Raw genomic sequence first — 121,896 nt, 5'->3', positions numbered from 1 at the left:
AAGTACATCAATGGTGAGATGGAAAGAATAAGAATACATCTTTAGCCATCACCATCCATTGGTTGATGAGATTTTACAAAAATTATTTGAATCTTTTGACTCAACTTGCTAGGATCATCCCATCATATCTCACTTGCCTCTCTCAAACCATCATAAAGAAGATACAAGATTTTGAGTGGAAGGTTGAGAGGAGAATCGTGGGAATGGTACACTAGGTATCCATTGGGCAAGTTAGAAGTCACCATCATGACCTATGCAAAATAACATTGTGCCATTAAGACTTTTGAATGCAATTCCACTTATGTGGCTCCCACACGCCTTTAAGCACTAGCTCTTATATACAAAGTTTTTTATAAAGTCTTGATTGTTACCATATTTTGATAGTGATGTGTGTGAACACACTTAGGATTGCCAAAGCACTTTTTTTAATTTTTAGGAGCTTTTTTTTCCACGACCTTGTGTGTGTGTGTGTGTGTGTGTGTGTGTGTGTGTGTGTGTGTGTGTGTGTGTGTGTGTGTGTGTGTGTGTGTGTGTGTGTGTGTGTGTGTGTGTGTGTGTGTGTGTGTGTGTGTGTGTGTGTGTGTGTGTGTGTGTGTGTGTGTGCCTTTTACTTTTAGGGCATACTTAGTCTTGTAAATCTTCTCTATTGATACTTCTCAATACGCTTTGAATTGTGCTCTCTCAAGCTTCTTCATTTCCAAGTTGTATACTTGTATTCTTGAAATCCTAAATCCAAAAATTGGTATTAGAATAGGCTTCGACCTCTTTGGCAAGGTTGTCAACATCTTTTTCTTGATTCCTTAGATTGGGACAATGTTTGATAAGCATTCACAGGTCAACAAATACTAAAAGTCATCCCATAATGGCGTGATATCAAATATTTTTTTCGGGTCATTTTAGCCATTGTTAGTACATGTATGCCACTACTCTGTAGGCTATCTCATCCTTTTCTATAGAAATTTTATATTAGTTAATTTTAAAGATATACAAGGCCTCATAGTCTCCTTTATACCATTCTACATAGCATAAGTTGATTTTTTGGCATATTTTGTTATATACATGCAACTTTTGCATCAACTACAGTCAATGGCCATGGCTGGTGACAATGATGTGTTTTATACATTGGCTCTTGAGGGAAAGTTGGATGGAACCAACTATATATGATGTGTCATGTACTGGTTGCAAAGGGGCTTTGGAACATTGTACATGGAATTGAAAGACATCCTAGTATTTTTTCAGAAGTTGCAAGTGTGGCAAAAGCAAGATAAATAGGTGTTGTTGAGGATGCTATAGGTTCCATATTTGCTCTAGTTAATGCACTGGAGAGTGTTGTGACATGTGCCAATAACTCCTCTTATCTTGTCAAATGAGTTGGAAATTTTGTACTAACTAGTGTTAATGGCAATACTTTCACACTTATGGATGCTTTCTATGTACCTCAAATAAAAAATAATTAGCTATCAATTTCTATGGTTGCCAAGATTGACTCGATTATGAAGTTTGTTGATGAGAGATGTACAATTCATGATCTCTCATATGATGATACCATTATTGCATCTAGTTCACTATGCCATGGGCTATATAAGCTTAATAACTATGGAAAATGTGTGGAAAACATGGCATGTACAATTACATATTCACAAGTAGTTTCAAATGCAAAACCTTGGCATGCATGTTTTAGTCATTTGAATTTTTCTAGTTTGTTGCACCTATAGAGATTTGGTATGGTATCTTCATTACCTACTCTTGAGACTATTGGAAAATACATTTGTGAAGGCTACATATTGGGTAAAATATAGCATGCTTCACTTACAAAACATGATTCAATGAGAGCCATTCGCAAATTGTAGCTTATGCACAATGATGTTTGTGGTCCAATGCAAACAACATATTTTTTCAACTACCTATACTTCCTAGCTTTCATTGATGACTACTCCAAGTATGCATGAGTATATGATCTACAAGCTAAGTTTGAAGTGTTTTTGTGCTTCAAGCAATTTGTTAGCATGATTGAAAATTTCCCAATATGTAAAGTGGACACTCTCTATTTTAATCAAGAGGGGAGTATACGTCTCGTGAATTAATACATACCTAAGTGAACATGGGATAAAACACAAATGTATAGTGCTATATATACCACAGAAAAATGGTGTAGTTGAGAGAAAAAACATTTCACTCATGAGATGGCACAATGCATGATTAAGAGTCAAGCTTTGCCATGTAGTTTCTAGCTTGAATTTGTTTTATATATAGCCTATATACATAATAGGTGTTCCACTAAGGCTTTCTAATCTATCACTTTGCATGAGTCTTTGCATGGTAAAAGCTAACTATGTCTCACTTGCATGTTTTTGGTTGCTTGGCTTAGGCTCTAGTACCAGTGCAATAACATAAGAAGTTGGATAACTTGTAAAATACATTTTTATTGGGTACAGTAATGAAAGCAAAGGTTATAAGTTATACCATCCACAAAGTAAGTGTATCTTGGTCAGCCATCATGTTTTCTTTGTGGAAGATGTTGTCAACCTTTACTTTCATGTACAAAAGAGACAAATGTATACTCATAGGATATCTATGACATTTTGTTGCCTCTTTTTCAGTGGTGTGTAGTCACATGCAGTGCCAAATGAGATATTTTAGCGTATTTTTTATGCAGATGTGAATGATACAATTCTTACTGAGAGTAGAGATTGAGTAGTCTACAACCATGCCAAAATGGCTAGTGTAAACATTGCATGACAATAAATTGGATGCACCATTGGCTAGTCATTCTCGTTTAGGCTCTCCTAGTACTTGTTATGCATCAAATTGTTATGCATTGGCTATTTCTACTTTGTGTGATGGGGATGAGTTTGTATCTTTTGAAGAAGCACAAAATTTAGAAAATTGAATGCCTACTATGCAATCTAATTATAATACTATTGTAGAAAATGGTACTTAGTTCTTATGTGATTTGCCACCTGGCAAGAAGGCTAGTGGTACCAAGTGAGTTTGCAAGTTGAGGTGCAAGGCATATAGTAGTGGTGTTGATTTTGATAAGACCTTTGCTTTCACTTACTGTTGACAACTATTCATAGCATTTGTACATTACCAGCTCATAATGGTTGGAATGTACTTGGTTCTTATGTGATTTGCCTCATGTCAAGAAGGCCATTGGTACCAAGGGAGTTTGCAAGTTAAAGTGCAAGCCATATAGTAGTGGCATTGATTTTGATAAGATCTTTGCTTCCACTTATCATATGACAACTATTCATAGCATTTGTACATTAGCATATCATAATGGTTGGAATGCTAATCAATTGGACATCAAAATTACATTTGTGAATGGTGATTTACATGAGGAAGTGTATGCTTTTCAACCTCATAATTTTTTGCAAAAAGGGTAAGAAAACAAGGTGTGTAGATTGAAAAAGGCTTTGCATGATTTGAAGAAAGCACCTCGGGCTTGCTATGAGAAGATACATACATATTTAACTACATGTGGTTTTCAAAATAGTTCCATTGAAAGCACCTTATATATTAAACTTGATGGTGATGTGCCTCTCATCATTGTGGTTTATATTGATGGCATGTTGCTCCTTGGTCCTAGTGAGACATATTGTTGATTTTAAAGGCTTAGTTGAATTCAACTTTTAAAGTGTCAAATTTGGGCCTATTGCATCATTATTTGGGCATTCAATTTAAGCATTGTGATGGAGGTATTTTGCTTTGTGTTTTACAAAGTATGTTGAGGCATTATTGCAAAGATAAATGGGCTTATTATTACAACACTTTTGTATCTACAAGTGGTTTTTGCTTCATGCTTGGCAGCTCATGCATTATCATGGTTAGTAGCCCCATATGGAATATTGTTCACTACATCACTCCTAGGGGGGATTTGTGATCATATTTTGGTGGTGATGTGTGTGAACACAATTAGAACCATTGGGGTAGTTTTTCTCCTCTTTAGGGCGTTTTCTTCCTCGGACCTATATCAATGCCTTTCACTTTTAGGACATAGTCTTGTAAATCTTCTTTATTGATACTTTCAACACACTTTGAGTTGTGCTATCTCAAGGTTATTCTTCTCCAAGTTGTGCATTGCATTTCTCTGACCCTAAACCCAACATTGACTAAAGAGAAATTTTGTGTAGTAGCATAGGGACACAATCTTTAATGTCATACGTTGTATCACATATCTAGATATTGAGCCACATGATTTGAATATTTGCATCCATCCTTAAGCTTCAAAAATGAGAGAACATATTAAACTAGGATCTCTAAGAGTGGCCTCTTTTCCACTAGTTCTTGGTGATCATTAGGCAATGCAATCACCTACACCCATGTAGTCATCTAAGGTGAAATCCCATGTGCAACTTGAAGCATCAATTTGGCAAAGAGCTCATCCCCTCACACAAATAACTACTTCCTTAACCTGATTAGAGCAAGTTGGTATAATAATCAAGATGTTTATGGTTTTAACCCAGCATGTATGTGACATACCATTTGATATACCAATGATTGAAGAGAAGGAGGATTTGACCAATGCATTGAGGAGTTCAAAATAGCACACCTCAATTTTTATGTCCCCATTGTGTTTGACATCATCATTTGCAAAACCTTAGGAGGGTATTACTCACAATCATAATTGACTTACCCTTGTTGTAATAGTCTTCATAGCTAACTTCTATCTAGCCTTGAAAGAACGAATCTCTTAGGACTTTAAAGATTCATTGAGGCCTAAGGATGGATGTGGGGAGGAACTAGCATGATGACACATCTTGGATACCAGAGGACCATGCATGGTTTGCCTTTTGTAGAAGTATGTCAAAGGAGAGAGCCACTCAAACATGTCCTCCTTATCCCCAAGACAACATGATACTCCATATGATCTAATGAAGCACAAGAGGTATAACTTTCAAAAAGACACCCAATGTTAATGCCAAGGGCCTAGTGAGGACCTACGTATGCCAACCTTAATACATGGGTATTGTTGTTCATTGTCTTTGTCAAGACATTTACAAGTTTCCCCAGCCTTCATTCCTCATTATATGTAATTATTTGTGGCTTCTCATCTTACAATGTTAGAAGGCTATCTTGTATGAGGAAAGATATTATCCTTCAATGTGAATGCCAAAACTGACTACAGTGCTTCACTCACTACCCTCATCCCTTTCTTCCTCAATCTCCAATCTGGATGTAGTTGGAAGTGAAACAATATATGTTGAGTGAGTCCTACCTCTCTCAAGTTACCTCCATTCCCTGAGGACTAGAGTACTTCAAAAAGAAGAAAGAAAAAGAAAGAGAGAGAGAGAGCATGCGCAAAGGCTTCACTTTATTAGTACATGCACGTACCAATAGTACACTAGGTTAGAGATGCCTGGTTGCTTCAATTAGTCAACACGATCTCTAACCTTCCATGCATATGGCACAGCAAGGGCACAACACGTTGGGCTTGCTTGATAGACCTATGTCCTAGGATTTTGGCCCACCACATGGCACAACATATTGGGCTTGCTCGATAGACCTAATGTCTTGGGATTTTGGCCCACCATATCCACCCTTTACATTTATTAGATCCCCAAATATAGACATACATAGGGATTCTTCGCTCTCCTAGTGCTAATCCCACCTCCCAATTGAACATCACTCATCACCCATGAGCTTGCATGTTTGATTAGGCACAATCCTAGGGAGAGCACATTTTTTCATTCTAGGTTCAGCTTCATGGATCCACAAGATCATCAACTATAGCAATCCACACCACTTTCCCTCACTAATAACTACTTCAATCATCCATTTTCTCTCTACCAACATGAATTCTATGCATTTTCCCATATTAAATGCATGCTTCATCATGTTACCTCCAATAACAAGGGCTCTAGAGTTAACATTCATTTAGAAAGGGTTTAATGTTAATCGAAATGGAAAAATTTGCAAGAAGTTGGTCAAAAACAATCAAATGAATAAAAATGCTACCTGATTTTGGTAGTGATTTATGTGAACATATGTAGGACTATCAAGGCACTTTTGTCCCTCATTAGGCTTTTTCTCCCCAACTTTATATACACCCATTTCACTTTAAGCAAAAATTAGTCTTATAAATCTTCTATATTAGTACTCCTTATGTATTCACGTATCCTAAATCTAGCATTTGGTATCAAAGTGGGCTTTGATCACTTAGGTAGAGTTTTCAACGCCCTAAGCTTCATCTCCTCCAATTGAAACTTGATTTGTAGGTCAATAAATGCTATAAGATACTCATTGGACTTGGTGTCCTCAAATTTTTTATTCATGTTCATTTTAAGCTTCATTTGTACTACTGCCCCATTATTACACAATCTATTTTGTTACTTTGTGTAGATTTTTTGACAATGTTCATTTTTCCAAGTAAAACCTTTTGCACTCTACTTTGTGTTATATTATAGAAAACATGTTGGTTTTGTGAGAACTTTCTTCTATATAAGAACCCTTTATATTAGATATATCAATGGCCATGGCTTAGAACAATGATGTATTCTATATATAGATTGTTATGAACAAGTTGAATGGAGCCAAGTATCCATTATGGGCTGACATAATAAGTCTTATACTACTTACAAAAGGATAGTGGAACATTGTGTAGAAAATCGATATACTTCCTATTGTGGCTATGAAAGCTACAAGTGCAATAGAAACAAATGTCATTGAGGGGGTCATAAATTCTAGCTCCACTATAGTTTAGGATAAAGCATAGCCACCTATTGTTAAGCAAATATGCTATGATGGTAAAAATGTGGAGGCTCATGCCTTGATTGCATTATCTATTCAACTTAGCATAATTCGACACACCCATTGATGTAAGATAGCTAAAGAGGCTTAGGATACACTTGTCTCGAGGAAGAAATGAGACCCATGTCACTTACTGGCATAAGAAATTGAAAAGTTGACACATGGATAATGTGGACTGTAATTTTGCACGTACTCTTCCTTTGATGATGAAAATGAGTCCCAATGCTTTGTCATTTTAGTAGTTGGTTTCTATTTTATTGCAAGAAGATTAATCTCAACAAGAAAGGTCCATTATGCATATTACAAATCAAGCTTTTATGGCTAGTCAAAAAGGCAAAGAAAAATGTACATTTTCTACTAGTAAGTAGAAATCTACAAATGTTGTTTAGTCAAAGAAGATTGATAAGAATGAAAATTAAACTAATAATAAAAGATTTTGTAGGTATTGTAAAGAACAAGGCCATGTCATTAAGGGTTGTCCTAAACTAGTTATGAAAGAGGCTAAGAAGAAAGAAGGTTCAGAATCTGCAAATATGGTGCAAGAAAAGATGTGTATCTAATGGCAACATAATTCTTGCATGTCTAGTGTGGATATACGTGTGATATTTTGATAGCAATACTATTAAGCACATCTACTTCGCAATATAGTTTATTCACTTCTCTCGAGTTTACCCCTAAATCTAGTACTATCATATGCACAAACAAATTCTCTTATCTTGTTAGAGTTGGTAAACTTGTGTTCACTATTACTAATGATAATACTTTCACCTTCGTATTGACTAGAGATCAAAAAATCACCCATAAAGTGCAATTTTCCGAAAAGTTAGAAACATATACATTAAGCTTGTGGATATAATGCAATATAATACAATACCCACATATTTCCATCTTACCCTCCTTTGTCACAATGGACCCATTAGGGGGTCGCAAAATATTGCATATATGCATGCAAAAAACTTTTGCATTTATCCTCCTCACCCCTTCCTTGTTTCCATCATTGGCAACCTCCATCTTGTTCAATAACTCTTGAAAGCTCTCACCTTGTCTACCCCCTCTCTCCTTGTGGGCTCCTATTTCATGATGTATCTAAAAAGGATTAATCATTTACATCTAAAGCTAGTTGCATGAAAGTATCCTCTATTGAATAACAAGAAACAAGCTTCTTTGTTTGAGTAATAATGCATATAGTAAATGACTTATTGATATGTATTTTTTATAATTGGAAAAAGGACTACTTTTTGGCATAATTAAGATTAGGTAAAGGTGTATGAAGAGAATCTATTTATAGATAAGATATTTAAAAATAGGTAAATATAAAGAGACTAAGCATAAGCATACACACCAACTAAAGATGATGTGACAGCTCAATACACTAACTTTTGATGAGGGCCTTACTTGTCCCTAAAACCAATGTGACTCTTACATTTTGAAATGCAATAAGCATGTAGCTTTTAAATAGTCCCATCAATAAACACATAGCTTTGTAATAGTCCCATCATGCTTTGCAACATACATACCTTTGCTGCAAAATAGCACGTATCAATGAGTACTCACTCACAAAAGTACTTCAAGGATACTCCAGCTGAAAACACTCCATGATGTTCCTATGCTACATCTACTCATGGGCATGTATCAAATGTTACAAGTACCTAGAAAACCTTGGATGCCACCTTACAAAGGTCGAACCACCCTTAAGACAATCCATATGCACTCACTATGCTTATTGATATCTATCTACCTATAACTAGGTTAGAAGTTATTTCAGAGGAAGTAATCAATCAAACCACTCTTACTCTCCAAATACTTGATTAAATCCTTCTCCCAAGCTGCAAAAGTTTCATCATGTCAAAGGAAAGTTTTGATAGAGGCCATAAATCTAGGATTAATGCCCAAGCCTGCTGATAGAGAACATGTATGTTCATATTTATAAGAAAATGTAATAATTCTCTTTCCTCTTCCTGAACATTAAGTGTTTTAGGTACAAGTGCCTCTTTTTGGACGTGCTGAGATTCATTCCAAGGGAACTAACAAGGGATTGTGCTCCATGCAAACTGTTGAGAAAAAGAATGAGCAAAACTATTGACACTGGTCAATAAGAAGTCTATCTTTTGCTTTAGCCATAAGGAGTCTTGCTTGTGTCAACTTTAAAAGAGCACTCCCGTCAAAAAGAATTTCTGGGAATTCAGCCTTACAAAAGTAGTAATAAACTAATCGAAACACTTTCTGACGCCTCTCAAAGATAGCCTTCAAGACACAAAATTGCCAATCTTGATGTCTATAGCTTCTCCAAGTTCCAACTAATTTTGAGCTTAAATGCTCCCTGTTTGGTCAATGTTCTTGTGTTGTTATGGATCTATGAAGTCCCCGGTAAGAAATACATATCTGCACATACATATTTCCAGCTCACATCACCGATAGGGGGCTTCAGATGTTGCCATTCTTGCTGGTCAAATTTCTGACCTGATTCTGCATTGATTTAGTTCTTGTAGTGAACTCATCCAGAAACTGATTGAATATTATCCAAAATCCGAGAAAGGTATTGCAACACCTGTGGGCAGTCTGCATATGTGCCTGGCATCGTAATAGAGTGGTACTCCATTCCCATCCATTGTGAAATATGTGCATAGTGTGGCCGTGGGAAAAGAGGGCTTAGCAGCTCTAAGACAGCAGTCCCAGGTTGCGCAAAGAGAATATGAGTGAGACCTGCTCCATGAACTCCTAGAATAATGGCAGCATCATGTACTGCTTGTACCTGTTCCTTCATTGTCATATGAGCTAAAGTACCATTTATAATCTTAACATTCACTTTGTTCTGTGCCCATGTTTCCATCGAATTGTAAAGTTCCTGCTCATTTTGCAGCCTAACCTCTGGTCTGCCAGCATGCCGTGGATGAGCTAAGTAGCTTTCACGCCTGACAAAGAGTATATTTTTCACACTGCCTCTCTTGAAATCCAGGACACCAAATGCTGCTTTAAACATCTCACCAAATTCTCTAAGTCTTGCAGTTTTGCTATTATCAGCATTTTGTTTCAATTCTGTAGCTGGACAACCTTTACAACCTATCCCTGAGTTCAGGCCTTTGAAAATTGCAGTTTCATAGCCAAGAGGTGTAAATATTACATTACTGAAGCAAACAGGTCCAGTGAAATTTTTGGCATAATAAATATTACTGAAGAGAGCTTTCCAGCCATCATCCATAGGAGACTGTCAATGGAGAAATACCAAAAGAAGAACAAACCATTTGAGAATATCATTACATGTCAGAGCCATTTACAGACAACGTATTTAATCACCTTCTGTGAAACATATAAAGATAAACAATCAACCTATGCAACACTACGCATATATGTTTCACAGTTTTGCAGGAAAAGTTTAAGGAAAGAAGATCCAAAAGGCCAATAGTCAAGGTAATCCAAACCCACTTCTTGAATATGTTTTCCCTACCTTGATAAGGTGAGGGTTACAATTCTCCTTGGTGTTTGGATTACAATGAAGTATGTGTAATGAAATCTGACCTAAATAGTCCTAAAATTGGACTCATAATAGGTGGTGCCGGCTGGTTAACTGCCCAACCATAGGCTGAGTCCAGCAGACTGCCTCCATCAAGCCACAGGCTACATTTAAATACTTGAGGTGAGCTCTAGGCCTACGAAGAAGTGAAGAAGACCCTAATCTGCCACGTCAAACTCCTAGTGCAGCAACTCCATGTAAGCAATGTGATCATTGAGCCTCCCTATGACAATTAAATTGTCAACATATAGATAAATGAAGATGACCAACCCACTTAGAAGATTGGGCTGCTATGGAACCTCCTGACCCATGACAGAACAAAAAACTCTCGATTATCTAATACCATTCTTGAGCATCTGCTTCAGCCCATAAGGAATTTTCTCAAACTCTCATCCTCACACAACAAAACCAGGTGGCTGGTCCAAATTTTCCCCTTGTTTTGGGTCTCCAAATCATTATAGACTCAGGGCTGACATTATGGCAAATGTTTATGGACATGGAGGTCTGATTTCCAACCATTGAAAGCATTAAATTGAGCATCCAATCTCAAGGCAAATGCATGTCAAAGATTAGGGTTTAAGAAGCACATCTACACAATTTGAATTACCTCAATTTGACAGTGAATTGAAGGTGCATTGGTTAGGGAAAAGCTCCAAGATTGTTAGACAATTAACGCTGAGGCCTCATTTGATGACTCTGATCAGTCTCCAACTGAGATTTGTGTGAATTCTGAACTGATTGTAGTGCAGTAGCAATGTGAGAGCACGCAGCCCAAAGAGTCAATGAGGGCACTACATCAAGTTGAAAAATGATGACAAAACCGAAGACGGGGATAGAGACGATACGGAGTGTGCAGCCAGCACCCCTATAAATGACGGAGCAGAATGCCAAAGTCGGAGTTGTCAAAAAAAATGACAAAGAGACCAAAGAAACAGTAAGATTTGCACGGAGAAACGTGAAGTGTGTACGGCAAACACCGAGAGAGAAGAGAAACTCAAAAACCCAAGAAGAACACTGATGATGCACTGAATCATGCTATGAGAAGAAAAGTTGATACAATGGAGCTGAAGCTTAGAAGATGCTATCAGGTGGCAGCACCTGTGGGAATTTGCACAATGAAGGGAGTGAAGTGCAGTCCTCCGAGCAATGGGCTATCAAAGTAATCACTGGAAGGTGAAGGATAGTTGTCAAGGAGTGAACCACAGTCCTTTGATGCCATCGGAGATAAAGAAGATTATCACCAGTTGTCGAGGGAGCGAACAACCGTCCTCAAACACTAGGGAGTGAGCCAAGATGCAAAATGCAAATGCCACATGCCTGCTGACTGCCCAATTTTCAAAGATAGATGCTGACACCAACAAGTGAAGACTGACACTTGTGTAGGAAACCTGCCGCCAAGATGGAGAATGATGACGCCAAGATGTGTGAAGCCCTCCAAACTACAAAACATAGATACCAAGGTGACACCAGATGGGAAGAAGATGACGCCTGTTGGTGGAGATGCTCTAGAGATGCAAAACGCAAGAAGAATCTGCCGCCAGATGTGGGAGAGATGACGCCAGGCAAGAGATGGTGGAAGAAGGCCACAAACTATGATGTCCTCCAATAGGGTGTGGGGAGCAACGGCATGGGGAGAGAAGAGTGTCGAAGTGACAGAAGAAGAGGGGTGAAAAATGATTGAAGTGGGGTGGCGACTGAAGCACGTGGTGGTGAGTAAATGAAGTGACTATCTATTTATTAGGCATAAGCTGTCTAGGGTGGCGCCCCAATGTGTGGGCGCCCACTAAAAAAGTGACCAAAATGTGGACACCATCCCTTTTTGGGGGCTGTCAATGTGAAACCCTAAATAAGTGTGTAAACTAAAGAAGTGGTTTCTCCACACTCTCTCTAGAGTCCAAAAAGGGATAAAGAAAGAGGAGTGAAGAGAGATACGAAGGTGTAGAGGATTCCAAAGATCCAAGATTTCCAGAGAAAAGATAACCTGTAGTAAGGAACAATACACAGAACAAACTATAGAACCTAACTCCACCTCGGGAGAGAAGCCACTAGCTCTGTAACTCCATGCTGGAAGGAATTCAAAGGCCTCATCACCAAGTCACAACTGAACCTCCAAGGTCCCAATCTAGGCAGTACCTAAAGATTCTGGATATCAATGTGAAATGATTGCTAAGGACAGCCATCCCCAAAGAGTAAATGGTGGGTAAGAAACTTCATGATGAAAAGGTACGCCCTCTGAGGGTGGAAATGCACGGCCCTCCGTTGAAGTCGAAGAAGAAATAGAAGCCCCCTCGGAGGGCAAGGACAGCACATCCACCTCTGAATCCACTCTGCAAGAGATAGGGAATCTAAAAACTCATGGATCACGGACTCCAAATCATCGGATGATGAAGGAAGTGCTGTCAACCATGTCAAAAAAGGTATCTGCAGTATCAAAGATGTGGAACAACTCCTAAAGGTGGCCTCTCGAACTTGAGTATTCGAGGGTGGGGAAAGACAAGGCTCAAGCTAAGCCAAGGGTGGACAACAATCATTGCCTCATAGTGGAGCGCACTATAGAGCACACTGTCTTGCAAAGGAACGGACTACTGAGGGGATAGTATCCAACAATCACTTTCTCTCGATGGAGTGAATTGTAGAACTGCAGGTTGTCAAGGTGGCATTCTTGAAACCCTAGAAGAAGTAGAGCAACCTCCGTAGTGCATTGTGGCAATCACGAGGAGGTCATGGTACCAATCAAGCCTCCTAGGGCTCGAAAGGGCTTAGTGCGCATTGGATGTATCTTATTGCCTTGAGTATAAAAACCTGAAAGCTAATACAAAACAAACTTTCTGGCCTAGTGTCATGAGAACATGTATTTTTTGAAACCTCACTTAACACGTAGATTAATTTTTAACCACATGGTTAAGTAAACATTGCACATGTGAGGTGTAATTGGGATTAGAGTAAATCTACAAGCCTGAGACCCGAGGAAATCACGGGATGTCAAAGGCAAAAGTTGCTCTAAGTTATGCCGCACAGGTACTTGGTGGTATATGCTGCTAGTTGTTGGCCTAGGTCATTCATTTGGCCATAAGTGTCACTTGGTGACTGTCGTGAAGACATGTATTTTTGAAACCTCACTTAACATGTGGATTAAGTTTTAATCACATGGTTAAGTAAATGTTGCACATGTGAGGTGTAATCGGGGTTAGAGTAAATTTACAAGTCTGAGACCCGAGAGAGGATCTTCTGAGGCAACCAAGGGCAGAAGAAGATCAATCAACAATAGATGACAACATCTACAAGCTGTTGAGACAGGGCAGCAACAATAAATGACTGATTTTCTTCAGTTCTTTGCATCTATAAGCTGTTGAGACAGGGCAGTAGCAGTAAATGACAGATTTTCTTTAGTTCTTTGCGAAGAAAGTCCGAATTTTCTCTCTCTTCAATATTCTCTCTCATCTCCCAATCTTTCTACAAGCTTGCTCCAAAGATTGCAGCATTGAGATCACCAAAGGCTGAGAAATTTCAGATTTCTCTGTCGTAAACCCTAATTTGCAGCAGAAATTAGAGTTTGGCAACAGCCTCGGGAAGTGTGCCAAAAATAGGAAGCTCCAAGGCTTGAATTCAACAGGGCTAAAGTTGTTTTTAGCCTATTCAAGTGGAGGGACCAATAAATAATTGAATTTGGGACATTTTTCATCTCCATCAAAGAGGATGAAGGCCAAATAATTGCACGAATCAATGGGCAAATCAGATTAAAGACTTGCTTGTCATTTTAAAGAGCAAGGGGAGTTGGAATACCGAAAGGGATTGGGAGAATCCCATTGTAGATCAACTTCTTCTTCAATTAAATAAAATAAATACCGAAAGGGGCACCAATTTTGGGGCCAACAAGGTGCTCAATATCCAAGATTATATGGTAAAGTGTGCATTCCAGTTTTGTGAATTTGTTAATTACTATAAATAGTGCTTAATTAGGTTATTTACCACCCTACCCGAGGAGGAAGGCTAGTTACAGTGACACTAGAGAAGTGGCCTTTAATGGTACCTAACACCAATCTAATGGTCAAAGATAGTGCAGAGACACTCAGAAATGAAAGTTGCCTAGCCAATTTAAATATTAGCTAGTCAAATTATTTTGTAGGGCACTAAAATAATATTAGATTAATTTTCATTATTTAAAGACTCAAAATTAATATTTCATTATGGATAATGCTAAAAAAACCATTTGGGAAGGCTGCCACTTGTCAAAAATGCCCATGCAAGATTAAAAAACGTTTTTAGAGACTGTAGAGAGGCATTCTAGTGTATTCAACATGCAAGAGAGAGGGAGGAGATGCTACTGGTCTGATTTGCAGCCATTGGAGAACCTTCTGAGGTAGCCATGAGTAAGAGAAGACCAATCAACAGCAAGTGACAGCATCTACAGGTTGTTGAGACAGGGCAACAGCAATAAATGATTGATTTTCTTTAGTTTTTTACATCTACAAGCTGTTGAGACAGTGCAACAACAGTAAATGATAGATTTTCTTCAGTTCTTGGCGAAAAGCCTGATTTTTCTCTCTCCTTAGCATTCTCTCTTGTCTCCCAATCTTTCAATAGCCTTGCTCCAAAGTCTACAATAGAAATTAGGATTTCGCAACAATCTCGGAAAGTGTGCCAAAAATTGGAAGCTCCAAGTCTTGGATTCAACAGGACTGAAGCTGTTTTTTGTCAAATTCAAGTGAAGGGACCAGAAAATCAATGAATTTGAGACATTTTCCATCTCCATTAAAGCAGGTGAATGCCAATAGATTGCGTGAATCAAAGGGCAAATCAAATTGAAGACTTGTTGGTCATTTTGGATAGCAAGGGATGTTGGAATACTGAAAGGGATTGGGAGAATCCCATTTGTACATCAACTTCTTTTTCAATTAAGTTAAATAAATACCAAAAGGGGCGCCAGTTTTGGGGCCAACAAGGTGTCCAATGTCCAAGATTATATGGTAAAGTGTGCATTTCAATTTTGCAAATTTGTTAATTGCTGTAAATAGTGCTTAATCATGTTATTTACCACTCTATCCGAGGAGGAAGGCTAGTTTCATGGTTCCATTGCCGAGATTACGACTCAATACCTTGATTTGGTGGGCCCAAGGCACCCCCAAGCCAAAGCTTTGTGCTAGTGCTGATTTTTACTCTCAGCTGAGAAATTACAGCAATATGTCTTCATACAATGAGATGGACTCAAGCAGCGATGATGCCTCTCTGTATGAACATTCACATGGGAATGAAGGAAATGCAATGTCTCACCTTAGGCAAGGCCCAAACCCTAGACAGCAAGAAGAAAATGTTGTTGTTGGGTAAGACGCACGGCCTTCAGGGCATAAGGAGACTGATGACCAACAAAGTGAAGAGGAATTTAATGACCAATGCAAGAATTGAATGAGGACAACAGCAAATCTCTTTGCTGAATTGGCAAAGGATCCTCAATTTACTCCATTTTTGAATGCTCCAAATTGGAAGGACAGCAAAGTCAAGAAGAAGAAAACACCTTGTATACCTTTGGGACAACAAGATGCACTGAAGATAATGCCAAACCATTCACTTGAAGCTTCCAAAGATGTTAATGAAATAAAACAGCTCATACCTATGGGGCAAGGAATGCAAATGCAAGGCCATCACAAAAGTGCCAATCCAATGGATTTTGGATAGCCGGGCATATATATTATGATAAGGCAACCATGATATTTTGATGGAAGCACGATTTTTCATCCTATGATTCGACAAGGACAGCAAACAGAAATGTATGGCACAAATCCCTATGGTATGCAGCAACCAATGCATGGTGTGCAAGGCCCAATGTATTCGGGTATGACAAGAAATATGCAAAACCCTATGTATGTGTGAAGTTTTCCTTTGAATAGGCTGCATCAAACTACTGAATGAAAGTCAAAGCTTTTGGCCTATCTTGTACACCACTTAAGGACTCAAACTTCACTTTTTTTCCACCCTCATCATAGTCTTTTGCTGCCCCTTTGGGTGTCAAGTTGTCATACATTGGCTGCGGCAAAAAGGGTGCATTTGCTGAATTTACATCAAAACCGACGCCAAATTGAGCATTTGAATGATCAACATTCATTCCTTGAGTCCCATAAGCATTTGAGGGTGCAGATGCCGAAGATTCGAAAGGCAACCACTTTCTTGAAAGGAAATGCATTACAATGGTGGTCCACTGTCATGAGGACATGTATTTTTGAAACCTCACTTAACATGTGGATTAATTTTTAATCACATGATTAAGTAAATGTTGCAGTGTGAGGTACGACTGGGATTAAAGTAAATTTACGAGCCCGCGACCCGAAGAAATCACGGAATGTCAAAGGCAAAAGTTGCTATAAGCTATGCCGCAAAACTACTTTGTGGCATCTGGTGCTAGTTGTTGGTCTAGGTCATCCATTTGGTCATAAGTGTTAGTTGGTGACACTAAAGAAGTGATGTTTAATGGTACCTAACGCCGATTCGATGGTCAAAGATGGCGCATAGACACTCGAGAATGGAAGTTGCCTAGCCAATTTAATTATTGGCTAGTCATATTATTTTTCAGAGCACCAAAATAATTATTCAATTAATTTTCAATATTTAAGGGCTGAAAATTAATATTTAACTATGAAAAATGCTGGAAAGACCATTTGGAAAGGCTGTCACTTGTCAAAAATGCCCATGCAAGACTGAAAAACGTCTTTAGAGGCTGGAGAGAGCCATTTTTATAAATTCAGTCTGCAAGAGAGAGGGAGGAGAGGCTGCTGGTCTGATTTGCAGCCATTGGAGGACCTTCTGAGGCAGCTAGGGGCAGAAGAAGACCAATCAACCGCAGATAACAGCATCTACAAGCTGTTGAGACAGGGCAATAGCAGTAAATGACAGATTTTCGTCAGTTCTTTGCATCTACATGCTGTTGTGGCAGGGCAACAGCTGCATTTGACTGATTTTCAGTCATTCTTCGCAACAAAACTCTGAATTTTCTCTACAGCTTTCCCTCTCATCTCCCGGCCATTTCACAACTCTACTTTGAAGATCTCAGCATTTGGACCCTTGGAGGCTAAGAAATTTCAGATTTCTCTATTGTAAACCCTAATCTGCAGCAGAAATTAGAATTTAACAACAATCTCGAGAAGCATGCCAAGAATTGGAAGCTCCAAGACCTAGATTCAGTAGGGCCAAAGCTATTTTTAGCCTATTTAAGTTGAGGGGCCAACAAATAATTGAATTTGGGGCATTTTCCATCTCCATCAAAGCAGGTGAAGGCCAATTGATTGCCCGAATCGAGGGGCAAATCAGATTAAAGACTTGCTGGTGATTCATCACAGCAAGGGCAGTTGGAATACTAAAAGAGATTGGGAGAATCACATTGTAAATCAACTTCTTCTTCAATAAAGCTAAAGAAATACCGAAAGAGGCGCCAATTTTGGGGCCAATCGGGTGTGCATTGTCCAAGATCAGTAGGGAAATCTGTATTTTCAGATTTGCATTAATTGTTTTCTATTGTAATTAAGTTGTAATCAAGGATTTACCACCCATCCACCAAAGGAAGACTGGTTACATGGTTCCATTGCCGAGATACCACTCAATGCCTTGATTAGGTGGGCCCGAGGCACCTGATTGCAAGGCAAAGCTTTGTGCTAGTGCTGATTTTTACTCTCAGCTGAGAAATTACAGCAATATGTTTGCATACAATGAGATGGTCTCAAGCAGTGATGATACCTCTCAATATAAACGTTCACATGGAAATGAAGGAAATGCAATGCCTAACCTTGGACAAGGCTCAGTCCATGGACAGCAAGCTGAAAATGTTGTTGTTGGGCAAGATGTACAGTATTCAAGGCATAGGAGGCTGATGACTAGCAAAGTGAAGAGGAATTTGATGACCAGTTCAAGAATCAGATGAGGATAGCAATAAATCTCTTTGCTGAATTGGCAAAAGATCCTCAATTTACTCAATTTTTGAATGCTCCAAAGAAGGACAACAAAGGCAAGAAGAATAAGATGTTTTCTACACCTTCCGGACAACAAGATGCACTGAAGATAATGCCAAACCCTTCATTTAAAGCTCCCAAAGATGCTAATGAAATAAAACAGTTGGTACCTACGGGGCAAGGAATACAAATGCAAGGCCATCACAAAAGTGCCAATCCAATGGATTTTGGACAGTCGGGCCATGCATGCTATGATAGGGCAACCATGATATTTTGGTGGAAGTACGATTTTTCATGCTATGGTTGGACAAAGAATGCATATGAGAATGTATGAAACAAATCCCTATGGTATGCAACAACCAATCCATGGCTCACAACACCCAATGTATCCGGGTAATGCAAGTGGAATGTCTAATCCCATGTATGGCAACATAAGCATGATGCTTGGGGCACAAAGCGGGCCATATGGATATGTATCGGCACCCCCAGGGACTATTGGAGCACAAGGATTTGGTGCTGATCATGTAGGTGCTTCAAATAGTGCTAGTTTTTATGCAAATACAACCAATGCACCCTTTTTGCAGTAGCCTATTTATGATAACTTGACTCCCATAGGTCTGCTGAAGAACTATGATGAAGGTGGCAAAACCATAAATTTTGAGCCTTTCAGTGGTGCACAAGATAGGCTGAAAGCGCTTGTTTTTATTCAGCAGTTTGATGTAGTCTATTCTGGAGGTAACTTCACAGAGGCATCTAAGATACCCAAGGCAGTCACATTTTTAAAGGAAAATGCATTGCAATGGTGGTCTACACTTCTTATTCAAGGGAAGCCACCTACCACTTGGGTCCAGTTCAAGCAAATGTTTGTTTCAAATTGGTTGACAAGTACATTTGAAGTAGACATTATGACAGCTTGGAATTGGTTGAATTCCAAATATTGCAAGAACTTGGATCAGTATAATAAGAAGTTTTGGGATGCATTGTTGCCAATTACTTTTTATCGCACGACGCACAATACCCCTCCATGAGTAGTTTGTGGTTTGCCAAAGGGTATTCGAGATTTTTGCATTAAGTCCACTGTTTCCAACATGTCTTAGCTTATAGAAACTGCTACTACAGCCAACACATTGCTGCGTGGAGAGGATGCACGATTCCACAATGATGATGCCAAGTCACATGTCAAAGAGGCAAAGGCTGAGAAAAAGGGTAAATCTGAAAATAAAGCTGAAAATCAGGGCAGATCTGAAATAGGGCTGGAAAGAGGAACAGATCGTAGAGAAAGAGTGGGAAAAATGATGCACTATCATGTAAACCTCAATTGTCGGCTGTCAATATGGTTTATCACACTGAGTTGGATGCCATGAAAGAGCAATATGTTGCTGATTCGAACTTTGCTAATGTTTATGATCAGCTTTGCAATGGCCAAAGGCATGGACACTTTGTGTAAGAGATGGATTTCTGATGATGCATGGACAACTGTGTGTCACAAAGCAGTTAAGGCCTAGAGTTATCACTAAAAGTCATGCTCCTCCGTATGCAAGACATAGAGGTATTGATGCCACGGTCAAGGCAGTGGAGCATTTCTTTTATTGGCCAGCTTTGAGGTATGATATAGAACAGTTTGTTAAGACATACATCGTATGCCAGAAGGTACAGCATGGTAAGCAAAAGATGTCGGGTTTGTTGTAGCCCTTGCCTATTCCAGATAGGCCCTGGCAGAGCATTGCAATGGACTTTATTTTTGAGCTTCCTAAGACACCTACAGGGAATGATGGGATGTGGACTATCATTTGCAGGTTTAGCAAACAAGCCCATTTCATTCCAGTGAGGAAGAAAATAAAGGTTGATCATATGGCACGATTGTTTTTGCAGCACATCTTTAAGTATCATGGTATGCCAAATTCGATCATTAGTGATCAAGACCCCCGGATGACCAGTTTATTTTGGAAGGGCTTGTTTAAGAATATGGATACCACGCTGAAATTCTCATCCTCCTTCCATCCACAGACAAATGGTCAGTCTGAGGAAGCAAATTCCATAGTGTTAGATCTTTTGAGGTGCTATGTTTCAGAACCACAAGACACAATGGGAGCAATATTTTCCCTTGGTTGAGTTTGCTTACAACAACATAGTGCATAGTTCTACACCCAAAGCTCCATTTGAGGTGGTAGAAGGTGGTAAGAAAGTACCCCCTATTTTGCACACAAAAGATAAGATCTTTGAGTTTGATCGCTATGTGGAAAGCATGGATGCAGCTTATTAGAAGATTAAATATGCGCTTCAAAGATCACAAGATAAGCAAAAGAGAGCAGCTAATCGTCATAGGCGTGCTTTGCGCTTTACAAAGGGTGATTATGTATTGCTGCAATTTGAAAAGGCATGGCTGAAAAAAATGGACAAAGAACGATTGTATCCAAAGCTGTCTATGAGATACTATGGGCCATTTCAAGTGTTGGAGAGGATCAGTGATGCATGCTATAGGCTGAAATTGCCTCCACACTGGCAGATACACAATGTCTTTCATGTGAGCTTGCTTAGACCTTTTCATGGTGATGTGCCAGAGGATAAGTCTGGTGAAATTCAGCTTGAGGTTGAGAAGCTGGATGAGATTTTGGCACCTGAGCAGATTTTGGCACATAAGGAAAGAAATGTCAAAGGGAAAGTTTCCAGGAGATACTTGGTGAAATTTTAGAATTATTCACCCATGGATGCCAAATGGATGGAAGAGAATGATGTGGCAAACCGTCCTCAGTTGTTGCAACTTTACCTAGATGCCTTTCAAGTAGAGCCGACTTTAGTTCAGGCTCCGTCAAGTACAGCAGAGCAAGGGTCCGAAGTATTGCCTGATGCTCAAGGGAAAGGTAGCACTTCCACTACTCCAGATATGGACAGCTCTCGTATGTAGTGGATCTCGGATGTATTCAGTATGCATCCAAGGTACTGCGCTGACAGTATTTTGCCATGAGGTCACTACTTAGTATACTAGTCACTGTGAGATGTATGTAGATGAGTATGAGTTTCACCCGAGCACTCGAACTATACTTTTGCATCAACTTATGATCAATTTAGCATGAATTTTGCCTCAATTTTGAGACAAAATTTTTGATCAGTTTCAGCTCAGTTTTTGATCGGCTTGAGAACCATTTATGGTCACTTTTTGGATCAATTGTGCATTAGTTTTTGCATTGATTGCTGGTCTGTTTTTGCAATGAGTTTGTGATCAGTTTGCGGTCACATTTGCCGCAGTTTGTGATCAGTTCTCAGATCAGCAGGTGATCAATCTATGATCATATTATGCTCAATTTTCAATGGTTTACATCTATTTCCATGGACAACAATATATGTTATGATGCCATTGATGTTTTAGCCATGGTTTATGCTTGGTTTTCGCTATACTATGGTTTGGTTTTGTCAGATGAGTTGAGCTCATGAGAAATGGACATGTCACATGATAATCTGGCAATGCTTTTGAGATTCTTTGTGAGTCTTATCCTATGTTATGTTGGCTGGTAATTTTCAACATACGTTGGACATATGGAATGGTTGAACAACAATGCGCAATGTTGTGTTGACTATGATGCCCTATGGAAAATTCCAATGTAGTACTTTACTTCTGGTGCATTTGGTAGTGCAATCGAGGACGATTGTAAGGATTTCAAGGGGGAGGGCTCTCATGAGGACATGTATTTTTGAAACCTCACTTAACATGTGGATTAATTTTTAATCACATAATTAAGTAAATGTTGCACATGTGAGGTACAACTGGGATTAAAGTAAATTTACGAGCCCGCAACCCGAAGAAATCACGGAATGTCAAAGGCAAAAGTTGCTATAAGCTATGCCGCAAAACTACTTTGTAGTATCTGGTGCTAGTTATTGGTCTAGGTCATCCATTTGGTCATAAGTGTTAGTTGGTGACACTAAAGAAGTGATGTTTGATGGTACCTAACACCAATCCGATGGTCAAAGATGGAGCGTAGACACTCGAGAATGGAAGTTGCCTAGCCAATTTAATTATTGGCTAGTCATATTATTTTTCAGAGCACCAAAATAATTATTCAATTAATTTTCAGTATTTAAGGGCTGAAAATTAATATTTAACTATGAAAAATGTTGGAAAGACCATTTGGAAAGGCTGCCACTTGTCAAAAATGCCCATGCAAAACTGAAAAACGTCTTTAGAGGCTGAAGAGAGGCATTTTTATAAATTCAGTCTGCAAGAGAGAGGGAGGAGAGGCTGCTAGTCTGATTTGCAGCCATTGGAGGACCTTCTGAGGCAGCTAGGGGCAGAAGAAGACCAATCAACCGCAGATAACAACATCTATAAGCTGTTGAGACAGGGCAATAGCAGTAAATGACAGATTTTCGTCAGTTCTTTGCATCTACATGCTATTGTGGCAAGGCAACAGCTGCATTTGACTGATTTTCAGTCATTCTTCACGAAAAAACTCTGAATTTTCTCTCTCTACAGCTTTCCCTCTCATCTCCCGGCCATTTCACAACTCTACTTTGAAGATCTCAGTATTTGGATCCTTGGAGACCGAGAAATTTCAGATTTCTCTCCTGTAAACCCTAATCTGCATTAGAAATTAGGATTTAGCAACAGTCTCGAGAAGCGTGCCAAAAATTGGAAGCTCCAAGACTTGGATTCAACAGGGCCGAAGCTATTTTTAGCCTATTTAAGTGGAGGGACCAACAAATAATTGAATTTGGGGCATTTTCCATCTCCATCAAAGCAGGTAAAGACCAATTGATTGCCCGAATCAAGGGGCAAATTGGATTAAAGACTTGCTAGTGATTCATCACAGCAAGGGGAGTTGGAATATTGAAAGGGATTGGGAGAATCCCATTGTAAATCAACTTCTTCTTCAATAAAACTAAAGAAATATCGAAAGAAGCGCCAATTTTGGGGCCAATCGGGTATGCATTGTCCAAGATCAATAGGTAAATTTGTATTTTCAAATTTGCATTAATTGTTTTCTATTGTAATTAAGTTGTAATCAAGGATTTACCACCCATCCACAGAAGGAAGGCTAGTTACATCCACTCGTTTGATACTAGAGCACCGTCAACGTGGGTATAATTCAAGTAAATGTTTGCACCGACTTGGTTGACAAGTACCTTTGAGGTGGACATCATAACAAATTGAAATAAGCTGGATGCTAAGGAATGTAAGAATTTGAAGCAATATGTTGCTGATTTGGACTTTGCTATTGTTATGATCAACTTTGCAATGGGCAAAGGCATGAACACTTTGTGCTAAGAGATGGATTTTTTATGATGCATGGACAATTGTGTGTCACAAAGCAGATAAGGCCTAGAGTTATCATTGAAAGTCATGCTCCTATGTATGTAGGACAAAGAGGTATTAATGCCACGGTCAAGGCAGTGGAGCATTTCTTTTATTGGCCAGCTTTTGAGGTATGATGTAGAATAGTTTATTAAGACATGCATCATATGCCAGAAGGTAAAGCATGATAGGCAAAAGATGCCACATTTGTTATAGCCCTTGCCTATTCCAAATAGGCCTTGGCAGAGCATTGCAATGGACTTTATTTTTTAGCTTTCTAAGACACCTACACACAATGATGGGATATGGACTATCGTTTACAAGCTTAGCAAACAAGCCCATTTCATTCCTCTGAGGAAGAAAATAAAGGCTAATCATATGGCATGATTGTATTTGCAGCACATCTTTAAGTATCATGGTATGCCACAGCCAATCATTAGTGATTGAGACCCCTGGATCGCCAGTTTATTTTGGAAGAGGTGGTTTGAGAATATGGGTATCACACTGAAATTCTCATCATCCTTCCATCTGCAAAAATATGGTCAGTCTGAGAAAGCAAATTTCATAGTAATAGATCTTATGAGGTGCTATGTTTCAAACCACAAGATGACAATATTTGCCCTTGGTTGAGTTTGCTTACAACAATACAATGCATAGTTCTACAAGTAAAGCTCCATTTGAGATGGATGAGGGTGGCAAGAAGGTACCATCTATTCTGCAAACTAAGGATAAGATCTTTGGGGCTGATCAGTGATCGTTATGTGGAAAACTTAGATGTAGCCTATACAAAGATAAAATATTCACTTCAAAGATCGCAAGAAAAACAAAAGAGGATAGTTGATCGCCACATGTGTGCTTTGCAGTTTGTAGAGGGTGATTATGTATTGTTGCGTTTTGAAAAGGCAAGATTGAAGAATATGAAAGGAAGAGAAAGATTGTATCCGAAGTTGAGTATAAGATACTATGGGCCCTTTCAAGTGTTGGAGAAGATCAGTAATGTGGCATATCGGCTGAAATTACCTCCACATTGATGGATACACAATGCTTTTCATGCCAGTTGGTTGAGGCCTTTTCATGGTGATGTGCCAGAGGATATATCTGCTGAAATTCAACTTGAGATTAAGGAGTTGGATGAGATTTTGGTACCCGAGCTGATTTTGGTACTTAAGGAAAGAAAGATCAAAGGTAAAGTTTCCATGCGATACTTGGTGAAACTTCACAATTATTCACCAATGGATGCCAAATGGATGGAAGAGGACGACTTGGCAAACCATCGTTAGTTGTTGCAAATTTACCTAGATGCCTTTCAGTTAGAGCCGACTTTAGTTTGGACTCTGTCACGTTCAACAAAGCAAGGGTCCGAAGTATTACCTGATACTCAAGGGGAAGGTAGCACTTCCACTCCTCCAATTATGGACAGCTCTCGTATGTAGTGGATCTAGGATGTATTCAGCATGCATCCAAGATACTATGCTAATAGTAAGTTTGCCATGAGATACTAGTCACTATGAGATGTATGCAGATAAGTATGAGTTTCACCTGAGCACTAGAACTACACTTTTGCATTAACTTATGATCAATTTGGCATGAATTTTGCCTCAACTTTGAGACAAAGATTCTGATCGATTTCAGCTTAGTTTTTTATCAGCTTGAGAACCGTTTATGGACACTTTTGGATCAGTTTTTGCATTGATTCCTAGTTAGTTTTTACAATGAGTTTGTGATCAGTTTGGGGTCACATTTGCAATAGTTAGTGATCAGTTCTCAGATTAGCAAGTGATCAATTTATAATCAGATTATGCTCAGATTTCAATGGTTTACATCCAGTTCCATGGACAACAACATATGTTATGATGCCATTGATGTTTTAGCCATGGTTTATGCTTGGTTATGCTATGCTATGGTTTGGTTTTGCCAAATGAGTTGAGCTCATGAGAAATAGACATGTCACATGATAATCTAGCAATGTTTCTAAGATTCTTTGTAAGTCTTATATTATGTTATGATTGGCTGGTAATTTTCAGCATGTGTTGGGCATATCAAATGGTTGAGCAACAATGCGCAATGTTGTGTTAACTATGATGCCTTGTGGAAATTCCGATCCACTATTTTGCTTTTGATGCATTTGGCAATGCAATCAAAGACAATTGTAAGCTAAGGAAGAGGGCTGTCATGAGCACAATGTATTTTTTGAAACCTCACTTAATATGTGGATTAATTTTTAACCACTTGGTTAGTAAATGTTGCCCGGGACCCAAGGAAATCACGAGATGTCAAAGGCAAAAGTTGCTACAAGTTATGTTGTGTAGGTACTTGGTGGTATCCGGTGCCAGTTGTTGACCTAGGTCATTCATTTGGCCATAAGCGTCACTTGATGACACTAGAGAAGTGGCATTTAATGGTACCTAACGCCAATCTAATGGTCAAAGATAGCGCAGAGACACTCGCGAATGAAAGCTACCTAACCAATTTAATTATTGGCTAGTCGGCAATCAATTCGGGCTAATTGCCCATTGATTTTCCACCCAAGACTTACACAAATGGAACCAAATAACTGTCTTCTGCAGCAAATTGCTATTCTCTGATCAGAAAATGGACCAACAGCTCTCTCTCTCTCCCTCTCCAAAGCTGTAAACTGACTTAATTGCTAAAACCCAATCCCCAAAAACGTTCTCTCGGTTTGCATGGGCATTTTTACGAAGTGACAACCTTCTAAATCCATTTTTCAGCATTATCCACCCATTTAATTAAATTTCAAAATTAAATAATCCTAAAAATTAAATTCAGCCCTTCTGACCTTACCCAAAAGTAAATGTGCCCATCAATAATTAAATTGGCAAGGCAATTTGCAACCTGGATTGGTCTCCAACCTTTGTTGACCCTTAGATTAACATTAATTAATTAATTAATGCTAGTCCCTAATGTCACCACCAACACTTATTGGCCAAACCATTGATCTAGGGTCCAATCCGATACCAACTAACCAATAAAACCAAGTCAACATAACTTATCGCAACTTTTGCCTTTGACACCCACTACATCCTCGAGATCCTTGGCTTGTTACCATGGAATATCTGCCATGTGCATCCATGTGCTTAAACAACCTTGCACATTTGATTAATAACTTAATCAAATGTTATCAACAAGATTAAAGCATCTCAAAGTTTCATGTCCTCAACTGCACTGCATTGTGCCAAGGGAAAAGCATACTACATTAGAATTTCCATAAGACATCACAATCACAACATTGCACACTGTTGTCCAACCATGGTATATGCCCCAAAACTTGTAGAAAATGTCTAACTAGCATATACATAACATAAAATTGAAAATCATCCAAAATTATTGCTAGAAACTCATTGGATGCATCCATAACTCATGTTTCTCAACTATTCTGACTGTCAACCATAGAAAAGCATTAATTCAGCATAAAGCATGGCTGAAACTATCAATGGCATTTACTAACATGCTGTTGTCCATGAAACCAACTATAAACCATTAAAAACTAAGCATAATCTGATCATATACTGATCACTTGCTGATCTGAGAACTAATCGCAAATTGCTGCAAATGTGACCCAGAAACTAATCACAAACTCATTGCAAAAACTGACCAACAATCAATGCAAAAGCTGATGCAAAACTAATCCCAAAAGTAACCATAAATGATACTCAAACTGATCATAAGCTGATGCAAAAGTATAGTTCCAATGCTCGAGTGAAACTCATACCCATCTATATATATCTCACAGTGACCAGTGATTCCATAGCAAACATACTATCAATACAACACCTTGGATACATGCTAAATGCATCCAAGGTCCACTACATATGAGAGCAGTCCACAAGTGGCGGAGTGAAAGTACTACCTCCCCCTTGAGCATCAGGCAATACTCCGGACCCCTACTCTGTTGAACCTGACTGAGCCCGAACTAAAGTCAACTCTCTTGGATTGCATTGACTCTGTAGGATAGTTTATCAAGTAGGCTACTTCCAAGGATAAGATCCATGCTATGATCTTCTGGCCTTTCAAGTAGTAGCTACCTTCAAAGTGGCTGAGAGAAGCAATCGACATACATTTGCAGAAATAACGTGCACCCTTCTCTACCTTAGACATGTTCCCAATATTCTCACTATCATTTTTATCCTTAGTAAAAACCAAGTACACTGAAAGATGATTTTTCATTACTTTAGAAATGACAGTTACAGATACAACAAGGACAGATTCACCTTTCAACTTTACATCAAGTCTGAGTGCCTTTTCCTTATACTAAATAGTGATCTTTTTTGCATGAGAATCAATCACTACATGCATATAATCATACCATGCTATACCAAGCAATACATCACAACCCTCAAGTGGAGCAATGAAAAACTCTTTGTTGTCCACATATCCCTGTATATGCAACCGAAGCTTTCCAATAAGCGGTGTGACAAGCTTAACATGGCCTTTACATGCTATTCCAACTTCCCCCATGGGTCCCATCTCATCCTCTCTGATGCCTAGACAGACTGCCATGTCAACAAAGATGAAGTTGGCTCATGCACCATTATCAAAGAAAATCAATGCATGCTAATCCTTAATTTTGCATCAGGCACAAATCCTACTAATATTTGGGGCTTCTTTTCTTTAGAATCTCCCTAATTTTCTGATTTTCCAGCTTGCTGCCTATTGGGGCAGTCCCTTGCTACCTATTGGGATAGTCCCTTGTAATGTGACCCTCCTGTTCACAAATAAAGCATTTATTTGCAGCCATCAATTCCCTACGTTGTGCCAATGTTTTTGAGCCCTTTCTTTGCTGTTTTGGCCTATTCTGCAGCTGATTTTCAGATCTGCCCCTTTTCTCAACCTTAAAACAACTTTTTATTTCCCTTCTCCCCACTCTCTAAGAAGCCTGAATTCTTCCCATGCAGCAAAGCATCAGTTGTAGCAGCAGTCTCTATGAGCTGAGACATGCTAGATACGGTGGATTTAATTCAAAAATCCATGATTCCTTTGGGCAATCCACAAACATATTTTTTCACTTGCTCATGAAGGATACAGGGCGATAAGAAGTAATAGACAGCAATGCATCCCCAAAAAAAAATTTGAATTCATTTGAAACATACTCGCCCCCATTATTTGTTCTTATAGTTTTTAACTTAAGCCCTTTCTATGTGGTGACAAAAGCATGAAACCTTTTAAAAGCATCAAACACTTCCTTTTTGCTCTTTAATACATATAACCATGACTTTCTACTGAAATTATCAATAAAAATAACAAAGTACCGTATACCCCCATGTGAATTACATAGTGCATACATCGGAATGTACTACGTCAAGAGCATTGGACTTCTTAATGACACCAAAGTTATAAGGAGAATTCAAATATTTTCCATATATGCAATCATCACAAAAGATCGGACCAAAGCCTTTTACATCAAATTTTCCTAAAGAGGAGAAAACTTGAAGGCCTTTCTGGCTCATATGGCCAAGTTTTTTGTGCCAAAGTTCTATCTCTGAATGAACTTTAGTCATAACCAAAAACGTGCCAAGTAATGCTTTACAATGCAAATAATACAAAGTCCCCCTTTATTTGCCTTTAACAATCAGCATGGAGCCCTTGTGGACCTTTCAAGATCCACCACCAAAGATAGTAAAATACCCTCTTGCATCAAGCTGCTCAATTGATAGTAAACTTTTCTTTATGCCAAGTACATATCTGACATCTCGCAAAATCAGCTCTTGACACTCAATGAAACAACCAGAGACTCCTAGTTGTCAGGCAAAGTCATCAACAAGAAGATAGCCTTCAATGGCTGCAAATCAGAGTCGTGCAACTAGCTCAAAATCCCTGTGAAAGCACTCAAATGCTCTGATACTGGCTTAGACTCATCCAGCTCCATGTATACAAGCTTGCGCATGAGATGCACTTGATTTTCTGGAGTTGTATTTTCATAGGTGTCCATCAACTTTTTCCATATGGCATAAGCTGTATCAAGACACTTAATTTATGTAAGTCATCATCAGAAAAGCCATTTTAATGTATGCAATGGCAAAAGAGCATCATCACAATCTTTGAGAAACAAAATGCCTTGTATCCAGTCCTTCCACAAGTCAAAGCCAACGCCATCAAATCTCTTGATTTCAAGAAGGGATTTAGTGTCACTGCTGCTAGAAGCATTTGCAGCCATTTTTCAGCACTGCACCCAAAGATCAATACTGCAATTTATGACAGCAAACAATGAGCCTAATATTCAGCTAATATCAGCCCAAATTTTCATTCAATAACAGCAAGGTTCAGTCCAAGTACATGTACAGCAGTAGAACGGATGACTTTCAGCAGTATAACTGAAATTTCAGCATATAATCTAAGCATACATCACTGCTAGGTGACTTCCACTTCAGCAATATCACCAAAAATACATCTGCGACAATCCCAAATCTGCAAGTGATCACTAAGGCTATTGCAACATGACTATTCAGCAATACATCAACTCAATGGGAGCTGCCCAACATGTGTACTGCATACATATGTGAACATATGTGACCAAGTCAACTTTTGGTACACAAAAACACCAGGATTCTCTGCAATTTCTTAAAAAACTCACAAGTGGGAGATAAATCTCACTACTTACAACACCAAGATTTCTTCAACAATGTTCCCAATTTACATTTCAAACATTATTTTTGCCAAATTTCTAAAATTTTGGCAAAAGACCCAAATTTTTACTGACCAATCTGCCCTGATTGCATTAATACATGATCTTGAGAGTATAAAACATGCAAAATTAGTAAAATTTGCCAAAATCTTGCAAAAGCCTAAAATATCTCAGGTCCAAATGTGCATCAATGTCAACAAATTTGACTCAGCTAATCAAAATTTCACTGATATAAGAGAAACCCCAAGATTTCCAGAGCCAATGTGCACAATTTTTGCAATTGCTTGGTAAGATTGTCCTATTTTGGATTACGATTCTCGAATTCGAGAAAAACCCCAAAAATTTTGGCCAAGAACGCACACTGCTTGTGCACGCGAACACTCGATAGAGAAAGAAGAGAAAATTTGCATATTAAAAAAATTGGCTTGTCAAATTGCTGACTTGCCTTGTCTACCCAGTCAACCGCCTGGCCCGTCGACCTGTTGCACGCAGCCTACCTGGCCTGTCGTCCATCGGCCGCTTGGTTTGTCGCCCGTTAGCCGCCTGGTGGTCGCATGCTGGTCAACTGCCGTTGACCTGGTTCGTCTATAGCACAGGACCTGTACTGGTCGTCTTCTCTCCGACTCTGTCTACTGTACACTGAAATTGTATTGGTCATCTTCTCGACTACTACCTGTCAACTACTGCCAGTCCCACGACCTAGCACACTGTTGGGAAGCATGAACGCTGTAACGAACACTCTAATACTAGTTTGTTGAGTGAGAGTACTATGGAGTTCGAGACATGAATAAGCAGGAATAGAGCTGAGAGTTGAGAGGTGAAAGTTAAGAGCTAAGAGTGAGGAAATCGAATGTGAGTGTACTAGTGTGTTGCACAGTACACAAAGAATATAAATATATTTATATGTTAGGATACAAGTAAAGGGTGTGTTCATACCCGTAAGTTTATATACACGGGATTAATGGGAGTTTACATCCAAAGGGGCTTTACACCCAACACACCACACATGAGACTTGTTGGTTCCAAAGCTTGGCGCCTCTTTCAGTATTTCTTTGGATTACTAATGTATGCTTGAAATTTTACAAATGGTTGTATTTCAGTGATTTCTCGCTACACAACTGATCCATGGGTGCACAATGCCCTTGTTACCTACAATGTGGGCCTCCAACCAATTGTAGAGTGTTCAAGAATGCAAATGAATACTTTAGCCTGCCAAACCCTAAAAATTACAACTAGTATTTCCAATTTCGTGGAGCGTTTCTTAGACAATTGTCCCCCATAGTTCCCATCCAATCCTACACTATTCCACTCACAAACAGACGGATTTCTTGCGATGAAACTGTGAAAACGTCACTTTCTTTGTGACAAAGTTGCCTAGAAAGTGCAATAGCTTGAGATCAGCCCCTAGGGCTGTAGTAACTTGTTTCTCTGATATTTAGTTTATAAATAGTAGGATACCTTGTGTAACAATGTTGCCCAATTGATTCCCCGTGACAAGAGGAAAAGATTGGATGTTGTCCATTTTGTCAGCTCATATTCCATGGCTGAAATGTGCAATTTCTACAACAAAGAAGAGAAGAATGACTGTCTTTAAAGTGTAAACTTGGGTTACTCAAATGAGGGAGGAGCCCTAAATTGCCAAGATAAGCTCTCCAAATGAGTCGCCAGCTACTCCATACTTAGATCTTGTTTTTTATTAAGGGATAATTAATGACATAGTCATTAATCATAAGTGAGCTGCTCATTAGATCAAACTTAAAGCTCAGGGCTTGCTATATAACTCACGTGCCCTAAGTGAGCAACTTACTGGGGGCCAAACTTTCAATGTAACTTATTTCTAAGGTGTAAAATTTAAATTTAATGAAAGTTGCACATTGTACCTTGTTACTTTTGTCTTGGTCTTTTACAACATACTTGTCCATTGCATTCCCATTGTCAAGTCCTTCACTATTGTGCAATGGTCAACATGCCAAGAGCTAGGCGTAGTAGAACTAAAGTTTATTTTAATTAAAAATCTTTGTGAAATCTAATTAAGTCATAAATTTCAATTCTCATTCTAGTGACATAGACTCCTCTTGAAACATCACAAATGACTCTGCTTGCACACAATTAAGATCGAACGCGGCATGCAAAATGACCAATACATGTTTTCTAGCAACCAAGCATCATGTCGTTATTGGATATATTGTCAATGTACATTTGTTTATACATGGTTCCAAGTAACCAAGCACGTTGTTACTCCATGTACTACCAATGTACAATTATCCATGCATGTTTCCAAGTAACCAAGTGCACTCTTGTTGCCCCATGTTTTGGCAATGTATATTTTTCCAAGATGGTAGTTATTGCATTAGTATATAACCAATCACAACTATACAAATCCACATCTATCAAAATGGTACTCATTGAACTAGTAAATAACCAAGCATAGCTATAGAAACATAAGTGTCTAGTAGGCTAATCATAGAAGTACCTACATGGAATCTAAAAGATCTCCCAACACCCTCTAGATATGTGAGCAAATTTGTATCAAGGAACTAGAAGCATCACCCCCCCTTGAGCATCATGCAATGCCCTAGATTTACACTTTGCTGAGCATGACTAAGTTGGGAGTGAAGTTGACTACTCCAACTGAAAAGTATTAAGGTAAAGTCATTCTACCAAATCATCATTCTCCATTCATTTTACATCAAGTGGTGTATAGTTCTAAAACTTCACCAAATAGTGACAAGAGACTTTACCCTTGACCTTCCTTTTCTTAAGTGTAAATATTTGCTCAAGAACCAAGATTTCATCAAGTTTCTCAACATTTGGCTGCATCTCATCATTGATATCCTTAGGTACATCACTACAGAAAGGCCTAGGAAGTCTCACATAAAAGGCATGAATCTTCCAATAATCAGATAGCTTCAACCTATAATCAATCTCATTGATCCTTTGCAGCACTTGAAAAGGTTCATAATACCTCATGCTGAATTTAGGGGAAAGATGCTCTTTACCATTTATTTTCTTTAACCTGGCCTTTTCAAAGGGTAGCAAGACCCAATCAACCTCTACGGATGCCAAAGCGCTAATGTGACAGTCAATTGCTTTCTTTTGCTTCTCTTAAGTCTTTTGGAGAGCTGTCTTTACTTTAGCATGAGATTCATTCATACTCTCGACATACTTGTCAAAAGATCTTATCCTTTATACGCAAAATGAATGGGACTTTCTTCCCTCCTTCCACAATCTAAAATAGTGTCTTGCTAGTGGAAGTATGTGCTGTGTTGTTATAAGTATATCTCAGAAGAGGCAAAAACTGTTTCCATTTGGTTTTATGCTTAGACATAGCATTTGAAAAGATCTAAGATAGTAGCATTTGCCTCTTCTGACTGCTCATCTGTCTATGGATGAAAAGAAGATGAGAACTTTAGGATCATATCCCATATACTTAAAAATGCCTCTCCAAAAGAGACTCATCGTGCAAGGATCCTTATCACTCACAATAAGCTATGGCATGCCATGATATTTAAAGATGTTCTACATAAATAATCTTGCCATTTGATCCACGATTATTTTTTTTCCTAAATAAAATGAGCTTGTTTGCTAAACTTGCAAAAAATAGTCAATATGCTATCATTCCTTATAGGTATCCTAGAAAGATCAAAGATAAAATCTTTGGCTATTTTGTCCCATGGCCTATTAGGAATAGGGAAGGGTGGCAACAAACTTAATGCCTCTTATCTATCAAGGTTGACCTTTTTATATACAATGCATGTGTGTACAAAGTGATTCATATCATGTCTCAAAGTTGGACAGTAAAAGAAAGTCTCAACTGCTTTAACTGTAGCATCAATGCCACAATGCCTTGCATATGGAGATGCATGACTTTCAATCATAACTTGTGAGAGTGCGCAATGGAAGAGGAACACAAACACAAAGAGAAAAGGCAAAGAGAGAAGACAACAAGAATGTAAGAGAAATTTGCATTGCATCTAGAAAGAATGCTGAATACAATAATGGACTATCACTCCGTGCACGCAGCCCAAAGCATTAGTGATGGCACGGGATCAAGCTGAAAAATGATGACATCGCTAGAGACAATGACAGAGATGGAATGTGCAGCCAGCAGCCCTTGCAAATGATGAAGAAGGATGGCCAAGTTGGAGTGTGCACTGCAAGAGGAAAAAAAGAATGATTTGTCCCAAGTGGAGGGCTGGCTATATATAGCCAAAACACCCTAAAACTAGCCGGTTAGCAGCATGAGATCTCAAAAATGCAGTAAGCCAGTCAAAAATAGGCCGATCAGCCCCAAAAAATGCACAAAATGCTGCCGCCCTTAGCAAAGTACAATGCATGGCTCCTCTAATTGCTGGACACTCTAGCCTTCATGGTGTGAGCACTCCTAAACCAATTGAAAAAAGAAAATGCATGCTTCCTTTGTCAAAACACATGATAGACTAAATGTTAGAGCTCCTAATGTCCCCATCTGACTTAGAGTGAAACTCATAGGTAGGAGATGACAATGCATGACAAACATGACCAAAGTCCTTAGAAATGTTATTCTACTTCTTATTGAGAATTTGTAAAGAATGTCACATCCTTGTTTGTTTGTGTTGTTTAGCTTAATTAAGTTGACCCTAAGGACAGTTACACTAATAAAAGTCTTTATGTGTGGACAATAAAAGTAGAGTAACCAAGGCTAAAGTTTAGTTTATACCAAGGTATCCTGCGCTTGGCGTGTCATGACACTCGTACAAAATTTTCTTACAGATAAGCTTTTGAGTGTTTGGATTGCCAAAGCTTCTCAGACTACTAGGGCCATCTTGGACTAATTGCCAGATTCCACCACAAAGTAAGGATTGTTTTGGTAACATCCCTCAAGAGAAAGATAGAAATTCGTTGAAATCTCAAAGAAGGACAAGGCATGAACTTTAGGGATCTGACTAAGAGCATCAACAACCATATTAGTTGTGCCCTTTTGGTAGCGAATCTCAAATTCAAATTCTTGTATAAGTTTCTCCCATCTTGTTGTATAGCCACAGAGATTGGGTTGGTTCCAGAGATATTTCAACAAATGGTGGTAAGTCCAAATAATAACGAGGTGCTATACAAATAATGATGCTAGATCTTAAGTACATGGATAATTGCTAACAATTCTCTCTCGAGTGATGGAACATGTTTGGGCGTCTGTGAGCTTATGGCTCTCAAATGCAACAAGTTGACCATTGTGATAAAGGACAACATCCATAGCATAATCACTTGCATCCATATAAACCTTAAAATATTTATTTGGATTACTAATTTGCAATATCAATGTAGCAGTAACTAGTTGCTTCAAAGTTTGAAAACATTGATCAAGCTCACAGGTTTAAACAGCTAGCAAATTAACACGCTTTTTCTTGCTTCAAACACCCTTCAGTAAACGTCTCAAGGGTTTAGCAATATGAGTATAGTTATTAATGAACTTCTAAAGAATTTAGGAAAAGCCAAAAAATATTTTACTTACTATATGGTCCTCAGAATAGGCCAATTGAGCACTACTTGGACCTTTTCAGGATCAATACGGATGCTATCAATTGAGATGACATGTCGAGGATATAAAAGCTCTGTGCCAAAAAATTTGCACTTGGATAGTTTTGCAAACAATTGTGCTCGTCTTAAGAGACGCAAGTGATTCGTATGCTCCTCCAGTGTCTTACTACAACTAAGTATATCATCAAGGAAAATGACTATACACTTTTCAAGAGATTGATGAAATAAAACATTCATCGTCTACTAGAATGTTGTGGAACCATTAGTTAATCCAAAAGGTAGGACCAAAAATTGTGTTCATACTGGGTTCAAAATGTAGTTTTCAGGGTGTCCTTCGAAGTTATCCATATGTGATGGTAGTTATAGATCTAAGATCGATCTTAGTGAAATAACGTACACCATAGAGTTGATCTATAAGATTATCCATCCTAGACAATGGATATTTGTTCTTGAAGATCACTTTATTGAGATCCTTATAGTCTATGTAAAAGTGTGTTTTGCCATTCTTCTTTTTGGCGAGAAGGACAGACATGTCCTATGGAGAGTTAGTAGGTTTAATAAAACCCTTACCTAGGTAATTGTGAAGTTGCCTAGCTATCTTGTCCTCCTCTTTTGGGCTAAATCGGTACGATTGCTGAGAGATGGGATGGCTATCGAGCAACTACTCAATCCTATGGTCTAATAAACTGTGAGATAGTGGAAACTTGTTAGGTAATTCGAATGGAAAGAGTCAAGACATCAGCATATTTGTTTAGAATGGCATCCAAATATTTACTTATATGTAAATTGGTATGACTATTATTATTAAAAGAAATTAAATTACATTATATCACATAAAATTGAACTTTTTCAATAAAACAAACATAAGTAACAATATTTGGATCACAAGAACATCTACTAAATTTCAAATCTAATATCATATATACATTAGATTCAATGATCTCGAAGGGTGAAAAATCCTCGATCACATGATAGTGAGCTATTTTATAATCAATGTATAAAGAGGAATATCTATTTAAGAAGCATGGTATGCTAAGGATGCCACGGACATGGTCAAAACTTATTAATCAGAAGCCTAGGGACTCATGGTACTGTTGATTGAAAGATTCAATCTCGGCATCACCCAATCCTAGCGATCCATAGTTAGACCTTCTGCGTAATGGACACTATATTCTCAGCCAGCTGGTATCATGGAGCTGAAGTCCTTGCACCAATCAAGAAGAAAAAAATTTGTGAGTAAAAACATTATCAAACAAAATTGTAATTGTTTGACTGTCAATATATAAAGAGAAAAATCTATTCATGAGGCATGGTATGCTAAGCATGCCATTGACATAGTCAAAACTTATTAATCAAAAGCCCGGGGACTCATGGTACTGTTGATCGAAAGATCCAATCTCGGCACCACCCAATCCTAGCAATCCATAGTTAGACCCTCTACGTGATGGACACGATATTCTCGGTCAACGGGTATCGTGGAGTTGGTCTTTGCACCAATCAAGAAAAAAGAAAATTGTGGGTAAAACCATTATCAAACAAAATTGTAATTGTTTGGTTGTTAATATGTTTAGTGACCTTTAAAAGGTCATGTGAACCAAATACAATTTCATGTATGGAATTATTGTTGCAGCTATTTGCATTAACAAAGCAATCCTTTGCTGAAAATTCATAAGAAATACTTCGAGCTTCTATAGTACTTATCAAAGCCTTTGAAGTCGACTTTGCCTTCTTGCTTTGTGGACGCTCTCTATCTCCACAAAAATGCCCCGTCTGATGGCATGCACAACAATAATCTTTAGAGCAAGTCTCATTGCAAGTTGCTTTGCTCTTACCATCCTTCTTCTTGCATGACTCCCAAGGTGACCGATGAGTTGCTGTTGGGGTAGGAGTTTTCTTTGGTTTGAAGGTGGAGGCAGCTCAATGGGACTTATTTGTCGACTAGCTACTTATACTCACAACCAAAGTATTGTCAAAGTTTTTAGCATACTTGTACACATCCTCTAGGGGATGTAAAGGGTTGTGGAGCAACTCGTTTTGGTAGTCCCAGCGGCAACATGAAGAAGTATCGCATATAGTGTAACCTTATGGGTCATCCAAAGCCTTTGTTTTGTGAAGGAGATCTTTAAATACCTACAAATACACATCTAAGGTCTTCTTTTCCATGTCGAGCCCAAAGTACTTGCGAAAATTTTCAATCCGATCATTGGTCGCTTCTTAAAAATGGATTGAAAATCAGCCCATGTCTCGGGCTTAGGACATAGCCCCACCTACCAAGCATAAACCTTTCCCTTGTAACATAATTCGTATCTATCCGATAGGCTAGGTGCCATCAAATGTTTAGAATGCGAAGCAACCTTTTTCCCCTTAACATCAGGATATAATTGTATAAATTCAGCAAATTGAGGTTGTTGAATTAACTGCTGCAAGTACATAACATCACTTGACAACTGTGCCCTAGACATTGCATTTGTTTCCTTAGAACCTTGGACTTGTGGAGTTGCATGTCATTTAACTGCATGCTCAATAATGACATATGTTGCTTGTTGTCATGAAGCATTTTCAGCATTTGGTGACTCAAGACCATGCATTGAGCGAGTATAAACCTTGTTGTAACTGAACTACAACAACACAAGCTCACCTCCTTCAAAAATATGGTGATGTCTTGGCACTAGAACTATGTTTGAAAACCCAAAGAGCAATAGACCACATTTTGGTAGACACTTAGTTCAGCTTAATTGTAAATTCAGCCTTAAAAAAACACATAAAATTGGAGCTAGAATGCTCTTGCACCACACATGACACTTGCTGGCCCTAAAGCTTGGCACCTCCTTCGATATTTCTTTAGATTACTAATGTATGCTCGAAATTGGATGGCCGTATTTCAGCGATTCCATGGGTGCACAATGACCTTGTCACTTGCGATGTTGGCCTCCAACCAATTGTAGAGTGTTCAAAAGTGTGAATGAACACTTCAACTTGCCAAACCATAAAAATTACAGCCAAGGTATTTGAGCCCAACTTTTGCAAAGCATCTACTTAAACAACTATCCCGCATAGTTCCCATGCAATCCCACACTATTTCTCTCACAAATAGAGGGATTTCTCAGGATGCGATTGTGAAAATGTCACTTTCTTCACGACAAAGTTGTCCAAAAAGTGCAATAGGCTTAAGATCTCAGAGGAGAAGAAATGATCTCAGCCAGTGCTGTAATAACTTGTTTTTTTTATATTTAGTTAAAAAATAGCAACATACCTTGCTGCTACCCAATGGATCCCCAATGCCAAGAGGAAAACATTCATACTCATGGGTGGCTATTGTTAGGTGCAAACGCAGGAGATAGAGGTGAGAGAATGTCTGGGAGGCAGCCAGAAACTACAAACACAACATTTAGAGGAGAGAGAAGATCGGGGCAACAACTGCTATAGCTGTAGGCGATAGCTCCTGGGACCTGGTGACAACTGCAAATAGGCAAGGAAGATTGGAAACAAGCGCCAGATGGTAGTAGGTGGTTGGTGGAAGCTTAAACCGTGATGTTCTCCGCGAACGGGGTGCGGGTAGCAAAGATACCTTTTAAAACCTCCAAAAATAAGATATAGGGAGAGTGGTAGGTTGCATGTATATTTATAGAAAGTTTAGGGCACTTGAATTAGGGTTTTGCATGTGAGACATAGTAACTCTCTAAGATTGCGTTTCTTTTTAAAATAAGAGATTTTCTTCATTAATTAAGCATATTTTGAGATTGTTTAAGTCAAGCTAACGCATTTTTAGCTCAACACTCCTCATGCCCAAAATTGAGCCATGACAAATAAATCCTTGATATATATTTTCTTTTACCCCAAGGCGTCCCACCCGAAAGCAGCCAGGGTATCGGGCAAAGGGTACACGTTAGTTGTCAGTGACCTACCAAGACTACAAAGGCGATGGTTATCTTACCAAGGTAGGCCAAGTAGAGAGGCCAAGGTATCGGACCAAGAGTGTGCATCGGCTGCCCAGCGGCCTACCAAGTCCTACAAGGGCAGGTGGAATCAGCAATGTGCTTTTTGATTTTTTTTTTGTTAGTTTTTTTTAGGACTTTGGTGTGATTTGTCCAAAAGATTTAGCATTAAGTGATGGTTTCAAATCAATTTTCATCCCATTGAGTCAGGTGCCTTGAAGTACATGAAAATAAGGATGGATAGTTCCATGACCTTCATAAAACAAGGAAAACAATCCCATATACTACTAGGATAAGTGCCTAGGGATTCCCAAGTATGTGTGTGTGTTCCAATCATATGGAGAATATATGGAGAGAAAGGCAAAAACGGAAAAGCAAGAAAGTCAAGCAAAGTCAACATACAAGCATAGAAAAAGTAGCCCCTTTGAAGACTTCCATGTGCAATGCCATGATTATAGTGAATCTAGAGTCAACCACTTCAAGGGTGACTGAAAAGTGATAAATGCACACAAATGGATGTTTATATGAATAGAATGCCAATGCATGGGATAATGCAAAGGAAGATGTAAGTATTCATGCTCATGCAAAATATGATGTAACAGTGCTACTAAGACAATGCCCTCGAAGGGGAATTCTTTACTTATCTAAACGCCTTTTTATAATCATGTCATCTTGATAGTGTAGATGAAGTTACAAATTTTCAAAAAACAAAATACATAATAAATAAATATCTAAAAGTAAAAACTACAAATATCATCACTATCACTATTAAGAGAATGAAACTACCCTCTCTTAAATTAGGAGAAGTGAGAGAGAGAGAGAGAGAGAGAGAGAAAAGAATCCTCTCCCCATCAATCTAAAAAAGTAGAGGAGGGTGTATCCAAGTCAATCCACAGTAGAAGATATTGGAGAACTGGACGGTTGACCGCCTTGGTGAAAATATCCGCAAAATCGTTCCTTGATGGCACAAACTCTAGGCGAATGGTGCCTAGCTCAACCTGCTCTCTAGTGAAATGGTAATGAATCGCCATGTGCCATGTCCGAGAGGTAATGATAGGATTGCCTGCAAGAGCAATGACACTCTGGTTGTCGCAATAGACAACTGTAGGCAACTCGCAAGGAAATTGTAATGCTGCCAACAAGTTCCTTAGATAGATGGCATCCATAGTGCCATCGAAGAGAGCTTAATACTCTGCCTCAACCATGGAAGCCGCCATCGTCTCCTACTTATAGCTAGCCCAAGAGATGGGTCTCGTACCCAAGGTGTAGAGATAGCCGCCATGAGAACATCGGGTGTCAAGATCTCCCATCTAGTTAGAATCAGTGTATCCTTGCAAGCATAAACCATGACCATAAGTTAGTCCAAAATTATATGTACACCTTAAATATCTTAACACATGAAGACAAGCAATCCAATGAGAAATTCTAGGTACATTAAAATACTGACTAGGCAACTAACTGAGAATGCAAAATCTCGCATAGTATGAATCAATCAAAGCCATTTCCCTATAATAGAGCGATAGGTATACGCATCAAAAGGTTGACCCAAGGTATCCTTGTGCAGATTAACAGTGGGATTTAGAGGCTTGTCCATTCGCCATGTCTGATTAGGGCAATATTGTTCCACCAACTGTAGGATGTACTTCTGTTGTGACAAAAAGATACTTCCCTCGAATGTAACAATCTCCATCCCCAAGAAATAAGACAACAATCCTAAGTTTGTAATCTCGAAGTTAGCGCAAAGTTGTGTCTTAATTTCTGCTAGAGCCATACAATTCGAGTCAATGAGTAGTATCTCATTAACATATAGCAGGATATGTACAAATTTGAATCATAGGGGGTAGAATGGTATGCATGAGTCCGTAAAAACTCGTCCATCTTGTGGTACCAAGATCTCGGCTCTTGCTTCAACCCATAAAGACTTTCCACAATCGAAATACCTTGTTAGTCTAATTAGTGGAAGAAAAGCCAGGAGGCTGCTCCACGTAGATATCCTCCAAATAACCATTTAGAAAGGCACTTTTGACGTCCATCTAATAGATTGGCCAACTGTGGTGAGCGGTCAACACAACCAACAAATGAAATGATGCCAGCCGAGTAGTAGGTGCGAAGGTTTCTTCATAGTCAATGCTATGTTTTTGCCTAAAACCTTGCACTACAAGGTGAGCCTTATATTTGTCTAAAGTACCATCAGCCTTTAGCTTGGTTCTAAAAATCCACTTCGTCCCAATGACTGATAAGGACGATCCATCAATGTCCAAGTCCCATTGCGATCTATACTATCTAGTTACTTCTCCATGGCCTCATGCCACAAAGAGTCCTGGAGAGCCTCCTGCCAATTGTCTGGCTTAGAATATGCAATATAATCAGTTGTAAACAACAATGCATATGAAGCCTAAGGGGCGAGCTGAGCAGACCTTCTAGGGCCCTTCGGATTATAATCCGATGGAAGGATCCCTGAATCTGGCATGGTTTGTTGGTATTAGCAAGGTAATGGGTCTCATGGAGGAGACCTGAGAGCTGAAGTATCTGTAGGAAGGTCAGGAGCGGACAGTAGACTTGGCTCAGTAGACGCGATCTCAAATGATGTGAGCGAAGGGGAGGATGAAGAGTCTAGTGCAGAGGATTGCATTATATCCCTCTCATCAAAGACGACATCTCTCCTAACGATCATCTTATTTATTTGAGGATCAAACAAACGATAGGCTTTTGCTTTGAAAGAATAGCCCATAAAAATCAAGAGATCTACTCAAGGGGTGAACTTTCCTATCGTCATCACGAGTGTGCATATAAGCACGACTACTGAAAACTCTAAAGCGAGAAATAACACAGGTCGAGAGCTAGAGAATACCTCGTATGGAGTCTTTTTAGGATTTGCCGCTATTGGGCGTCGATTGAGGATGTACATTGAAGTCTTAACAGCTTCAACCCAAAGGCGTTGAGAGAGCTCTGCTATGAACAATATAGAGCGTGTCATATTTAAGACAGTCTGGTTTCTATGCTCTAAGACTCTATTTTGTGCATGGGAGTTGGTATAGGTGAGTTGTTGTGCAATGCCCTGCTCGTGTAGAAACTCAGAAAACCCGTAGGAGGTAAACTAGCCACTAGAATGACTCCTCATAGTATCCACACGATGACCAGTCTAATTATGGACTAGCAACACCCAAGCACTGAAATAAGTAAAAGCATCGGACTTTTGCTTAAGGAAGTACACCCACATGTATCTAGAAAAAATCATTCACTATCAAAAGAAGTACAAAGTGGCAGTGGATGTGGGACCACAAAGATCTATATGAATGAGCCTAAGGGGTTTAGCAACATGAGTGATGGGCTACTGAGAAAAGGGTGTACGATGCTGCTTACCTAGCTGACATGCTTTACGGACCTCTCGAGATAGTTCTAGGCATGGAAGGCCCTCAACCATCCCTTGACGTGGCAGCTCATAAAAAGAGTCATAGCCAAGATGTCCTAAGTGAAAATGCCAAGGATGCTCAGTCCATGGGCTTTGGTGTGGTGGCCAAAGTTTGGAAGCGATGGGTCCTATCCCGAGCAGCATAGCGGTCAATCAAGTGTGCCCAATGCTCGAATGCTAAGTCGAAATGCTGAAGTTGAGAGTGAAGCATAGGCAACAAGCCCTACATAAGCTCGATAATAGCAGAAGCATTATGAGCCTTCCATGAGCAGACGATCTTGTATGGAACAAGAGTGGGATCAGGTTGGGGTTCCAACTCTTGCACTAAATGCCATAGGTTCTGAGAGTCTAAGATATGTCTCATCAAATTTGACCAAGTGGTGTAGTTTGACCCGTTGAAAGAAGTATTGTCATTAAATGCATACTTGGCAGATGAGGAACTAGAACCATGAGATGTCTGGGAAGATGGATAGATGAGATAAGATCGTGGTGGTGGATAAGAAGTAGAAGGAGGTAAAGGTGGATAGGTAAAAATAGGTGGTTGATGTCCAATGAGTGCCGATTGCTGTGGGGTACCGAAACGAACATAGGTCCATATGATACCGTAGGTGTAGGTGGAGGCACTAGGACATGATAATAGCCTTGTCCAAATGTTCGTTGGGGCACTATAGAATGATCGGATAGTCCACTAGGTAATGCCATAGATGCAAACTGTGATACCGAATGATCCACACTCCAGTATGTCTGGAATGGACTCCTAGAGGGATAGTCCGAAAGTGTGTATATATGGGAGATCGAGTCTCCGTCATAGGTATACCATCTGGAAACAGGTATGTAGATGTCCTAAAGGCTGTGCCTAATGTGCAAAACCCTTCGATGTGGTGTGGTCGTGAATAATGTGGTGCACTTAATGAAAGTGAAAAGGAAGGTGGAGCAGAAGAAAAGGGAGGGATGGGTCAGAGTTCAAATGGATTTGTGATGGATGTTGTTGTGGGAAATATCGTAGGTTGCTTTCGTCCATTAAATGCACTAGATGAAGATGCACCTACTGTTAGCAGTCATGTTTGTCATGCCTTGTCATCTCCTGCCTGTGAGCCTCAGTCTAAGTCAAACGAGGACTTTAGGAGCTCTGACTTGTCTATCACTTGTTTTGACGGAGGAGGTAGCTCATTCTAGAGCACTCAGTTTATTGCATTTCAGTGCATTTTCTCCTCCAGTCGGGATTTTATGTGCATTTCCCGGGGCAGTTTCTGCATTCTTCAGCCTGCCTCACCTGCCGGACATTGTCCACCCTTTCCGGGATTTTTCCGAGCATTCCTGGCATTTTTACCAGCATTAAATGCTGGTCAGATCAGCATTAAATGCTGGTCGGACATATTTATGGCCTCAAATTTCAGGTCGGCCAGTTTTTGGGTTTTTTGGCTATTTATAGCCATTTCCCACTTGGCAATCAGTTGTATTATCATCTTCCCTCCTTTGGCAGGTGCACATTCCGACTCCATCATCTTCCTCCGTCTTCGGTGCTGCCGTCATCATCAGCCTGATCTGGTGCCCTCACTGACGCTTCGGGCTGCATGCAGGGACTGATCAGTCCACAGTTTTGTATTCAGCATTCATTACAGTCAGTGCAGATTTTCTTCCTTCATTTTCTGTTGTCTCTCTCTCCTCCTCTGTGTTCGTGTTCTTCCGTTACGCACTCTCACATGGTATCATTGCCTGACTAAGAGCACGGAGGACCTAACCTTGTGGAGAGATACCTCACCCCTCTTCTGCTGCTGTCGCCTCATCTCCAACTGCCCAGGCGGCCCCTCTAGGTGGCCATTCTTCTTGCGTTTGCTGCAGACGACTACTCCCGAGGCTGCCACGTCATCAAACGACTCCTCCTGCTTGCGTTTTCCATCAGGCGGCCCCTCTTTCAGCTGGGCGACACATCATCAGGCTGCGTTTTGCAGATCTGGTGGTCGTTTCCACTCCTGGTGGCTCATCTCCTGCTGGCGACCCACTCCCAGGCTGCGTTTTGGTACTGGCGGCTTCTTTTCTGGTGATCTTCATCAAATATCCTTGCGTTTTGCAGCTCCAGGTGTTTGTAGGCTATCACAGCCTGTGTTTTGGTGGTTGGTGACCAGACTGCTGGTCCTACTTCGGCTTCGGCACAGTTTTCTTTGGTGTTTGGTGTTTTGCAGATTGGAAGATGTCTTCTCATCAGTTTACGGGCTTTGATGACTCAGATGACGAGCTTTTGTCTCGACACTCATCTGAACGGAGGCGTGATTTCTATCACGAGGACCGTCGTCCGGAGTCTATTCCTCTTTCCCGTCCCCCTTCTATTCATGTATCTCGGAGATCCCCTTCCAGTGGGCCGAAGATGCAGCCTTTGGTACCCCCTGTACAGGTACCTGTACTTCCTCAGCTGCCCAAAGAGGACTGGTTGGATGGCTCCAACTTTTCTCTATGGTCCTGCAAGGTGGAGTGTATCTTGGACTCCTTCGATCTTTGGGAGCTTGTTTCTGTTCCTATTCCCCGGCCTAAGGTGGATCCCGCAGATGGGACATCTATGGATCGTGCAGCCTTATGGGATCAGCTTAATTCTAGAGCCAGATCTTTCCTCTTTCTGAGTTTGCAGGATTTTGTCCTTGTTCATGTTCACAGGTTGAAGACTGCAGCAGATGTGTGGAGAAAGCTCGCGTCTCTCTATCAACAGAAGACGTTTGCCCACCGGATATCTCTTGAAAAGAAGTTGCGGATGCTCGCTATTGATGATAGTCCTTCCATGAAGGACCACATTGACAGATTACAGGATATGAGGGATGAGCTTGCATCCCTCGGTCGGACGATATCTTCTGAAGACATGGCTATGATTCTTTTGACTCAGCTGCCATTGCCTCGGTTTGATGTCTTCTACACCAGCCTTCTTACATCGAGGACCCGTGAGAAGCTTCTATGGGAGAAGCTATCCCCGCTTGTCTTGGAGCATGACGAGCAACTCAGAGAGGTCAGTGCTAGTGGATCCGACTCCACTAGAGCCTTTGTTGCAGGTTCGGGAGGACAGCAGAAGAAGACGACGAAGTCAAAGGCTAAGGCTAAGAAGAAGGACAGTTCTTCAGGCTCTGACTCAGATTCAGAGAGACCGAAGTGCCCACACTGTGGGAAAGGGACACATCCCGAGGAGAAATGCTGGAAGAAGTACCCTCACCTTCGTCCGGGAGCGAAGGGTGGATCTACATCGGAGCCTTCTTCTACCTCTACACCAGTTGTTACCCATGAGTCAGTGTTCCTTCATATCCATGCTTTGGAGGAGGATCCTTCTTCCGTGGCTGCAGTGTGTTCTGCGCAGCCTTGGTTAGTGGAAAGTGGTGCTTCGAGTCATATGACTCCCCGAGGTGATTTGTTACAGGATCTCCGTCCATCAGAGGGTTCAGTCACTGTTGGTGACATTTTATCGGTACCTATTAGTGGTGTTGGCACATTGCCTTTGTTTACCGACCGACCTTCGAGCTCCTTTTCACAGGCCCTACATGTTCCGGATTTGGGCCTTCCCCTCCTCTCAGTTTATGGCCTTACGAGGCTTGGCACACGAGTGATCTTCACCGAGCATGCCGTTGTTATTGAGGATTCTTTTACAGGAGCTGTCTTATCTACAGGTTGGCAGGAGAGCGGGCTTTATAGGCTCCATTCCCCTTCTTTGATGCAGGGTCCTCCGAGGCAGTCTATTGCTACACCCGTTCCGGCTTGTGCACCTTCTATTCCACAGGTTTCTTCCCATCCCCCACCTTCTCCTCCGGTGGTTCCCTCGTACCCCCCATCCCTTTCAGAGGGGGACGATCTCGGTGATGCGGCTGTGGATTCCCTGGCCCCTAGTGTTTTAGAGGGGGATTCCCAGGATCGTGAGGAGCTCCTTCAGCAGCAGTCTACATCGACGAACTTCATCGACCTTGGCATTCCTATTGCCACCCCAAGATCCATTTCTCCCTTGGCCTTTTGCCACATCCAGGATCTGAGAGGGGGTGTTAGCAGTCATGTTTGTCATGCCTTGTCATCTCCTGCCTGTGAGCCTCAATCTGAGTCAGACGAGGACTTTAGGAGCTCTAACTTGTCTATCTCTTGTTTTGACGGAGGAGGTAGCTCATTCTAGAGCACTCAGTTTATTGCATTTCAGTGCATTTTCTCCTCCAGTCGGGATGTGCATTTTCCGGGGCAGTTTTTGCATTCTTCAGCCTGCCTCACCTGCCGGACATTGTCCACCCTTTCCGGGATTTTTCTGAGCATTCCTGGCATTTTTACCAGCATTAAATGCTGGTCTGACATATTTATGGCCTCAAATTTCAGGTCGGCCAGTTTTTGGGTTTTGTGGCTATTTATAGCCATTTCCCACTTGGCAGTCAGTTGTATTATCATCTTCCCTCCTCCTTTGGCAAGTGCACACTCCGACTCCGTCATCTTCCTCCGTCTTTGGTGCTGCCGTCATCATCAGCCTGATCTGGTGCCCTCACTGACGCTTCGGGCTGCGTGCAGGGACTGATCAGTCCACAGTTTTGTATTCAGCATTCATTACAGTCAGTGCAGATTTTCTTCCTTCATTTTCTGTTGTCTCTCTCTCCTCCTCTGTGTTCGTGTTCTTCTTCCGTTGCGCACTCTCACACCTACTCCATATTGACCATGAGAAATAAAGTCATTTAAAGGAAAAGGAAGGGTAGGAATACTTACAAGCTCTTCTTTTAGCTTCTTACCTAGTTTTGAGTTCATGAAGAAATACCTGTCTTTCTCATTACTCATAAACCAAAGCTTGTTTTGAAGAGTCCATGCTTGATGAGCATCTCCCAATCCAATAGAAACTATAGAATCAGTTGGCATAGAATTTGAAATAATAGGGTTTGTACCTAGCATTGGAGAAAAGTACTATGGAAGTGATGTGTAATCTGAACCAGGTTCCACTTGCGGATGGCTAGTTTGTAGTGGAAATTCCGAAGGTCCTACAAGATCATTAGTTCTATGCACCAAATCTAAAGGGAAAAACTCATGCTTACCTTCAAGCTCCTGTTGAGCCCTATGTATAAGGATGAGATATAGTCTGTGGACTCCATGGTAGTCTGATGGTTCTCCGCCCATGTTAGATCGAGAAGTAGCAAGTTGGGAGGCCCACTCCTGATAGTTTCCACTCCTGATAGTTTGTGTCCATGTTTGGTTGTGGAGATTAGAGCGGTGTTGTGAATGTGTTCGAAGTCATCTCACTCTTCTATTGTTCTTGCTTTCGCGAATGAGCTTTCCGATCAAAGGCCAAGGTTTCTCAGAGAGTACTAAGCTTTGATACCATATAAAGAAATGCTCTAAACGCAAAAAGCTTGTAGGGGCCGATTGAGCACGACGATCGAGGCAGACTGTCATACGCACAGTGAGAGACAGAGAGAGTGCAAGAGCGAGCAGTGTAGAGAGTGAGCACGTTTTTTACGTACAATGACGAGTGTGTACCATTAGGTTTTTAGATAGATATATATGTGTAAGTACAAATGCTAAGGGTGCGTTCACACCTAAGCACATTTAAAGGCACGAGACCTTTATTCCCAACAACCTCCTATTTAAAGGCAATGTGCCTTAAGAGGAGAAAAAAGAATCAGCTAAGTCTAGGTATGTACAAAGCTAAAATACATATATCTATCCAACTCCCATCATCTATCACCAATGAGCAAACCGCTCTGCTGGAAGACCCTTCGTGAGAAGGTCTGCAGGGTTATCATCTGTATACACTTTGACAAGCTCAATGCTTTTGTTGTCAAGTACATCTCTAATGAAGTGGTACTTCACCTGTATATGCTTTATCTTTGCATGAAAGACAGAATTTCGTGCTAGCATAATAGCACTCTGACTATCACAATGGAGAACAAGTAACTCTGTGATGCCAAGCTCTCCCACCAAATGTGAAAGCCATAAGGCCTCCTTACATGCCACAGTGGCAAAACACATACCCAGAAGTGGACTTCTTGCAGTCCGCATGACCAGCATAGTCTGCATCCGTAAAGCCAACAACAGATGCCTTCTGCTTTCCAAAGCAGATGCACAACTCCTTTGTGCCTTTGAGGTGTCTCATAATACCTTTCACTACATCCCAATGCTTCCTACCACGGGTTGCCGTATATCTGCTAACCACTCCCACTGCAAAGGCACTGTCAGGACGTGTAGCAACCATAGCATACATCAAACTGCCAACAGCTGAAGCATATGGTATCTTGGCCATTTCAGCCTTCTCATCATCAGATGTAGGGTTGTCCTCTGCACTAAGTTTCACATATGGAGGCAATGGAACCCCAATCGTTTTCCCTCCCTCCATATTGAAACGCTGCAAAACTTTGGAGATATACTCTTGCTGAGATAGATAGAGTAAGCCTTTCGATCTATCTCTAAGTATTCATATGCCAAGAATGTGATTTGCATCACCAAGATCCTTCATATCAAAGCTGCCATGAAGACTTTGTTTCAATGAGTCCAAGGCATGAGTATCCCTGCCAGCAATCAGCATGCCATCAACATACAAAACCAAGATAATCAGGCTGCCATCTACTGCCTTTTTGGTGTACAAGCAGTGATCCACTTGACTTCTATGAAAGCCTTGGGACTACATGAATGTATCAAACTTATGATACCATTCTCTTGGTGCTTGTTTCAGCCCATACAAACTCCTTTTGAGTTTACATACCATTTTTTCCTTCCCTTGTTCAACAAACCCTTCAAGCTACTGCATATATATGTCTTCATGAAGATCACCATGTAAAAACGCAGTCTTTACATCCATCTATATGAGCTCCATATCCTCAACTGCAACCAAGCCCAAAATGGTTCTCAATGTAGTCATCTTGACTAAGGAGAGAAAATCTCATCAAAATCAATTCCATGCTCCTGCTTGTATCCTTTTGCACCCAATCTTGCTTTGTACTTTGGTGAGGAACCAGCAGTGACCATCTTGTAATCCCATTTGCATGGAAGGGTTTTCTGCCCTTTAGGCAACAGCACCAAGTTCCAAGTGCCATTTTTTTCAAGAAATTCCATCTCTGACAGCATGGCCTTATACCATTTTTTGTTATCCTGTCTGTCCATTGCTTCCTTGAAGCAAGACGGTTCACCACAGTCTGTCAACATGACATAATCAGCCACATTAATTGCACCAGGAACAAACTTGTCAGGTTGTCTAGTAGCCCTAGACGATCTCCTAACACAATGGTCATTGTTTGCTGGCTGTTCTTGCAAATTTCCATTTTCAGCATGCTGTCCTGGCATTTCAGCCTGCAAATCAGTACTAACAGGTTGCTGTCCTGGCTGTTCCTGCACATGTAATGGCTCATTTTCATGGGCAATAGCTGGCTGATCATTTCCTGCATTTACAGGTTCATTTACAGCAGGTATTCGCTGCTGTACACCGGGCATATTTTGCTGTCCAAAAGGTATTTTGCCATAAATGCAATGATCACAATGCTCAAAATCAGCATAACGAAGACAAGGCAAGTAACCCAAACGAGAAAGCACTTTCATTCATGTTTGACTCATGTGTCCCAACCGGCCATGCCACAAAGAAATGCTTGGCTGCTCGGTCATGACAACAACATGGTCACGCACACTAGATACATGAAGTGGATACAAAGTATCACTCTTGCAACCTCTAGCAATAACCCTAGATCCCTTACAAATCTTCCATTTTCCATCACCAAAGGTGGTATGAAAACCATCATCATCTAGCTACCCTGTGCTAATCAACCTCTTCTTGAGCTGAGGTACATGCCGTACATGCTGAAGTGTAAAGATAGAGCCATGCTGAAACTGTAACTGCACACTGCCAATACCTGCAATCTCACATGCATAGTTATCCCCAAGATGGACAACACCATGTCGACCCCCTGTATAGACGGAAAACCACTCACAATGAGGGGTGACATGAAAGGAAGCACCTGAATCAAGAATCCAGGTATCCATGTCATCATCTGTATCTATAAGTAAAGCATGTGCATGAAAGTGTGAAGAGACAAAGAGTACGTTACTCCCACTGTCACTGTCATGAGTGACTACATTCATCTCTTCAATTTTTACACTACTCTTCTTAGGCTGACTGTCTTTCTTCTCTTCCTTGCAATCATCTATCTTCTTGCCTTTTCCTTTCTCTTTCTTCCATTTGTAGCAATCACATTTAAAGTGACCCTTCTTGCCACAATGATGGCATTCAACATCTTTGCCACGTGATTTACTACGTCCCTTACCATCATATTTTCCCTTTTGTTGTAATCTGTCCCTAGTATGCAAAGCACTGAAAGACTTAGTGGATGCATTGTTCTGCCGATTCATCTCTTCCATAAGTAGAGTACTCTCTACATCAGCATACAAAAGGATCACATTAGAATTGCTCATAGCAGTCCTAAATGTATCCCAACTCTCTGGTAGAGTGCAAAGCAAGAAAGTAGCCTTGAATTCCTCATCAATCATGAACTTCAAGGCAACCAACTGGCTGAAAATTGAGTTAAACTCACTCAAGTGAGTAGACATTGCTATACCTTCTTTCATACGCAAATCCATAAGCTTTTTCAGCCAATACACTTTGCTTGCAGCACTCTTCTGTGCATATCGTTCTTCCAGTCTAGTCCATATAGCATATGCAGAATCCAAACCTTCAATGTTGAAGAGCAAGGCATAAAAAATCAATAGCTCTATGGTTGAGCGTGCAAGCTCGTTCAACTCATCCCAATCGTCTTGATCCATGTCCACAGGCTTTGCCCCTTTGGTTTTGATCGGCTTTGCCTGCTTCTTTTGTAATACAATATTGTAGCATTGTTTTTGCCACACTGCAAAATTATGTGCACCTTCAAGCTTCTTTATGTGCATCAGATTACTACTGTCATTGCTACCAGCCATGATTTTCAGCCCAAATGTGACCAAAAAACCAGCAAATGCAAGCCCAAACTGTCACCCAAGTGACCAAGGTACAAACAAGTACCAAACAGCAATAAATGACCACGCAGAAGTACAGATTTCAGATCTGTAATTAAATTTTCAGAAGCACCAAACCAAGTGCTACAGCATTATCCAACTGATTACAGCTGTTCCAAGGGCATGTGCATCACTCGAAGCGTCAAACACACATCTGCATTTCCTCTGTCATGCATAGGACAGTCCAATTTTGCCAAAATAAAGCAATTTCAGCAAAACCCCCAAATTTTACCAAGTGTTGATGTCCAAATTGCGCGGAATTCAACCTGCATGTACATAAAGTGACCAAATGCTGCACAAATTTTGCCCAAACTACAAAAGCCCCAAATCGCACGGGGTCCAATCTGCCTCGATGTCGAGAAATTGGGTTAATTTCAGCCCAATTTGCGCATGTACATTAAAAGCCCCAAATGTCGGGGACAAAATGTCACAAATTCCTACAATTTCTGAGACAGATTTGCTTGTCCTGCATCAAATTCCCCAAATTTGGGAAAAGCCCCAAATTTTTGGGCCAAGATTGCACGAAATTTGGAAGTTGTGCCTCCACGCGTGAACGTATGTCAGTGGACAAAAGGAATTTCAAGAAGAAATTGATTTTGTCAGAAATTATGCGGGTCCCCTGCCTGTCGCCCGTCACGCGTCGCGTTGTCAGATTGCCTGTCAGAAAAAATGCCGCATTAGCTGGTCGCCGTGCAGTCGCACCCGTTGCCCATTCGCGAGTCAATCGTGGAGCCCCCATCGTACAGCCCCCCGTCGTTCTGCAGGTCAATAGTTCGCGTGGAGCCCCCGTCGTGCAGCCCGTCACCTGTCACTCAGCTCGATTGGGCCACCTGCTACTTTGTCCGACTGTTGCCCGCGCCAGCAACCCGCCAGTGACTCCTACTTGCACTGCCTCTTGCCGGCTCTGATACTAGTTTGTAGGGGCTGATTGAGCACGACGATCGAGGCAAACTGTCATACGCGCAGTGAGAGACAGAGAGAGTGCAAGAGCGAGCAGAGTAGAGAGTGAGCACGTTTTTTAGGTACAATGACGAGTGTGTACCATTAGGTTTTTAGATAGATATATATGTGTAAGTACAAGTGCTAAGCACCATTCACACTTCAGCACATTTAAAGGCACGAGGCCTTTATTCCCAACAAAGCTCAAAACCAATCGTACGACAAAGCACAAACCGATAAACTCAGAACACAATTAGGGTAACTCAGAGACAGTGAACACAATGAATAATAAAGTGAATGAATAATGAATATATAGTGCTCATGTAGCAAACACACTATGCAGTGAATACTGAAGCTCAAACTCTCATATCTCTGAGATCAAGACAGAGGTTAAGAGTTGTAGAGTGTGTCATACTTCAACCGGATCTCGAATCGCAACAAAGGCAGCCTTGGAGTATTGAACACTAGCAAGCGCAGCCAACGAAGGTGGATCTAATGCAGAAAGTAGTACAAGAAAGAGAAAGACTGAAAACGCAGGTACTTGAGGAGAGAGAAAAATTGGGTGACAGCTGTTAGAGGTGCAAATGTAGCAGATATAGATGAGAGAATGTCAGGGCGGAAGCTAGAAATTGCAAACACAGCATTCAAAGGAGAGAAGATCAAGGCAACAGCCACCAGTTGATGGCGACAACACCGAATTGTAGGCGATAGCATCAAACTATAAGTGATAGCTCCTGGGACTTGGCAATAGCTACAAACAAGCGAGAATGGCTGGAATTAGGTGCTAGATGGTAGTAGATGGCTGGTGGAAGCTCTGACCGTGATGTTCTCCGCGAACGAGGTGTAAGTAGCAAAGATACGGCTCCTAAAATGTGCAAAAACGAGATTTAAGAAGAGTGGTGGACTGCATGCTTATTTATAGAAAGTTTGGGGCACCCAAATTAGGGCTTTGCATGTGGGACAGAATAACTCTCTAGGATCGCATTTCTTTTTAAAATAAGAGATTTTTTATAGTAATTAAGCGTGTTTTGGAGTGTTTAAGTCAAGCTAATGCATTTCTAGCTCAACAATCATGACAACTTGTAATAAGCTGGATGCTAAGGAATGTAAGAATTTGGAGCAATATAATAAGAAATTTTTGTGAGATGCATGGCATTAAGAGGGAGTTGACAACCCCTTACAATCCTGCATCAAATGGCATGGCTGAAAGATATAATCGCACACTTTGTGAGAGAGTCAGATGCATGCTGTCCACAGCTAATCTCCCGCAGTACTTATCGGGAAAGGCTATTAAAACTATAGTTCACATATGCAATCGCACTCCCAATCGTGCATTGGAAAATAGCATTCCTAAATAGGTTTGGTCTACCAAACCTGCTTCATATGACCATTTGCGTGTCTTTGGTTGTGATGCTTTTGTGCATATTCCTATAAATCAGAGAACTAAACTAGATATGAAATCCATCAAAGGCATCTTCATGGGATATGGAGATGAGGGAGAGATAGGTTATAGAGTTTGGCTTCCTCAAGTCAGGAAGATAGTACACAGCCAAGACGTAGTATTTAATGAGGCAAAGTTGCTGAAAAATGCTACACATAGTAATCTTGACAAAAAGAAGGTCAAATTTCAGCATGAACAGCCAGCCTGAAAGATGGCTTCGGAACAGACAGAGAAAAACGATGAAAAACCTAAGCACGAGTGATTATTCTCCTCCCAACCACGCCTAGATAAGTGCTGGCACCTCTCTCCCCGTTTCCTCTGCCAGCTGTCAACTTTTCTTGAGTCCTACTATTCTTGGACTCTCTTACTCTCTAGGCTCCCCTTAACCCCGTTCGGGCGCCCAAGAGCCCGGACGGTCATTCTCGTGCATGTTCCCCTAGATTTACCTTAATGTCACATTAAATGTCACTTTAATGTCACATTAAATGTCACTTTAATGTCACATTTCATATTTATGACCTTAACGTGACATTAAATATCACTTTTAATGTCACATTAATGTCACATTTCCTTCCCCTTAAGAATCGGTTTCGTCCTCGAAAACGATACTTGGAAGGTCTAACTGTAAATCGGGAAACCTTTTCTTTAAAGTACTTACTCGCTCCCATGTTGAGCTTTCTTCTGAACAATCTTTCCACTTAACCAAACATTCTTGATAAATAGTATTCCTCGTTCGTCTATTACGAACATTTAATATTCTTTCTGGTTCATGTGGATTAGATTGGTCATTGAATAGCTCCTCAATATCATTATTTAAGATTAAATTATCCAAATCACCCAGCTTCTTCCTTAATTTACTTACATGAAAAACCGGATGTATTTTACTACCAGCAGGTAGTTGGAGCTTGTAAGCCAATTCTCCCACCTTTTTAAGTATTATGAAAGGATCACAATACCTTGGTGAAAGTTTTGGACATTGTCCCTTTTTCATAGTTTTAGTTTGTTCAGGCACCTTAAGATAGACCAATTCTCCTTCTTCAAAGGAGATGTCTCTTCGGTGAGGATCTGCATATGCTCTAGCGCGATTTTGAGCTTTTTTAATATTTTCTTGAGCAAATTTTAACATACTATTCATATCCTCCAAAAAGTCTTTAGCTGCCTGAACCTTTTCCTTATGCAGTCCTACTGCAAAAGGAGCTCTGGGCTGAAACCCATACATTAACATAAATGGACTATATCCAGTGGAAGAGTGCTTGGCACTGTTATATGCAAACTCTGCTATCGGTAAATACTCTTCCCAATTAGTTTGCCTTTTACTTACATATGCCCTAAGCATATCTTCAAGAATTTGGTTAACCCTTTCAGTTTGCCCATCTGTTTGCGGATGATCCGCCGTACTCATGCTAAGTTTAGTATCCAATTTCCTAAATACCGCACGCCAAAAATGGCTATCAAATTTTCTATCCCGATCAGAAACTATATTTGCCGGAAGGCCATACAATCGGTATATGTTCTCTACGAACAATCTAGCCAATTCTGGTGTTTTAACATCAGTTGAAGTTGGAATGAACCTAGCCATTTTGGTTAACCTATCCACAATCACCCACACAGAATCGTGCCCCCTCTGTGTTCTAGGTAAAGCAACAATAAAGTCCATGGAGATACTCTCCCATTTTCCCGAAGGAATTTCTAATGGATGGAGAAGTCCTCCCATTTTTAATCTTTCAGCTTTATTAACCTGGCATTTATTACATTTGACCACATAGTCAAGGACGTCCTTATTCATTCCAGGCCAATAGAACTACCTTTTAATAAGACTATAAGTCTTATTAACTCCTGGATGTCCCGCACTAGGGGTATCATGACACTCAAAGAGTATCTGGCGCCTTATTTCTGTATCTTTCGGGACACATACCCTACCCTTGTAGAGTAAATAACCATTATCAATGGTAAAATTCTTCCACTTGAATCCAGTTTGAGCAACCCCTGATGCTCCATTTCCTTGTTGAACATCCTCAGATATTCCTTCCTTAGTAGAAGCACTTTCATTTGGATCCCCATTTTTTATTGCTTCCCATATGTTGGAATATGCCGGATCAACCTAGCATTTCCCTTTTAAAGATTCAAGCAAATTGGAAGTGAACTGAGTAAAACTCAATTCATTAATGATGGGCATTCTGCTGAGTGCATCAGCTACGATATTATACTTTCCTTTTCTATATCTTATCTCATAGTCGAACTCTTGGAGGAGTCCGGCCCATCTGGCTTTACGCCCGTGTAAATCCGGTTGATCATTAAGCCACTTAATGCTTTCATGATCCGATAAAATCAAAAGTTTGGCACCATACAAATAGTGCCTCCATTTCTTCATTGCATGTACTATTGCATACAGCTCCCTCTCATAAACAGAATAATTCTGTTTTGCACGATCTAATTTCTTGCTTTCAAAAGCAACTGGTCGACCTTCTTGTAATAAGACCGCGCCTATTGCCTTATCACTGGCATCAGCTTCAACCACAAATGGTTTATTGGGATCCACTATTAATAATACTGGAGCTGTAGCAATAGCTACCTTAAGTTTTTGAAAACTTTCATTTTGGTATGTTCCCCAATTAAAACTTTTTCCTTTCCCTTTAAGTCGGTCTGTCATTGGAACAGCTATTTTGGCATAATCTCGAATGAATCTACGATAAAATCCAGATAAACCTAGGAAGATCTGCAACTCTTCCAGGTTCCTTGGAGGTGGCCATTCAATAATTGCCCTTACTTTTTCTGGATCCATGTTGATTCCCTCTTTCGAGATAATATGCCCCAAATATTTGACCTCTTGTGCAAAGAATTCACATTTAGTTTTCTTCGCATAAAGGGAATGTGTTCTTAACAGTTGGAATACTAATTGTAAGTGTTCCAAATGTTATTCTCTTGATTTACTAAAGATCAAGATATCATCCAAGAAGACTACTACAAAATGTCCTAGATAGGGCCGTAAAACACTATTCATCAGCTTCATAAAGGTAGCTGGTGCATTAGTGAGGCCAAAAGGCATCACCAAAAAATCATAATGCCCGTATCTAGTACGAAATGCCGTCTTGGAAACATCTTGTGCCTTAATTCTTACTTGGTGATAGCCTGATCTTAAATCTATCTTTGTGAAGAATTTTGCCCCTTGTAATTGATCAAAAAGATCTTCCATTCTGGGCATAGGAAATTTATTCTTCACCGTTATTTTATTAAGTGCTCTATAGTCAACACAAAGTCGCATAGAACCATCTTTTTTCTTTACCAATAAAATTGGTGAAGCCCAAGGTGAATTACTGGGTTGAATAAACCCTTTATCCAGGTAATCCTTAATTTGTCTTTCAACTTCTTGATGCTGTGTTTCACTTAACCTATATGGTGGTTTTGAAATAGGGTATGTATCCTTATTTATATCAATTGGGTGATTTATATCACCCCTATCTGGTGGAAGGCCACTTGGTAAGTCAGAAGGAAACACATCTTTAAAATCATCTAACAAACTACTTAATTCATTATTAACATTCAACTCACAAACATAAGAAAATTGTTGCTTTATATTACAAAAAGTAAAAGTATTCTGTACAGGAAGAGACCATAACATATATACCTCACAAACTTCCTTCTTTATCACCTTCTGAACTTCAGTAGAACACAGTAAAGGATTATCAGATACTTCATGTTCACCTTGAATAACAAAAGTCTTACCATCCCTTTCAAATTCCAGTGTATTATGGTGATAACTACGTTTTAAGGATGGTTCCAATCCCCATAGCCACTCCCTCCCTAGAGCAATATCAGCTCTTTCCATGTTCATTATTTGGAAATCAAGTTTATCTTTATATCCTTGAATTTCAATTTCCAAATTGGATACCATTGTATCCCATATTTTATTGTCTTGGCCTTGCATCATACGAACAACATATTGATGCCCACTCTTTTGTTGGGGAAGTTTCAATTTTTTAACAAGTGCATAATTTATAAAATTATGTGTGGCAGAGTCATCAATCATGACTCTAACCCTTTTTCCAGCTATCAATCCATGTACTCTAAGTAAATCATGTGGCCCAAAAGTAGGCTGCCACATAGAAGTTGACATACAACACTTATGTTGTACATCCATGTGCAAGACCTCTAAAGATTTATACTTTTCATGGCCCTTTAATTCTAAGGTCTGCACTACATGGATTTGTTTTTCTTTTCCCTTGCCCTTGTCCTTATCCTTTCCTTTGTCTTCCCCCTTTTTCTTTTGAGGGCAATTCTAAGCAGCATGGTTAGGGGATAGGCAATTGAAACACAACTTTTCTTTTTTGGCCTTATCAAAGTCATCAGGACTTAACTTTGGCCTCATATATGGTTTCTTTTCAAAAAGTTATTTTTTACCCTTAAAAAATGGCATTTTCCTTTTAAATTTGCCCACAAATTTTGAGGTTTCCAATTCCTTAGACTTGGGCTCCATATCAGTGAGACTAGTGAGTGTACCTGGACGCATACTATCTTCATGAATTAATGCAAATTTAATTGCCTCTTCCAGCGTCTTAGGTAAACTCCGTTTTACTTCCTTTTTACAGGCTTTATCTAGTCCCCTAATGAATCCTCTTGTTTTTTGGAATTCATCTATTCCTTCCAGTTTAAGGATTATCTCACGATATTCCTCCAGATATGTCAACAGGGGTCTTCCCTTTTGTCTGACATAATCCCAATCTTCCCAATTTCTTTCCATTTCATTTTCAAGAAGAAATTCTTTCAAAAATACAGATTCAAATTGAGCCCAAGTTTCAGGTATTTTATTTGCCTCCTTTAAAGTTCGCCACCACTTATATGCTTTGGGCCCCAAAGTTAAACTACCCTCCAGTGCTTGGAGATGTGGTGGGGTATTTTTTAATTTATGTAAATCTTCCCATTTTTGGAGGAAATTAAAGATTGTGTCTTTATTCCTATCTTTTTCCTCCCCGTAAAATTGAGGTGGTTTCATATCCTTTAGAACTGGATTATCCCTCAATTTATGGTAAGGTTGGGGTTCCTTAGGATCTCGCATAGTCACATCTAAATCTTTCGATGAAGATGGGACATCCGAGGTTTCTATCTTATTTTTATCTCTTTCCAACAATAAAGTTAATTGAGATTTTATTTCAGTGAGTGTTTGAGTTAAAAATTCCATTTGAACCCCCTGAGCTTGCACACGAGCAGTAAGATCATTAAATTGCTCTCGTGTAGCAAAAAATTCTTCCCATTGTTCTTCTTGCATTTCTGGTTCCTGGGGATCTACCATAGGATGGTCCCCAGAACTAGAACTTTCCATTACTTTTTCTTTCCCTCTTTCTGTCATTAATACACTGGAATTGGAAAGCAAAGATAAAAAATTTGCATACAAAGTAAAGTACTTCCCTGATTTTAATGGCAGGTAGTGGTTGCTGGTTTGGAAAGAAACCCGAAGAGTAAGGAACAAATTTTATCTTCCCAGATTAGAGCAGTGAAGCAATCATGCTGGAAATTCAATTTCCTGACTTCAGTCATGTACGACATTTTTCCGTCCATTCCATGACGTTTTTCTGTCCGTCTCACAGCAGTCGCCTCACGCATAGCAATCGTGACAACAGTCGTGTCACGTTTCACGTTTTGCCTCCGTTGATCACGATCAGATCACGTTTTGCCTCACGGCTGATGCCTCACGGCTGATGCAGCTGACGCCTCACCTTTCGTTGACCAGAAACGGAGTCTTTTTTTTCTCACGCTGGTTCGTTCTGCAGGCGTTGACCAAAGACGAATCCCCTTTTCGCCTTACGCCAGTTGTTTCACAAAAATGTCACTTACGTGACGTGGCGTATCACATATGACTTCTTCGAAATGTCTTTCGTCGATTAATGGTTTTGAACCTCACGTGACTGGTATGCTGGCGAGCAACCCGTCGACTGATGGCGGGCAACTCGTCGACAGAAATGCTGGCGGGCGAGCTTCAGCTTGATTAGTGAATGGCGGGTGGGCAACTCGTCGACTGAAACGAACCACGAGACCATCGATGAAGAAATCCACAAATCCACACGACACTACATGTCGGCTCTGATACCAATGAAAGATGGCTTTGGAACAGACAGAGAAAAACGATGAAAAACTTTAGCACGAGTGATTATTCTCCTCCCAACCACGCCTAGATAAGTGCTGGCACCTCTCTCCCCGTTTCCTCTGCCAGCCGTCAACTTTTCTTGAGTCCTACTATTCTTGGACTCTCTTACTCTCTAGGCTCCCCTTAACCCCGTTCAGGCGCCCAAGAGCCCGGACGGTCATTCTCGTGCATGTTCCCCTAGATTTACCTTAATGTCACATTAAATGTCACTTTAATGTCACATTCCATATTTATGACCTTAACGTGACATTAAATATCACTTTTAATGTCACATTAATGTCACACAGCCATTCAGCAACCATTAGCTGAAGATTCTGTCCCTTCTGATGCTAAAAATGAGCAGCCACCTATCGTGCTACAACCAAAAGATGATGGACTGTAAATACATGCACATGATGGAATAGGAAAGCAAGAAGAACATGCTGAAAACATATCACATCAGTAAGAAAATGCTGAAAATCAGCGACCAAGTGATGGTGTGCACATACCTGAGGATGTAGGCCCATTGCCTATCAATACAGATCATTGGGTAAGAAGGTCTACACATGTTAGAAGGCAGCCACAGAGGTTTCAGCCGTCTTTGGATTGCATTTATTGACTGATGAAGGTGAGTCTCTAACATTTAAGAGAGGCACAGTCATGTGAAAACAAGAGAAAGTGGGAGCCTGCTATACAAGAAGACATGAAGTCTCTGTATGTGAATAAAACATGGGAGCTTGTACCTTTGCCCAAGGATAGGAAAGCTATTCCTAATAAATGGGTTTATAAGGTGAAATGTATTGATGGGAAGCCCAAATACAAGGCATGTTTGGTTGCTAAGGGCTATATACAAAAGAAAGGCATAGACTTCCAGGAGGATTTTTCACTAGTGGTGAAGATGACTACGCTCCGTGTTTTGTTTGCTCTCACTGCATCCTTGGATTTAGAGTTGGATCAGATGGATGTAAAGACTACTTTTCTTCATGGTGACCTGAATGAAGAGTTGTACATACAACCACCTAAAGGTTTTGCTATTCCAAGGAAACAACATTTAGTTTGTAAGCTGAAACGCAACTTATATGGGCTGAAACAAGCCCCTAGACTGTGGTATAAAAAGTTTGATACTTTTATGCTCAACCATGGATTCAAATGCAGTCATGTAGATCATTGCTTATACACTAAAAAGGCGGATGATGGAAGCCTTATTGTGCTGGTTTTATATGTGGATGACACGCTGATTGCAGGAAAGCATAAGAGTACTTTACATACTCTTAAAAGGCACCTGAGTTCAACCTTCTCAATGAAAGATTTGGGAGCAGCTGAACACATTTTGGGCATGCGCATTAAAAGAGATAGAGGATAGCACTTGTTGTTTCTCACAAGACAAGTACATAAGCAAAGTACTTGACAGATTTAATATGTTTGATGCTGAGCCTCTTGGTGTACCTTTACTGCCATATACAAAGCTTAGCAAAGCCGATTGCCCAAAAGATGATACAGTTGCTACTGCTATGAAGGGCATACCTTATGCATCAGCTTGTGGTTCTTTGATGTACGCCATGGTTGCAACTCGTCCAAACATTGCTCATGCAGTGCGAGTTGTTAGTAGATTCATGTCTAACCCTGGCAAACCACATTGGGAAGCAATGAAATGTATCTTTAGATACTTAAAAGGTACACAAGACAAGTGCATATACTATGGAAAGGATAAACTAGAGTTGTAGGGATTTTGTGATTCGAACATGGCAGGAGATCTTGACACTAGAAAATCTACCAAAACAGATATGTCTTTACTTTGGTTGGTAGGGTCATTTCTTGGTGTTCAAGGTTGCAAAAAATTGTAGCACTAAGTACTACAAAGGCTAGATAGATTTCAACCACATAAGCTTTTAAGGAAGCTACTTGGCTTGGTCGTTTGGTCAAGGATTTTGGTCTTTCTTCACGTATTCCAATGCTTGGTTGTGATAGCTAGAGTGCAATATGTCTAGCTAAGAATGCCATATTTCATGCACGTACCAAACACATAGATGTTCAATATCACTTCATTCGACAAGTCTTGGATGATGGCCTTGTCACACTCACTAAGGTCAAAACCCAAGATAACCCTGTAGATGTTCTCACTAAAAGTTTTGCAAAGGCTCAAAGCATAAGCATTGCATTTGACTCGTAAGAGTTGGATAGTTTAAAGGTACCACTTTGGGACTTTAAGTGGGAGGTTGTTGGGTGTAAAGCCCCTTTGGGTGTAAACTCCCATTAATCCCGTGTGTATAAACTTATGGGTGAGAACACACCCTTTACTTGAGTCTTGTACCCTAACATATATATATATATATATATATATATATATATATATATATATATATATATATATATATATATATATATATATATATATATATATTTTTTATTTTTTTTATTTTTTTTTTTGGGTGTGTGTACCGTGCAACACACTGGTACACTCATACTCGATTCCCTCACTCTCAACTCTTAGCTCTCAGCTCTCAGTTCTATTCCTACTCATTCCTGTCTCGGACTCCATAGCACTCTCGTGTAGGACCACTCTAGCTCTAGTTGTATGTGAATTTTTATTGCTGAGTTTACTATTAAGCTGAGTTAAGTGTTAGCTAAAATATGGTCTATTGTACTTTGGGCTTCCAAAGTTTTCAGCCATATCTAGTCTTTTATCATGGGCTCAAGGGGGAGAGAGAGAGAGAGAGCAATATACCCAAGATGAGGACTTCAAGAAATATTTGATCAGATTTTTTATGGTCGACAACATCCCTTCCCACGCTCCCCCCCCCCCCCCACGCACCTCCCCAAAACCCCCTCTCTCTCTCTCTCTCTCTCTCTCTCTCTCTCTCTCTCTCTCTCAAAGATGGGTTTCTCATGATGCATGGAAAACTTTGTGTTACCAAGGCATTGAGGCAAAATGTCATCATAGAAAGTCATTCTCCACCCTATGTAAGGCACACGGGAAGGTTATTGGTGCTAGTTTTAAACAAAAAGAGAAAAAATGCTATGGTCAAAATCTTCACACACAAAATCACGAGATTGTGACAATTTACAAACTTTTATTATAGGTTAGAGTAGAAGAAATATTTGGGCCTAGTGGCACAAAAGTTTCCCAACTACTTGTGCTTTGAAGCTTTTCTCATCCATATGGTACATTGAATTCACTAGGTAACACTGATAGAAAACAAGCACAACACGAATTTGAAGACTCACAAAAATGATGCAATTGAAAATCCATTTGAGTAAAAATAAAAACTATAAATTTTGCAAATCAAATACCTGGCAATGTCCATCTATAAAAACCACATGTGGCCGTTGTGTGAGGTTTAATACACGAGAAGCAACATATGCACTATACCAATCAGTGGCCGTGTGAAAGAGATTTGCATACTCATATCTTATGATAAATAAAGTAGGTTCCTTAATTTCCTGCAAATGTTACATGAAAAAGGACAAAATCCATTATGCACAAATACCACATAGTAGACTGAATTAAAGAAAGTCCCATGCTCGCACTTTTTACTATGCACATCAACAAGCCCACAAAATTGAAGTTGCTCAGATTTATAACAAAAATCAAAAGGCCTACAATTGTCTTCTTGATCTTTCAAGTGCTAAGGCCTATTGCAATTTCCACAAGCCATGCTCAAAAATCATAGCAAAGTTTTAAAATCTTGAACTTGTTAATCCACCTAGAAATTGCCACTAATTCATCATGTTTTTCTGGCTCTCAAAATAGTCTTTTAAAATATTATTTCATTACATATGAGAATCTAGAATTTCAACAACACAACTGGCACAGAATGCTCTATAATATGGAATCAACAGCCATTACCACTTTCATCCCTTGTCATTCCGCATCGATGCCAACTTTCTAACCACTAACTGCTGCCTCTCTCATCATGGCTATTTTCATGAGGACGTGAATTTTTTTTGCTAAGCAAACAAATTGTAAATGTGAGGTGGATATGTGATGTGCAAGTCAAAATAATGAGCCAAGGACCCTAAGATGTGAGTGGGTTTCAAAGGCAAATGTAATTTATTAATTATTGCAAGTTTAGGGGCTAATAAATGCTCAAGATTGCTTGGATGACAAATTGGCCTAGCAAATTTAACCATTGGCTAGCACAATTATTTTTTTAAGTAATAATTTATAATTAAATTAACTTTCAGAATTAATAGTCTAAAAATTAATTTAACTGGGCAAAAATTTGTTGAAATATGCATTTTGAAGGCTACCGCCGGCAAAACTTGCCCATGCAAGTGAGGGAAAGGCTATTAGAGGCCGGTGGAGCCTCATTCCAACATTGTGGAGGTTGGAAGAGGATCACAAAGAGCTATTGCTGCAATTTTCCCATTGGTGATCAGCCCAAATGTGAAGAAATACCCTAATGCAAATACATAAATGAAAGCATACGACAAAGCATAAACTCAACACAACACAGTTAGGGTTAGGGTAACTGAAAGACAATGAACACAATGGAAATCCGAATGAATGATTGAATATTGAATATACAATGCTCATGCAACAAGCAAAGCATGCCAGGAATGAAAATTATACCCCGAACTCTAGAGTCTCATGTCTCGAGGACTGAGTCAAAGGTGATGAGCGGGAGACTGGAGTGTGTTGTACTCTTGAAGGATCCTGAAACGTAGCAAGCCAACCTCCAAGATATCAAACAGCAGCAAAAGCAACACGTGATTTGCTGGATCAATGTCAAACGCACAACGGAGGGAGAAAAACAGAAAATGCAAATTCAGCTGATGATGCGGCAGCCCATACAGCAGCTTGCATAGTAAATGCAGATCATGATGGTGACATGGCAGCCTATACGACAGCCTGCTGCAGCAAACGCAGGGTTTCAGCAGTCATCTAGGGCTCTATGGCAACAAACAAGTACCAACGCAGCAAAAGAGTGCCACGTGCCAACTAGCGACAGCAAATGGATGGGCACCAGCAGCTTCTGAAACAAGCCTTCCTTCTTCAAAAGGGTGGTAATTATCAGATTAATCAACAATTACAACAAGCAAAGAAGTATACCTTTGAAAAATGACAACTAGTCTTGTACTATGATGTGCGTATGGAGCTTTTCTTGAAAAATTAGAGCCTAAGTGGGATGGTCTCTACAGAATGGTTAGAATAGGTAAAAATAAGTCCACCGCATTATATAGATTTACAAGGAATGGAATTTAAGAACAAGGTTAATCTTAGCAAGATTAAGCCTTATTATCTATAAGAATACTAATGAGATGAATGCCCTTGCAGATCTATGCCATGTTGATTTGAAACCTACAAAAGACGTTAAAACCGGTTGATGGGGCGGCTAATCCCCTATTTGGAGCACCCACACCTAGAACAAAGATACTATCAAGGAAGGCTTATTTGGTGAAGGAAAGGGTATAAGGTGATTGAGCAAGAAGACGGGATGTTTGTTTGTGAAATTAAGATCTTCTGTTATCACTGCTCGAGCATCCTAACAAGTATCCTTATAGGTTTCAATGAAGAAGGTGGGATGAAGCCGTTGGTTCACACTCTGAACATGCTAAACTTCGATTATCATAGTTATGAATAGAGCCATTGATGATAGCCTGCTATGTAAACTCTTTATTACATTATACTCTGATGAAGCATGCAAGGTCCCAATAAGAAGGGGAGCATCGGGGTAGCCATTAGAGATCCCCAACATACGGTCATGATGAAATTAGCTGTCTACCTAAGGGTAAGATTTATTAACAATACGGAAAAATATAAAGCCCCGATAATGAAACTGAAAGTTGCTGAGAGAAATAGTATTCACCCATTATTAGTAAAGGGGGATTCCCAGTTGATATTGAATCAACTAAATGGGATGTACACAGTACGCAATCCCATCCTTCATATGTATTATCGTGCTACTATAGACTTCGTCGCCGAGTTTGAAAGAGTGTCTCTTCAACTCGTTTCACAACATTGGAATCAATTTGCCGATTCATTAGTAAATTATGCTTATGAAGAAGACTTCTTTTTCAACTCAGGTCCTAGCTCTGATATATCTCCTGATGATGAGACAAGACCTGGTTGAATATAGGGACTCTTATCTAAACATGCTTTATATGATAGACAATGACTAGTTTGGGTAATGAAGAAAGTGGCCAAGACCCATCTACCATTATTATCCTAGACCCATAGATTCATTAGATGGCATGTTATGCGTATGCCTCTTACTATATATGCAGGAGGTATGGGTCATAATTTGATGAGCCTAGTTTAGGGCTAGAAGCTCTATTTCCTCCTTGGAATGGAGCATCTTATTGAGTATCCAGTACCACTCCAAGGGGGGATGTGCTATAAGCTGTATTGATTTATTACTGTATTTAAGTTTCTTGCTTTTGTTTTTCAAATACAGGTTGTGTATCATCCAATGGTAAACAATAACCGATGGTGGTATGTCATCCCTATATCTAATCGTTCAAAACCAATATATGGTAATATTACCGACATGGAGATAGTAAATGACAATCCAACAATTAATGATGATGTACATGATGACACCATAATGGATGATATGCGTGATATAGTACAAGATGAACCTCGTGACGATGTTCAAGGAAACCCAAAAGAAGACAATAATGTGATTGTCGATGATATTGATGAAGTTATTGAGCAATATAGCAACACATCTGATAGTGGGATAGACTTATTTGTTTCGTTACCTCTTGGTAACATAGACCTAGAAGTAGATAGTTTAGCAAGGGCTGATCTCATTGAAGATGAGATGGATCATTCACTGTAACATACTTAATTTGCTTAATGATTCAATGTGTATTCTTAATTCTATGGTTTTTATCATGCACACATGTGCATACTCAAGAATCAATAGTCAAGTTTAAAGCGAAATTGAATTTTTCATAATAAAAAGGAAGTATTTTTTATCATCTTCAAGTAGAGAAATTACGAGATACATATTGGGTATGTCTAGGGAGGTTTTAGCAATTATCCACCTCCTGCGAAGACATTGGCGGGCATACAAAGATTTGTCTTAGAGATAGCCCTAGTGGCCCTGTCCTCCTAGCCTGCCTGGAAGCTAGTTCTAGGAATTCCTCTTAGTTGTGCGGTAGCTAGGGAAGCCTAACAAATAAACGTGTCTGAAATACATACAATATGGAGATGTGTAAAAAGGGATTCTAACCCCTAAAATAAAAACATAAAGAGGAAAAATCAAAAGAGCACATGTTTATCGCCTCATGAGAACCTGCTAGACGCTAGGTTCTTGGGGACGAGTCAAACCCTGAGGCCAATGCCTTGCCTTCTTGGGGATAGCATTTAGCCAAAAGAAAATAAAAATAGGTGGAGCAAAAATAAAAATGAGCATGAAAAAAAAAATTATGTCGCCTTACGAGCGTTTGATAGGTTCTTAGGTACCAAAACCGGACATGAGACCTCAATGCCCTATTCTCCTTGGGTCACAATATGCTCAAGTCCCTCCTTTTTGTATATCCGAATATCTAAAATAGTGAAGAATAGAAAATGAGAAAAATGGGAATATATATGAATTTAAGTGGACCAGGCTGCAAGAGTCATAGAAACATGAAACGTGGAACAGGGAACGGAGACAGTAACAGGGACGCCAAACCTAGGGAACGGGGATGTGGGAACGGGAATGGCATTTAAAAATTTAAAATTCATTAAAAAATTAATATTTCACTCATAATCCATGTGGAGTGTTAAAACCAAGGTACATAATCCACAAGGACAAATCATTTTAAGTTTTAACTTTAAAGATATCATGCATCATTCTAAAACTACTCATTAGAAATTGAATTACAACTTACAAGGCTCAAGAGTTAAGCTATTCAATTATAAAATGCATAATACATATGCCATAAATGATAAAACAATGAACAATAAACTAAACTTTAAAGTCTAAGCTGAAAGAACATACCCATGGTCCCATTGCCAAAAAACTTAAAAGATTACAAATATGAAGTCTAATCTTTGAAAGAACATGCTTATTGCCTTAAAAAAGACTACAAATATAAAGTCTAATCTCTAGACTAAAGCAAAATGCGGCATGTCAAAATAGGCCAAAGGGCAACTGTAATACTGCAGGTACAAATATGATGTCGGCATGGCACAACGGCCCAAGTGTCACACTGCCATCAATGATCATAATATCATATACAATGTACATGTATCATGTATCATGAGACTCATGATAAGTAAACTAAATCAAAGATTATCATGCCAACCTCATCATCATGTGTACCATAAACTGTTGCATCTCCCTCAACATCAGCATGTGTCTCCTCTTCTTGCTGCATCTCCCACTCTATGAATGGATCGGGCTTTGTTATCATATTGTTACATAACATCCTCAAATTAGCACTAACGAATACTAGATCGTTTCCCCTCTCCACACCAAGATAGTTCCTCTTCTTTGAAGTAATGTGAGTGTATGTACTCCACAATTGCTCCAAACAAGAGGAGCTAATTGACTGGCTCAAAATACGGACGGCTAGTTTCTGCAACTCAAGACCATCCAAACCATAGTCCTCCCACCACAAAGCTGCCCCAATCTTACAGCGATCCTCTTGTGCATCCCCACAACCAAAAGAGCTCCGAAAGGTCCTATAACATGAAAGCTGGACTCTGATCTTTCATCTAGTGTCATGATCAAGCACTAGACGAGACAATGTAAGTCTCCATGCATCCATAACCTCAGTGTCATTCTCCTGACCCTTGCCCTAGAACTCAGGATCCACAACAAATGCAGCTGCATGCATAGGTGAGCTATAGGAGTTCCACCTCGTCCAACTAAATGGCATATCTCCTCATATGCCTCATCATTTGGTGCCAACTCCTGCAGCTTTTCATTCAGCCTATCCATAGCCTTATATACCTTGCCAATGCAAGGTTGCATAGCACCCATAACCCTCAATAAATGCACAATAGGTGATACCATAGCATCTATCCGCTTTACATCATCCCAAAAAGTGGAGTTATTTGCTTTCTCCAAGCATAAGATACCTGTAGAAGTATCTGCCAATGTTGATGAGGTGAACTCATCACTAAGAAATAACTGCCTCAAGGCACCATTGCATTCTCTTAATCTGCCTAGCATAAAGAAGTTAAAGGCAAATCTAGTATCAAAGTATTTTAAAATTGTCATCTTCGACCGCAAAGAGAACTAATGGCGAAGAAACTAGAGATTCAAAACAAAGCTAACCATTTGAGCTCCTTGCTCTATGACAGGTGCAATCCATGACAAGTTACTAATATCCTTTAGTAGGTTATTCAAGCAATGAGCTATATAGAAACTGTGATATGCGGATAATATCCCTGGATAATAGCACCTACTGCCCTATTTGCGGGCTCTCCATCTGCAACAAATCCCACAATATGCTCTGGGTCAATAAGCTCAATACCTGTAACCCACTTTGCTACAAGTACATCTGCTGACTTTCCTGTCCCCGATGCATCATATGAAGATATGAAATACATTTCCCAAGGAGAATAAGCAACCATACCGTGAATGGATCGCTTCTGTGTATCATTCCAACCATTAGTAATCAAAGAAACTCCATTTTTAGCCCACATGCTCTTTCTAGTCACTATTGCTTGCTCAACAAGGCACTTTTCCTTGTCGAGCAAAGTGGTGCGTAAGGTCTCTGATGATGGAGGTACATACGAAGGGCCATACTCACCAATCTTATTGCACATCAATTTAAAATACTTTGACCTAGCTGCACGAAATTAAATGTGGTCATGATTAAAAAAACGTGCCACTGATATATCCACCTCTTCCTTCTTCTTGGGTTCCCAACTAGCATCAAGCGTGCTCTATCTACGTGCAACATGTAGTGTTGCTGATGCCATGGCCCGTGCAATGCCTGCAACAAGTGTGGAGATAGCACTTCCTGATACTCACCCTGCTCTAGACACATCTCATGGAGATGGTGTCACACAAGTTGCAAGGTTAACTGCAACACATCATGGTCTAGATGCAAGATAAGCTTGTTGATCTGTTACAAGGTCACGAAGCTCCCTTTGCTTCTCCAAGGTCACATTAGGACAATATTGTACATCTGAATTTGGCTCATATAGGAGATGAGCTCGGACCTAATTATGCATAAAACGGAACAAGTGGCAATTAGTATTCCATATTCTAATATTTAAGTAACTTTGAAAGTTAAAATCAATAAAAATTCGAAATAGAAATGCTCTATTCAAAGGATTACCTTGTTTGCTCCACTAGTTCGCTTATATGGGTAAAGCTTACAAGCCCATGGTCGAGATCCTCCACCACTCAATGGGCGGTGAGCATTTACTTCTTCCCACCATGACCAATCATCGGACCTTCTTCCTCGACCACCCGCCCGACAAGTGGGGCAAGAAGATAAAGCCATTTTAGGCTGAAAATTGAAATTAAAAAGACCTGAGAGCATAGTTACCTGAAACGCGGAACGGGAACGGGAGCGAGACCCCCTGGAACGGGGGGAACGTCCAAGGTGGGGGAACGAGAACAGGGGGGAACGGCACATATCTTAAGTGCCCCAAATATACCCTGCATGATCAAGTTGCCCCAAAGAATGTCCCTCTAATTGCCCCAATACCCCTCAATGCTCCAAATTGACCCAAATGTCCCAAAATTGACTCGATTACCCCCACAGCTCCAAATTGCTCATGAATTGCCCCAATTATTCTAGTTTCCCTTGAAATTAGACAATATAAATGGATGATTACCTTGGAATTGAAAATAGGCTGAAATTTGATTGTGATTTGCAAGAGTTCATGATGCATCAAATTTGAGCTTTGCATGGACTCCTAATTGGCTTGTGGGTTGTCTTGACACTTTGAATATTCAAAAGAGAGAGAGAGAGAGAGAGAGATTAGTGTGTGCACATTAGGCAATGGAGATAGGTGAACATGTAATAGAAGAAGTGTGATATAAGCAAAAAGAAAAAACGTGGAAAAATGTAAATTTTTGGTCAACAGGCCTGGAATGGCTGTTCCAAACAGGGAACGGCAGGGGGAACGGCAGGGAACGGGAGGGAACGTTCCCTGGCCGTTTCACCTCCTCCAAGGATCTGGAACGCATTAAACCGTTCCTATAGGCCGGAACGGCCGTTCCCTGTTTCTATGCCCGAGAGAAGTGAGAACTCGAGTCTCGAGAGAAGGGAGAAGGCTCAAGAGTCAAGAGTGAGGGTTCAAGCCCCAAGGAGAAGTTGAGACCTTCGCACTTAGAAGAGAGAAGGGAAAAGGAGAGAAGAGAAAAGGAGAGAAGGGAGAAGAAAGAAGAAAGAAGAGAAGAGGAAAAGAATGGAGAACATGGAACTTGGAGAAGAAGGAAGAGAAGAGGAGAAGAAGGAAGAAGAGAGAAGGGAGAAGGAAGAAGAGAAGGGAGGCTGGAGCAGACGAGGGGATTTGCTGCTGGAGCAACAGGGGCCCATGGCAAGCTGCAACAAACAGGAGGCGGCCTGGACATGTAGCAAACAAGAGGCGAGCAAGAGCGTGCAGTCGCAGGCAGGCAGGCAAGAGCGTGCAAGAGCTATGAGTGGGCAAAAGCAGCAGACGGCAAGAAACGAGCGGGCGGAAGCAGCAAGAGATAAGTGGGTTGCCACATGGCATTCCTTGTCCGAAATGGGACAGGGAGCGTTCCATAGTTACGGAATGCATACCACGACAGTTTCATGCCGGGGATGGCGATTCCACATGCCAAGGGGCTGTTCCGACCATTTCTTGTTTCTATGATAAGAGTACTCGTCTAGTAGAAGTTCCTAATACAATTGTCTTAGGTCAAGTAGGCGGGTCAAACCACCACTTAGAATGACCTCTTTGATAGATTTTTTTAGCTAGTATGTGTTGGAGCAATTGATTACCAACTTGCTCTTGATCTCTTTGTCAATGTATGCTTGGCCTATCCCTTGTGAAATTCATGCATTGATCTTTGTCAAGGGGTAGGGTGAGAGTTGTGTTCTATGTTATGTTGTGTATTTTATTTGAAGAAGCTTGATGCTCGCAATGTCTTATTTGTGTGCAAATCAATCCGTGGATTCGATAGCCTAAGTTGCCCTATCCCGTGGTTACCAATGAGATGTACGACTAGGTGTCAAAACTAAAGCAAAAAATGAAGCATTTGTGGTAAAGATGAAGAGGCGTCGGAGTTCACTAAGAAAAAGTAGGTGGTCCGGACCACATTGGAAGCGTTTGCTCATCAATCAGAGTTCATTAGACGGCCCATTTAAAGAGGCGCAACTTTAGTGTTACAAAGCAACTACTTGATCTAGAGGCCAAAGACAACATCCAAAAGGACATGCCAGTAGAAAATGACACTAGGCACGGTTGTACCTTCCAATCTTGAATCCGAGTTCATTTGCCCCTTCGATTTTAACGGAACCACTTGCCGCCAGTGCAAACACAAGAGAGATGAACTACATATTTTGGTCATTATATAATTAAGCAAGCTTAAAGCTCAAAATTCTTCATGTGGAGAAAGAGGACACATTTTTTCAGAGCACCCTCTCAATTTCCAAAAAATTCGGTTTTTATGCTATTAGATCTTCAAGAAACACTATCCGCCATGGATTTCCCAATTGGAATGCTCTTGATCGTCGTAGAAAGCACGCAAAATGATATACTCTATCAAAAGATCAATTTTTAGCCTTTCTCTCTTCTCTTTCTCTCTCGCCATAACAAATATCCATACGGCTAAGAGGAAGAGGAGAAAGAGATGCCGAAACTTGATATAATGCCAGCAATGAAGCAAGGGAGTGTGAAAGTGGTTGTTAATGGCTATGTGGAGCATCAACGGGCAGCCTAAGCAATCTCCAAATAATAAAAAATAAAGTGGTTTTATGAAATATTTTATGCTAAGTCTTGTTTTATTTAAAAATGGCAAAAGACGAATGGTGTATGTGCATATGAAGCGTTCTTATTGAGGAAAAATCAAAAAAATGTTTTTTATATACTTAATCAACGTGGTTCCTATAATAATATTTAATTTTTAAAAGGAGTTTATATAAGTCGAATTAAGTAAAATTGCAAAAAACAGGGTGTTGAGAAAAATTGAGTGATTAGATGGATTCTGATATTGTGGAATAATAAATATCTATTTGTGCAATGTTTGTATAGATTCCTTGCAAAATTTGTTAATAGGGGGTGGTGAGAATGGAAAAATGAGATCTCAGTGCTATCTTTTGCATCGCTACAATACGTATGATGAAGAGTATGAAAAGATATAATTGTGCACATGGAGCACAATGTTGTTTTTCTTTTGTTTGTGCACTTATAGCACTCCGCCTTGCATGAAAAGAGCATAAAAGTGTGGTATCGGAAAAAACCTCCTAGATACATAGCAATCGCTTGAAAAACCTGTTGACCCACGTGGAGTGGAAAAGGATCCTTAACCGTAGGTTAACGCGTTTACTCTTGGGAAAAAGATTATGTAAGGTTATGAAAAGTATCCTGGAACCATAAATATCAAGAGAGAAGTATGTTATGATGTTTTATATGTTTCAGACAGCGCATCCTAGGGCCAATCCGTGGGGTGTAAGAGAGCCATAGGGGGCCATAGTAGCCGACTCAAGGGTGATCTTTATATATGTAATTCAAGGTGAGATAGTCACCTACGTATGGAAAACTCTTTTGCTTGGAGTCGAGAGGGGCAATTAGTTGGACTACAATCCAAAATTGCATTTACAAATACAACAATTAGAAGAATCATTTATAGTATTCAAATGCTCATAACTGGAAGGCCGTGTGGGGTCATGGTCGTTCAGCATATTTAAGAGCCCGTCTAGAGCTTAGAGCCAATGTCGGGCCCATTTCATGTCCCAACATACAACGAGGAATCTATTTCTTTCTAGGATGCTTTAGAAGATGAGCATTGGATGACAACCACACAATACGAGTTGGATTCTATACACAAAAATAGCACATGAGTCATGTGACTTGCCTCTTGGCAAGCATGCCATAGGCACAAAGTGGGTTTACAAACTAAAATGCAACTCTAATGGTAGCATTGATCACTACAGCACCTATCTTATTGCCAAAGGATATGTCCAATAACATGGGATTGACTATGATAAGACATTTGCACGCACTTCACATATGACCACCATTCACAATATGATCGCTCTAGCTGCCCACTTTGATTGGTATGTGGATCAATTTGATGTGAAGATTGTATTTTAAATGGTGATCTTCATAAGGAGATTTACACCACTCAACCTCCCAGCTTTGTTCAAAAAGGCTTAGAGAGCAAAGTGCATTGGTTGCATAAGGCCCTCTATGGTTTGAAACAGGCACCTAGGGCATGGTACAAGAAGATACATGTGTATTTGATTGCTCTTGGCTTCAGTAATTCACACACTAAAAGCACACTTTATATCCGTAAAGATGGGGATAATCTCTTGATTATCATTCTTTATGTGGATGATATGCTATTAATTGGACCTCATGAGACACAAATTGCAGCTTCAAAGACTGAATTACAGCGTGCATTTGATGTCACAAGTCTTGGCCACTTGCACTACTATCTTGGCATACAATGTACAGCAATGATGAAACAGCTAGTATGTCGGTTTCGATTTCTCTTCAAGGACTTATATGCGAGATTTTGTATTTCAATTCAAGACTTAACATTGCATGCTCCACTAGTCCTAACATGCCTAAAGGTATGATTTTCTGGTCCTTACCTTGATGAGTATTACTTCAATATCATTGATCAATCACCAACATGGAGATGGAGATAGTATTTTCTCTTCCAAGATCAAGTCTTAAGCATCATTTCCAATTATCATAGCGGCCATCTTTATTTTTTTTATCATTTGACATCACTTACTACACCACTAATACCCAGTAGTGGTAGGGATAGTACTATTTGTTTTGTAAAGGTCTTGGAGTTACCCATCCTTATCTCCCTTTGGAGCACTATCACACAATCAACCGAAAATTTTTTGAAAACCCTCACTTAATGCTACATCTTTTGCAAAACCAAACAAAAGCTCTTCCAAAAGAGAGAGAGAGAGAGAGAGAGAGAGAGAGAGAAGAAGTCCATTATGTTTCCATTCGCCTTTGCAGGACTTAGTAGGCCGCTAGATAGCTGACAAGCACCCTTTATCCCACGCTTTGTCCTCTCTAGGGTGAACACTTGGGCTCCCTTGGTGAAATAACCATCGACTCTATAATCTTGGTAGGTCACTAGATAGCCAACTTGCACCCTTTGCCCAATGCCCTGGCTACTTTGGAATGGAACGCCTAGGGTAAAAGTAAAGAAAAAGGGCTTGGAGTTATTTGCAATCCCTTTTCGGTTCCAATGTTGGGCCGAAGAGGGGGTATTGAGCTAAATTATCATTAGCTTTCATTAAATAGCCCCAAAACTCTAGTTAATTAATGAAGTTTAACCATTTCTTTTAAATGGGAGCAATTCGAGAGTGTCCCAGATGTAAACCCTAATTTGGGAGGCCCCAAACTTTCTATAAATAGACGACCTACCCTCCCACTCGGTCTAATCTCGTTTTTGCATATTGCAAGTGCTGTAGCTTTGTTGTCCACACCTCATTTGCAAAGGACATCTAAGTTGGAGCTACCCACCATTATCTCCTACCATCTAGCACCTGCTGCTAGGCCTTCTGCTACTGTTCCAAAGCTGTCTACTGCTGGCGACTCCTGTCCCAGCTGGAACAGCCTATGTTCATTGTTTCCTACCTTCCTACACTGCCATACAGTTGCCTGCCACTATCACCCAGCTGTCCACGACCTGTAGACTGCTGCATTTTGCTGCTGTCTGCTCCGCCCTGCCTGCCACATCATCATCAAATATGTATTTTGCTGACTGCAGGGTCCAAACAGCTGCCACATTATCATTGCTGGCTGCGTTTCCAGATTTTAGCATTCTTCTGCCTTTCTAACACTGATCCGGCTATCACACCGCTGTGTTTGCTGCTGCCAGATGTCTTTGGAGGCTGCCTTGCTGCGTTTCGAGATCCGTCAAAGTACAACACGCTCTCTAGGTCATTACCTCTACCTCAGTCCAGAAGACACGATAGTTTTGAGGTACAATATTCATTAACTACATAGTATGTTTGCTGCATGAGCATTGTATTATTCAAATTTATTCATTCCAGATTATTCACTATGTGCATTGCCTCACGGTGTTCATTGTCTCTGAGTAACCCGAACCCTAACTATCTTGTGTTATCAATTTGTGCTTTGTCATACGATTATACTTGTATTTTTTGTCTTAGGGCATCTTTACAGTTTCCCTCAACTATAAATGGAATAGGATGTGGGATAGAAAGAAGCCACCGTCCCCACAATCCTAAAGTCCAAAAATGACCATCACGTGTGACTATGCCAAAAGGCAATTAATGCTAATTTACCAAAAATAAGTGGCTGATTTTAAAAGTAGGACAAATGCCAAAAGGCAATTAATGTTGATTTTAATAGCAAGACAAATGCACCAAAATCCTCTATAAATAGAGTCACTTATTCGGGCCTCCTTCATCCTTGATCATTCACACACTCAATCTTCAGCCATCATCCTTCTACCGTCACATTGCTATCCACACCCCATCCGAAGTTGTTGCTGATCCCTCTCACCTACTACTCACCTAGAGGACATCGCCATCAATGAAGGATATCAATCAAGGGCTTCATCATCATTTAACCAAAATCAACCTTCACAATTTCAATCCCCATGCAATTCACAAATTCCATCTTCTTCTGCTACATATACAAACATCTATTCAACAATTCACCACACCAAGGATACTATTCCATTAGGCACATACCCATACATATGAATTCTATCCCTCAACCCAATGGTGATGGTGCAATAGTGGTGGGAGTTCCACTTCTAAACCAAGCACCAATGGAGACCTATATGCAATAATATTCCACATGTGTGTGTCAAGCCCCTCCAATCCCCCCAATCACAAAGGTGGTCACACAACTTGCTCACACATCAATGCCTAGTCGGCCATCTTTAGACACCTTCTTTGAGGAGAACACCTAGAGTCACCATGTCACACAATTCAATACACATGCGATACTAATCGATCACATGTCTATTCAATGTCACCCACCAATCCAATAGCTTGCACAATCTTCCATTCATCCGCTACAACCAAGCATACACTTACTGACAAGACTCAATTCATGGGTTGAACTTCATAGCTTTGTTCAATTTCATGTGGCATGTTTTGGATTCCTAGGACTTGTGGGACCTCTTATTCAAGGGTTAAAACCCCAACCTGCTAACCCTTGGTCCTCCTATGAGGTGGTCTGCTCTTAAAAGAGCAAAAACGCCATATCAATTGTTGAGCTCGTGCCAAATCTTGTGCCCTAGTTTCACTCACAATTACAATATTTCAACCTTGCATCTGAGCATTGGACACATTATTCAACCACTGTGAAGCAAAGAAATACCCTACTGCAAAAACGCAAATAAAAGCATGCAATAAAGTATAAACTAAACAGAACACAATTAGGGTTAGGTTAACTCATAGAAAATAAACACATTGAATGAAAAAGTGAATGAATACTAAATATGCAATGCTCATGCAACAAACAAACTGTGTAGGGAATGAATACTAAACCTTGAACTCTCGTGTCTCAAGGACTAAGGCAAAGGTAATGAGCTAGAGAGTGTGTTGTACTCCTAACGGATCCTGAAACGCAGCAAGGCAGCCGCCAAGATGTCGAACACCAACAAACGCAACAAAAGATGTGTCTAGATCAATGTCAAACACGCAAACGAGAGAGAAAATCAACAAACGCACTAGTTGATGATGTGGCAGGCCAACGGCAACAAAACATAGGTTTCATGACGTGGAGGCTGAAGCCATGGCACTCCATATAACAGTAGTGGATCATAAACATAGCAGTTTAGCAAGTCACCAACTATAGACAATGTGGCTGATTAGCGAACACAATAGACATCGATGTAGAATATTCGATGGAGGCTAGAAACTTCTACCAATATCCCCCACTGCCCAAGCTAGGGTTTGCCTATCACAATGATTCACATTCAACTTAATCTCAAATGTGCACCATGCATGTGCACAACTTAATTATCGATCCCATTACAAAAGGCACACATGTCCTATGGTGTCATGTGGTACTTATGTTCATGGCTTGTGTTTTAGTGAGGAATCAACAGCTACAAGGACCTACCATTTTTTTTATCAAAGCGAAGACTTGGATAGCTCGGCGCTCGCATATTGGTTGCTCCTCTTTGGTTGAACTTCACACTTCTAAACCAGCACGGAGGCTTCCCATCCCTAGACCGAGTTACAACCTTCCTTGAAGCTCCCATGGAGGCCATTCATTTCATAGATTTTCCGTTGGAGACATCTTCATAGGATGCTTGTCATGCCCCCTTCAACTTTGATATGATGGGGTGAGAGGTAGTCCTTACTTCTCCTTCCACTGTTTGGTGGTGCAAGGGAAAGGTTTCATGCTCTTGGTGCTTGCAAGTGCTTACTTCTCCTTCCACTATTTGGCGGTGAGAGGAAAAGGTTTCAATGCTTGGTGCTTACAAGATTTTGGTCATTGTATTGATCTACTCGAGCCACTACACCCTTGTCTATGTGCCACAATCATCATTCTTAGAAAAGGACGCTTGGGCAAGCGAACAATTCCCCTATGAGGGCACTGCTCAAGTGATACCACAACATAGTGCATAGCATTTTGTTTAGCCATGACACTTTGCATTACCCCTAACATCAACCAAGCATTGGCATTGTGCTAATGTGAAACTTGTTAGCAAGTTTGTCAACTCATGTGTGAGTTTGTGCATGCCTATCAAGATTGGGCACATTGCCTTTTATTTAGGCATTATTTTAGTTATTTTTGTGTAGCATTTGCGACATTTTATGCCAATCAACCAACATTAAATGCTAGCCGACCAGCTGCCATTTTAGGCCTATTTTATGCCTATTTATTATGTGGCTCCTCCTCCTCCCATTCAGTCATCATCATTCTTCAAGTGGTCTTCCGGTTGGAGAGAGGAGCCAATGTCGATGCCCACGCAGCTAGTGACTCACTCTTGTATGCATCATTCCCGTGTTCGGTATACGGATTCCATTTCCCGAGCACATCTCTGAGTTCTCTCCTTTTATAGTGTTCTTCTATGTTCTTTTGTTTTCTTTGTCTTCTATCTTGTGTTCAACAATTTATTTCAACACTTGTCTATGCTTCCATTGTTGCACCACTTCTGACATGATATTAGAGCACTGGATCTAGGTTCCTCTCGCGATTTTTCTGCTGATTACAAGTCTTTCTTCCCTTTGCTGATCAGATGACCTACTGCTAGTGGTTTTCAACCTATGTGTACTGATCTGCTGCCTGTGTTTTCAGACCAGCAACCTGCATTTTCAGCCTATGCCTAGATTCAAGCCTGCAATTGTTAGTTTGATGCATTAAATTCTCAACTAGCCTGCATTTTTGGTTTTTTGCCCCTAACTGTGGCTGGGTGACTGTTTGTCCAAGCCATTTTTACTGTTTCTAGCAGTATTTGACTGTTTTATTTCTTCATTTTTAGCAGTTGCCCTTGTTTCTAATCAGATTTTTGGTTACAATGCATGTGAACTCTCATTTTGTGAAGTCTTTGCTATTGTTTTGGCTGTATTCTCTCTCCATATACCCTCTATCCTCTATCTTGTCTTCTTCTCCTCTCTCGATGGCTCCTCTATGCACTTCTACAGATGATAAGTTACATGGACCTGCCTATCTTACATGGATGCTATGATGAAAGCCTAGTTTGTGCAAAAGCGGATTCGGTACATCATATGTGGAGCTATTCCTCGACTTCGACATCCTTTTCCTCTTTCTGAAGATTTTGATAAGAACAACCATGAGGAAGTTGTGCTTACATGGGATTTGGACAATACACGTGTGTATTCTACACTGCTTCACTGTATTTCTAAAGAAGTTCTACCATCGGCTACCTCCTATAGGACATCCCTAGAAATATGGTCAAAGCTTCAGATGTTGTACAAGGTACCTTCCACCATGCATATCGTGACCCTTTATGGACAGCTTCAGCAAATGAAGTTTGAGCCAAGGACACCATGCAATCCTTTTTGCTCCATGTTACACAGGTAGAGGACCAGCTTTGACACATGCAATCTACCCTTCCACAAGCACATCTAGTGGGAACAGTACTCTACAAGCTCCCCCTAGAGTTTGATGGAGTGGCCAATGCTTTGCCGGCGCAAACATCCTCTACACCTATGAGCTTTGCACATATGTCCTCAATGTTGCTTGAGCATGAGGCATCTTTGCGTTTGCAAGGGAGGCTTCCGTCTCATTATGAGGTTCAAGCGAGGCCTTTACAGCTTTAGAGAGGGGTGACAGGAAGAAGAAGTTGAAGGACCAATGTGATCACTATGATAAGAAGGGACACTTGCGAAAGGACCGCAAGGAGTTAGTAGCCTCACAGTAGAAGGAGAAAAAAAAAAGCAAAGATGCAACCTCCTCTGAGTTATCCTCTTCCCCATACTCCAACTCTAATCCTCCGAGCCAAGGAGAAGTCCAAGATGCGGAAGGAGTCCACTTCTTCAAACCAAGAGGACTTGACTGCCCCTTCCTCTGCTGCTTTATAGTCCAGGTGATACAATCATCCCTCATGACTCTCCAGTGCCAAAGAAGGTGTATGAAAAGGTGGTGAGATGGGGCGGTCAAGCCTTATCTATACAAGTATACAAGTGCATAGGTTCCAAAGAGGGTTGTTCTTGACTCATCAATCGAAGTCTAGCAAGTTCAAATCCTAGAGCTGGGATTGACATCTAGATTCACGATGGGCTGTTATTTGACAGAAAGCGGGATTGGCTCCTAGTCCGAGCTCACATGAGGGGACACTTTGGCGGTCTTGGCCAAAGGCAAGGAATCCATGGTCACACATGTTCAAAGGCATTTTTTACAAGGTCTTGTATGCTACTATGAGACATTGTTGATAGACACAGAGATTTATTATGACTCTTCTCTGTTTTTAGAAGTTGATACAATTGACATCAACATGAGGTTCTCTCCGAGGCACCTTGGTAGTGGCTTAATCACCCACTCCTTGGGTATTCATGGTTCTACTCTAGTGGTTCTTTGTTGTATGGACTATGATTAGCCTTTATCATTGTATCATTGTATTGTATCAAATCCCCCATGAACTGAGAGAGGGTATTGTAGGTTTATCAACCCATGTGTAAGTGTGTGCATGCTTATCAAAACTGGGCACATTGCCTTTTATTTAGGCATTATTTTAGTGATTTTTGTGGCATTTGTGGCATTTTATGCCAATCGGCCAGCATACCAACTGCCATATTCATGTAGCCAATGACTCACTGTTGTACAAGTCATTCTTGTGTTTGGTATATGGAATCCATTTCCTGAGCACACCTCTGAGTTCTCTTCTTTTGCAATGTTCTTTTGTTTTCTTTGTCTTTTGTCTTGCAGCAATTTATTTCAGTACTTGTCTATGCTTCCATTGTTACACCACTTCTAACAAAACTAAGTGATTTGGCTGGGAGAAAACTTGCAAAAGGAAGCACCCATTCAAGGTGAAAACTCCTTGCACTCTATAAGCATGTCTCCCTTTTACCTCCTCAAGGAGTGGTCGACTTGAATCCACCATATTCAAGGTGAACTCTCCTTGCACTCTATAAGCATGACTCCCTTTTACCTCGTCAAGGAGTGGTCGACTTGAATCCACCATATTCGCAACATGTCATCATTATGCCACTATGGCAATTACCACCAAAGCTTTGCTTCTTCTACACTTCGTCACTCTATCCTTGCATTGCAAGGATTCGTCTTATGGAGGATGTAGAAATCTTAAGCCTTATTGTTCATTATAGCCATAAAAGAAAAAGAAAAATCTGAGACCCATTAAATTGGGCTCCTTGGAAGAAGATATCCATCACCTCTACAATCATGGTAGGCCCTTGGTCAGCCCACCAATTGGTCTAGTGCCTTAGTTTCTTTGGGGTGGGACCTTTCAAGTATAAAAGAGGGTGGAGATGCAACTTACCATTGGGCACAATATTTTTGAGCCTAAGAGGGGGTGTTGAGGCACTAATATTGGGTTTTGTGCTAATCCTAAATCATTCTACATTCAATTGTGTCTACCTAAAACAGCCCCAAAAGGCAACTAATGTTGATTATCGAAAATAAAAATAGCTTTATTTTTTAACAACAGGATCACACCATAAAAACAGGGAACGGCCGTTCTGGCCTATAGGAACGGTTTAACGCGTTCCAGATCCTTGGAGGAGGTGAAACGGCCAGGGAACGTTCCCTGCCGTTCCCTGGGCCGTTCCCTACCATTCCCTGCCGTTCCCTGTTTGGAACGGCCATTCCAGGCCTGTTGACCAAAAATTTACATTTTTCCACGTTTTTTCTTTTTGCTTATATCACACTCCTTCTACTACATGTTCACCTATCTCCATTACCTAATGTGCACACACTAATCTCTCTCTCTCTCTCTCTCTCTCTCTCTCTCTCTCTCTCTCTCTCTCTCTCTCTCTCTCTTTTGAATATTCAAAGTGTCAAGACAACCCACAAAGCCAATTAGGAGTCCATGCAAAGCTCAAATTTGATGCATTATGAACTCTTGCAAATCACAATCAAATTTCAGCCTATTTTCAATTCCAAGGTAATCATCCATTTATATTGTCTAATTTCAAGGGAAACTAGAATAATTGGGGCAATTCATGAGCAATTTGGAGCTATGGGGGTAATCGAGTCAATTTTGGGACATTTGGGTCAATTTGGAGCATTGAGGGATATTGGGGCAATTAGAGGGACATTCTTTGGGGCAACTTGATCATGCAGGGCATATTTGGGGCACTTAAGATATGTGTCGTTCCCCCCCGTTCCCGTTCCCCCACCTTGGACGTTCCCCCCGTTCCAGGGCGTTCCGCTCCCGTTCCCGTTCCCCGTTCTAGGTAACTATGGATCACACAACTTGCATGATTTATCCTCCACCCCGTCATACCCTCTACATTGACACCCTTGACAATGGTTTTGTACTAATGAGCCTAGTCAATCTTTCTTGAAAATCAAACAAAATAGAAACTAAGTCCCATAGGAGTGTTCCATAGCCTTTGCTATCATCACCTCTTGGGCAGCCTTCATGGCACCGTTGGTCTAATGCCTTGATTTCACTAGAGTCAACCTCTTGGCAACTCAAGAAGACATATCCATTGCCCCTGCAACATAGTAGGCCCATGGATAGTCTTGTGTGACACATTTGAAACAATCGAATGTGTCTTCTTTTGTCGAACACCCAAGTATCCACATCAAGAATTCCAACAAAACCCCAAAAGTCACCAGCTGGAGCTCCAAGATTGAAACCTTCTGTTCCAGTTCATCTTTTTATAATTGACCAATTTCTAGAACACATTGAGAACTGACTAGTCCTCGTACTTTCCATAGAGACTATGGTCTGCTCAGTAACCACAACCAAAAAAAGACTTGACTAGAGCACGGCAACAAAGTTGGCTCTTCGAAACAACTTAGTACAATTAATGAACTTCTGCAATAATTTTTCGGAATCATTCAGGGTAAAAAATTTTAGTTTTCTAGGATCCCAAATCAACTTACCTCGAAGCAGCTGACCTGGTCTGAGTTCGTTGCTACGCGGATGTTCGTGAACAAAGCACGAAGTCTGTGATCCAAAATCTGGCCCTGGGGCATGACAGTGTCAAGAATCTTCCCCGCGATGGTCAAATCCGCAGCTGCTTGAGATGGCTGGACTGCAATCTGGACAGCACCTGGAGAGAAGGTCGGCAATTCATCCGCATCTGTCCTTCCAATGACAGATTCCAGGGACTCTCCTCCAACAGACATGCGAATTCGGGCAGGGTCCATCACCACTCGCCGTCCCTCGCAGATGGAGGTACGGAGTGTCTCGCTGTACAAGCAGCTAAGGGAACCGCTATGTTCATCCTGCTGCCGTAATTCCAGAGTCTCGTCAGGCAGGCCCTGGTCGGCTGGGAAAACTCGAATGGTTTCGGTGAAGCCATTGCCAAAGTAAGCTTCGCAGGAATGAGGCAGCAAGTCAGGCCGGCGAAGCCAGGGGAGGTAGGAGGCCAGAGAGGGCCAAGGCTTGGAGGAGGACGAGGAGAATAGTGATGGTGCTTCTTTCCTTCCTCTATCCTGCAAACGCTGGAGCCTGAACGACCGATCGGAGAGGATGGAGCTCGAAGGGAGGTGAAAATGGGATACTCGGCTGATGTTAAAGAAGAGAAGCGTCGAAGCCAAGATGGCGAGAAGGTAAACATGCTTGGAGACCCCCATGGCTTGCCAACCAGCCTTGCGATTCAGACATCATCTTCACAAATCACTCTTTTTTTTACAAAAATAATGCGGAATGTATTAGTAGTGAGTACCCAGTCACCTACGGTGAGGACGTGACTTGGCGGGCCAAAAAGACACAACTAACATTTCTTTAAAGCCTTATACATTGCTGTAAGGGGACACCTAGACTCAAAAGGCCCTCTAGGGCTACAAGTAGGTCTTTCCTAACTAGGGAGAATTCTAGGGTCTTCCATCTAGGGATATTGCCAAAGACCTTATCATTCCTATGTCACCAAATGGCTTGAATACCAACACCTCTTACAACATTCCAAAGAGCAAGTGAACCCTCCTTCATCATACTTCACCAGAAAGCACCATTTTGGCCAAGGCCACAACATGGAAACCAGCCCTCTCGATCCAACACAAATATTTAATAATCTTCCCCTTCTTTACAATCTTGTCTTGATAGTTGGACAGCCAAGAGGGGCTATCCTCCCAACCTAAGTAAAGCATATTAGTTTTCTTGTGGCTTAGCAAAGATCCAAACAAGTCAAAGAAAAGTTGGAACTAATTCAGCAAGGTGTCAACCTCCTCAGGTTTAGCATTAACCAAGTTGGAGTTATCGTCTACAAAGAACTAAGTGGCCATCTTCTCTCCATTGGGGAGCATGATTCCATAGAGGGCGCCTCTCTACAGCAACTAGTTAAATCTTTTGAGGGGGGGATCCATTATGACTGCAAACAGAAGGGGGGCAAGGGGACATCCCTAACTCACAAACCGTTTCAAGTCAAAGCCCTTTGAGATGACTCCGTTAACTTACACACAATCCAAGGCATTAGCAAATAGCGTGCTCACCATGTTGATAAACCTTTGGTCAAAACCAATAGTCCTGAGGCAATATGAATTCCCATCCAACCAAGCCATACACCTTGTCGAAGTCAATATTGATTGGCAATGTGCATTGACCAATGGCTAGGACCCACCAATCTGTCATTGTCACCAAGTTCAAAATTGTGTCTTGAATCCTACGACTATGGTTGAATCTATACTGCCTTTGGAATCAAATATTTGATTCTCCTGGCAATGACTTTCGCCATGATTTTGTACAATATTGTCAACATTGTCAATGACCTCCACTATGAGATTTAGAGTTTCTAATAAGACTTAGAAATGAGTTTAATAAGACCTTGGTTAATATCCTATGGGACATTTTGATGCAGAAGTAGTGGTTGTTGAATCTAACACAATTCCGCCCACATGTCTCCCAAAGGACTTTGTAAAGTTCAATAGGGAGGCCTTATATCCTAAGGGATCTACCATTTTTCATCCCCCTCAATGTTTCCTTCACCTCATCTACAATTACGAGCTTATAGAGCTGTGTCATGTACCTAATATCAATGTCGAGAGGGTAGCCTATAAAGAACTCTTAAACCTTGAGTTCATAAAATCAACCATCGAAGGGGCCTGGGAGCCTAGAATCCTTGCCAACTTATGGTGGTAGAAAGCATTTAATAGTGGAGTGTCAAAGTCCCTCACCATCAACTATGCAAGGGATAGATTTCCTCTTCCTTTTTATGGCTAGTGTGTTGACGATGAAGGTAGTGTGAGCATCCCCTTCAGCTTCCCATCCTAATTTCAGCTAAGTCTTGGATGCCTATACCTAGCTCGCTTTGTGCTCTTGAATAATGGCTTTACATTCTTGTAGCAGCAAAACACGGAGACAAGGGTCATTAGGCATTGCAGCAAGGGCATGTAGCAAATAATTTCTAGCTCCAGCAACAATATGCATGGCCATCCTCCTCCAATGGGCAAGAGTTTTGCCATGTCTTTTGGCCTCCTTGATTATGACTTCATTGCACCTTAGCCACGTAGTCCACCCCAAACACCTTAAGCTTCTTGCCACACTAGCTTGAACCTTGCTAGGCATTGGGGATCTTCAAGGAAGGACACGTTTAGCTTGAAAGGTAGTGAACTCTATTGTGTTCTAATGTATTCAATCATTTGAAATGTTAATTGGATGGGTGAGTGATCCCAAGCCTACAACATCACTCAATGTGGCAAAGGAACAATCAGATGATAGCCACCATGCACTACTATAAGCATAAAACCTATCTAACTTGGCTACCCTCCATGTTGGTCCATGCTCATAGTTATGCCAAGTAAACACTTTATTTCCCTTTTGGTCAACCACATTTTTCACATCCTCCAAGCCATGCAGTACTAGCAACTACTCCCATTGAACCCTTCCTCTTTAGTCATGCTACCTAGGTCATGTGATCTATTGTCTGTCTAATTGATTGTGTTTCAATTGCCAAGCAAGAGCATCAACTTCTCTTCCAATCTAGTTCCTAATATTGCTTCTGTTTTCTGGATCTCCCCACCAGCACATTGGTGCCATAGATAGAGACAAGCATCACTATCTTACCCTAGAAGTTATCTACACATCCAAGATTTCCCCCTTCGCCTCTGACCATACGAACTATAGCGAGAGGTCATCCCTAATGACAAACATTGAACCTCCTTTCCCTCTAATGCACCCTTAGGCAATGAAGGTGTATCCCTTTAGTATCTCCCTCCTCGCCTCTTCTTCTCCAATCTAAACTTCTTGGAGTGCTATAACAACCATTCTTCTCTTCTTGATCAATGAGTAAACTACTTCTTTTCTTTTGGGGGAGCAAAGCCCTCTCACATTCCATGGCACCACTCTGATCTTTTTGGTGATATTATTCATCACAATCAATGAAGTCTTCTTTCATACCTTTCTTGTGAGCGATCATAGCATAGTAGTTACAATCAATAAGAGGATGCCAAGCCGATTGCTTAATAGAGGTCCTACTCTTTGGAATGTTCCATTTACCTTGTCATTTCCTTGGATCAACATTCTCCTTGCCCTTCCCTTTGCTAAGCTCTGCATGCAACTCCTTTTGCACATTCTAGGTTTGAGCTTTCTTAGAGCATTCAACCCCTTTGTTTTTCTTCAAGTTGACCACCTTATCATCCCTTGCACCAAATTTGACCACTGGTTGTTTGTTACTCTTCTTCTCTGCCACATTTCCTTCTGCTTGACCTCATCCTTACTCCCGTCCCCCTTTTTGCAACAATCCCTGACAAAATGACATCCTTGCTTGCAAAGATAGCAAGATTCACAAAAGGAGCCAAAGCAGACCTGCAATAGGATTTTGAAGCCACAAGCCCCTGATATTTCAATGTATTCTAGGATCATCTTATGTTGATTCCATACTATACAAACCTTGCAATCCGACTTAAGGGTGCCCATGATAGTGGAAACTACTAGTCATAAAGCACCCTCCCATGGGTACTTGCCAACATTGTGATTTCATCATCCAACTTGACAAGCAAATCTAAAAAGGAAATCCATATAGGGCACTCAAATTGCAGCACATTCTCTAGGGAGGAGGAGGTGCTCTAGAGCATAGCAAGGACCAGGTTACCCTTGTGGCCGACTATGTAGCGAAGCACCCAATCCCTCTATGTGCCTGAACTAAGAAGCAAAAGAAAAAAAACCTTACCTACAAAGTGGTGTTGCTGCACAATGGCCTTATTCTAATAAGTCGATGCAAATTGGTGCAAGAAATAATCCTCGAGGGGAGGGTGACCCATGAAGTAGAAGAACACCCCAATAGAAGCAAACTTAGTATGTAGAACCTTGGGGGAGGCAAGACGCTGACCACAAACAAAGGTTAGGATCAAGAAGAAATAAATGATGAAGAGATCAACAAGGAAAGCTTAGTCAACTAGGAAAGACTTGCAGAAGGAACAAATCACTCTTTTTGCTCCAGGGTGTCAATGTTTTCATATTGAAATGTTTTTAGTCATGCCAAAACATAGGCACTATGTAGAGACTCCCCCAAAAAGACATTAGGAAGCTTAAAAGGCTAGTTTTCCAAAGATTCCAAGGCTCCTAATTTTGAGTAATTTTGCAAAGCTCGCAAGGTTGCACATCACTTGTAAATTTTTTGGTCGTGCCAACATATAAGCACAACATTGTCTTGAAAAACATTACTAGATGGCCTTGCTCCACCACTCCATTGTGCATGTTAAAATTTGAGCCATTGCAAAGCCTCATAATTTTTTTCTAGTCTACTAGGATATAGGCACAACACTCCCCAACATTGCTCCAAAAGACAATACTAGCTCGCCTTGCATCTATCATGCCTGCTAATTTTGAGTCATTCAGAAACTTACAAGGTTGTGCTTCACTCATAATTTCTTTAGTCCTATCAGGACATGGGCCTAGCATGGCCCCAAAAGACATTATTAGTTGGCCATCATATCCATCATGCATGTTAACTTTGAGGCATTGCAAAGCTCATAAGGCTGTGTATTTATTGTAATTTTCTACTTCCACCAAGACATATGCATAACACTACTTCAAATGAGATTACTAGTTGGCCTTGCATTCGTCACGCATCATTACTAAGCTTGCAAGGTCATGTATCACCCACTCTACCTCCTTTTGCTCATAAAATGTAGATTCCGTGTGTATCACACTACATCTAAGAGGGTCTTCACATGGTGGGCTTAAACATGGCCATTTTACATTTAATACAACAAAGTGCAATAGTATCAACATTGTGAAAATGAAGCACTTATATTCAAACTTCTCCTATTTTGGCAAAGGACCTATTTGCACTAAGTCTATGATGCTAAACGAGGGATCAAACTGGTTCAATGCCCCAAAACAATTTAAGAATCCATGCTTTCAATGGTGACTTGGTATCAAGTGTGAAATAACCTACAACTATTAGTGAAAATTTAAAAAACTCAAAAAAAGCACAAATTCATTAAAAATTTGTCACATTGATGCATTCGATCATCTAATGCATGTTGTTCTTGGTTATATTCACTCGAAACCACCTCTAAGTTATGCCCTCGTCAATTGTTTACTCTAGTTTTGGATTCTCAACCTATAGTGAACTCTATAGCCATGTGACCTTGTGAGTTGGAGAATGGGTTCCCCCCCAACTCGCAAATCTATGCCCAATAGGAACATGTTAAAAGTTTAAAGATCAATGCCTCAATTTGTACACTTTCCATAAACCAATGTTGTGCATCACAAGATGAGCTTCTATTCATTATATTACATTTTGCACATGAGGGCCATGTAAGGCATGTAATGAGAATATTTTGACACTTTTCAAATGAGCAACCATGACGAATATGAATTTAAGAAGGCTCATTAAAGGCTCAAATATTTGTGTTAAAGATTTTTGTTTGAAAATTTATAAAAGTTAGCTATACATGTCATGTGAAGGCCTCCACAAATGTCAAAAACATGTCTTTTGAAAGCTTACATCTATGCGATAGCGGGTCACCATTATCGAAACCGGGTTCACAAGTTCACCTCTCTCTCTCTCTCTCTCTCTGTGTGTGTGTGTGTGTGTGTGTGTGTGTGTGTGTGTGTGTGTGTGTGTGTGTGCCTCCATCAAGCTCCACTCCTTAACTCCTCTTGGAGCTCCTAGGCTCCCATCGAGCTCCACTCCTTCTCTCTTGATCCTACCACAAGAAGCTTTGTACCAACAATAGTAGCTATAAGCTCAACTTTCATGTGAATCTTTTTTTGTGTGGAATATAGGAGCATGGGACTAGAAAACAAATATCGATGAGATATATTAGTAGCCAATGATGATGATGAGTCATATTGGTCATAATAACTAAGAAGAGACACCTCAGTCTAATTTGACTGAGCATTAGAGTCATGGCTAGGTGCATGTCTCACTGAGTCTCCCATGTGACCAACCTCCTCTCTCAATCAACTAAGTAGTGAAAGTGGACAAGATAATATGGGAATTGACTAGTAGCATCAATCCATCCAACCACACGATGTGAATTTTACTGTCTTGTAGTGGACTCTAGCTTGCACCATATAGACTACTATCTAGTTAAGTAGAGTTGCTAGCCTAGCAATGTCCTCTTTGCTTGTTTTAGCAATGATCCAAGTCTTCCTATGGGGACACGAATAGTTTTGTACCACTAAGCACAACTCAGCAACCCAGGGTTTGAACTCATGCACTCATAATACTAAATCCACACTCACACCAACTCACTATGACCCCATTAGAACCGAGGCTTCTTTTGAAATCGCACTTCCAACTTAATGTTTAGCACTAACTCTACATCTCAATGTCTTTCAACTCCAATTCAATGTTTGCAATGCTCATGATGTTTTTTTGTCTCATCTAACATCCTTTTCATTAGATATATATTGGTAGGTATTGTGTTTCATGTTGAGTTTGTGCTCTCTGACCGTTTCTATTTGCGTCTTTTGAGATCCCTTGTGGTGAGTTTAGTGCACTCTCTCACTCTTAAGAGACAAGTTGCAAATTTTGGTCAATTCATCAAGTTTGATGGTTTTTTTCTCGCTATTCTTTGTTAGTATTACCTGTTAGTGTTAAAAGAGCAAAACACGCAGCATAATAATGAAAGACGTAAGATCAAAGAAAGAGACAATGCATAAGGTATAACCAAGAATAGGAATCCACTACGACAAGAGTACAATGGTTGAGTGCCAACTCACACACTCCTCGAGCTCCCTCTCTCCATACCAAGAATCTGCAAGTACATGAATGGATAATGGATTGTGGCCATACTCCCTCCTTTTATAGACAAAAATAAAGGATTTGTCCTACTACAAAATATGTTGGCCAATTAGCAAATGAAGAATAAATAGAGTTCCCATAAATAAGGCCATGGGTGCCATAAACCTATCATATGACTGCTTCTAACACCCTCTCTCAGAGCACAAGTGAACAAGAAACAAACAAGAATAGCCAAGATACACCATGGATACTCCAACAATGTGCACTCCATTGGATGCGCCTTGATAAGAAAGCACACTAAAGAACAAGTCCAAATGCCATCATCCCTCTTTGAAAGCAAAGTAGTTGAGATAGCAACCTTGTATCTCCTACTATCCATAGGCCATAGTACATTTTAGGCTATCTAGAGGTCATAGTACATTCCACACTATCTAGAGCATACATTATAGTTCATTCACTATCTTGTGATAGTACAAAGTGATTGTAAATGTTGTTCAAACAGAAGTAAGCTTGAAAATTAAGTGCTCGAGGTCAAATAAAGGGTGGGAATACCTATCTAATGAGTTTAGTTACTTTTTAAGGTTACATGGTATTAAGTGACAATTTACATGTAGATATATCCCATAGAAAAATGGGGTTGTAGAAGGGAAAAACATGTAGATTGTAGAAGTTGCATAGGTATGAATGATTAAAAAGAATATGATAAAAAGTATTTTTGGTCTAAGGCTGTCCATACTCCTATGCATGTTATGAACAAAACTCCCACAGCTTTAGTTCATGCTGCCATAACCCTTGAATAATATTTTACATGCAAAAAGCTTGATTGTCACACTTGAAAGTATTTGGTTTGTCCATCTATTCGATGGGTTGCATAAGAAACTTGATCCAAAGGATGAGAAATATATATTTAGTGGATAGTCTATCGAGCAAAAAATATACCACAATTGTAACCCTATCATTGATGAGTTTCAAGTGAGTAGACATGTTATTTTTTATGAGAGCAGTTGGTATATCCATCATGTGAAAATGCATTGGAGCATTTATATCATGATAGTCTATACTTATACACATGGATCCATCTTTTTTCTTCACCAACAAATTTTGGTGAAGCCCATGGAAAAAGAACTAGGCTAAGTAAGTCATTGGAGATAATCAATTAATTGCATCTCTATTTTTCTAGCTTCAATTGCAATAAGTCGATCAACTGGCTGAGTCATGGATTTACTCCATGATAGAATGACAATATTTTGCATCATAGTATGTTCGAGAAGTAAATCTCATTGTAAATTGGGAGGAAATGCATCATCTTACTTTTATATTATTTTTGCTATAGGTTTGGAAAGCCCCAAACCTCTAAAGGGCTTCCCAAACCTACCCCCTTTTCCAAACCTCCCTTTTTCAATCAAAACCCCCTCCCCTCCCCTCCCCTATTTCTCACGTGTAATCTCTCATTTTCTCTTCCTTTCTCATTAAAGCCTCCTCTCCTAGATATAATACATAAATTTCTGTAATTGAATCTTTATGACTATCCTGATTGACTGTGACTAAAGACATCGTCTATCCCTCGATGCAAATGCATTGTATGGATGACTCATAGACCGAGGGGCCTGAGCAACATCATAAACAACATCTTGAGCATATTGATTACAATCCCAAGCACATTTACATGTCCATATGCTTTATCATCACTACACAAGTGGAGCTTAATGCCATACATCTCTTCTGATTACATACACCTCAACCGTTATACATGGGTACCATAAGCACTAAAAGGGTGCCTCCAGATCACCAAAAGGAGGGAAAAGTTCCCCCCAAGACCAGGTTGTGTATCCCTTTAGGGTCTTAAGTGGTAAGGGAGGGTCATCTCTCTTTGGGCTTACCACCTCACTAGACATTCAACCTTTTTCCTCAGTTGCAATATACATGGTATGCATTTTTATTAAGCAATCAGTATGAAATTCATTAGGAAGGAAACGTTGGATCATTTCATGAGATACAAGGATGAACAAGATCTTGGATAGGGATTACCTTAGCAATCTAGTGACTCATTGGATGCTACTTACCCCTTTTTACAAATGCTTATTACTCACTTGGGATTAATCTAAGCATAGGAGATCAAGAAAGAGTTATTGTCAGTAAATGCAATTGATTTAGGATTAATCATGATGCATCGGGAAGCAAACAAGGTATTGATTTGATATGCAACCTTAATCTCTCCAACAAAAGGAATTAAGCTTAGCAAGTGGGTTAATTCTCTCAAGATCAAACTAACATACCTCTTCAGTGTTTGGGAAAGATAGTTGAAGCATGATCCACCATGATGCCAACTTCTCCATCAAGCAAGCCTGATTGATTAGAGCACTCCAATGGATGAAGCCTTCAAGCATTTGAATGCTTCCACCGATGATGGGGGCTCTTGAGCTAGTACCCAAGCTTAACCTTCAGTGATGGGGGCTCCTGAGCTAGTACCCAAGCTTAACCTTCAGTGATGATGGAAAGCTTAAAAGCGAGCTTTCATGGATGTCCCCAAGAAAACCATGCATGCTAAGCTCCATGTCTTCAATCCAGGTAAGAGAGGTCAAGAGTGGCTAAAGGAGCTCCTAAGGGTTGAGATTTCAAAGGTGGGAGGGCTTGGGTTGCTGAGCTTTAATAACTGAGATAGCTCCAGGTGAAGAATCCATGGCTGGCTGAACTGTCCACGGCTGTTGTCCATCTTCCAAGGTTTCTTTTTCAAGGCCAAGAATGGCAGAAGGGGAAAGAAGAGAGTGCTAAAGTGTCCTAGGATGGCCAGGAGCAGTAGTGAGTAGTAGAAAAGCAACAGGAGAGTTGGGGCAAGCAGGGGCAGCTAGCACAAAATGCACCGAAAATTACGGAGGTTATCTTGTAGGCCTCAGGAGGCCTAGGCAGCAACCCCCTACTCCATTGCTTGACCTTAAGCTTAGAATGCCAAGGAGGGAGTTCTAATGTTGGATGGTGGTTTGCGGTAGGTTGGAGCAAGTTCTGGGAGATTTTCAAAGCTAGCAGCTATGACAACTTTGCAGGAGAAGAGAGAGAAGGAGGGCTAAGGCAAAAAGTAACTGAGATTTTACCCTCTTCTAACTCCTGAGTCTCTAATATTGGCTCGAAACCCCTAAAATTTGCATGAAAAGAAATGACGACCTGCTAAGTTAGCCATTTTACCTCTAGATATGTGTGACTCTCTAGCCATAGCTCCTGCTTGCTCCAAAAAGCTAAAACTAATTGTGGTCCTTCCTCTGTTGTACATTTACCTCTAACCTAAGTAACGTTTGAGATTTGAAAAGGGACTAGATGGAGAAAGAGGAAAGAAGAAAAGGACCAAAGCATGATGCTCTAATACCACTTTTAATGAATGAAGTTGAGAGGAGAACGAGCTGAAGAGAGAGAAACAGAGAATGGAGAAGAGAAAGAAAGACTATAAGAGGAGAGAGAAAGATAGAAAAGAGGAGAGAAGGGAGGAGGGCACCATGGAAGTTGAAGATGAAGGTGAAGAGTATGCTCTTGATAATAATTGGTTGCCCCTAAACTGGGACTCTTATACCCTATATACATTGGTTAGTGTGACTGGGTGTCTAACCCCTAGTTTCTATATATCTCGCTTGTTATAGAAATTGTCCTTCTGTTCCTAGACTTTACCCTTTCCCTTTTCCTTGCACTTGTCTTCGTGCATTTTATGGCATTGTGGTCAAATATGATCTGCTTTCCCACAATAATGACAAGTAAGACCGCACTTACAACGATGGAAATTATTGCAAGATTGTCTAAGTCCTAGAATGAGACCTATTAGAGTCTCTACCATAACCATTTCCATTGTGTCGGCCTCTCACAATCAATGTATGTGCCATAGAGCAGCATCTACATTCTTTTTATTCACCTCTTTTGTCAAGAGAACACTCTCAATATCTTGCAATTTCAGCCCATCCTTAGCACAAAATCAGCATGGAAAGTGTCTCCCATGACACTAATAGAGCACCAAGTAGAAATAAACGATACAAAATATCCTTGAACTCAATCTCTTGCAAAGCTAAGTGATTGATGATGTAATGAAGATCATTCAAGTGTGAAAACATAGAAGTCCCTTCCTTCATGCGAAGGTCCATCAACTATTTCAACTAATACATTTGTGATGCATGACTTTTGCTTGTCCTAAAGATCCTTAATTTGTGTCCAAAGCTCATATGTGGTTTGATTTTTAGCTACAACATTGTCGTGAACCTACTTAGAGAGTGATAAAATGATAGTGGACTTGTATAGCTCATCCAGTTCATTCCAATCCTCAATTGCAATGCTTTCGGATTTAGCATCCCCATTTTTGTGAGTGGTCAAACCTGTAATTTTTGCACTAAAACGTGCCATATCTAGGTCTTCAAATACTTGTAATTGGTCCCATCATCTAGTTTCTCTATATTGAGGATAGGACTGTCACGAGAACCACTAGCCATAATGAGACCAAGCAAAAGCATCAAAGGGCAAAATGGGCTACTATAATACCCTATAAATCAGCCCCAAAACCATTGCTAAATCAAGCAGGAGACAAGAGATACTACCAAAGTAATGAGCTATCCAGAAATTGTAGGTAATTAATTATTAAGTCCAAGTGATTGCCCTCAAATAGAATGCGTAAAATTGAAATGATAGGCTATTGTAATAAACTGCAACAATATGCCACCAACTAAGAAGGAAGAAGCTAGGAACAACCGACATCGAATATTGTCAAAACTACAGCGTGTTAATAACTATATATGCAATAAGCATAACATAGACATCATGCACATGGTAGATCTCAAGGGTAAATGAAGACAACTGCTAGATGCATAACCTATTAAGCAAGGCTCAATACATAATCCAAAAGCATATAAATACCATTGACAACACCCTAATAGACATAAGTACCAGGTCCAAGCCAAGAGATCAAATCAGCCCACGATAAGAGAATTGCATCCAATACAAATCAAGATAGCATGTATATGTCACAATGAGTTCCAATGTCTCACTATAATAAGCTTAAGCTCAATTGCACAAACCAAATACTCTATAGTACATCCAAGGGCCAATGTGGCTGTATACATAAATCCAAATAGCTCCATCTGAAGCAAAATTCGAATGCTAAAAGAAAAAGTAAAGCTCAAATCATCATCATGATGTCATCCATACATCCAAGATCCATATAGCATACATTCAAAAGCATGAAACCCAATATGTGCTTCAGGTTTGTAACTACATAGCCCACTTAAGCAATCAAGGTATGCAACCATAATCAAGATGAATGTTACCCAGCTCAAGATAAAAGCTCTAGAGTATCCAAAGCATATTAGAGTACATAGAGCAATGCTAAGTATTAATACATTTGTATGAAGCACCCGAATGATATCTAAGAGCAATAGGCATTTAGCATTCCCTAAGAAAAGCTTACTATCCACTCTATAATAGCAATGAAGTCTCTACTAAAACTAAGCCAATCCAATCAAAACCCAAAATCATTCCAAGATATGTATTAAGCATAAGCAAGTGTCACGCTATCATTCGGGTATCAATACCAAGCCCTAAAAGCATCAAACAACAAGAGATATATGCTTTCGGGGAAGATGGCCCTAATATGAGTTGAAGGAAGTGAGCCTGGAGTGGAAGCATGCAAGTGGAAACAATAGCTATGGTGGAAGAAGCAAGTGTTGGGGTAAAGGCGCCTCTGCCGTGCCGCCCCGTGTATTACTACACTGACAGTACCCGCCAATGCACATTGCAGGTGGCGGACGCCCGTCACGTCACTTTATTCTTTACATTCATTTTAGTAACTAGTAAATAAAGGAAGGCCCGGTCACACATTGTGACTGTTGGAGTTCCCATTTATTGTCTCTCTCTTTCTTGCTCTTGCTCTCCCGCCATAGCTCGCGTGCAAGCTTCGATCCTTCTCACCTTTCAACTGGTATTAGAGCTTGGCTTCCTCTTGCTCGAGCTCGACTGCAAAATGAGATCCGTACACTAATTTGAAGAAGTTGATAGTTGTTGATCTTTGATATAGAGTTGACAATAGTTGAAAGTTGTTATTGTCAAACTTCTTTTAGTTAGATTGCTTTCCCTTTTGGATCCAAGGTTGTGCTATGAGCAATGATATAGGGTCTTTGTTGTTCCATTTCCTAATCATGTAATGGTTGGTATTTTGACACATGGTTTTGTTATTCGATTAGCCAAGGTTTCTTATATTGGTTTCTTTTTTTCTTTTCATATTAGTTTCCTTTGGTGGCTTAATCTATAGTGCTTGTTGTACTTTTGGTGGGTCTCTTCTACTTGCCGTTGTTACTTTTATAATGGTAGGACTTGGAAGCAATGATGGTGCAAGGGAAGACTATTTTTAAGGCCTTGGTAGCCAAATCCTTTTATTTTCCACATATAGTTTTGAGCATGCAAGAGGGCTTAAGGCAATCATATTTTTTATGGTGCTATCACCAAAGTGGTCTGGGTTGATTTAGTGAAAGTAATCATTTTTGTTTCTTGTTAGGAATGGTTGGAGATTACCATAGCTTTGTTAGTCATGAATATAAACTTAATGTGTTTTTTCTTTAAAAGGGAGGACTTGACTAACTAGTTTTAGTTTCTCTTGTTGGGCTTTGAGAAGTTCGCAGTTTACCTCCTTGCTAGAGATTGTGGTGGGTCCTATTGTCTTCTTTTATTTCGTTTAGCTTATTTTAGGTCCCCTTTACTAAAAATAACAATGATATGACATTGAGTAGGCCAAGTGAAATTTTTGTGCATCAAAGTTAGTGTTACACTTAGGCATCTTTTTGAATATTTTATCAAGCAGTGCACCTTTCCCAATGCCTTCTTTACCAAGGAGTACAAAGAATGAAAATGGTTGATAAAGATGTTGTAATTTCCTAGCAATATTAATTGAGGTCTTGCAAAATTTTTGAAACAAAAAAGATGTTGCTATGGAGGCCCAATGTATTGTTAAGATATTGCACTCCGATAGGAAGAAACAAGTATGTTTCCCATATGGATAGATAATAGCAATAGTTTGGGCACTAGTTTAAGATATTCAAAATTTCCCATACATGTATTGAGGTCAAAGTATTCATTGATGAGAGTATCAATGGTATGCTTTATGTTCACAGTCAATCCAATCATAAGATATGGATTGGTATTTGCTCTTTATTTTTGAATCTATCTCTATGACACTAGCTGCTTGAATAGCAATGTTGTGATGGCATAGGTGGCTTATGTTGTGGATCCTTAGGTGAGTAATATTTCTTGTGGAAGTAATCGACCCTTTCATGCTCTATAGAGTTTCTAACTCACCACTCATTGTTCTATTGATTGAGTGTATGTAAAGATTCCTAGTTTTCCCAGAATTTCATCTTCTATTTATATCACCTAGTTGAACAAAGCAACATGAGGTTACCTTTCTCAAGGCCATACTACTTAACAAGCTTATCAGACCAAGCCTCTAATCATGATCTTTCACAAGTTAAACCATGCATAGCCAACAAGCAAGTTTTTGATAATCATTCTAGCTCTTTAAGATGCACGATCCAAGCTTCACTATCTTCCTATCATTATCCCACTATTATCCATTAATTGGGATTGAGAACTCAATATCTTCCACAAAGAGAACAGCTTATGTATGTTCCATAGGCTAGTTGTAAAGGAGTATGGCATATCCCAACCTTGCAAGCCATTTGATAGACCCACAATATTGCCATAAATTTGTTGTCCCTTAATCAGTTTGAGAGGCTGAAATTGTCGTCATGAGGGCATTCATTAAGATCTTGTTTGTGGAGTCTAGCTCTTTAAGATGCATGATCCAAGCTTCACTATCTTCCTATCATTATCCCACTATTATCCATTAATTGGGATTGAGAACTCAACATCTTCCACAAAGAGAACAGCTTATATATGTTCCATAGGCTAGCTGTAAAGGAGTATGGCATATTCCAACCTTGCAAGCCATTTGATAGACCCACAATATTGCCATAAATTTGTTGTCCCCTAATCACTTTGAGAGGCTGAAATTGTCGTCATGAGGACATTCATTAAGATCTTGTTTGTGGATTCTACTTGGCCATTGGCTTGAAGGTAGGAAGGAGAAGACTTTTTGCCTGTGTGAGCATGACATTAGATAGGAGGTTCACACTGGCTTTATTCTATCATTCTTTCTAGTTGCTCTAGCCTCAACCCCTAGTTAGAGACAACTATGAACTAACTTGCTTGTAAGTACTAGGATATAGGACTAATTTTTCCAATAAATTCAATCCCCATTTCTCAAAGGCTTGAAAAGAAATGGCAAGAGTCAATTCTATTGTCTTTTTGGATGAGCGTCTTAGTGCACTATCACAATGAGGTAGCCAAATTAGGATATACGACTTTCTCCTATAAGAACTTAGTTATAGTTTTTGTATCATTATTTATAGTTACCCTAGCCTAAGTACATTTTTCTAGATAGTTTGTATCGACTATTATATATCTTTCTTGTGAATATTAAGTTATAGGGCTAACATGTCCCATGAAGTCAATCCGCTATTTCGTGAAGGGTTGATAGAAAACTATAGGATTCTATTCCAGTTTGTATTTTGTGTGTGTTGATACTTATCACAATGCTTTATGAATCTAGCCATGTCTTTAAACAAGGTTGACCACCACATTTGAGCTTGAAGAAGATGGGTGAGTCTAGCCTTCTCCATTAGGGGATATGGCAATCTATGCTCCAAAACCTTTACTATATCATCAACCCAACATGGAGCAAGGTCAACTCTAAGGAATTCGGTCTCATGTGTGCTTTGGAACAAGTGGGTATCCGAGAAGATCTTCCATTATTCCTTGTATAGATTCCCTCCACTCATAACATTTGATATTTGGTCTACCATATCATGTTGTTTTCTTTTTGTGCAATCACAAAGAAGTCAAATTCAAGCAATAGTGATAGCCATTGAGATCAATGTAGATGGTTCATGAGATAAATCAAAACTTAATAGTCTACAAAGAAAGTGAATGGGGTAGCTAGAAGTTCATTTTTGAACTTCTTAACAAGATGCACAATTCCTAATCCTTTCTATTTTTTTCATAGCTCAACATCCATGAGTCACTAGCTCGTGAAGGTCACTAGGAAATCTAGATTGCATTTACGAGGCTGGCACAACATGGCTCCTATATAGCAAGCTTGGAACAATCAATATGGATATGGAATACGAGTGTCCAATTTAGGGCTTGTAGAATTCATAAAAATATAAGAGAATTTCCAAAGTTTCACATGTTTGTTGGCATTCCTGAGTCACTCAAAGATTACAATCATTTTGTACAAAGGTCAAGTGATAAATTTTGTACTTTTGCGACAAATTGCTTATAACACCATGTACTCCTATGAAAGCATTGAATTCTCTTGGTATTACTTGGAGGGGGAAGATTCATAATAATCTTCATCTTTTAGAAATTTGTAGCAATTCCATTGTTCAAATAGTCTTTGCTCTAGAATACATCTATGTCTCTTAGAACTTGCATTTTAATAAGATTCTATATTACTTGCCTCTCTCAATTGAAAGACTTGACTCAGTCTAGTGTTCTTCACAGTTGGAGTTGACACAAAATTCCTTAATACATCTTTACATGCATAGCCATGCCCCTTGTCCTAATGGAATCCAAACCAGAGTGCTAGATGTAGGAGTGGAAGGAAGGCACTAATGTTTGGCCTTAGCAAGCTAGTTGAATTGTTGGTAGTAAGTGCTATAGAAAGAAGAAAGAATATGGAGGAGAACAAGGGCACGCAGACAATGGCATGCATGGAGTAGGTCTCACAAAGAGTGGATTAGATGTCAATGGAGTAGTAGAAGATAATGGGATATAGATGTGATGCTCCAATGATTTATGAATGATAATGTGAGGACTAGAGAAGCTATCAATGGATTGTTGGGAGAATCACTAAGAGTTTGATGATGTCATTTGATGATTTTAGTAACTTCACAAACCATGTAGAAGTCAAGGAGATGGTTGGGGCCAAATCAACATCACAAATGAAGATGGTAGCGTTGAATAATCATAAAAATGGTATAAAAGAGAGGTATGTCACCTCCTTGTTGAGCTCAATTGCAAGCACAAGCAATTATGGTAAAAGAATGATACATTGTCTCATGTTTTCCATGACCAAAGAAATGTGTATATCACAAGGACATAGGAATATAGATTTGTGGACCCGACACAAGATTGTATTAAAAAGATTCCCTACATAACTCTACGCCTCCATTTAGGGATATAACATCTTTGGTTAACTTTGTTGCTAGAGATGGATATAATGGCCTCTTAGGATATTCACATACATTTAAACATAAATAACAACATGTGTAAGTTAGAAATAGATTTTTCAGAGAGAGAGAGAGAGAGAGAGAGAGAGAGAGAGAGAGAGAGAGAGAGAGAGAGAGAGAGAGAGAGAGAGAGAGAGAGAGAGAGAGAGAGAGAGAGAGAGAGAGAGAGAGAGAGAGAGAGAGAGAGAGAGAGAGAGAGAGAGAGAGAGAGAGCCTATTTGAGGCTAAAATTAGAGTAGTACAAGCAAAAAACTATTACAAAAAAGGAAGACTATTTTGGAGCTTGAGAAATGAAGGGATCAATTAATGCTTAAAGAAACAATAATAAAGGTTCACAAATGGTGCATGAAACTTCTAAAAATTGAAGATATAAAGTTGTAAAGGGGTGGCACCAAAAGAAGAGGATGTACCCCAATGAAGCAAAGCTCTTTGTTTCTTATTTGTTCATCTCAAACTATATTTTTAATGGAATTTTATAATAATTAAAAATTTTGATTTTGAATACAGAGATATCTTGCATCCCAATGAAGAAACAGATTCAAGCCTAAAGGGATTAGATGCACAAATCCAAATACTTCCAAATAAGGAAGCTATCAAAGGAGTCCTAAAGGATCAAAAGTATCAAAAGCTCACAAAAAAGGAGATGAAGGCCTTCATGAAAGAGAACCAACTCAACCTAGGTGATATGTAGGCATTGTAGGATCACATGGATATATCTAATAGACGATACACAACTATTTACAAAAATCTTCAATAAAAAATGAAGGAACCAGGATGCATGGATTGATCTTGCCAAATCCAACATTACTAAAAAGCATACAAAAATTAAGTAAATGAAGAAGTTTTATAGCCCTTGGGAGCTCCATTTCACATAGTAGATACATATTATGGAGCTATAGGAGAGGTGGTCTATAACAAATACAATAATGTATTTTACACCTTAGAGGTCTTGTAGTCTCTCTCCATTCAATTAATTGAAATAACTCTGGATGAATGAGATAGTTTCCTCAAATTTATATTGAAGTTTGATGAATGCTAGATTGTAAAGGAGAGAAAGCTAAAATAGGTTATCATCACGTTGATGAATAGGGTGCTCGATCCAACAATCTCAAAAGAAATCAGAAATGGTCTATGCCATCATGCTTATAATATGTATGCATTGCACATAGCCTCTGAGAATTTTGAAACTTTACATTGGGTTTCCAAAAGATAAATATATCCTAGACCATTAGTATATACCAACTTGAATCGATACATACAAGAGAATCTTGGAGGTGGAAGGCTTTGGCTAGTACAAGGAGAGTTTTATCTAGTGAGTAACCTCAAGAGCCTAAAATGCATGTATGGTGTTTCAAATGGGGGGTAATTCAAAGTGTCCATGTATATATTTCATGTGTGATGCAAAGGAACTTGATAAGAATAATTAGAAAAGGTGCCCCATAAGTATGTAAAAGATCCAAATTTTAGTTAATTTTAGATATTTCATTGTCAAGAGTCCATATATGCATAATGCATAATCTATGGTGCATAATCATTTACTCTACAACCTAAGTCTATGTAAGCACTCATACAACCCAAGCTTGTGCAAGTTTTTATTGGACTTTATGATGTTAATATGTGCAAGTTAAGGTTGTTTCCAGCATAGAACTTGAGAAGGCCTTGTTTGACATTGGTTTACATGGGTGGAAATGCAAAGATTGAAAAGGATGGGAAAATGTCAAAGGATGGCCAATATTTGCCTAATAAGCTTTCCATTGGAGGTGCAGAAGTCTAAAGATTCTTTTCTATACTAGTTTCAGATAATAATGTTGATTCCCAAGAAATAAAATTCACTCAAATAATTCAACATAACATGTGAACATGCATCCATGATATAGTTCTAGAACCATACAAACAACGATAAAGCACAGTCACATAAGGTCAATGACTAAAAGCCTTCAAAGACTCTTTAAGTTCGATGATATACAAGTATAGAATATGCATGACTATTAGGCCTTTGAAATCTTATTAGATGAGTAAAAAATGTTAACTATTAATACTTGGAGAAATCAACATATCATTGACTACATGGTACTTTATCTTCATAAAGTTTCAAAAATTTCAATTGTTTGATTGCAAGTGCTTTACTTAACCACCTTTTATAATGCTTTGGAACAATTGTATTAAGCTCTACATTGATACTCAGTGGATGAGAAGATTGGGGTGGTCATATGGATCCCTGTTGGGTGTTAAAGGCCTCCTATGCCTAGTTCCCTACATTTACTTGTACTTACTTCCCACACACTTGTACACTAGAGGTGGCAGCCATCTATTACTACAAGTTTATACTTTATTCTTTCTATGTCAATAGAATAATGGAATGCACGTCACGCATTGTGACTGTTGGAGTTTCCACACACCATCTTTACTCTATCTTGCTTGAACCTTCGTAGCTCCTACTTCTCTCTTGCTTCCACTTGTGCTTCCACTCTTGCTCCATCTTTCAACTAGTATCAAAGTAGGCATTCAAGGAGTTTCATTGACATTCACTTTATGCCGAGTAGTAGCTCAATTCCCAGCTTCCATGGTAGCCATTCATTGAGGTATGCATTAGCCCCATTGCTCCCAAATAAGCTTCCCACCTTTTGGCCTATTTGCTAGCCTTTCCCAAGTTCTTTTTGAGTGCCAAGAGCCCCAACATAGTTAGTAGCAATAGGAAGGAGATGATGGAACAACTGTAAATTTTAGTGCATTTTTAGGGCTACTTCCTACCTCTCCCACCTACCCCATTTCATCCTATTGATTTTGCTAGTCATTGTTAGGCACTTGGCGCTTCTTCCCAACTTCCTTTGGCTCCATATCCCACATCATTTGAAGAGTTTTGGATTAGCCATTTCTCTACTATTTAGGAAAGGCTAAAGTTCACTACTTGGATAGGAAGTATTTGATTGATTAGTGCTCTATTGATGCTTATAGGGTTCGTTTGTTATACTCGGATGATGTATTGATACACGAGAAAGGATTTTGGATTGATTAGAGCTTGCTTAGCTTAGTTCTTGAAGGGTTCTTTGCTATAATATCATGTAGAATCACTTTTTTACAAATAATACATAGAGATGAGTTATTGCATGGTGAAAGCAAGTTAACCTAGTATGGAAATTACACATCAAGATTCCTTGTTTGAAGAGCTTTCCAATGATATATAAGGATTTTTCATTTGTAATAATATTTAGCTATGGGTAATACATGCCAAATTTGTACTAATTAGCATGTCCATAGACATACTATTTGATAAATATTAACCTAATTTCAATGAGACACCAGCTAGTAATAAGGGTTTTCTTGGAAGCATTGATTACTTGAATCAATGTAATGCACATAATAGTCAATTGCAAGACTCTCTATATGCACTATATAGTCTTCCCTATAAGTTAAGCTTGTCAATAAGATCCTCTAGAAGCTCTTGAAGGTTGAAAGGAATATTTAATCTTACCTTGATATAGTTGTGTTGGGGGTAAAGGCGCCTCCGCCTAGCCACCCGTGTATTACTACACTGATAGTCACTGCCACTACACACTACAAGTGGTGGGTGCCCGTCACCGTCACTTTATTCTTTATTCTTTTAGTGACAGTTTGAATAAAGGAAGGCCCGGTCACACATTGTGACTGTTGGAGTTCCCATTTCTTGTCTCTCTCTCTCTTGCTCTTGCTCTCCCGCCATAGCTCTCGAGTCCAAGCTTTGGTCCTTCTCTCCCTTTCAACTGGTATCAGAGCTCGGCTTCCCGACTCTTGAGCTTGGTTCGTGGCATTCTCAACTTCCCATCGACTCCCCACTCGCATTGGGTCTCCTTCTCGGCAGCCATAGCTCATTCTCTTGAGCTCCCGTCACTCCCCAGCTTCCCAAACTTCTTCCCGGCCTATTGAGGCACCATCAAGGCATTGACATTGAGGTATTGCTTCATTATTTCAGAGTTTTACTTCAGTTCTCAGGTCTCACAGGCTGTAAACAAGTTGTGGGCAACCATAGCTCACACCTCTTGGAGCTTCCTTCACCTAGATCTTGCTTCCAGCCTATCAAGGCTTGTTGAGGCTTGGTGTAGGCCTTCTTTGGCCCTCGTTTGTGCCCCCTTTGGGCCCCATTGTTGACACATGGGACAGCAGACCCCCCAGCCATCTCCTGTTTTTTTTTGCGCTTGTTTCAAAATTTGACCCAAAAATCACTCTTTTTGTCATATCTCGGGCATTCAAAACCTGATTTAGGCAAGGTAAGAGTCTAAGTTGGGGTTTTGCACACTCCAGACCCTATGGTGATGTCGGATTTGCAAAATTCTGATGATATAATCTTTTGCAATAGATTTTAGGTCTGAGACAGCATGTATTTGTATGCTTATGCTTGTTTGGGCATGACTACATAACCGGTTTGATACCTATTGCATCCCGATTGATTGGGGGATTGAAGCTACATGTAATGCTATGATTTTGGCCTGATTTTGGGGCTGGAAATACACAGTTTATAATATTAAATGCATGCTAAATACTCTTGGACTGAAGCTATCTTTCATGCTTTGACATATGCCTATTGGTTCCAGATGTATGTCTTGGGTTATGCTATGATGTATTGATCATCGAGGGACAACTTTGAGCTTGTCATTGAATCTGGATGCTTTTGGAAGCTTGAGCTTATTTCAGCCCGCACTTATTGACATTGGTATATGCTTTGACAGTGATGCTTCTTGGGTTTATGCATACCCGTTGCCTACGGCTTGATGCTCATGTCACGGTTGATTACCCTATGCATACATTGAGCTTGAGTGCTCATTGAAGCTCCACCTTGGATGCATTTTGGATTATCTGGAGTAGTCTTGGATATTACTTGGCTTGTCAGAGTTTGGATTGTGATGTATTTGATGTCTTACATACTTACGGATGCTACATACAGATGCTCTACCGCCTACATGTTCGGGATGTACTATTGATGTACTGTCTTGGCTTATGCCATTGGCACTGTGTCTTGCCTTGGATTGAGCTCTTGAGCTCGTACATACAACTTTTGTGCTAGTGGGAGCATTCTTGAATGCTTATCAGACATTGAGCAGGCGGTACTTTTATGCATTGAGCCGTTACATGCCATTGAGCGGTTTTACAGACACTTGAGACTTTGGGACTTCTTACCTTTTGGGATGATACATCATATGTCTTGGTTCACTGTATGCTTATGAGCTAAGTCTCAGTTTTGGATCCGTATCTTTGTGAACTAACTCCTACTTGTGTCAAGTTTTGGTAGTGGCAGGAACACTTTGCCTCGTTGATTGGGGGGTGTGCCTACTCACTAGCAGATGTTTGTATGACATACTTGGGTGTTGGATTCATGCTTATCGATTGTCATATGCTTATGCTATGCCCGCATGATGCCGTCTTTGGTCTTGGCAATATCTGATTGCCTTGGGATACGATTTTGGCACTGTTAGCTCTCTTTTACTGAAATCTGAAATTTATTACAACAAGCATATATGTATGGACTGACATGGATTTTTCATCCTGACTCTTTTTTTGTCATTTTCTGTAGTAAACAGCAAGTAGTTTTGAAATGTCTATAGTCTTCTAGCCTGCATTATGGCAAGTTCGTCCACTGATCATGCTATTTTCAACATCACTAAGCTTGATGGTACGAATTACTCTTATTGGAAGAGCCAGATTTGGCAGGTGTTGGTGCAGAAATCGTAGATCAAACCTTTGAGGTTAAGTGAGCATCCGCCTGCAACTATGCCAGATGAGGAATGGCTTGAGCTTGATAAGTTATACAAGTCCACCATTATATTGTCTCTCACGGAACAGGTTCACTACAATGTATTTGAGGAAGAACAGAGTGCATGGCAGTTGTGGGATAAAATCAAGAATCTCTATGACAAGAAAAGTCCAGCGAGTCAAATGTATTGGTTGAAACAGCTTATGGATCTACGCATGAAAGAGAATGTGACTATGTCTGCTCACTTGAGCTAGTTCCATGCTATACTCAAGAACTTGACTTCACAGGACATCACTTTTGCAGAGGATGTCATTCCTCTTTTCTTGCTTGGTACTCTTAATGAGTCATGGGATGTATTCCGCACTGCATTATGTGCCTCTACTGCTACCTTGAAATTATCTGATGTTGAGAGTGCTCTTCTGCAAGAAGAGGTTAACCGTAAGAATTTGGATGCCTCTCGTGTGTCGCATGCTATGACAGTTAGAGGCAGGAATGATGGATATGGAAAGCATGGCAGTGGCAGTGGCCGTGGACAAGATTCTCAAAAATCTCGGTCCAAGTCTCGTGGGAAGTCACATAGCAAATCCCGTGGCAGGAATGCAGATGTTACTTGTCACCATTGTGGGAAAAAGGGCCATATTAGGCCACAATGCCATGAATTGCGCAATGAAAGGTGCAAAGATAAGGGAAAAGACAAAGTGTAGGATAAGTCTTCTGGTCACAGCATAGTGCCTGCAAAGTCCAGTGTTAAAATTGAAGAGATCAATGTTATGCAACCTGAGGATGTTGATGATGATGATTATATCCTTGCAACTTCTAGTACTTCGCAGATAACAGAGATACACTCTATGTATGCACAATGTTGGCTCTTGGACTCAGGTGCATCCTTTCATGTGACACCTTACCGAGAGTGGTTTCATTCATACCATATTGTTTCGGGTACTGTGCGCGTGGGTGATGATAGCTCTCTTGAGAGTGGTTTCATTCATACTGTATTGTTTTGGGTACTGTGCGCATGGGTGATGACAGCTCTCTTGATATTGTGGGCATTGATAATGTTAGGCTGTAGTTTCCTTCTGGCAACAGTTTTGTTATGTAGGATGTATGTCATGTACCTGCTTTGACACGCAGTCTCATGTCAGTTGGACAGCTTGATGATGCAGGTTATCATATATCTTTTGGAGACTCTGCATGGAAGATCACTCGTGGTAGGCTTGTGATTGCGAGAGGTGCCAAGGCTAGCAGTCTCTACCCCTTGATTGTATCAGCTTCTTCCCTTGATCATGTTTTGTCTGTGGGTTCTATCCCACATGTATCTCTTTGGCATGCCCGTTTGGGCCATATGTCTTTGAAGGGAATGAAAATGCTTTCTAGCTTGCAGTACTTACCACCCCTTGATTATGCATGTTTTGATTCATGTGAGCATTGTCTTTATGGCAGGCAGACTAGGTCTACGCATAAGAAGTTTGGTAGGCCACGCATGAGTGAGCCCTTGGTATTAGTACATTCGGATGACTGTGGGCCTATGCCTTGTCAGTCTATGGGTGGTGCAAAGTATTTTGTCTGTGGGCCCATGCCTTGTCAGTTTATGGGTGGTGCAAAGTATTTTGTTATGTTCATAGATAATTTTTCATAGAAATTTTGGGCTTATCCCATAAAGCTAAAATCCGATGTCTTGGCTGTGTTTCAGAGAGGCTTGCATTGGTTGAGAACCAATCTGGGTATAGGCTAAAATGCCTAAGGACAAATCATGGGGGTGAGTATGTCTCACGTGCTTTTGAGCAGTTATGTGATGAGAGGGGTATTAAGCGTCAGTTGACTGCCCCCTACACCCCCCCCCAAAATGGTTTGGTTGAGCGGATGAATAGAACCATCTAGGAGCGTGTACGCAGTATGCTTAGCCATGCAGGCCTACCACAAAGCTTTTGGGCTGAGGCAGTTAGTACAGCTGTGCATGTCATAAACAAATCACCTTCTAGTGGTTTGGATTTCCAGGTTGCAGAGGAAGTATGGACTGGAAAACCCCCCTCTTATGCACATCTCCGTGTCTTTGGATGTGAGGCATTTTGCCATGTGCCTAGGGACAAGAGAAGTAAGCTGGATCCTAAGAGTGTCAAATGCATTTTCCTTGGATATGGGGATGCATGCGAGATGGGTTACTGTCTCTGGGATCCGTAGGCGCGAAAAGTCTTCCGCAGTCATGATGTAGTCTTCCATGAAGACAAGATGCATAGGCAGCCTGAGAGAGTTGTTGAGATCCGCAGGGTCATATTTCAGGAGGAGCCGAGAGCTCCTGCACAGCCAGTTCGACAGCCTACAGCTGCAGTAGATGCTCATGGTCAGGGCATTGGACAGGCAGCAGAGCTTGCCGTGAGATGGTCTACTAGAGACAGACGTCCACTAGATAGATTTCAGCCCTTGATGCATTATGTCTTAGTTACAGATGCAGGAGAGCCTTTCACTTATGATGAGGCTATGCATAGGGTGACAGTCACTCCTGGGAGAGGGCTATGCAGTTTGAGATAAACTCCCTGCATAAGAATGACACTTGGGATTTGGTTTCCTTGCCTATGGGCAAGAAGGCTTTGCCATGCAAGTGGGTGTACAGGCTAAAAAGTACCCCTGGACACCCCAAGCCGGCATACAAGGCTAGATTGGTAGCAAAGGGTTTTAAGTAGGAGCATGGTGTGGACTTTGATGAGACCTTTTCTCCTATGGTTAAGATGACTACCTTGCGCTTAGTCTTGGCTTTGGTTTCTTAGCTTGACTTGGATTTATACCAGATGGATGTCAAGACGGCTTTCTTACATGGGGACTTGCATGATGAGATTTATATGGAGCAGCCTAAGGGCTTTGCAGAACCTGGCAGGGAGCACCTAGTGTGCAAATTGAAGAAAAGTATTTATGGCTTGAAACAGGCACCTATGGAGTGGTATCATAAGTTTGATGCCTTTATGCAGTCACAGGGCTATAGCCAGAGTGCTATGGATCCGTGTCTTTACACGAAGAAAGCTCGTGATGGTTCTTTATTGATTTTGGTACTCTATGTGGATGATATGTTGATAGCAGGGAAAGCTCATGATGAGCTAGATGCTCTTAAGGCTCAGCTCAAGAAGAGCTTTGAGATGAAAGATCTGGGACAAGCCGCTCACATACTTGGTATGCGCATTATGTTGAGATATCGAGCTCCACTCGTGATATGCCAGGGTGACTGTTGTGCATTTATGTCACCGAGATGCGGTTGGTGCATCGCCCATGAATAATAGCTAGATGATAGCTATCCTTATCTACTCTAGTTCGTGGCTCAGTTAGTATGCCACCTTAGTTAGTTGAGTTTGGTTTGAGACCCATATATAGGGTTCTTCTATTTCTATGCACTTGAGTTCTTTCTGGCTTATACAACTAAGAAGAGGAAAACAGTTTTCAGCCTCCACCTCTATGTGTATTCCCCCATTGTGCAAGCAAGAAAGCTATAAGTGAGACTCCTTCCTTCTCTCCCACAATCTTAACATGGTATCAGAGCCTTATTCGTGGTAAGGAGCTCAAGAAAGCAAACCAAGTTCGCGGTGTTCTGGTAAGAGGACCAGTGTTGCTTTCATTTTTCTGTTTTGGGAGCAAGTCTCTACAGGTAGCACAGCCGGAAAGTGCAAGAGTGCATTGTCTCAGATTGAGATGCCCTTTGCGGTGTAGCAAGAGGGCAGTATATGCTGCAGGATAAGGCTTTAGCCTTGGTTGCTCTGTTTTTTTGATTTGAGGCCATTTCGGGGCTTGTTTTGGAGGCGGAAGTTTTCTGCACGCACTCAGAAAAAGGCCCAGTTTTATGCTGTGCGACCACTGTTCTACAAGTCGGTGAAAAGTTACTGTAGAAATTGCATCGTATGCCTGTGGGCAGAGACATTGGGAGTTACAGAATCATCCTTGTTGCCTGTTGATGCAAAATCGTCACTAGGAAGTGACTGTGTGGTCAAATACCACTTTCGTCAGTTTTGCAGATTTGCCCTTGTGAGGCTGAAGCTGTGTTCTTTGCAGCGACAGAATTTTTTGGAGTGTTCTGTAATGGCGTCTGATTCTCTTTCACAGATTGTCACTGAAAAGCTTGACAAGAACAACTTCCAAGCATGGAAGTTTAGAATGACGAATTTCCTTATGGAAAAAGGATATTGGGAATTCGTTGCAGGAAATGAAGAAAAACCAATTCTTCCTGATGTTCCCAATCAACAGCAAATGCAGGCATTTAAAGCATGGCATGAGAGAGCCAGGAAAGTTATGTATTGGCTGTCTATTAGCATTTCAGACTCTATGATTGTACATATTCAAGATGCAAGTACGCCAAAGGAGGCATGGGATACTTTGTCAAAAATGTATAGCACAAATACGCAAGCCAGGAAAATGCAGCTTAAGCAAGAGTTGCACAATGTGCAAAGAGAAAATATGAGCATCAATGACTACCACATGAAGGTGAAGAAGATTGCAGATGCACTTGCTTCCATTGGGTCACTAGTGGAAGATGATGATTTAGTTTCTGTGACCTTGAATGGTCCAGGAAAGGATTATGCACAGTTCCGAACATCCATTTCCGTCCGTGAAAGATTTCCTGATTTTGAGGAGTTGATTGCTCTTCTAATTTCTGAGGAGCAAAGAAATGGTGGTGCATCTTCTTCAGGAGGAACTTCAAAAGAAGCTGTTTTCTACTCAAATGTTGGAAGAGGTAGAGGCAGAGGTAGAGGAGGCCGATCTGGAGGCCGTGATAGAAATCAGAATATGCAGCAAACTCAAGAAAACCAGTCCTATGGAGGAGGATGTGGTAACTCTAGAGGCAAGGGGAGCCAAAGAGGTCATGGTGGATAGCAAAGAGGCCAAAATGCAAATAGTAATGTTGAATGCTACTACTGTGGTAAAATGGGTCATATGGCTAAAGACTGCTATAAAAGGCAGAATAACATCATGAATGGAAAATTGCAACAAGGAAATTATGCATCTTCTAGTAGACAGGGCGATGACAGAAATGAGCATTTGTTAATGGTGCAGCACATGAACAATTCTGTGACAAGTGCAGAAGAAAGCAATGATGTATGGTATGTTGACTCAGGTGCATCAAACCACATGACAGGTCATGCAGAATGGATGGAGGATGCAAGGAAAATGGAAAAACCAGGATTTGTGGAGACTCGTGATGATACTGCACATCCTATTGTGCATATTGGAAAAATTCCTTTGTCTATACAAGATGGGAAAAAGAAATACCTGTCCGATGTATTTCATGTCCCGAATATCACCAAGAATCTGGTTTCTGTTGGTCAAATGGTTGAGTAGGGCTTGCAGGTCAGATTTAATCCTCATGGATGCTTTGTTGAGGATATGAAAAATAAAGGTCGCTTGATAGCAAAAGGAAAGAAGAAGGGCAGAATGTTTACGTTGGATGCAGACATGCCTAAATTGAGTGCAGCAATGTTTGCACATGGGACCGGTGTAGTTGCAAATATTGATATCTGGCATAAACGCATTGGTCATGTTAATGTACAACGACTTAAATCAATGCAGGCCCAAAATATTGTTGCAGGATTGCCTAAATTCAAGGTTGCAGAAATGCATAAGATATGTGCAGCCCATCAATTTGGAAAACAGGCAAGGAAACCATTTCCTAGACATGTTCATGAGAGTAAGAAGCCATTGGAATTAATCCACTCTGATGTGTGGACTAGTAAAGCTGTATCTCTTGGAGGCTGTCATTATTTTGTCACTTTTATTGATGACTATAGCAGAAAAGTTTGGGTATATTTTATGAAAAAGAAAAGTGAAGTTTTTGGGCATTTCAAAACTCTTAAAGCTATGGTTGAAAAAGAAACAGGCTTGCAAATAAAATGCCTAAGGTCAGATGGAGGGGGAGAGTACATCTCAAATGAGTTTGCAAGATTCCTGCAGGAGCATGGCATAAAGCAGCAATATTCATGCAGTCATACCCCACAACAAAATGGAATTGTAGAAAGGAAAAACAGGCATATTGGAGAGGTATCTCATGCCATGCTCAACGAAAAAGACTTGCCAGATTTTTACTGGGCTGAAGCAGTTGCTACATCAGTCTACATAATGAACAGGACTCCCACTGCAGCAATACATGGGATGACTCTAGAGGAAAGGTATACTGGTAAGAAACCAGATATTTCTCATTTGAAGATTTTTGGTTGCATTGCCTATGTTTATGTGCCAGATGAGTTGAGATCCAAGTTGGATCCAAAAGCTGAGAAGTGCATCTTTATTGGTTACTCTTTGCAGCAGAAAGGGTATAGATGCTATAACCCTTCTACTCGTAAGTTTACAGTGAGCAGAGATGTTGTTTTTGATGAGATGAGTAGCTGATATAAACCAGTAAATGTGATTGATGATGTAGATGCACAAAATGGTAATGCTGCACAGAATTCACAGCAACAGTCACAAAATATTAGTGGACCTAGAGCATCCTCTAGCAATGGTTCACATTCTTCGCCATGGACAGGCAGATTGAGATCATGAGAAACTTCTCAAAGCAATGCAGCATAGTGGTATTCAGGTATCATGAAAAGGAAAAGAGAAGGTAGATCAGCCCATGTTTGATGTGAATGCAGGTCACTCTTATGTGGATGGTGAATCGAGTAGCTCAGAACAGAGCATTGATGATGAGTGGGATATTTTTTCTATTGTTACACCTGGAGTAAGGAAGACCAGGGATATTTTGAGAGCACCTGGGAGTGAACCTACTTTGCGCAGGTCTACCAGAGCTAGGTATCCTGTGGATAGGCTGAAATATGATGGATTTATAGCCATTCACTATGCCTATATGGTCAAAGTGATACAGGAACCAGAATCCACTTAAGCCATGGGAAAAGAAAAATGGGAGAAAGCCATGGATGAAGAAATGGATGCCTTGGAAGCAAATGCTATATGGAAATTGGTACCTTTGCCTAAAGGTAAGAATGCAATTGGCTGTAAGTGGGTTTATAAGGTGAAGCACAATGCAGATGGTTCTGTGAACAGATACAAGGCAAGATTAGTAGTCAAGGGGTATGCACAAACATATGGCATTGATTATGAAGAAACATTCAGTCCGGTTGCAAGGATGGCAACAGTAAGAGCAGTCGTTGCTATGGCTGCATCAAAGGAATGGTCTTTACATCAGATGGATGTAAAGAATGCCTTCTTGCATGGTGATTTGCAAGAAGAGGTATATATGGAGCAGCCACCAGGTTATGTGTATGCTATTCATCTTAAGTTTGTTTGCAGGTTGAAGAAAGCATTGTATGGCTTGAAGCAAGCACCTAGAGCATGGTCTGACAAGATAGGACAATATCTTGTCACTATTGGCTTTCAGATTTCCAAGGCAGATTTCTCACTTTATGTGAAAAAAACAGAGAAAGGTATTATGCTACTTGTCATTTATGTTGATGATTTGATTATGATAGGTGATAGTGATGAAGATATCCTTCATGTGAAAATGCTATTGAAGCAGAAGTTTGAGATGAAGGATTTGGGAGAGATGGGTTATTTCTTGGGCATTGAGGTGATTAGATCACCAAGTGGGATACGGCTCTTGCAGAGGCAGTATGGATTGGACATGCTGTCCAAATATGGGATGACAGGCTGTAAGCCTATTTCAGTTCCTTTGGAGCAGAATGTGAAGCTGAGCGCGCAGATGCGGGTGAGCTTCTGGAAGACCCTACTATGTACAGACGCATAGTAGGAAGTTTGATCTATATGACTATTACTAGGCCAGATTTGAGCTATGTTGTTGGATTGGTAAGTCAGTTTATGCAGGCTCCAAGGAAATCGCATTTGGATGCAGCTAGATGCATACTTAGGTATGTGAAGTCCACATTGCAGTATGGACTACTTTATGAGACTGGGGTTCAGATACAGTTGCATGGATACATTGATGCTAATTGGGCTGGTAGTATTTCTGATAGACGATCTACCAGTGGATATGTGTTCTCTTTTGGGAGTACTGCAGTCACTTGGAGCAGCAAGAAACAGCCTACAGTTGCCTTGTCAAGCACAGAGGTTGAGTACAGGGGTGCAGCAATGGCTGCATGTGAGGTAGCTTGGTTGCATAAGCTACTTTATGATATGCATCAGCCTACAGATAGGCCAGTTGTCATTTATTGTGACAACATGAGTAGTATACACTTGGCAAATAACCCACTCTATCATGCTAGAACAAAGCACATTGAGGTGCATTATCACTATGTGCGTGAGAGGGTTTTACTAGGTCTTATTGATCTAGTTTATGTCAGCACAGAGGATTAGGTAGCTGACATATTTACGAAGGCATTGGGCGTAGAGAAGCTGCGCAAGTTCAGAGACCTACTTGGTGTGCAGGAATTGGGATTGAGCTCGAGGGGGAGTGTTGAGATATCGAGCTCCACTCGTGATATGCCAGGGTGACCGTTGTGCATTTATGTCATCGACTTGTCAGTTGTGCAGATGCGGTTGGTATATCGCCCATGAATAATAGCTAGATGACAGCTATCCTTATCTACTCTAGTTTGTGGCTCAGTTAGTATGCCACCTTAGTTAGTTGAGTTTGGTTTGAGACCCATATATAGGGTTCTTCTATTTCTATGTACTTGAGTTCTTTCTGACTTACACAACTAAGAAGAGGAAAACTGTTTTCAGCCTCCACCTATGTGTGCATTCCCCCATTGTGCAAGCAAGAAAGCTACAAGTGAGACTCCTTCCTTCTCTCCCACAATCTTGACACATTACACGCGACAGACATCAGGGACTCCTCTACTTGTCACAGAGGGAGTACATTCATAAAGTCCTTGAGCGCTTCCGCATGCAGGACGTAAAGCCTATTGGCTGTCCATTGCCTTCTTATGTGAAGGTATCACATGCTGATTGTCCGCAGACAGAAGATCAGAGGGCCGAGATGGCCAAGATTCCCTATGCATCCGTAGTGGTGGGCAGTCTTATGTATGCCATGATAGCCACTCATCCAGATATTGCCTTTGCAGTTGGTGTTGTGGCACGCTATATGGCTACACCTAGCAAGAAGCATTGGGATGCCGTGAAGGGTATCATGAGGTACCTGAAGGGCACTGTAGATATGTGCATATGCTATGGCAGCCAGGATACACAAGTCATGGGGTACACTGACTCTGATTATGTAGGACATGCAGATAGTAGGAAGTCCACTTCCGGCTATGTATTCACATATGCTGTAGGTGCTGTCTCTTGGATGTCCAGGGTGCAGAAATGCACGGCCCTTTCTACTATAGAGACCAAGTATGTTGCAGCCACCACTGAGGCTTGCAGCAAGGAGGCCATTTGGTTGGGTCGTTTGGTTGTTGACCTTGGTATTGATGCTATCCCTACACTGCATTCGGATTCTATGAGTGCTATTCACTTAGCCAAGAATCCGGTCTTCCATGCGAAGACAAAACACATTGAGGTGAGGTATCACTTCATACGTGGGGTCGTTGAGGACAAGTCTGTTGACCTTGTCAAGATCTTGACTGATCAAAATCCTATAGATGTGCTCATGAAAAGCCTCTCTACAGAGCGCTTTGCCTTCCTCAGGAGGTTGATGGGCGTGGGATGAGATGACGTCATTCCTCATCCTGTTGTACATGTGTACATGTTGTACTGTCTTTTTTTTCTTTTTTTCTTTTCACTCCTCACTAGGGCAGATTCGCCTTTAAGTGGGAGGTTGTTGGGGATAAAGGCGCCTCCGCCTAGCCGCCGATGTATTACTACACTGACAGTCACCGCCACTGCACACTGTAGGTGGCGGGCGCCCGTCACCGTCACTTTATTCTTTATTCTTTTAGTGACAGTTTGAATAAAGGAAGGCTCGGTCACACTAGGGATAAAAGCGCCTCCGCCTAGCCGCCCGTGTATTACTACACTGACAGTCACCGCCACTGCACACTGCAGGTGGCGGGCGCCCGTCACCATCACTTTATTCTTTATTCTTTTAGTGACAGTTTGAATAAAGGAAGGCCCGATCAAACATTGTGACTGTTGGAGTTCCCATTTCTTGTCTCTCTCTCTCTCTTGCTTTTGCTCTCTCGCCATAGCTCTCGAGTCCAAGCTTCGGTCCTTCTCTCCCTTTCAAGTTGAACTTAGATGAAATTTCTACTTTGTCAAGAAAAGATCCATTCATTTGATTTTCAAGAAGTTTTGAGATTGAACTCATGAGGTTCCACTTGGTAATAATATTCATCTTGGGAAACCGGTTGCTTTAATTAGTATAATGTACATAACTATCAAGTATAAGACTCTACACATATATAATATAATCTTCCATGTAACTTGAAGCTTGTCATTAAGATCCTCCAAAAGCTCTTAAAGGTTGAAAGGAACATTCCACATTGCCTTGACATACTTGAAGATGAATTTATTGCTTTGTAAAAAAAATAAAAAAGAATATCACTACTTGACTCCTCAAGTAATTTTTGATCCATCCCTTTAGAGAATAGCCTCTTTTTTAAATCAAATTTTATCATAAATAGTTTATATGTGCTTTTTATCTACCAAAAAAAAAACATACAAAAAGTTGGATTGTTCGAAGAAACACGAATTTATTGGAGACGAACTACAGAGTCATGAATTAAAATTGCATTTCATAAGAGAAGGGGGAAAAAGTAGATTTCAAGTACTAAATGGACCACATATTATTATAAGACATGTACAATGTAAATCTACACAATTAGTTGGGGCAATTATACTTTGTGTTTTAGTCCAAAATGAAAATCTATATAAAAAGTTAGACAGTTTGTAAGAGACATGAATTTCTTAGAGATAGACTAGAGAGTCATGAACTAAAATTGCATTTTATAAGACAAGGGAGAAAAAATAAATTTCAAGTACTAAATGAACCAATATTTTTGTAAGACATGTACAATAGAAATCTACACCATTAGTTAGGACAATTATACTTTGCATTTCATGAAATAATCAAGTTTTTATTTAAATCTAAAAGTTTCTCAACCTTAGTTTCAAACAAATATTGTAACAAAATATATTTTATTGTAGTTTAATATATAAATATTTATCCTAATCTATCTTAAAAAAAAAGTAAACTTGACTTCATAACATCTCAAAGGAGCAAATAGGCACATTTGAGAGGATACCTTACTTGTAGATTGAAGATCTTGAGTGTATGCATACGGTTATGTTGTTTGATGCTGAAGAAATGAGTTGAGAATGAAAAATGAGAGTTTACAAAGAGGCTTCGAAATAGGGGGGAAAAGGAGTTGTTTTGGCCTAAAAAGTATGCACCTTTTTGAAAAAATAGTCTTTAAAAAAATCTAAAAATATTGACCACCTTTTGAGAAGTTTTGTATAAAAGGACACTCTATTTCAAACACTAATTTTACAAGGATTTAATTCATTGCATTTCAAATCTATTTTTTATGAGAAAATGTCTAGTTTTGGCAAGTGCATACCTCTTGAAAGATATCAACCACCCACAACTATTGAAACAAGAAAAAATCTATGGGTCTAATCTCCACCTCCCAATCTTTAATCTTTAGTGGAACTTTGATGTTGAATATTGCTAAATAAATTTCTACCCAAAGTTTCAATCCTTGCAAATCTTACTTTCTTAAAAAATGGATATCTTTCTTTTAATTAGTGAAAATAAGCTATTGCTAACTTTAATGGTGGAATAAATTTGTAGAAGTATGTTTTTTGTTTGATTTGTGAGATTGATAGTCAATCAACAAGTTGTCTTGAGAAACATGATTTTTGGGGATCTTTGCATGTTATCAACTTAAAAATCATGTTTCTAAAGACAATGACAGAATTATCTAATTTTGTGTCCTTTTTTACCACTATCTTATAAAATGCAAATATGATGGATTGTACTACTTTTCCTTCTTAGTATGTTTTTAATGTCATTCTTTACCATTGTCTTATGAAAGTTGAATATGATGGCTTTTACTACTTTTCTTTCTTATTATTTCACTTTTCATAAGACATATCATAAGACTGAAGCATCTAATTTTGTGTCCTTCAACATTGTCTTATGAAATGCGAATATGATGGCTTGTACTACCTTTTTTTCTTAGTATTTTACTTTTCATAAGATACATTATAGGCATCTAATTTTATATCTTTCTTCACCATCATCTTATGAAATGTGAATATGATGGCTTGTACTACTTTTCCTTCTTAGTATTTTGCTTTTCATAAGATACATTGCAGGACTGAAGCATCTCATTTTGTTTCCTTCTTCACCATTGTCTTATAAAATGCGAATATGATGGCTTAAACTACTTTTTCTTCTTAGTATTTCACTTTTTATAAGACATATTGTAGGATTGAAGTATCTAATTTTTTGTCATTCTTCATCATTGTCTTATAAAATGCAAATATGATGGCTTATACTACTTTTTCTTCTTTAGTATTTCAATTTTCATAGGATTGCAACCTTGAAACTTTCTATAGAGCTCAAGTAGGTCATGCTTACAATCATTCCTAAAGTTCTTTAGCTTTTGAGTTCAACATTGGGGTCAAAATCACCAAATTTTTAAGTCTTATCTATTATTTATATGGATTCAAATTTGAAAACTAGTAATGGGATACCATAGATTCGAGTTATTTTTGCCATCATTGGCATTTTGATTTCTTACAAAGCAATCAATGAAATTAAATCTAGTAAGACCATGTAAAATTTTATAATTATTTATTTTATAAATCATTATTAGCATGGTAAGGACAAAATCAACTGCTAAGAGACAAAGTATGATCCTAAACAATTATCTTAGAAGAATCATTAGGCCTTGAGGCTAGGTAAAATTTCTAAGCTAGGAAATGTTATTTCATAAATTCTTTGAAGGGATCCCAAGGAAATTCCAAGATGTGAGTGCAATGGTTCGAGGATTCTCTTATCATTTGAAATTTTGCTACTTATAAAATATTTTTTATTTTTTTATTTATGCTATTGAAGCATATGGTTATCATTGTATCTAACCACAACAAGAGAAAGATTATCAAGGCAAGAAGAAGGTTTAGAAAGATATTAAAAATTATGTTGATCAAAGAGTTAAGGAGGCCATGGAGAGTGTGATACTAGACAAGGAAGGAGATATGCCCAACCATAATAAACTGAAGGCATATCCTCAACAATTGTGGCAACTAAAGTATCAAATAAAGCCTAAAGGTATAACATGCTTGATGACTGAGGAGCCCTCACCAACACGATTTAGTTGTCCACCATCAAGAGGGTTTTTAAAGTGATGCCACTTGGTAGTCCTTAGAATAACATAAGGTTTGTCACCTTAGCTCTCTCAAGTCCACTCCACAATAGCAGGGGTTGACTATAACCCATAAGGATTGACCTAAATTTGAGTTCCTACTTTGATACTAAGATCAACTAGCTTAACTAGCATTGGTCCTTGAGCCACTATATTCACAAGTTAACTCAAACTAAAGCAAACCAATATGCAGCTAGTTCATAGTGAGTGAGAAATAAGGGGGAGCAATACACGTCAACCCCTCTACCCATAGGGCATAGTCTCGGCTTGATCCTCTAAAACAACATTAAATGCGATCTAAGATGATACACTAGGTAGTCAAGTATTTGGACTTTTCCTAATTACATCACCTCGAGGGAAAACTCTCAACTCACCGAGACTGCCCATTCGTAAGACATACCCTTGGGGGTTTTGTCCTCCCGCTTTCCTCGAGGGTATGTTTTAGTTATTCATTTATCCTAACACATTTATGTTAGACATGCAAAGATAGATTTCATAATTAGCAATTAAAATTAGCTCCTTCACATAATTTATTGTTACAAACACAAAGATAATGCGAAACAATTCATTGAAAGTAGTTGCAAAACAATGTCTTTATCCTTACACCTTCTCCGAGTTGCAAATCCACGACTTATGTCCAAGTATCATCGCACACAATCCACTAGGCTTGTAGGGGTTACGCTAGTCCTCGACAAACCCAAGGGATTTATGACCAAAGCACCCCTAACACCCTTGTCACATCTTAGCCTAACATCTTCCCTACCAAGAGACTTGTCACGTATGGGGCCAATCCTAGTCTCCAACATGGTCAAACATTCCCTTAATGAAGGGATCCCACAACTAACCTTGGGGAGGTTTAGTGGATGACTAGAAATCCACCCATGAGGGCACACAAACTTTTGTACAAATACACAAATAAGGTAATTAGCCTATTAGCTTGGAAAACATTCATTTTCTATAACATCAATTAGGTAATCATTTGAACATCATATAAGAGTTAAGCCACTTATCTTAGCTAAGAAGACCATATCTTTCCCAAAACAACTAGCCTTTTCTAAAAAATAAAATTTCAACAAACTGAAACAATGCCCTTTAAATACTTTGCAAGGAAAAATAAAATTCTAAACTTGTCCTTCCTTAGCATCCAATCACATAAGGTTTCTCTTCAAGTAAATCATGTTATTCAAACAATAAAATCCACAACTTATCCTTTCTTAGTTTGTAATCACATAAGGTTCTCATTCAAGTAAATCATGTTATTCAAGAAATTTGTGCTACTAATTACAATAATCCATCCTTTGCTTCTACAATATTTTAGCTTATCTTCAAGCATTGTCA

General features: G+C 40.1%; 1 protein-coding gene across 2 annotated transcripts; it reads right to left on the bottom strand.

The window, feature by feature from the left end:
- Positions 1-8,652: 8,652 nt before the first annotated feature.
- XYLT (beta-1,2-xylosyltransferase) lies at positions 8,653-84,852 on the bottom strand. Of its 2 annotated transcripts, XM_087698305.1 has the most exons (3): positions 84,039-84,850; positions 63,737-63,886; positions 8,653-9,955 (listed from the first exon to the last, which is right to left on the bottom strand). In XM_087698305.1, the coding sequence occupies exons 1-3, from the start codon at positions 84,732-84,734 to the stop codon at positions 9,245-9,247; spliced, it is 1,557 nt and encodes a 518-aa protein (XP_087554431.1). In that variant the 5' UTR covers positions 84,735-84,850; the 3' UTR covers positions 8,653-9,244. The 2 variants fall into 2 exon arrangements, with proteins under 2 accessions (XP_087554431.1, XP_087554432.1); XM_087698306.1 differs by lacking the exon at positions 63,737-63,886 and having other exon boundaries at positions 84,039-84,852.
- Between the last annotated feature and the right edge of the window lie 37,044 nt (positions 84,853-121,896).

This window comes from Lygodium microphyllum, chromosome 18, assembly GCF_053477565.2.
Source record: "Lygodium microphyllum isolate KBCC chromosome 18, Lygodium_microphyllum_v1.1.10, whole genome shotgun sequence".
NCBI lineage: Eukaryota > Viridiplantae > Streptophyta > Polypodiopsida > Schizaeales > Lygodiaceae > Lygodium > Lygodium microphyllum.
Note: the sequence above shows the minus strand (reverse complement) of the source record. Positions and strands in the feature narration are given on the sequence as shown.

Excerpts from the sequence above, each read along its gene's own strand:
- XYLT (XM_087698305.1), bottom strand. The coding sequence starts at position 84,734 with ATGGGGGTCTCCAAGCATGTTTACCTTCTCGCCATCTTGGCTTCGACG. Across the intron at positions 63,887-84,038 it reads ACCAGGTCAGCTGCTTCGAG|GAAATTAAGGAACCTACTTT; the intron begins GTAAGTTGATTT and ends TAACATTTGCAG. Across the intron at positions 9,956-63,736 it reads TTATAGATGGACATTGCCAG|TCTCCTATGGATGATGGCTG; the intron begins GTATTTGATTTG and ends CTCCATTGACAG.